General features: G+C 32.9%; 14 protein-coding genes and 1 pseudogene across 26 annotated transcripts in view; 10 read left to right on the top strand and 5 right to left on the bottom strand.

Annotated features, from left to right (window-relative positions):
- Positions 1-535: 535 nt before the first annotated feature.
- On the top strand, positions 536-11,823 carry LOC128156735 (uncharacterized). Its single transcript, XM_052819009.1, has 12 exons — positions 536-1,025; positions 1,144-1,212; positions 2,462-2,890; positions 6,282-6,508; positions 8,287-8,414; positions 9,427-9,504; positions 9,615-9,648; positions 9,751-9,821; positions 10,209-10,294; positions 10,481-10,583; positions 11,229-11,304; positions 11,497-11,823. Exons 1-12 carry the CDS (start codon positions 913-915, stop codon positions 11,685-11,687), a joined length of 1,605 nt encoding a protein of 534 aa, XP_052674969.1. The 5' UTR covers positions 536-912; the 3' UTR covers positions 11,688-11,823.
- A 1,114-nt stretch (positions 11,824-12,937) lies between these two features.
- LOC128156736 (26S proteasome non-ATPase regulatory subunit 5-like) lies at positions 12,938-18,487 on the bottom strand. The gene is made up of 8 exons (XM_052819010.1): positions 18,306-18,487; positions 15,562-15,706; positions 15,063-15,192; positions 14,847-14,950; positions 14,400-14,652; positions 14,095-14,283; positions 13,781-13,890; positions 12,938-13,417 (listed from the first exon to the last, which is right to left on the bottom strand). The coding sequence occupies exons 1-8, from the start codon at positions 18,479-18,481 to the stop codon at positions 13,022-13,024; spliced, it is 1,503 nt and encodes a 500-aa protein (XP_052674970.1). The 5' UTR covers positions 18,482-18,487; the 3' UTR covers positions 12,938-13,021.
- Positions 18,488-18,691: 204 nt separating this feature from the next.
- LOC128156731 (coiled-coil domain-containing protein 180-like) lies at positions 18,692-42,740 on the top strand. Of its 7 annotated transcripts, XM_052819000.1 has the most exons (41): positions 18,692-18,944; positions 19,656-19,864; positions 20,271-20,359; positions 20,544-20,601; positions 20,731-20,782; positions 21,049-21,153; positions 21,405-21,539; positions 21,628-21,723; positions 21,975-22,138; positions 22,252-22,371; positions 22,567-22,646; positions 22,931-23,019; positions 23,244-23,366; positions 23,521-23,694; positions 24,710-24,825; positions 25,078-25,201; positions 25,329-25,376; positions 26,016-26,054; positions 27,366-27,404; positions 30,341-30,594; positions 30,921-31,002; positions 31,129-31,222; positions 31,399-31,579; positions 31,699-31,845; positions 31,997-32,173; positions 32,430-32,613; positions 32,983-33,003; positions 34,779-34,917; positions 35,144-35,224; positions 36,130-36,162; positions 36,843-36,954; positions 37,838-37,896; positions 38,193-38,337; positions 38,750-38,785; positions 39,891-40,038; positions 40,167-40,311; positions 40,668-40,966; positions 41,309-41,420; positions 41,520-41,636; positions 41,833-41,960; positions 42,199-42,740. In XM_052819000.1, exons 1-41 carry the CDS (start codon positions 18,876-18,878, stop codon positions 42,325-42,327), a joined length of 4,752 nt encoding a protein of 1,583 aa, XP_052674960.1. In that variant the 5' UTR covers positions 18,692-18,875; the 3' UTR covers positions 42,328-42,740. The 7 variants fall into 7 exon arrangements, with proteins under 7 accessions (XP_052674960.1, XP_052674962.1, XP_052674965.1 ...); XM_052819002.1 differs by lacking the exon at positions 38,750-38,785 and having other exon boundaries at positions 42,199-42,739; XM_052819005.1 differs by lacking the exon at positions 35,144-35,224 and having other exon boundaries at positions 42,199-42,739.
- LOC128156739 (arrestin domain-containing protein 1-like) lies at positions 26,099-30,209 on the bottom strand. 5 transcript variants are annotated; one of them, XM_052819017.1, is made up of 3 exons: positions 29,329-30,209; positions 28,989-29,033; positions 26,099-28,421 (listed from the first exon to the last, which is right to left on the bottom strand). In XM_052819017.1, the coding sequence occupies exon 3, from the start codon at positions 28,264-28,266 to the stop codon at positions 27,112-27,114; it is 1,155 nt and encodes a 384-aa protein (XP_052674977.1). In that variant the 5' UTR covers positions 28,267-28,421; positions 28,989-29,033; positions 29,329-30,209; the 3' UTR covers positions 26,099-27,111. The 5 variants fall into 5 exon arrangements, with proteins under 5 accessions (XP_052674977.1, XP_052674978.1, XP_052674976.1 ...); XM_052819018.1 differs by lacking the exon at positions 29,329-30,209 and adding an exon at positions 29,153-29,303 and having other exon boundaries at positions 28,994-29,033; XM_052819016.1 differs by lacking the exon at positions 29,329-30,209 and adding an exon at positions 29,153-29,303.
- Positions 42,741-44,598: 1,858 nt separating the features above from the next.
- LOC128156741 (protein SGT1 homolog) lies at positions 44,599-45,936 on the top strand. Its single transcript, XM_052819021.1, has one exon. The coding sequence runs from the start codon at positions 44,622-44,624 to the stop codon at positions 45,729-45,731; it is 1,110 nt and encodes a 369-aa protein (XP_052674981.1). The 5' UTR covers positions 44,599-44,621; the 3' UTR covers positions 45,732-45,936.
- Positions 45,937-47,369: 1,433 nt separating this feature from the next.
- LOC128156747 (estradiol 17-beta-dehydrogenase 8-like) lies at positions 47,370-51,264 on the top strand. Of its 2 annotated transcripts, none has more exons than XM_052819032.1 (8): positions 47,370-47,471; positions 47,790-47,912; positions 48,355-48,542; positions 48,716-48,808; positions 49,164-49,249; positions 49,452-49,579; positions 49,701-49,775; positions 49,900-51,264. In XM_052819032.1, the coding sequence occupies exons 1-8, from the start codon at positions 47,441-47,443 to the stop codon at positions 49,914-49,916; spliced, it is 741 nt and encodes a 246-aa protein (XP_052674992.1). In that variant the 5' UTR covers positions 47,370-47,440; the 3' UTR covers positions 49,917-51,264. The 2 variants fall into 2 exon arrangements, with proteins under 2 accessions (XP_052674992.1, XP_052674991.1); XM_052819031.1 differs by lacking the exon at positions 47,370-47,471 and adding an exon at positions 47,583-47,646.
- Positions 51,265-55,074: 3,810 nt separating this feature from the next.
- LOC128156733 (cilia- and flagella-associated protein 157-like) lies at positions 55,075-60,037 on the bottom strand. Its single transcript, XM_052819008.1, has 10 exons — positions 59,859-60,037; positions 59,144-59,265; positions 58,689-58,838; positions 58,259-58,412; positions 57,740-58,007; positions 57,222-57,352; positions 56,729-56,879; positions 56,300-56,496; positions 55,807-56,011; positions 55,075-55,683 (listed from the first exon to the last, which is right to left on the bottom strand). Exons 1-10 carry the CDS (start codon positions 60,011-60,013, stop codon positions 55,537-55,539), a joined length of 1,680 nt encoding a protein of 559 aa, XP_052674968.1. The 5' UTR covers positions 60,014-60,037; the 3' UTR covers positions 55,075-55,536.
- Positions 60,038-60,066: 29 nt separating this feature from the next.
- Positions 60,067-62,769, top strand: LOC128156742 (phosphatidylinositol N-acetylglucosaminyltransferase subunit C-like). Its single transcript, XM_052819023.1, has 7 exons — positions 60,067-60,298; positions 60,442-60,511; positions 60,640-60,806; positions 61,031-61,199; positions 61,475-61,622; positions 61,959-62,125; positions 62,396-62,769. Exons 1-7 carry the CDS (start codon positions 60,067-60,069, stop codon positions 62,439-62,441), a joined length of 999 nt encoding a protein of 332 aa, XP_052674983.1. The 3' UTR covers positions 62,442-62,769.
- A 4,499-nt stretch (positions 62,770-67,268) lies between these two features.
- On the bottom strand, positions 67,269-71,095 carry LOC128156740 (stimulator of interferon genes protein-like). The gene is made up of 6 exons (XM_052819020.1): positions 71,018-71,095; positions 69,046-69,676; positions 68,764-68,872; positions 68,343-68,578; positions 67,725-67,911; positions 67,269-67,429 (listed from the first exon to the last, which is right to left on the bottom strand). The coding sequence occupies exons 2-6, from the start codon at positions 69,523-69,525 to the stop codon at positions 67,332-67,334; spliced, it is 1,110 nt and encodes a 369-aa protein (XP_052674980.1). The 5' UTR covers positions 69,526-69,676; positions 71,018-71,095; the 3' UTR covers positions 67,269-67,331.
- A 1,643-nt stretch (positions 71,096-72,738) lies between these two features.
- On the top strand, positions 72,739-84,193 carry LOC128156746 (uncharacterized). 2 transcript variants are annotated; one of them, XM_052819028.1, is made up of 8 exons: positions 72,739-72,806; positions 74,808-74,930; positions 76,811-76,906; positions 77,056-77,144; positions 77,274-77,419; positions 80,100-80,156; positions 80,254-80,339; positions 83,796-84,193. In XM_052819028.1, the coding sequence occupies exons 1-8, from the start codon at positions 72,797-72,799 to the stop codon at positions 83,954-83,956; spliced, it is 768 nt and encodes a 255-aa protein (XP_052674988.1). In that variant the 5' UTR covers positions 72,739-72,796; the 3' UTR covers positions 83,957-84,193. The 2 variants fall into 2 exon arrangements, with proteins under 2 accessions (XP_052674988.1, XP_052674989.1); XM_052819029.1 differs by lacking the exon at positions 72,739-72,806 and adding an exon at positions 73,972-74,148.
- Positions 84,194-88,035: 3,842 nt separating this feature from the next.
- LOC128156745 (apolipoprotein L3-like) lies at positions 88,036-89,303 on the top strand. Its single transcript, XM_052819027.1, has one exon. The coding sequence runs from the start codon at positions 88,066-88,068 to the stop codon at positions 88,912-88,914; it is 849 nt and encodes a 282-aa protein (XP_052674987.1). The 5' UTR covers positions 88,036-88,065; the 3' UTR covers positions 88,915-89,303.
- Positions 89,304-97,199: 7,896 nt separating this feature from the next.
- On the top strand, positions 97,200-98,036 carry LOC128157018 (apolipoprotein L3-like; annotated as a pseudogene).
- A 2,286-nt stretch (positions 98,037-100,322) lies between these two features.
- LOC128156744 (apolipoprotein L2-like) lies at positions 100,323-103,116 on the top strand. The gene is made up of 2 exons (XM_052819026.1): positions 100,323-100,732; positions 101,552-103,116. Exon 2 carries the CDS (start codon positions 101,569-101,571, stop codon positions 102,415-102,417), a length of 849 nt encoding a protein of 282 aa, XP_052674986.1. The 5' UTR covers positions 100,323-100,732; positions 101,552-101,568; the 3' UTR covers positions 102,418-103,116.
- An 11,129-nt stretch (positions 103,117-114,245) lies between these two features.
- LOC128156751 (uncharacterized) overlaps positions 114,246-143,689 on the top strand; it is a 36,852-nt gene continuing 7,408 nt past the window's right edge. Inside the window, 18 exon segments of the mRNA XM_052819036.1 lie at positions 114,246-114,378; positions 114,753-115,593; positions 123,046-123,279; positions 123,505-123,621; positions 124,419-124,497; positions 124,848-125,031; positions 125,295-125,418; positions 125,527-125,622; positions 134,631-134,713; positions 135,740-135,821; positions 136,514-136,612; positions 137,219-137,377; positions 137,826-137,900; positions 138,028-138,093; positions 138,212-138,840; positions 139,019-139,292; positions 142,912-143,057; positions 143,175-143,261. Coding sequence (XP_052674996.1) covers positions 115,357-115,593; positions 123,046-123,279; positions 123,505-123,621; positions 124,419-124,497; positions 124,848-125,031; positions 125,295-125,418; positions 125,527-125,622; positions 134,631-134,713; positions 135,740-135,821; positions 136,514-136,612; positions 137,219-137,377; positions 137,826-137,900; positions 138,028-138,093; positions 138,212-138,840; positions 139,019-139,292; positions 142,912-143,057; positions 143,175-143,261 — 2,771 coding nt within the window. The 5' untranslated portion in view covers positions 114,246-114,378; positions 114,753-115,356.
- Positions 131,688-134,567, bottom strand: LOC128156749 (SNARE-associated protein Snapin-like). Its single transcript, XM_052819034.1, has 4 exons — positions 134,408-134,567; positions 134,077-134,123; positions 132,452-132,570; positions 131,688-131,842 (listed from the first exon to the last, which is right to left on the bottom strand). Exons 1-4 carry the CDS (start codon positions 134,524-134,526, stop codon positions 131,768-131,770), a joined length of 360 nt encoding a protein of 119 aa, XP_052674994.1. The 5' UTR covers positions 134,527-134,567; the 3' UTR covers positions 131,688-131,767.

The raw sequence follows: 143,689 nt of genomic DNA on the forward strand, positions 1-143,689 counted from the left end.
ACCTTCACATCACGCATGAATCACCATAGAAAGCATTTTATTGTTTAAACATAACCGTCTTCATATAATGCAAGTCCAAGATGCGCAGTCTATTAATCATATATTTTATCATACAATTTGACCCTTTTCCCCATTTTTCTTTTTAATCGTATTTTATGAAAGAGGGAATATAATATAAATTCATATGTTTTTTTTATAACGTTCGCAATATTTTAATGTATAATAAAAATAAACAAATAAAAAGAATCGTTGCAATGAACCAGTCTAATCTGCTGTTTTTATGACTGTTTGTGAACCTACATTGTTGTCAATATTGGTACATAAATGTTGAATAAAACCGAAATAACACGAACAGTCATATTGCAGAATGCAGGCAGCTCTTTCATTAAACCTTTTCCGTGTTGTCCGCAGTCCCATAAACACCCAGCATAATATCTAATCTATTTTATGTCCGTCTTTTTATGGCACTGTTTTCTCCAGGAAATGCCGTTTTATTATAATAAAATCACAACAAATTTACCAATTTCATGATATCCAGTCTTTCTTCTTTAGCTTTAGGCGAAATCAATCTGTGAACTTCGCATGCATTATAAAGAACAGTGATTTTTGATGTCGATTTCGTTCAATTAATTGGTGAATTTCTTGTCATGCGAAGACAGCATAAACAGGCTTGGATCCGATTAAAGCGATGTTTTACCCACAGATGTTATGTAACTAGTCGACCAGGTTCCGACAAAAAGAAGCCAAGTTTTTCCCCATCAATTTCATTTATTCCTGATCAAATCATTCTGTACCTAACAACTATAAACGAAATCACGACCAGAGATTCGAAGTACATGACGTTCTCGCGAGCTTGACTAATTCAAGAGTGGACTAGAGATGTCTTAACAACCGGAAAGCGGAACATGACAAATGCAAGCGTTTTTAGGAGACCGTAGACTGCGAGTCTTGGACCGGATTGTGGATTTAGCCTACTTCCAGCAGCCCAGGGAAGAATTTTCAGTCCGGCTGAATGGCGCTAAATGGTGAGTCGAATTTTAGTCCACGCCTCGCGACTTCTTTTCACCACAATTCATAATTATTAAAACTTCCATAACTGTACCCTCTCATTTAACTTATTTTCCATAAAAATCGATTTTGCAGTCACCAGTTTCAAAAAGAAGAACACAAATTATGTAAAAATCTTCGCTTACCCAGGCTTAGGACAAGGAGGTATGTATAATTTGTCCATTATGCTAGTACTATGCTCCCAACTGATAATATATTATCTTTTTATATTGATATTAATCAGTGAATTATCAAAAACATTTGTTTTTCTGATTTTTTTGTCTTTGTTCAAAGTAAGAAGTTAACTTCGATCGTGACCACGGAAGAGTTTAACCAAACATAACGTACAGACACATACAAATATGGAATGCATAAGGCTTCCTACAAATTGTCCTTGAAGTTAATTAATACAACGAAACTAAAAAAAATGATGTATACATGCATCAATAAATCATATAAAATTTATATTATGCAACTTCTGACAAGGAAAGTTACAAAAATCCAATCCTTTTGAAGAGACCAAAAATACCAAAGAGATTCTGGAAATGCGCGCTTGTATTTACTTAATAGTAAGAGAGAATGGAGTATATGTGGAAAAAAAATTGTCTCAGCTTTGTTAAAACGCTAATCAAGAGAGGAAAAAATGAACCAATATGCACATGCTGCAAATTGCATTAAAGTGTCAACTTGTAAAGAGCACTATGATTTACATGCTTTGCAATCTGTGGCGTTGTCTGTTCCAACAACAAAGTAAGCCCTTCATGTGGTTTAAGATTTCCCAGATTGATTCCTGTTAAGTGGTATTATGTATATAGCTGTTTAATGTTTTAAATTTCTCATGCAATCTTAATCATTAATTATTGATATAGCACAGATGTGTCCTGGAATCTTTAACCAAATGAAAGCCTTGCTAATTTTGCATCCAAACAGCAAGTACAGAATATGAAAATTTTAAACACCATCCACAAGTGACTTTATTAATATAGTTAACGATGAATCATGCAGGCAAAATTGCGATCGAAAATTACTAGGAGTTAATTAAAAATGAATAGTGATTTTGCTTTTTTTGTTTTAGAACGTGGGAAGGGAACGTAGTTTCAATTCCTTTGATCAGTTCCTCTTTTAATATTCACGAACTGCGTTTTAAAGCTACCTGGGTTTACATACCAAAGTCATCACAGGGCGTTATGCTTTGCATGATGCGTTCAATTTAATGGCCAGAACGTATATATAGAAGGATAAAGCTTTGTCTATTATTTATTACTTTCTGCAATAGATTTCCGAGTCCTTCCCCTTCCAGTCGAAATTAATCATGCAGTTACCTGCAAATCAATATAGAACAAGCAGGAAAAATGATAGGTTTTTGAACTATTAGTAGTCTGGAACTAGTAAACTCCGTTTGTTAACGATACAGACGGGAATCTGTAGTTTACCAGGGAACCAACATGCAGACATACGGAAAGTATGGCCACTTCAAAAGGACAAGTCTATTTAACCAAAACCGAAAGGTGGCAAAAATTAAGGTTGTGGAAATGTTTGACGCTCCGAAACAATTCATGGTGGCCAATGAAACCTATTCTGACGAAATTTGGCAGGACGAGTGCGATCACTATGACGACACAACCAGGGACAGTATCCAATCAGAACACAACAAACTTAAATTCCAGCGGGAAGCCACCATGGAGGCAGGGCTGGAGGACTTTGATTTGGACTTCATGATGCCGTCAAGAGTGCGCGAAATTTTGAGCTCTGAGGGACTACCAAAAGACGTCATAGACAAATCTGTGAAACATCTAGAGAAGAAACACAGAAGAGCGCTTCATATGACAATCCTCCAAGAAAAGTAATACTCTCTCTCTCTCTCTCTCTCTCTCTCTCTCTCTCTCTCTCTCTCTTCAATTAAGGAAGGGTCTAACACCAGCATCTGCTGATCGTTTTTCTCAATTATTCACCCCAAAGGGTTGTCATTTACTTTTTCAGCGAGGGAATTGCCATCTGTTTTTGTCAAAGCTAATAATTGCTGAGGAACGAACAGAATAGGTCATTATTTTCTATTCTGTACCAAGTCTATTAAATAAATCGGTCTCTGTAGCTCCTTGGGGTACAGAAATTTCTTGCACAGATTTTCTTGACATTTCTTGTGACTGGAAACGCAAAGGTTGATTAAAGATTTATGTCATTCTGGTAATTAATAAAGAAGAAGAATTAAAGGTTACAAAATCACTATGTTTAAAAAATCAATAGAGACTTAACAGAAAACATTTAGAGAAAGGTTACACGGCTTGGGAACATGCGTTACATTTTTTGTTGCGTGGAGAGACTTTACGGTTTGATGTCGGAAAATCAGAAAGGGTATCTGAAGATTGAAATAATGCTTCAATTTCTCAAATAGTGTTTGATTTATTTATAAGAATAATAGAAATCTAAAACCCTCTTGCACATATATGACAAGTATTAATTTTATAACCAATTGAAATGGACGTCTGGTCATTGTTCACACACCGGATAAAACAAAGGCAAACATGAAAAATTCACTGGCAAAGTAACGCGTAGCTCAGCAAAATAAAGGAGAGTAGTATGGTATTTTTGATAAGTCCGCTGTTCACAAATTGTAAATTTCGGTATCAATTTTCTTGGGGGCCGAACGTCCCAGCCACCTCGGCTTTTATACATGAATTAATAATTTAGATATTGTGTTGATATTTTAAAGGCGACATTTTATAAAATCATGGCAATTAGAGGTAAAATGTACATGAAAAACGCAAATGGAACTTTTTTCTTTGACATTTTCGATGGCCACACTTCTGGTGACATTGCTCTTAAAATGCGGTTATTTTTTAATGTTAGTGACAAGTATTAAGTAATGAAAAAACAAAGTTTATGTACATGTTATCAAATGTCAGGTTTGTCTGTTCTATGGAGGGAATTCTGTGTTCCTGATACAGGATGTTTGATCCGGAAAAGTAAAACATGTAATGTAGATTTTATAATCAAAGATCGTGTGCATATTATTGGTCAACAAGATAGGATAACTGACAAAACTGAAAGAAAAAAAAAGATCATCTGAGGAATAAAAAATGTTTGAACCATGATGGCATGGGAAATGAGATCGATCATCTAAACTGAGGTCCCTGGTCAAAGATAACCTTCAAAGAGACATGTTACTGTTAATGTTAAACTGTTTTGGTCGGATTTTTTAACAGAAAGACGAATAGTGCAAAAAAAATTACGTAATTACGAAATTTTATTTGGTAGCAATGATTTTTTTTAGTAGAAAAGTTTCATCTTTCGTCAACAGTATTGCGGGTTAAAAGTTGGTGTCTTGGTGTATAAGCGATAATTTTGCGCGGGAATATAAACGGTATATGACTATGAATTTACTTTTATAGAAACGGCAATACAATAATCGAACCTAATGATATATGAGCTTACTAGTATTTACTTCTCTTTCTTTTCTCGTTTTGTTTTTTATTTGTTATATAGTAATCTTTTTTCTTGTGGAAGCAAAACTAGCTAAAGAAGTAACGTTTTAAGCATTGCAGAGCCATCATTTTGAAGACAAAACATTGTTTTTCTTCTCTCTGATTTTGTTCTTACCCTGTTCATCATATTGATATTTTCGATGATTACTGAGGCCTAGAAGTCTCCAGCAGCCCCAGCTATCGTGAAGTGGGGGGCCCTGAGTCCCCTAATCACACCACAGTTGAGCTCCAATAGATAGGTCGGCGGAGATAAGAGGGCCAATTAACCAAATGGCTCCATTTAATATTGGGCTTCCATTCATCTATATCTAGCTTATAACGAGAGAGGTAATCCTTCATTCTTTACATATCCAAATCATAACAAGGGTGTTCAAGGTTTTCATTATTTATCATTTTGGCCCTCGACGGTTCTACGTTCCGTATAATTCTATAGTAACTATAGTAACTGTTCAGTTATCATGAGTATTACTCATCTTTTGATATTTCCTCGGCATGGAGTTATATAGTTATGTACAACTGAAAATAATTTTAGCAAATGTTGAAATGCTGATAGGACTTGGACTTGGTTAATTTTACCATTGCAAAGAAGACGGTTATTTATGATTTTTGACAGCTAAACTTTTCAGTGTTCTTAATTTCTACAGCCCAGAGAACGGGTAAGACGCGAGAGTCACGTTAAAATAATCTAATTTTGGGGGAGAATAGTTGTAAAAACTTAATTTTGAAGTACGTTCACTTCACAGCTTCGAACCTTGGACACTGATCATCATCTATATTGAGTATTAGTTCGTTAAAAGTGCTGGGACTATCAAAATATGTAAGGAGTTGCATGGCGTATTGTTATAATAAGTTCACTAATATCTTTACGGATTCTAATCCGGAATTTGTTACAGGCAATTTGTCAAATTGATTGCATTAATAGACGTGTAATTTACCACATTTATAATCGGACGAGGAATATGGTCTCGTAAAATCAATAAAATAATCCATACAAGGGATATGATGTTTACTATACGTTTGGCGTACCTGGTGTACGTATATTCCGAGAGTAATGACGCTTCTCTCCCTCCAGAAATTTATTTATCCGTTTCAACCAATTAATATTCGCCGTTATTGTTCATCATACAAATCCATTGCTGCGTTGAATAACACTGCAAATTAATGCAACATCTGATATTCTTCAATACAATAAAACTTCATCTACGTGAACAGGCGATATTAATTAATTGATTAAACGGACAATTCGATGCGACCATTTATAGCAATGAATTCACCAATCTGCGTTAGTACTTAAGTTTTATGGTGACTTTGCGTCGAATTATCGTCGATAAACTTTGTACAGAATACCGCATCATTACGAGAAACCTGTTGGTTGACGTGGAAACCGCTTTCTGAGATCGGGAAAAACAAATATTACGGAACCGAGTTGACAAACAAAAGGTTTCGATGGATCCAAATAGCCATATTGACATCGATTGTTATTAGAATCTGTAATCAGAGCTGTCAGTGCCCTGTCCTGAACAAAAGTACATCATTGTTACTTTTGCTCAGACCGTGTTGAAACACTATTATTTCTTGGACTTATCTGTGATAAGCATATGGTTTAGTGGCATATCCGAAGACCGAGAGATTTTGAACACTCATCATATATCGATGTGACCAGAGAAGCATATCTTTTTCTGGAAGTAACGGCCCGTGATTTTACGCTAGTTTCTTTAGATTTATGAACGTTCGTCTGTGTGTCTTTATCAGATCGCAAAGAAGTAGCACAGAACCAAAAAACCATAAAAGCAAGAAGAATTTATCTCTGCCGCGTTTGGCGCTGGGAGAGACAGAAACGCCCGGGGAACATTCGGCAGAGTGTGAATGTTGTCACGACGTCAACGTCAGGAGAGAGAAACGTCATCAACGCCCGAAGCCTTGGTCCGAGTCTCATCCTGTCAATGAAATGATTACGGAAAATGTTGTTGAAACTCCAGGTAAGACTTATATATGCACTATTAACGCTGTATACTTGAGACTAAGAAAAGGACGAAAAAGAAAACGTATGTTGTACTACATATGACATTTTACATTGTAATAACTTTTGCAGTCAGCACGATGCAGTATTTGATATAAAATAGATTCTACAAGTCTGTTTGACATGAACAAATTGACTACAAAACGCAATTATCCCAGCTTCGACAATTTTTTTTTAGAAGTGTATAATTATTTAACAATAATGAACATTGTTTGATCTATCGTTATGAACCAACAAGACAAATTTGCTCAGATTGTGACGTCACTAGATACCATTGGAGGAGCTATGCACTCACTATAGCTGTGGGGGTTCTTTTTATCCTACATTTTTACGCTGACTATGCTTCAAATACGAATAATGAAGTTCGTTGTTTTGCTATACAATCAATTTATTTCGCAGTCATGCTATGTATGAGGATTCCGTAATGAAGATATTCATGTATTAATTAGAACACGTATTAAAACTGGTCCATTTATTTGTTCTGTAACGTTGTTTTGCCCTCGCGGGAATACTATAGGTGTTTAATATTGTAATTTACAAATGAAACAAATACACGTGACCTATAGAAAAAAATGAATTATGCATGAACCATACAATTAAATATAATAATTCAACCAATACCATATACAGTTACGGATACGCGAAAGCTTAAAAGCATTGGTAATTATACAGCACTCTGTATATATTATGGACATTGTTTATCTAAATCTTGTTGCTGCAGCCAAGACCTGGAAAAGTGGGTGTAGCTAGGCTGTAATGGTCTGTCCTACTTAAAAAATAGGCCCACAGAGTAAAGCAAATTGCGATGAAAGTAGTTCATTTGATGTCCTTTTGAATTGTTTAAATGTGCGAGAATTTCATTTGTCACCAAGCCTTTCACGTAACCTAAGCTTATGACACTGCTAATGGCTCCTATAGTTCTCATGGACAATGATGCAGAAACAAGTATCAAACATTTCCAATACTGCACATCAATTTCGTCCTAAAATTGCTTTATTGACAACGTTATTATATAAATAGTGCCTGTTTGGGAGGGTAACTGTTGAAATTGACACCCCGAGACAACCATTGTCAACCGACGCGAAGCGGAGGTTGACAATGGTTTTCGAGGAGTGTCAATTTTAACAGTTATTCTTTTTTTTACTGCTGAATTTTTTTACTAAATTTAAAATTTTACTGCTTTTATATAGAAATGAAGTGAATTCTACGGCGAACCGTACGCGCATAATTTACGCGCATGTAACAACTCGTTGTGTTACCCGTTGCCAAGTGTGTTGCTAACGCTGAGGGTAATAGAACGGATTGCCAACTGCGTCTAAACCAATCAGATTTCAGTATTTAACATGAAAGTATAATAATACGTATTATGCATCGACATTTCTATAAGGCCAGTTTGATAATATAATACTGACCAACCGACACAAAAACAGAATGTTTTGCAACTTTTTAGATAAAAACCTCTATTGTACTTCGATTAATCTCCAACCCATCAGTTCATTAGTTTCATAGTTCTGTATCATGCTTGTTTTGAATAATATGAGCTTTTGCCTGGAGATAGTGTCCACGTATTGTCGTTATTTCGTTAAAGTACACGCTATCCAAGTTTTTCAAGATCATTTGGTGTAATAGCTGCTGTCGTCTCGAATAAAGATACGATCACTGAACGTCGAACTTGCATAATTGTATTCGTTAACTGGCAGTTGAAACAATAACAAACAAGAAAACATTTACTTATAGTAGTGGACCAGGACGCCGAGGAATCTTTCGAGTTTTGTCTGACAGAAGCAGAAAAGGTCAAATGGCTGTCAGAGCAACAGTTTGAGAAGGCGTTGGTGGGCAGCAATTTTGAGCCGCCCAGACTCGTGGTGAGTGTTCGAATCGTCAATGTTTTCTGGTTGAATATGATCAACCACTATCGGTAATGAATATTATAGCTATAATAAATTTGATCACAACAATCACCGAAGAATGAGAATATACACATTTTTGTCGATGAAGTTTATCGTCATACAGATATGTTGTTAATAATCAAGACAAGTAATTAGTTCTCCAAATACGGGATGAAGGTACCAATTCAATCAAATGGGATGTCTTTGGAATATCCAGATTAAATAGTGAGTGTCCTAGCCATATGTGATAAATTACTAAAATTTGAAAATATTTTAGCAAAGCAGTTCATGAGTAAGAACCTAGATCAGGCCTAATAGAGAACACAAACAACCTCGGTTCAATTTTGCCATGGGGGTTTTATTCGTCAAGATAGCGCTCAACCTGCCGTAATAAATGGAAAGTGTTCAAATGATAAACTAGAATTACCAAGATGGATTGTAATGCAAAAGTTCCAGCTAGTGTCAATGATAAATGCTTAAGTAACAATGGTATCCTGTGATGAGTTGCATACGCTTTGATGTTCGTCTATTGGAATACTCGTTAAACATACCAAACGTGGACGGAAGTAAATAGTTATTGTCAATTTGTCAGAATCCAGACATGCTTCGGTTTCTGGCCATCAGTCATCCAAATGCTGATTTACTTGCTAGAGGGCAGCATGGGTTTCTCAGTAATCTTGATCTCGGTCATAAATGTTCAGTTTATTGCAGCACTGTGTTATTAAACATAGCTAACTACAGACCTAGAATAAACCTTTATTGTTTCAGATACTAGTAATAGGAAGTTCTTTCATTCCTTTTTTTTTCTTTTTGTTTGTTTTGTTTTTCATTTTCGCAAATGCAATACTAATAGTATTATACGGTATTCTGGTTTTAATTTCATACACGGTATTGTTGGAAATGCAGCATCCCTGTTGTATTTTAGGGATATTATATATAATGACACTGTTCTTGTTTTTATATATAATCATACTGATCTTGTTTGTAGCTCATTTCCTCCAAAATACCCAAGCATCACGTAATTCCCAAAATGCTGTTGGCTCATAATGTCTTGCACATTGTTTATGTAAGTAAAAGCTATTTTATCAGTAGAAAATGGAATGGATCTACATCTTTTATTGGATACAGCGTATACGTGTTTGAAAACCTTTTTAACACTGTTAATTTCCCTTGCAGGACTTCGAAGTTTCCAATTTCAATGAAATATTAGGTATTACTAATAAGTAAAATCAGTTGATATTTAAATCATTTACTAATAAGACTTTTAAATACAAGAACATGTTATAGGTATAATTCAACCATGATATTGTAGAAATGGTATCAAACAAATTGGAAAGTATCAAATCCGGATGCAAAGCAAAGTCCATTCTCCTACTTTGTCAGGTACACGAAAATCGTTTTGGTTTTTTGGGGGGTTAATTTTGTTTTTGCATTCAAGTCTTCAAAAATAAATTCTGAAGACCAATTATAAACACTGATCCTATCCAACGGTCAATATTTGATAACTTTCAATTTAAGATTTGCCCGTATAAAATGATTTTTTTGTCTTCTAGCTTTAGAATACATGCAACGTTATCTAGAAAATAAAGCAAATCCTATAAATTTGAGTGGTACTTTTATGTTTTATTACTTTTACATATTCAAACAATATACTCGTACTTTCCACTTTCAACTAATTCTTTACCTCAGGTTCAAGTTCTGCAGATGTATAATGCAATATCTTCGTGTGTATGGTTAAAACCTAAAATTCAGTTTTATTCACACCAACAGGGTGGACCAGGCTATTTGTATATTCTACGGAAATTCGCTGTCACTCCCCAGAAACTCAAGAAAGAGTCCTACAAGTGTGTCAGAGAGTAAGACCATGTCACATGTTTATAAAGACCCGGATATGAATTAATCGAACACGATACATTTGTTTATTAATAAATCAGGCGTGATGGGTCCATGTCTCTATTTATTTGTTCAAACATCAAGCTATCAAAACTTGTTCAAATATGAAATGAATACATAGAATTTGTTTTATTCCCCCTTTTCTTAAGGTTCTGGAGAGCTTTGAGTAGCCATGTTAGCAAAATAGACCAAACTGAATCTGCAATTCATATTTCTGGATGTACTTTAGAAGACAGCTTTCAGGGAAGAGAGGTAATTTAAACAAAACTGTTCAATTACCATACGAAATTTAATAAATTGGAAAAATGCGTTTCAAATAATTGAATTTTGAGTCTCACTTGAAGAGTTAAATGTGTAATAAAGCAGGATCTCTATAATTGAATTTTCATTCATAAATCCCAGTTCTGCAAAGGCAAGGGAAAATCTCAACTCTTAGCTTGGGAACGGCTATTTTGAGAGCCTCCTTACGTTTAAGACCATCTAAATCGATGGCTGCTAGAAACATACGTGGTACTGACTACGAGAAATTCTGTTAAACATTGGGGTGAAAATTTGACACAATACAAAATGTCAAACACTTGTTAATTACTAGCAATTACAAATGGAACGGTGACTATTGTTGACCTCAACTTTTCTGTTCATTAGATATTTCTTTTTTCGTGAAAACAAACATATAGAGATATACTTCAAATTGATTGCATTTCGGTGCATTAATAAAAAATAAATCCGCTGCAAACGACATGTAGATCAATAAATAAACTTTTAAAGAACATGAAAATGACATTTTCCAACAATAAATGCTTGAACAAGCTATGAAAACATGCAAACATTTAAATATCCATTCTTTAATCAATATGTGTGTACCCAAATTCACTCTGTTTTATCTAATGTTTGCAGGTTGTAAGGTTTATACAACGACTTGTCCAACCCAGTATGGTTAGAGTTTTGGCAAATGGTGATCAGACTGAAAAGGGTAAAATTACTCTCTCATTGTTTACTGGGCTTTATTCTCTCAAATTCCAAATAACAATAAAATGTGAAACATTGAAATGCATGTGTGCATAAAAAATTAAAAAGTTTTTTTTCAAACTCGTAGAATTTTACATACATGCATTACTATGAAAAAAACTGGTGTCATGAGAATTATTGCATTCCATATTTCCAGGTCAAAAAATTATTTCTCAGTACTTCGACATTGGGTTATTCAACTATTGGAAAGCTCATATGGATGACAGTGACGATGAAATTGACCTTAGCAAGGTGGCAGGCATTGAAAAGGTCAAGGTCAGAGAAGAAGAGACAGAGGCAGATGTCAGGACGTGGTCATCATTGGCAAAACAGTTTGACAGCGATTAAATCTTGTGTTCAGATTTTGTTTAAAGAGTGCAATGCGATGCCATGAAATTCATCATACAGCACGATGTGACATTAGAGCAGTGACCTTAAAGCATCCAAATGGCCTTTTCTAGAAATATGCATGTTAAGATATTGATTTTAGGCATGGATTCTGCTGACAGATTTTTGCTTCACTGTCATTACACTGCACCTATAGGGGACGCATACAGTAATCCTGTAATCTCCAAGGAACCAGTGCAAGTGAACTGACCTCATTGCTATGCAATTCACTTATCTTAGCATTTCAGTAATATTGTTATTTGTTATCATATATGTCCATAATATTACAATTTTAAGAGAATTATTGCCTATTTATAAATTCTTATCCATAAAAAACCTGCTTAACCAATCTTGATTTCATTCTTTTAAGTGTTAATAGCTTTGCTTTTGATTCGTGTAAAAGGCCTTGTCATCAGAGAGATGCAGGTTAATTATCAGTCCTCACTTGTCTTTATTAGCAACATCTACAGCTATTATTCCTTACTTGTCATTATCAGCTATATCAGTCCTAACTTGTCAACATTAAAAACATGAAGTTATCAATACTAAATCGTCCTTAATATTTGCAACATAAAACACATGCTTTTAATCTTAAAGGGACTTGGACACGATTTGACTTAAAATTTTCAAATTTTATTTTTCCATTTTCAATGTTTATACTGATAAATATAGAAGTTTATAATGCTATGTCAAAATTTGAAAGTCAAATGTCAAGTCATAAGCAAGATACAGAGTTTATAATTCTTTGTTTTGTAAACAAACTTCGGATATTGTCATTTTTTACATACCGGTATGTGTTGTATTGGTGTGAGTTTCAATCAAATGTATCTTTCTTTTGTTGATAATAGTATTTATGAAGATATTGAATTAGTTTAAATTGTTTTTTACATGTCATTTTGTCTTAGAAAGGGTAATTCTCTACATTACATTTTTTGTAAACAACTATAGGACTCGAGCTTTGTTTACATAACTCTGTATCTCGCCTGTAACTTGACTTTAACATTCAATATTTTGGTCAATCATTTAAAATGCACCAGTAAACCATTTTATACATAAAAAATAGAAATAAAATTTTTGATCTCAAAACGTGTCCAAGTACCTTTAACTTTTCAATCTTAACAACAATAAGAATAGTATCAATAACAATAATGGACAAAAAATCTTATCAATCTACAATCGAAATTACAATAGAATATTAAACCCAAGAACAGTTCTTTTGAACATGAATTTATTAAGTTACAGAAATATTACTGACATTTTAATCAAAACATATTCAACAGTACACAGTTAATGCATCATTCCCCCTCAAACGCCACCTCTGACTGAGTCTGAACAAAGAAGGGGCCTTGAAGGGCCATTGCCTTCACCTGAACAATATAGGGCTGTCCGAACACATCCACCGCAGTGGGTGACTCTGCAATGGTTCTTATAACGGTAAACTTGGATTCTTTCGTTTCCTTGGTTTTCTCTGTGCTTCTGTCCAACAGGAATTCCGTAAACCCAGGGTAATTGTTCATAAGAGTCTGTCCCCATGGTTGTAATGCCAGGGATTGTAACACGCAGTGTGCGGAACATCGCAGGTCTGTGAATGGCTGTCTCACCAACGACATCAGTGTCTCAAACGAGTTATTGCTTAGTAAATTAAACCACTTCTCTGTCAGCTTTTGTAATTCATCTGTTTGTTCTGCAATCTGTAAAAATATTCTCCATCAATTAAATTACACCAAATGCTGCAATTTTATGAGTCAAAATATATATGATACATATTTTAAAGAGTTGCATAGAAATATCATACATTTTTGGGGTTAGAAATAGTTGAACTAGAACTCAAGCACACATTCAACCAAATGGGAAGTGTAATTTTTTTAATTACACAGCTATAGAAAATGCTGTTTCACGTCAAACAAATAATATGAACAACCTTAAAATTGAAAATGTATAAATAAGTAACAACAACCTCCACCTTTCTTCATAATAATACAAATGCTACAAACCAAAACTTCATTTGATATCATTATAACTTCAATAGTTTATCAACTGAAGAGTCACTTTACCTGTAGTTTGGTGATGCTGCAGACAGTGTCCAAGGCCTTTATGCGTAGTTCTGATGGAGCTTCCCGCACCATGGTTCCTATCAACTTCACACCATGAATCATTGTGTTACCTAAAATGTTACAACTTTCACAACAATGATGATTTGATTCATTATCACCTCTTCAATTAAAAGAATATTAACCATTTTTATCTTATCTACAAATCTTAGAAACATATCGCCATAAGTACAAGTCTTAGGTAAATTGTAATCCACGATTTAGAGAATATTCCAAATTAACAATTTTTGATATCACCATATAAACTCTATACAAACCTAATTTGTCAAGAGCCATTTTCCCCTCCACTGATTCACCAATAAAGCCGACAGTTTGGACAGAAATGCTTTTCTGTGTCAGATCCCTGGAGGATAAACCCTCGAACACAGAGTTCACAAATGTCTTGTTACTGCTGCAGACCTCCTTTGGATGAAAACGAGCAACTCCTCCAAAAAACTTTGTCAACCCTAGATAACAGCAGTTCAATAAACCAATACTGTATTTTTCTTTTTAAATAAAATAAATCTTTCCGTGAATAAGAAAAAATATTGTCATAAAATTTCAAACCGTACAGTTTCCATACCTGGTAGGAGTAGGTTGCCAAGAGGATTTGAGTCTAGATCACCCATCATGCTCTCTAATTTTCCAACAATGCCTTGCTGATCCAGATACACCAATCCATGGTCCACCATTGTCAGGTCTGACAACATCTCTATGGCGTTCAGCTGAATTAGGACATCATCTTTATGGACCTCATTCAATAGCTGCTGAAGGAGTCCACTGTTGTGTGTGTTCTCCAGGGCCGCCAATGAAAGCTTACAGATTTGGATTAACATCTGAAATTTTTAAGACAATGGTTTAATGAGATCATTATGCTCATTAAACTTATTAAGAAAAAGAACTGAATGAAACATATTAAAAGTACACATCTACCAAAAATTTTGATTTTTTTTTTACCCCATTTAGTCTTTTTTTTTTTTATGATTTATTTGGATTAACCTGGAAATATGTACCATACATGTACACTAACCTCATACACTCTGAACCTGACTGTGTCGCTGATGTTGCTGACCTGTTCCAAACAATGAATCATCTGATTGCTGAACAGAACAGCCAATCCTTGGTGAGTCCTACCTGTATTAATGACAAAAAATACCTTGAATGTTCTTAACTTATGAGTACTGGTGTCACTTTTTTAATTTGTTTTATGAATTGAAAGTAGCTGTCCATAAACATGTAAATGTACCTAGATTGATGAGAATTTTGCTGGCCAGATTTGCCACCTGAATTTCATCTGAGAGCAAGCTGGCTGTTTTCTGGAGCACCTCCCTGTGTGGCAATAGTTCATCAATAACCTCTTCTGATGCACTTAACATCTAAAGCATAAAAAATCCATAATGCTGCTATGTCTCATTGATTACATTTGAACGTTCTCTCTCTCTCTCTCTCTCTCTCTCTCTCTCTTTCTCTCTCTCTCTCTCTCTTCTCTCTCTTGGAATAAAATTAACTTTTTTCTACAGTAAATATTAAAAAAAGCAATTTGTAAAATGTTATCATAATCACTATACAGTACATTGTACATGACTTATGACACCAAGAATACATGAAGCTAAAAATACTTTAAAGACATTATAAGAAAAGTTAAAAAATTATAAAATTTATTTTCATAGAAGTAATTTGCAAGAATAAAACGGGGGCATACTGCGCACTTCACATCTGCATAAGAAGTTGTTATAACTACTTACCTGCCGCAAACAAAGGCATTTCACCATTACATGAGGATGGTTGAGACCTTTTAATATTTCCTCTCTGTACTTTTGAAAAACAGTTGATGGTCCAGATGCATCAAGTAATTTTTCAAGCACATTGCAGCAAAGTTCAAGCACATCTCTGAAATTTTAGAAATAAAAATGGTTCAATACATGTATATTTGAAAGAATTTGGGGAACCTACATAGGTACAATAAACACCACATTGCCAACTAACACAAAATTTAGACTCACATAATTAACTTGCTGATTTAAAAGAACTGACAGGGTTCGACCCTAATGATGGACATTAAGTTTAATTCTCCTTAAAAAAAATTTCATGCTCTGCAAAGAGTATAAATAACATTACCAAAAGTTAAATTGCATAGCCTAACTGTTGATAACATTGCATATAAATGATAAAGAGTGAAATAACAATCAATCTTAATCAACAGAACCTATCCCTGGTTATAATAAATGTAGCACATTTGATTTTCAGATATAATATTTGGGATAGCATATCCCAAATTGAATGTAAATTCAAAGTGCAGTAGATGAAAACTTATTTTGCACAAAAAATTTTCAATCCATATCATCATCATCTTCGCTAGCCAAGGGTTTTTGGTCATGCATTCCGCTCCCCATAAACCCTTGCCAGATATCATTACAAAAACTTGGTCATGCAGTGGCGCTATCTAGCGAGCAACTTGAGTTGTGCCCCTTGCATATTTATATTTTAATCGAATGAAACAACGGGTTATATACTTAAAATAACAGTCAAATTATTCATAACAAACCATTTTTAGGCTGTAAATACCTTTCATCTAAAAATTTAATTCATATTGATGAAGAATTCAACACTTTTTCACCAACGTTTTTTACTCTCTTCCAATTTACCCACCATGTTGACATTCGGAACTTATTTAATGCCCTGAGTTAGAGTTATCTCCCGTATTTCCTTAGATGAACAGAATATATGACAATTTTTCAATAAAAATATACACATATTTGTAATATCGTTTCTGAGTTTATCCATGCAGGAATGGGGATATTGTGGAAACATAAACTAAAAAGTCTCCCGTGAGTTAGTGTGAATGTAATTTGATGCGCAAGATTGTAAAATCCAAAAAATCCAGATGATTTCCGGATTTTTCAAAGTAATTTTCGTTGATTGTTACATATAATTAGCAAAGCTTAATTGAGAAAAAATAAAAACAAATTGGTAATCTTCAAGTTCCAAAGATGTTTATACTTCAAGTTCCAAAGATGTTTATAAAATATAAAACAAAGGGCAGCACTCTTCCGATTTCTCGGTATTAAAGCCAAAAATTCGAGTCTATTATTTCAATATAGTAGTATAGATGTGTAAAAATATATTTTAAAAACTTTCTAATACAGTCGTTTTACCGGTAACGAATATTTGCCAGTATCGAATAATTTTTAGAAAAAATATTGGTAAAAGACAAAGTTAAGATTTAAAAAATCCTAGCTAGGTAATCATAATACAGAAATAAATATTCTATCAGTGTGTGAAGTTGTTTGACATTTGCACAATTATTTTCCGAATTGTTTACAAATTAAAAAGGTGGCCCAGATATGAGCTGCCGGAAGTGCAAGGCAGAAAAAAACGAAAGTGTGAAAACAATTAGGCCTAACTATGAAAATAAGTTTGTTATTGACCCCTATTTGGTGGATAATTAGTAATTATAATCCATTTAATAAGATAATGCACCATATTATAATCAAATAATAATGGAGCTTTGAATGAAATTATGACTTCAAATAGAACCACGTGCAATTTTCCTTGTTTCAGTTCACTGCGATAGAAGCATTATTTGGCTGGATATATTGATAGATACAATGTATAAAGGCAAAACAAAGGCAAATGACAATTACTTATCATCAGTTACTATTATAATAGAGTGTTTTCATGAAAATTCAGTTTCATAAAGTAACGCAAATGAAAACTGTTAAAGTCCAGTTTCAATTTGACGGGAAAATGGTATGATAAAAATAACGATCATATTATTTGTTTAAATGACATATTCCCACAATTATTTTTCTTTCTTCATTTATAAGTCTATTAACATGTACCTCTAGTACATTTTTGAAATTAATTCGCCTCAAAATATTCTGCCAGAAGTAATAGAGTGCATTTGATTAGATACTGGAAAACGAATTCGAAACTAGGAAAATGAAGGGGGTGTTGAAATTACTATCTCCGTAATTCATCCTTTATATTTTCGGAAGTTTGATACTACATTTTAGAAGGACAAAGAAATGTGATTTAAAAAAAAAAATAAAGACATTTGGAATTCCGATAATAATAATTGCATGCACGACGAAACCACATACTGATTCGTTACCGGTAAATTAAACGACTGTACCATCCATAAGGTGATGACTCAATGTAAATCTACATTTATGAGCCAAAAGTACCGTGTGTCTATTAATTCTTTCTTCCCTATTGGCTATACCAGTGTACTTCATTGAATTTCAACAAGACTTATTTTTAAAAGGGTTAAAATTTCTATGTCATTGTTCTTTTTTTTTAGAAATGTCATAGAAGTTTATATTGATCAAAGCATATTTAATAAATAAAAATTAAGATCTACTCAATATCTTATAAATTATGCCAGCAGTAACATCTTACTTTAGATTATTATATCAATGAAAAGAATGTTGTAAGAATAAAGTGAGAGAAAATGAAAGTTGCTGAATCACAGCTACACTGCACTTACTTATTGTCTGTGCTCAATAACTCAAAGATGACATGAAAAGACAATTCCTGAGTCACATTCCTCAATTCACTTGGAGAAAAAGATGTGAACAAAGTCTTCAAATCGAGTAGAGATTGTTCCCAGTTTGTCGAATTTGGCAAACTCTCTAGCAAGCTAGTCAAATTGAAAGCAGCCATTTTAGCGGGTATTTTACTATATTTTATTTCACGGAACGAAAATTCATATTAAATGCAATTTGATAAAAATCAAGAACTTATATCTCTTATAATACTTAATTAATAATTAAATCAATCAATTCTGTTAATTTGCAAGTTTAAATTCAGATTGAGACAAGAAAGATATTTTCGTTTTTTGTAATGCTGTCTGAAACAAAACGTTGCTCTGGGAGATTGTTTAAATATGGCGTCATACATAACAAGTTCGCTGAGCTTGATGAAAAAACAAAGTCATGTCGCTTAAATGACCATCGAAATCTTTCAGATGTTTTTTCCATGCATATGAAATATATTTTGGAGGTTTAACTCGTACTTTTAAACTTAAAAACAGGTTGAATTATCTAAAGTGATAAACATGGCAGAAACAGCATCAATGAGGGTTGTACCCAGTGGAAAGATATACAGGCAGATGTTTGATGCCCAGGTAATTTACATTAACAGCATCAGAAAAAACACGTGAACAGGTTTCAGAAAGTCGTCAATTTATAATAACTAGAATCATTTACAAGTTTACATGCCTGTCAATTTTAGGCTTGTATCAAAACACCAGAAAGAGCTTTAAACAACTTTTTACTGTTTGCTTTTGTCCCAAGCTTGAGACTTTTAATGAATAAATAAATTACCTGAATTATCATTTTCGCTTTCAACAGGAAAGCTGCCGACAAGTATTCAATGCCTTATTTTCTTATTCGACAATTTATACCTACAAAATGATATTATGCATGCTAGCTTGCTTTTATTTTCTCCTATCTGTGTCCAAACATTTTCTGCGGACATGAAAAGTCATTTCACATGTTTTCTGTGAAAAGCGAGAATGATTGCAATTCATGAAATTCATTGATTTGGACATTCTTTATAGACCTATAACATCATTTTTCTTCTGTTAGTCAATGTTGTGGTAAATTTTTAATTGTTGTGTATTTTGTTCACATATCAAGCATTCATGACTATCATATTTTGTGTGCAATTCATACAGGGTCAATGCTGTTCACTAATTTGATCATTTAATATGTTTTCAATGCATGGAATGATCATGGAAAAAAGTGTGCTCAATAAAATTTGTGTCATGAATATATACAGGTGACTCCAGTAGAAAAGGTTAATTACAACTTATATGATTTTAATTCATGCTTAGGTTCAACTTCAAAGGAGTTTAACAAAAATGAAAAGTAGAGAAACCAACACTGCACCATTGGACCATTCCCCAGAGAGACAGAGCACTGCCATACCGGTTGTGAAACTGACTAAAGAGGAGGTGGCTCATGGACTTCTCACTGAACGACAAAGAACCTGGGCTGATGGATTTCCCAATGATCCCTATGTGGAGAATCCTGTTCTGCACAAGTATGTTATATATCAAAAGTTTTAGAATCTGTATGTTTGAATATTTGTTTTATCCTTATTTATGCTGATGGTTAAGTTCATGTTTTCTTTAGTCAAACAATAGGCCTGGGTGTTATATATGCAGATGCGTAATTTACCACACAAATGTTTTAATTTTATTTACCATACACAAAGTTTTTTTTGTTGTTGCATTTTTTAGCTTACCGTGTAACTAGTTTAAATTTCTCCCATGCATAAATAACCACTTTTACCATACATCTGTGTTCAGTTGTGAAGTAAAAGACATAAAGTCAGTTGTGAAGTAAAAGACATAAAAACAACTTTTTTTCTCAAAATTTTTGAAATTTATTATTCAATGATGACATGCAGATAAACAAAGTTGTATGCACGCATTCCTCTTTTATAGACAATATTCAGAATTTGTGAGATCCACAATGAAAGAGACTGACTCAAGTAAAGCAGGGAAGGAGGTACAAGGACTGCCTGATGTTGTTGGTAAGCAGTGACGAAATACTAATAATGAAACTGATCTTGGATTTATCTTAAGAATAAATAGAACTAAATGTGTGTACTAATTTTCCCATAAACCTTATACATTCAAAAATTCTTTTTTAATATATTATTCATGATCCATGGTCATATTTGAATTTTAATTTGAAGAAAAAAAAATAATTTTCAGTGCCAGCCAAAGAGGGATCAAACATCATTGAAAGAATAGCAGCAAGCAGACAGAAAAGGTTAGCATGTTTAAATACCCAGTAGATTAAAATAGGATGGTTCCTTTTCTTCTTTACCACCTGTTGATATTTATCTTAGATACCCAGTTGCCTCAAAATGAATACAAATTCATCTTTACTTTTTTTCAGACATGAGTCAACAGTAGAAGATCTTCATCAAGAGCTCAGTCTTATTAATTCTGTGAGTAACTTGTTTTAATTCATTTTAATGTATCTAAATTATATTGAAATTTTCAAAAAATATAAATTACATGTACATTCATTTGTTTATGTTCAGACCCTTTCAGTTCTCATACTTTCATACACATATATCTAATACTGGATTGTTATTCCTGACTTTGTTTTCTGGTATTAATGAGAGGTTGTAGGACATTGAGTTAGATTAGAAAAGATTTGTTAAAGATCCATACCAATCTATACCAACATCATTTTTTTTTCATCACCTAGGATTTGGAGCCAGTCATCACAGAATACAGTGAAACCTTGCTTAGAAAGCTGGATGATGATGACAAAGAAATCAATCATTTACTAGCAAGGATAGAGAAGGATGAGGTAAAGTACCAGGAATGTTAATAAATATGACATTTTGATAATAAAATATCAATTTCATTGATTTCTTGCTTAACAAAAGATACTGTCTTTTATACACATTGATATGCTTTCTGCAATCATTTCATCATATTCTTGCATTCCGTTTCCACTTCTGTAATACAAGCTACACATGTAATCATGAGATTTTAAACTTTGAAATTTAGATAAATAAGTGACTTTCTCATTATTAATACTCTGGCCTTCTTTGTTAGGACCTGCTAACCTACAATTTGGAGGAACTTTACAAGCTGTGGGATCAAGTCCAGCATCACTCAGCAGAGAGACAAGCCTGGATCAATGAACTGGACCAGCAGCTATCTAAAGTGGAGGATGATCGCATGGACATGGTACGGACATCCTTCCTGTTCACCGCAAAAACAAATTTATATCATGCATAAGGGTTTATTTTTACATAAGCTGAATTTGCATTTTTAGATGAGAAATATATTCAAGTCATATGCCAAGACTTTGGAGAAGATTGCACATTTAATGCCTCCAGATCTAAACAGATTTTTGGACCAGGAGTCTCAGGTAGATGTCAACTTTTGTAACTTGTTTAGAGCGATAAATTATATAGGGGATATGAAAGCAATTAGGTAAAGGTTTTGCAATATTGATATCATTTGACTTGACTGCTTCTGTTGAATCAACGCTATGTAAGATAACAGATTAAAAAAGGAGGAAATTATTACATTTTTCAAATGTAGTGTTTGAAGAATTATAATTATTTACAAATCGCAAAGTCATACATATATGTAATTTTGTAATAATTTGTATTACAGCTTGTGAACCAGACAATGCTAAGTAACAGGAGAGCGTATTCTGATCTGTTTGTCAGACTAATGTCTGCCGACATTGAGAGAGAAAAGTCTCAGTACACGATCTGGAAACGGCGGGTTGAAGATTGGAGACAGCTCAACACTAAACTTGCCATTGAACATTTTAGGTGAGATAAGTTTATAAGCTTTGAAATAGTCAAACTTCCAGTATGATGGATTTCACCTAAATTTATGATAGAAATGCATTTAAATAGTGATGGTTTTTATTTTTCATTTGCAGTAATTTTATGCAAGAAGAGAAAATTATTAATCCACCTGGAGTTACGAAAGTTTACAACTTTATGATAGCTGAACAAGATGTCATCAATAAGAGGAGATTGGATGTTGTTCAACAGTTGTGGTAACCCCCCCCCCCCCCCCCCCCCCCGTCTTTTTCTCCATCTGTCTGTCTCTGTCTCTCTCTTTCTCTGTCTGTCTGTCTCTCTCTCCTAAAATATTTCGTGCAAGCAAGAGGTGAAAAGAATGAGATAAGACATATTATTTATTATTCCTCATAACATGATTTCATCAATTTTCAATGAATCAATTATTTTAGTGATTTGAAGCCACCAGCATCTACAAAAACAGCTGTATATCAATGGGACAAAACAATTCAAAATCTCACAAAGGAAATTGGTAAGTCAGGTCTTAAGTACCGGTATTTATTATGAGCAACTATAATCACAATTTTAGGAGCAAAATTTAATTTGATGGATAGTTCAAATATTACTTTGAGAGGTTGTGAATCACTATGCAAAGTCAGGTAACTCAGCTTATATCTAGAATTTATTCAATAAAATGCATATTTATGGGGGCTAATTCAAGAGAGCAGAACCACCAAAAACACTTATGAGTGCACACTTCCAGTACTGTGTTCATTGATCCATGTCACTGTAGAACATCATTGTTTTGTTTTTTAGATTCTGTGAATCAGCTTCACTTGACCAAGCTTCATGCAGAATATGAGAAAGTCTGTCAAGATTGCTTGGAGAAAATTGAGTTTATCAAGGTAAACCTTGGGATTATGCATATCATGTTTGAAATTTATATACATTTGTAGTTCCAATCAAACTTTGAAAAAAATATGAATTATTAAGAAACATTTTGAGCAAGATAGATGCAAAAAAAAATCATTTATGATGCATCTATTTTATTATTTCGATATATCAGTAAGTTTGTGTTTTTCATCTAAAAAAAAGTATTAATGACAAAATTGTAAATCTACTTCAACAGAAATCTCTGATTGATGATGGGGTGTGTGCCCCTCCACGTGCCCAGCAAGTTGTGGACCAACACATGCTGCCTCTGGTTGGAGAGAGACAGAGAGTGTTCGAGAATAATCTGGAAACTATGGAGGTTTGTCCATTTCCTGGTTCTCCTCAGAGAATGATACGATTTATCAAAAATATGTTATGTGACACTACAACTAGTGGCAAGTTTTTGTGGAAAAATGAATTGGTTTCCTGTGTTAAAACTACACTTTTAAACTGTACTTTATTTTGATCTACAGAAAGACTTGGAGAATCATATGAAAGAAATGACAGAGAGGCTAAAGATGCTGTTCAAGTTTGCTCAAGGAGCAGCCCACGTATGGGACGTGCATGAGATTGGTCTGGCCAAACAGGAGAGAGCATTGCAAGAAAAACTGGAGCAATGTCGACAAGTTCACGACAACCAGAACCAGGTACTGTGTTATAAACAACTTCAGCAGGTATTGGACACCTCAATGTTGCGACATACTTTGTTTTTAAATTAACTATGACATTAACCCTAATATTATACTTATACCTCAATATGATTATTCTATATAATGCATCATCTGATTGGTCTAGAGAGTCCCGTGACAAGGCGACAAAACATCGTGTCTCTTGGGGAATAAATATCATGTGTCATATCTTTGGAAATCTCGGGATTTGTCATTCCAAATGTATTAAAAAGCCAATATGTTTACAAATATGATTAAATCATAAATATTTAATCATTTTTAAAATTCTCTTTATGCTTCAAAAACCAATTTTACTATATTTGATTTAAATTTATGCAAGAAAAGAGTGACAATAAGAAAATAACCCCAAAAATCAAAATGTTATTGCTTTCGACGAGTTGAAAAAATATTTAAAATCGACATATTTTGTGTAATCATATGTAGTTAGGTATAATAAAACTCTTTTTGCATTAATTTTCAGGAAATATGAAGATTTATTTTCCCAGAAAAATCAGTTTTCCCTCGGGCTATGACTTTTTTTTTGGGGGGGGGGGGGGGGGGATAAATCTTCATATTTCCCTCACCAACATTCAATAAATGTATAATATTATACCAAACTTAACATTATAGGGTTAAACACTGTCTGATAAAGCATCTCTTAATAAACTTGGGTTTTTTGGTGATATATTAATTGTCTAACATTTTTTTCTTTATACAAATTTTCAAAATGCAATTTACTGCAAACCACTGTAAATCATCTACATTTTATAATTGGTCCTTTTATTTTAAAAAGGATGTACATTCATCCATATCAAAATTATTTGTTTGTCAAGGTAACTTATACCTCTGCAATTCCTTGTTATCTGTGTGGAAATTCAAGATTGTTTTCTTTGCATGGACTAGCTAATACAATCTAAGAAAAGGGGAGCATGCAGTCTATGTCAAAGATCACTAAATCATCTAATTGATTCTCTCTGCTTTTTTATGCTTCCAGGATAAAGAAGCTCACTTGGATATCATAATGGACAGAATGAGGCAAGATGCAACAGAGAAACAGCTCAAAGACAGCTTAGATAAAGCATTGGACATGCTGAACAAAATTAAAAATGCGTAAGTATTTCACATAGTTTTATACCTTTTCAAAATTACTTCAATCTTTTGAAATTAGTTAATTGTTTTATAAAGCAAATCCTGTTTTCCAGTGTTCTGAGATGAATTAAAGAGACTAGCTTCTTAAATAGAACACATATATGATATGGTACATGTACTTTGTAACTACCGGTACATGCATAGATATCATGCATGTCTTGGATATTTCAAGTACATTGTATACGTAAATGATCACTGTTTTGATCATCACAGGTATGAAGTTTTCCACACGGATCAAATGGACATTGTCAAGAATTATCCTACAATGGTTAAGGCTGAAATGAAGAATTATGATGAAGGAGTGTGTAAATTCTTCGAAGTGGGAAGAAATCAACCTGTAAGTTTCCTTCTTTTATTTTGGAATGATCAGGCAAACATTTTTTATCTGTTAGTCATGCAAACACATTAATGCACCAATTTATTTGTTGAAATATTTACAATTTACAAAATTTTGTTTCTTTTAGAAGAAAAGCAAATCCAAGATTCTTGCTCCTAAGAAATCCAAGTCCGGGGTAAGTAAACTTTTACAGAGTTATTTCCCTTGAACGCATCATCCTCGTTTTGGGGGGATGAGTGGGGGGTACTTGTTTAGTCTTCTGTAGTAATTTTTTTGCTGATTTAAGTTCAAAATTTTGTTCTAAAACTACTTTACATTTACAGTTACCATGGTACATTAATATTAATGTTAATATATTATTCCAATAAAAATTTCAATCTCATATCAAAATTATATATGTGAAGTCAGTTTGAGACTTTCTTAAGCTAGAAATTAAGTTGCATCATAATATGGCAAGTATCATTTTAATTACTGCCATGCTGTTTTTTCATCTAAAGATGATCAATGCTTTGTGTAGCTGTGTAAAGAGACTGTTTTGCAACAATAAGATACACAGAGAATTACATTATGAGTAGTTTATTTAATGAAAATATTCATTTTTAGTTGAGTTTGATTGGGTGCAGATTTAGAAACTTTGTTAAGTATAAATTGCTAGTGTTAAAAATGATGGTACATTGGGTAATGTCTATCAATTAATTACTATTACTGCTCATGTGCTCCTTAATATAATACATGTTCATGAAATTTTCTTCTGTTGAAATATAATGCAAAGATTTTCAAAATTGATTGAAAATATTTTATTGAATGAACTTAGGATGAATCTGAAATTACCACCACACCCCTTGATTTTTTGGTAAGTATTAGTGCATGTATAATTGTAGTCCAGGTAGACAAAGGAACCCCTGTGTTGTATTGAAATTCCTGTTTGCATGACTATCCATTTGATTTGTTTTTCATATTTTGTTCTAGAGAAGAAATCTTTGTGGAAGAACTCAATTTCTGTTTTCTTAGCTGCATAGTTTACCTGGTTTTTCTATTTTCTGGGTTTGTTTGCATAAAATGATATTGAAGAAAAAAATTATTCCCTGATAAATACTTCCTCTTTCTGTAAAATTTCTTTACATTCAGTCAAGCATTGCTGATATTTAAATCACAGCAGAATGAATATGAAGTCTACTCTTGAACTGTAGTAGGAGAATGGATTTGAAAATTTTTACGCTAGGGAACATTGTGTGTTTTTAAGTTACCCTTAACTTGTTTCTAATACCTTGAACTTTATAATCACTATGTCAAGAAACCTCTTCTTGTAGTCATAAAGATATTTATCATGAATTATAATGACGCATTTTTAAATGGAGGAAAATGGTGCTTTATATCTAGACATAAATATGTGACCCAGTCTGTATTCAAGGTCTAGCTATATCCCTTGGTGAATGGCATTATTCATTATTGCATGCAAATAGAATTGCAATGTCTTGTGGGACCTTTCAACCACTTGAAGAATGCACTTCAACTTGCAGTAAATTTATGCAAGGAAATTTGATTTATGATCTACCTGTAAAGTCTTATCTGCAGACTGCATATTTTACTTAAAAGATCAAAGCTTTGACAGAATAACAAATTTTGTTTATAGTGTCATAAAATGCTTTTAATTTAATAAGCAGGTATAAAGCTAAAAGTTACAGTCATTCAATTAACACTTTTTATTTCATTTTATTTCGGTTCAATCTGATTAAGTGGAGAATACATTTTGCAATACTATAGTTTTAATAGGCTTTGGCATTTTTAAAAAAGGTGTTTGTAAAAATATTTTCACAATTTCTAAAATTCATAGCTAAAATAATTCATTACAATCATAGAATTTATCTACAAAAAAAGTAAGGAGTGGGGGTTCTCGTTAGAAGTTAAGTTCAAAGTTTCGTATTTTCCATGATTTCTGGCATTTCCTCAGTAGAAATCTTCTTCTTTCGTTCATGGATAGATATTTGTTTTTGGAATAGAGGGTTTATCATGGTAGAATCCACTGGACGAAGTTCTGGTACCCCAACATCCCATGCTGCGGGCTCTCTATCAAAACCATTCTGTAGTTCTTTAGCATTCCCCGGGAAATGCTGGGTGCTCCATTCATTGTTATATCTACCACTATCTAGTTTGGCATTTTCAGGAATATCCAGACCCATGTGATGTGTCCCGATCAGAATCGGTAACTCTATCTTCACTTCCTTCCCACCTACTAACTCTACACGGAATTGAAACTTATAAGAAATCCCAATAATGTCACAATTTTCCAGTCCCGACTCTGGAATGTATGGTGGAATGGTTAATCGTACATGTTGCCACCGCCTTCCCTCTCCACTGGTTATTTCATACATGTCCCTGCGCTTGTTCACAATTTGGTGGAATGGAATTTTTTGTTGTTTGGCATGATACACACTGTTCATCATTAGAGATGCCTGAACCGCTGTCACTGTTAACGGACATTTGTTTTCAATGGCTGCACTAATGAACATGTCTTCTCCCGGAAAAAATCCCACTTTGTTTAATTCCACATTTAATTTCAGCTTCCCAGAATTACACATGGCCCAGATTCTTTTCTTGGTTGATGTCCCTATAGTTTTATTGCTTTGATCAGGAAGTATGGAATGTCTTAACACTAGGAAAGGTTCACTAGTAATACTAGTTTCGCCAGGTCTTTCTCCGTGAACAGTGGCTTTCAAAACATAAGTCACACTTCCGTATTTTCCTATAAAAGACGATGGTAGGTTGTTTGGTAGAAGGTAATCGAACTGAAACTTGTGTTGGCCCTTGTTATAGTGGTCAGATCCATGGTTGATCTGTTTAGAGGCATTGATGTACTCCTCATGAGCGTGCAGTGACCCCAGGTCACGATCCTCACAAGCAACCACTCCTTGTCCGTACACACTGATCGAAATGTTACGGATTGTAAGGGGTCGTGTCAAGGTCACATCTACATGACCCCGAACAATTTCTCCAGGTTGATATTGATACTGTTCATCAATATCGTGTTCTAGATATATACTCAAATTAGCTACAGCGGTGCCCATCCTGAGTAACTTTATGGTTTGAATTAATGGGGAATTCTCATGAATCCTGCATCGACAATCGCCGGAGAAACATTCCTAAGAATATCAATAGACATCAGTGATTCATTCCTTACTGTGGCATGGTGATTTTTAATACATCTGCCATCTTTAGATACCTGAAATGATAAATAAATTCTATGTTATTTGCCCTAAGCAATATGTGGTTTGCTTACAATACCTTCCATGTACAAAAGAAATATCAACTAAGAGTTCTCTCTGCGAACATTTTTTTTGTTGACACCTGAATGTTTGATGTTTACTTTTATCTTTTAAATTCAATTCCAAAGCATTATTCTATCAATATATTTTCTTGTTACACATGGCAGGGGCTCTCCAAAAGTAAACAATCAACAAATGGGAAGAATATGTCTCCTTCAACAAAGAGAGAAAACTGAAACTTGAACGCTTTGTGTAAAGGGATTTTGGTATTTTGAAATCAAGCTACCGACTACCCAAGTTTATGCAGACACATTTTATGGTTCAAAAACTATGCTATTTAAAACTGCATTATACACTTTGAAAGACCGGCCTTCATTGGTAAATATTTTCAGATTTGTTTAAAATGTTTAATATTGAAAACAAAGAAATAATCAAACATGAAACCAAGACAGTGAATAATTGAACACACCAATTTTAAAAGAACTGAAGATAAAGTAAATCAAGCAATATAAAGGTATAATTACCTCACCTCTTGTTGTGGAAGGCCTGAACTAGTGAACAGACTGTGCCTATTGATTAAAAACCTAATGTACATTCTACTGAGAGTTTTAAACAAATCAATAGGCATACCAATCGCCGGAATCTAATCAGAATTTGAAAAGTAAGATCAATAAATTGCATGAGTTACCTAGTTACACAAATATTGGGATAGAAAGGCCTCGGGACAAAACAAGCCACATTCAATGAACAGTCTCAAAACCCTCTGGCGCAGAACAGAAACAATTCGGTGTCAAAGTTACATCACAAACAAACCAGCCACTCAGATTATATTCAGTCTGATAAGCTTAAAGAATATACCGGTACCTGTAGTGAAAATCCTGTACAGTGTTAAAGTCCTGTCTGTAAAAATGGTGACTGGAGACTCGGGATCTGCTGTAGTTATTTATAAATTCAGAACCAGTTTTTTAAACTCTGACACCAAGAATCGGTTGACTGCCAGTCTATACCTTTATTCAACCATTTAAAGTTTACACAGAGGTCTAAGTCTGGTATATGTTTGGTATAAATGTACATAGTACAGGCAGATGATGTGTCGCCTCTGAGGAAAAGGATTCACTCTAATGAATTAATTAAGCTGTCACTGTTTGTTTTGTTAACTATTCAACGGCAATTATCTGATATGTCAGACTTTTCAATTACCTGAGGTTAAATACTTTAATTACCTTTATTATTAAGTAATCACCTCACACAAGAGATTGTGCAGCAGATGGGTTTTGAAATTAATGCAGTCTTTGACAGCTTTTTGACAGCAATGCAACATAAGTTTTTGAGGCAAACGAATTGATAATGTAATAGGTTTAGAGATGAATTGAATTGACAACAGTTACCTATGAATTCCACCAATTTACCAGTAACCAACAAGTTCCATTAATAATACCATAACAGATAATTTGTCTTTTTGATTAATTGCAATCATTGTGAAATAAATTGTTTTTTTAGTTATATTTTATTTTAACTATAAAGGCATGATTGCATGTAAATTTATACTGTACCATATTTCTTTCCTGACTGTTTTGTTTGTCTAAGTTATATTTAATGAAGACCAGTTTTTGAAATATATCTGTCAACATAACCTGCATGCCCCAATGCAGGCAAGTTGTAGGTGGATGTTTGTTTAATGTAATTTATGCTATGTGTAGACAAACCTTTTGTACACATGTACTTTAAAAACAGTATGAATCACATGGTATCCACACTTGAATGTTATGTAATATGACACCCCCCCCCCCAAAAAAAAATGAACACTTGCACTTTAAGATATTACATTTTTTTTATTAAAATAAATTGAAAGGAAAGTGTAAATTTTTATTCTCAGGGCAAAGAAAATTCCCTTCCTGAGGCTGTTAGTGAGATCCTGGCCACAGAGAGGGGGACCCTCTTCTACGTCCTGACAGAAGCAGGGGAGTATGGGATACCTCCTGAGAAGGATGCCCCCTCCAAAGACGAGAAGCCGGAAGGGGAGGAAGCGGCCTTTTTGACGGAGGTTGATGCCCCTGTCCCTCCGTCTAAACCAGAGTACATCCAGAAGATAGATGTAGAAGAAGCGATCCTTATAGAGGTCAAGAAAAGGTAAACAAAAATTAAATGGAAAGAAAGTTTTTTTATTTAAGTTATTTAATCAATGAAGGATATGAAAAATCAGGTAAAATGCCTAAATATATATACATTATTGTTTAGACACTGGTGTTTTATATCTAACAGTCAATTCTCAGCTGGAAAAAAACCCAAACAATTTTGACAATTCTTTGAAAAGAATCCAATGAAATATGCATATATACATATGGCCTTAATACAACTACACATTTTCAAATGATATGATAAGGTTTTATAAATTATATTAACAATGATGCTTCTCAAATTCATTAACTCACAAAAAACCTTTAATATTTTTGCAGAATACGAATGAATTTTCTAAACCACATGGAGGAATGGCATGTTCAAGCCTCGGACAGAGCAGAAAGTGTTGTTATAGCCAAGGTAAATCACATCTACACAATGCTTTATGAACCTCAGAAAACATTCTCAAAATCCAAGATCAGCTGGCTTTTTATAGCAAAACTTAAGACAGAGAACTGTCAATAGAAATGTCTTATTTGTTAACAGTGCGAGGAGTTGAACAGTGAGTTGGAGTTGAGATTTCATCTTCACAAACCCAGAGCCAGGCGAGCAGAACTTGATGTCCACAATGTTAGAGCCGGTAAGATGTGAAAACAGAGATGCCAGTAAATCCTGAAAGAATACATGCAATGCCTCATAGATAAAGACTTTCAAAAGTTGTGTCTTGTTTGCAAGCTTAGATCTTTGTAAAATGTATGATGTGTCTGTAATATAAGAGTTATTTCCCAAAGTAAAACATTATGACTTGCTTTGCAGCTGAGCTAGTGATGCACTCAGAGAGGGTGACTCGCCATACAAAGGGCATCATCCAAGCCCTGGCTGAACTCAGGCAGGGCTTCAACAAGATGACCCAGGAACACAACAAACTGGCGTCCAAGTTCAGGGAAGACATTGAAGCACTGGAGGTTGTCTTTGTCAATGCCACAAAATCTTCCAAGTAGGAATGCTTTTTTACACTGAATATTGTACCTGTATATGTTGTAATGATATCAGTGCTGTGACAGTTATATTGCAGTTAGTTTTCATCTAATCGCTCAAACCTTTTACTTATTTCAGATTGATAGCATTACAATCTCAGCTGGGAAATGAGCTGACTAACTTCATGGAAATCATCCGAACCTCCCTGCTCCAATACCGGAAACACCTGGATAAAACACTGCAGATGTTGAGGGAATCAAATGCTAGATTTATCAAGTCATTCAAGTGTGTATTTCAGCACAATTCATTTTCTTATACAGTTTATATATACTAACTGGTATCTCCTCATTATTTGAATTGTTATGTACAAACAAGGACCATATTTTACATGCTCTTTATTATTTTCTTTTAAATGTTATTCATAACTTATCAACAGGGTGTTCTCAGATGGTGGTAACTTCTGTCCTGAGGAGATTGATGTGTACCGTAAGAAGTTGGAGAATATGTCCTCAAAGATTGATGTGTCAGAGGGTGCCATTATGTCTGACATGGAAGACATAGAAAAGAAGCGCCTCGATCAGGCAACCAAAGTTGCCTCAGAGTTTGAGGACAGGTATGATATAGAGATAATCATTCACACTCATTCATACGTAATAATTCAGAGCTTAGGTTATATATCAGTATGTACGAATATAATCTTCAAATTATATGAGCCTTGTAACATACAAGCTAGACACAATAAATCAGTACCAGTTTAATAATGTATGTTTCTATGCATTACGAGATAAACTAAGATGTATGATCTAACTAAAGTAAATATGGAGGCTTTTGAGTATATTAGTTGTATACATGTAACAATTTTGTTCCAGATTCAAAAATCACATGATAGATTTGATATTTATGGAGAAGATAGCTCGCTGGTTGACTAACACTCAGGTGAAAATCAAGGCTGAGGTTGCCAATAGCAACTCCCAAGCTCAGCAGCTAGCCCAGCACCTTAACGACTTGGATCGAAGAGTTGATGCATGTGAGAGACCCAACCTAGACAAAGAGGTGAACACACTTTGGATGCAGAATTTCTTCTTCTTTTTTTAATAGAATTTCATTCCTCTTTCAATATTTATACATATTATGTACATATATGCAGATTGAAAAATATTTTTATTTATCATAATCATTCATGTATTATCTAAATAACTTCAGCATAATATTTTTTTGACATGCACAGATGTTTCAATTGCCTTATATACACCCTAGCTTACAGAATGATTATCAAAGATCATAATCTTTGAGTCATATTTTTTTGCAGATGAAAATTTGACATTTTTTAAACAGGTTTCATGTTTCTTAATACAACCCAATTAAATGATCATGATTTTTTGTTGCATATTATATGTAAATTTTATTGATTTTTATCAACAGCCTGCATGTAAAAAGGAAATGGTAAAAACATTAGCTGCTTATATTTGTCTCTCTTAAATATTAACATAATTTGGATTCAAAAACATCTCTTTTTTCAGGTTCAGTTCTTAAAGTTCTGAAATCATCTTAATCTTCAAAACAATCATCTTTAATATATATATTTGAACTTTACCGGTAACTGATAAATGAAAATATTCAAATTATAAACAAGAATAATGGTGAAAGGAACAAAACCTAAAATATAATATAACAAGATCAACTATTAGTTCTCATTTATTCTCTATATGGTATGGAGTATCTACCGGTACTGGTATATATCGTTTGATATAGTATATCCTAGTACTAATAAATCCGAGGTGGAATTCTCTTTTTATGCAAAACTGGATTTCTGTAGAATTCACAAGGTGCACCACTCTGTGTGTGTAGACTGTAGATCATGGACTGTAGACATGCGGGGCAGGCAATCAGGCTTCTCTTTATAAGAGTCCACTGTCAGCTTCGTGTGAAATATCACTATATCAATCTAGACATTAGATGTGAATCTGTCAAGTTTGCTCATGTGAATTATCTTTATATGGTCAATGTTGAATTGGTATACGCTATTTTTCTTTCTATACCTAGAAGGAGTATGCTAATTTTTAGTTTATTTTTGTTCGATAAATTATGACATAAACATATAAATGAATCTACTATATTTAAAGAAATTTAGTGTGTGTCAGAGGGGAAACAATATGCTGGTAATATATAGGTTTCCTCATTATCATTTCATTAAACCATATGTTGAAGAAGAGTCATATAATGCCATTCAGTACAAATGAATCCAATTAAATACGGTTGATTTTTATGCATGACCTTTTAAATGATAATTAATGATCAATTGATTGAAAGACAAAATTAACAAAGCATGTTCATCAATGAGTGCAATCTGACTGAAACATTGACTCCATCAGTAACAGCATGAACTGATCATATGAGTTTTCTGTGTCTGAGAAAAAGACTGATCATTTTGTGATTATTTTATAGAATGTATCCCATCAAAATTATAGCAAAATGTAGGCTCTATTATTTATCTTATGGACAAGTGTACAATCCGGTCATAGATGAGTCTTTAATATAAACTGACCATTTAATCATTGTATATATATGTACATTTAATACAGTCAAAATTTTATTCAGAGTTAACAGTAATCTACATACAGTTAGAACTTCAGTACACATGTACTGGTATACTGTAAACCAACTTTTATTCGCATGCGAGAAATTTTCGCTAGGTTCGCGAGAGCCTTGTTGTCACAAATTTTTATCGCTGCGAACCAGCCCTTGTTGTTTGATTCTTATCACAAAATGGGTCTGGATAAGGTTTGGTCATGAAAATTAATCGTCGCAATCCAGTTTGTCTCCATAAAATCGCGAAATAAAGTTGCCGCGAATAAAAGTTGGTTTACAGTATATATTTTGAATGTGATAAATCTACCACACAGATACTTAAGCCTTTATATTTCAAGTCCTCATTAAGATCAAAATAATTGGGTTTTACTATGTTGGCCATTTAATATGCATTCATCAAGGCTAAGCTATTGTAAACAATAGTTACAGAAACTGCTTTTACCAGTACTAAACTTGGACAAAATTTACATTGCTGAACAGGTGTCAATAACTCTTCTACATGTTAATTTGTTTCACTTTAAATTTATTGTCATTTTTTTTATTTCAGATAGTTGCAAAAGAACAGTTAATCTGTGCTTATACTAATATGTGTGTCCTTTATAGTGATGCCATAAATCTGTATTTTACAGCAAATCACCTCCAGACAGCTGAACGAGACCCTGAAGACAGTGTTTGAGGCGTTCCAGGACCGAAGTACTTATCTCAACTGTATCAAGGACCCCACCCCCAGGCCACCCTCTGGCACAATGCAGGGACCACCCGCTCTAGGTAGAGAATTCTCATCCCTACTTCAGACATATCAACAGCTATTGATAAGATAGGCCTTGTTGTTATGCTTTTTACTTTACGGTTTTATGTTATTGACAATATATAGTGGCAATCTTAGGATTATGTCTTAAACACTGTTTTGATTGTTTGAATAGATGGTTAAGGCTCAATTACATTTCAATATCAATCAATTCACAAACATACATCATCTATATCATGTATACAGGAGCTTTGCATCCAGTGCCACCAATTTCTGAGCGTAAATTGGTGCGTATGGGAAGTGAAAGTACTTGTGGTAATATAACGGGTAAATATACATGATTACAAAAATTATATTCCTTCCCAGTGTATATCCATTAACCTTTCAGAATTATAATATCTATGTGAACATAAAACTTGTCTCTCATGGTATAGATTAATTTTTGTCTTTAAACCAAGCTCTCTTTGTATGAAAAATGTCTGATACATACAGTCTGTAAAATCACATATGTTAAATGTCTCAGTGTCATCTGTTCACACACCACTTTGAAGAATTGCGAAGCACTAAAGTTGATTCATTTTCACATATCACATTAATGAATATTCCAGTTATTGGCACTTTTGTCATCCATAACTTTCAAATGCCAAGTGACCAATTATGAGTTACACTGCACATGAATCTATTTTATGCAAGTTGTTGTGATAATGATCATACTAAATTTTAAAAATGTGAATGGACTCACAGTTTTAAGGAAAGTATGCATTTGTGCAGATATAAACTGGTAATTGAAAAGTGTGATAAAGTTATTTTGATCCCTTTTTATTATTCTTTTCCATTTCCATCCCCATGGGGAGGAGATAGTGTAAACATAAATGCACATATCTTAATTAGCACATTCAAAATGTAACACAATTTTCTTCTTCATACATTTATAGTTAGAGGAGTCATGATAAACCTATCTAAAATCTATAAGCTTCAACATCAATGTATTCTTACCATTAATATATTCTGAAAATTAATGTGTATCGGTACTTGAAGTACCGGTAGTCGACAACAAGTCATTGTGGATCAAGGTCACAAAATATGAGTATATACCGGTATACCCCATTTTGTATAATCACACTGATAATGGGGTGTTGGTCAACTTTACCCAGTACATTGTACTTATAAGATGAAATATAAATATAGTAATTTGGACACACAGTACAGATTGTTGGACCCTTGTATTTCAGAGAGAAAGTCTACCAGAATGAGCAGTGAGCAGGGTAATTTGAGTGTACATGTACCCTGTCATAATACATTGTATTGTGTTTAGTGAGTGCCACTAGAAGTCCTCAGTCCATCCTCATCTGTTACAGAGTTTGATCAACTATCTGTGTATAACATGTTTGTTCCCCCTACCCCTTTGTATGCAGTGCTCTTCCTTGCTGTGTTATCTCTTGACTGCCATACTTTGCTTCGATTCATGTTTTGAATTGCAGCATCCAAGACCTTATTTCAGCGTGTCAGGTCTATTGAAGTGCATTTTGCTGAATCAGGTCACTAAACTCAATTCTGTTTTGTGTTGTTTTATGATTTAATGTGCTTTTTAATTTGTTCAGAGTTGTCTCCCTTTTCCATTAATGATTTTTGTTTATCTGTTTGATGAAAATAATTGTTTTATTTGATTTCTACAAGTACCAAATGTACATGCTGGTAAAATAACACAAAGTGACATCAAAGAGATAACATAGGTATAAATTCATGCAGCTACAAAAATACAGAGAGAAAAAAATGTTTAACTAATGCACATGATTAAGAAACTTATCAAAACTCTACAAGACCAGCTTATTGCTCAAATGAAGCTCATTACCAATATCGATCAACTTAACTGCAGGCCAAAGAACTGTACATGTGTAACGTACATGTATTTTGTTTTACATATGGTGCTTGGCTTTCATTGCAGGGGTCAGGGTTGGATTCTCACAGTCGACGGATGTCCAGCCAACTCCCATCAGTAAGATGGGCAAGCAGCCCCAGGAGGACCCATCTGTCAATGTCATCAAGAGCATTCTCAGGTACACATCAAGGCTACTTGCTCTCAAGTTTCCACTCTTTGATTTAAAATTTGGGATTCTTACATAACATTACAATTGCCAAAACTGTTTCTTTGTTTCATGAGCACTCTATATACATGTATATATAAACATGTTGGTTTTGTTCAACACCTATAGTATGCAATTGCGATATTTTTGTTTCATATCAACATAAATACCTGTATTATTTGCCGCACTTTTTTCCCCAAATCACAGTTTAATTTTTCTCAGAGATGTGTTTAAACTCATTCACATTAATATTTGATTTGAATAGAAAGAAGAAAAGGTAAGGATGTTGTTTTAAGCGAATGCATGTCTCATGTTCAACATCAGGAAAACCATGAACATCTGATGGGATTTATATACACCTGCTGTTCACTCTGCATTTGATGTTGTATTTGGGAATCATTTGATGTAGTTCTCATCTTTTCCTCAATCCTATGGCATGATAACTTTCTTATAGTTTGCTTTTATGTATTACTCGGAGATTCATAATTTCATGTTTTGAAAAGGAAGCACTTTGTTCTTTGTTAAAATTTTTGCAATAAGGATTTTGACACATAAAGCATTGTATCCTCTTAGAATTATAGTAGAAAGGTTTAATTCCATGTTTACAATGAGTATTGAGTGAATACGTAGCACTAACATTTACAAGAATTTAACTATTGAACTTCCCAGCAACTTTTTTTCCAGTTTACATATACGTATTCCTGCTAATCTGTTAGCTTAATCTCGGTCCATATTTCAATTAATGCTTACAGTTCAAAAGTATAGGTTGGTTAGAGGGGATGATTTTGAATGACATGTTAGCTTTATATTAAGATTTCATTATGATAATGTTGATAAAGTATTTATACATTTACAGAGCCCAGAAAAGCAAGATGAGATTTGGTATGGATGCAGATTTAGATGGAGAACTTACAGGTATGATATATTTTTAATTCAACTTATAGATTTTATTATGCAATTAAAAATTATTACATATGTACTTCAAGTTTTTGAAAGCTTTTGCTTGTACAATCTAAGGTACAAAAATCTAGAAAAGTTGTGATCTTCTCTAAAGGTTCAAATCTGGTTCCATAAAAATTGTGAATGTTTGATACCAGGTAATCATTCATTTCATAGCTGTATTATAACCAGCATTGTGCATATATTTATGTTTTATCGCAAGAAGTTCATCCTTATGAGATTCCTATTAGTATCAATGTGTGATTCTGTAGGAGGCACACATCACGAGTCCAGAGAGAAACTAAAGTCCTCCATGTCTACCACAACCACTTCAGAGAAATCCAAGCAGACGTCCAAGGGAAAGAGTTCTCACAGCACAGGGGGCTCAGAGAACTCGCCCAAGCGGGTCCAGTCTGGGTCAGTACTGTAGAAATTTCAAAGTTGGGGGGATATATTATGATTATGAAAATATCTATATTGTATGGTATTACAAATAATTGCACAGAGGTAAAGCTGCACTTGAATTAATATTTATCATTATTTGCATTAATAGTCCTGTAAGTAGTTCCTAGTTTTTTTTTTATCCCTGTTTTTTATTACATAATATTGACAGTGATTTATTGTCGTGCTAAGGTACAATCAGGGTTAAATTCTCACACTCTCTCATGATGATAATCTCCATCTAATAAGATAAAGTTTTTATCTAAAAAAAGCGATTGGACAGATGCTAGCGATAAGAATAGAATTGTGATGAATGAACTACTCTGATTGGATAAATGCTAAAGATAAGGATAGAATTGTGATGAATGAACTGCTCTGTGTTGTACAGTATGGAGAGCGTCCACACCACTCCCTCACTGCCACGGTACAGTATTGCCTCCCTACCATTCCTTCTTGTGTTGGGTTGATACTTATCTATCTTTTCTACCAAAAGGAGCTTGGTCTTTATTTCTAATGTTTTGGGGTTTTTTACATGGATATGTGGAGATAGTTTTGTGCAGAAGAATACAAGTATTTATAAAGCAACACAAAACTATCCTACTGACAAAAATGGCTTATAATTGATCTAAACGCAAGTGTGGCATTTACAAAACAGGAAAACTTGTTTACACAGTAATCACTTTGTTTCCATATATACATATACAAGTATAATCAGAGTTTGTGGCTTTTGAAAAATGTAAATGTATTATGATAAATGATTTTCAATACATGACTTTAAAAAAATTATTGTTGGAATAGTTGATTGAATCATTATTATGAAGTTATATTTGAGTTGAAATTATTCAAATTGACTATCAAGGTGTTAACTTTTGATCACTTTCTTTCTTTTACAAAGCACATTTTTTTGGATGCTGTTGGAAGAATGCATGTTTTCTTGCATGATCACCATTATATTGATCACAATCAAATGTTATTTTTTATAGAACATGTACCATGCATGAACAATATAAAAAGCATGTTAAAAAAGATTCATCAATAAAAATGATAATTACACTAATAAGTTTGCAGTCATAATATAGATTTAGATTTAATATGGGAAATGGTATTTTTTGTTTTTATTAGAAAAGGCTTTGGATGAAAGATTAAACTCAGATTAGGCATTATCGATGGAAAGTTATGATATTGTATGATAATTTCTGAACAATACATTTACATGTACAATAAAAAAGAGGCATTATAGAATATCAACTGTGTGTGTGATATTATTGTGCTTAAATAATAATCATATGATATACCTGATAACAAGCTTATCCATATAAACACATATAAATACCCCAGGAGATCAGATATCTTGTTTCATAAAGTACGGTTAACAAATTACAAATTATGAAATACAGATATTTGAAGATTATTTTTTTTATTCTTCGGACTTTAAGACGTACTGAAAAAATGAGAGATGACAAAATTTTTTGTTTAAATACCAAAATATGTAGACTTGAACTTACTCGCATGTTTTGTTTCATTCTCAGACTGAGACAGAACAGTAAGTCCACCAAGTTTGACAAGAAGTACCTAGTGTTTGGGGAGAAGGAGGAGGAGGGTGAGGAGGCCCACATCCTGGGGATCATCAAGAGGACCCTGAGAGAGGCCCTGGACGGCTTACTGACCAATGCTGAGGTAACTGTTTACAGAACACTGTGTTTCTTTGGGTCAATGAATGGGAATTGATTGTTGCATGAGTGTTGGTTTAAAATTCAATTAGTGATTTCCTTAAGTTCAGCTTATGAAGTTTTGCTTTGTTGTAGATGTACTACAGGTCTAAGGGAAACCGGCCAGTGACTCGCCCTCAGGCTTTACAGGAGACGTTTGAGGCATGTGCTGATGTCATTGTACAGAAGTTACAGTCCTATTACACACAGTCAGATGAATACCACAACCAGTGCCTACAAGGTACATATAGTACTATTTCAATATTTAAAAGGTGTCAATATTTCTCAAATGAATTTTCAGGTAGATTAGTTTTTCATTTGTCTGTACAGTAAAACATGCTTTAAGCAAAGTTCACGAAATGAATATTATTTGTATATCCAACATGTTTTTCTTACATGTGCATTTCATATAATGACAATGTAATGTATGTAGCCAATGTAGGGAATACCAGTAACTTTGCTATAAGCATGAATTCATTATAAGCTTGTCCCCTGTTATTATGTTTTACTGGACATATGAGTAAGCAATACACATCAGTAGTTTGCATATACATCAGCATGTACATTTCTTGAAACGTGTGTATTTTTACTCTCCAGAGTTTAGAAATCAGCTTGCCCAGCTGGAGAAGTCAGTAGCCCACGTCCCTGCCCTCCTGATCAGAGACATCCTAAAAGAGGAGCTCCAGAAATCCAAGGCCGACAGGAAGCAGATGAGTGAGGAGTTCTCCCACCACCAGGTGGAGCTGGAGCAGCGCCAGCAGGAACACTCCCACCTGCTGCGCCCAACCCTTGGGCACCCCCACGCCGAGGACTCGCTGAAGGCCCTGTGTGAGAAGGAGGAGGCCAGACACAAGGACTACGTGGCCGCTGTAGAGAAACACACCAAGGATCTACAGGTCAGCAACCCATGGACCTGTGCCTCTAGTTACAGTACATGAGAACATAACACTGCAAGCACTGAACTTTTGTAGCAATTCCATATTGTATACAGCTTTAAATCAAATAAAAGCAAAATATAAGAATTCCTGAGGAAAAGGCTTTTTATGCAATTTTTTGATATTTATTCCTCAAGCTTTATTAGGGATCTGCAGTATGTTTTACAATCATTATTATATGTCACAAGTCTTGCTTTTGCTGATAGAAGTTGTTTCATTACTGTTCAAGAGTTTTAAAACTCAAACGTAAATAAACATAAACATGTATTGGCCATTGCATTCATTTAAATGTTTATATTTCAGAACTCTGCCTTGTCACATGCCCAGACATTTATCGATGTGTTAGCCAGAACTGCAGAGCACCAACTGTTGCAGTATGACAACCTACTTGTCATTGATGATGTCATCAAAGGACGTAAGTCAAACATGCAAACTGCTATCATTTTGTCATATCCTCTCACTGTTCAGCTACAGTATTACATTTTACACCTGTGAAACTTTCCTTTTAATATAGGTGTTGAATCCCCCAAGTATCCTACAAGTGAATTAATCAGAAGAAAGAATGCTGGACTTCCACTGGAGGATGATGAAGATAAAGGGGCTCTGCCAAGGGGCAAAAATACTTGGCCTGGTGAGAAAATTGCTGCAATGAAATATTTGGCATACAAAAGTATTTGAAAAACATGAAGAGCTAAATAAAAGAACATTCTTTTATTCAATACACACTTTTCTAGTCAAATGCTATATTTTTGTTATGCTTAAAATCACAATTAAGAGTGAAGTTTATATGAATCACAATCTGTACGTGAGGGAATGACTTTCTGTAGGTACCCCTAACAATGAGTTGGTGATAGGAGAGCCTCCCAGTAAGGTTACCCTGACAGCGTCCATTACCACAGCCAAAACAACCCTGGGACAGAGTGCCACCATCACAGCAAGGGAGTCTGCGTATCAGGTACAGTGTAGAACTCAATTGGTACCCATTTCATCTTTATGTACCAATTCATTTTTATTTGATGGTTCCATTTCTTTCATGAACATTGTTAAATAATTATGGTTACATGCAATTCATTTTTATAGTCATACTTGTGATTTAATGGATTAACAATCAAGTTTTATTTTTGAAACTTTTACATTTATCAGATTAAATTGGAAGTTGAGGTAATGTGTATTTGATTTTTTCTTTTCTTTAGGATTATAAGGCAGAATTTGAAAAGACTCTGAAGTGGATAGACAGTGAGCGACAGAAACTGATGCAGGCTGAGCAAAGATGGGTGGATAGCTGGAATACCTCTGTGGACAAAGTTAAACAGCTATACTAATTAATCCACATGTGTGTATGTGGAGCAATGATACAGAAACTTAAATGGGAATTTATGTATAGGTTGTTTGTGTATATGTGAACAAATATTGTGAAAGCAATGTATTAAGAGCCCAAATGTGCTTCTCTCATTGACTGTGATGGCAAGAGTTTCCCCCCTTTATAATGAGTTGTGATATGTTTTACCTACTTGTTGTTGAAATTGCACTTAACTGTATGATTTATACATGTATTTGTAAATACATATGCATTTATAAAAGAATCTTTTTAAATATTATATTTATTGGACAGCATTCCCTTCTATCAACTGTAACCGTCCATAGAGCTGATATTTTGTCAGTATGAACTGTGATATGACATATCTGTCAGGTATTTTGATTGAAGAAATAAATACAATTATTTTGTATGATTTATTTCTTTGCTTTTCTTGACCTATTTATGCAGTTAGTTTTACTGAAGATAAAACCCATAATTTCATATGTAATTGGAATACCATACTTTAAAATGTATTACTGATACCGCTTGTATCTGATTTTTTAAATGGACATCAAAACTAATAATACCTGTATAATTTAGTGAATGTTAAACACCTTAGTTGAAATACCACATACATACTAGTATGTAAGCATAGTCTTGGTTATTAATCATGCATCCAACTCTTGACTAATTAAAAATTGTGATAAAATCTTACAAAAAGTTAAGCCAATTCAAACCAAAGTCATAAACATGCATCTGCTTTCATGCATGTACATGTATTATTTAATTAGACAAAGGAACCAGTGTCTACTTTTGATTTGTACACAAAACTTTTCACAATATAAAGCTATTGCAGGAGGAATGTTTGAGAATAAGGTACAATAGTTGAAAATTATACCATACATGCAGCACAAACTTTCAGAAAATAAAATTACTGTAACTTATTAAATTCAAATGTTTTAGCCCATTCGAAATGGCAGGCTCATTTCTATCCCATTTCTACTCAACAAATCACTTGGTCACATTTATGAACAATTTTGACACATTTTACATTAACATTCATAAAGACGATTTAAGTTCTTCGCATTAACCCCCCCCCCCCCCCCCCCCCCCCCCGTAACAATACTTCGATCGTGCCTGGTTATTGTAGTCGTGTTTAAATATAAATAAGGAAAACAAAGGTTTTTAGTGGTTTTATTTTTGCGTGTGCCAGTAAAGCTGTATATAAATAATGAACTACAATGTAGTCCTCTCGGATTTTTACCCCCCCCCCCCCACACCTAAAAAAAAAAGGAAGAAGGCTCGCAAACAAAAATTAAATAAGTAAACAAAAATAGTAAACACTCGCAAATGTACATAAAATCAAAAAGCCGGGGGGGGGGGGGTAATATACAATTTTCTAGGTCTTTTGACATTATTCATATATATAAAACCTATATTATATCTATAAAAGCCCATTGAGCTCATTTTTTAGGTAAAAAAAGAATGAAATTATATCGCTATATAACGCAAACTTTCGCAAATAAACGCGTAATTTTGCGAATGAACTCGAAACTTCAATTTAATATAAATATTGTTATTTCAAACAAGAACCATCATAAAGAACAATGAGTGAAAAAGAATTCGATTTAGTTTTGAAATTCGATATGATATTTTCCGTATTACGTGAATTATTAAAATTCGATGTATATATATATTTTGTCCGCTTTGCCTTGGATACATGAATCAAAATCATATTATCTTTTTAAATTTGATAAAGCTTAAAATGAGTATTCATATCATATAAAAATATTTAAAGCAAATATTAAGGAAGTAAATCATCCTTTTCGATATAATTTTTTGGTTCAAACAGGCATTCATTAGTCTTATTCCATTGAAATTTGTGTTTTTCCATATATATAGCCAATTAAAAAATATCGTTAGAAATTAGTGGCCTATTCAGTGATGTTGTTTGAAAATGTGCTTATTGTAACCCATACCGAATAAAAAGTGCAAAAGTTTTGCGAATAACACGAAAGTTTTGCCTTATTTTGCGAAAGTAATGCATTTATTCGCGAAAAAAAAAATATTTTCAGCTACAAAAATTCTCAGCTTTATGGGCATTCAATATTCAGAAAATTACAACAGAAAAGTGAAGGATCCTGTTTCTTGAACAGAACTTTTTTGTAAGTTGAAAAAAGAGAGAAAATAGATCCTTTCTTGTTTACGTGCCATGGAAACAATAATCAAACTTGCGCTATGCAGAGTTATTGTTGATTGAAAGTTGTCGTTGTTTGGAGTAATCCGGAAGTGTTTGGTCTGAATACTACAATTTCTAAAATGGAAGCAAAAGAATTTTTCCAGAAGGCCAACGAAGAATTTGTTAATGAAAATTTCGAAAAGGCATTGGAATTTTATTCGAAGGCCATTGAATTGGACGGAACCAATGCTGAGTATTATAACAATAGAGCACAAGTTAAAATCAACCAAGGGAAGTACGAAGAGGCGATAACTGACACTAACACCGCGTGTGAAATAAATCCAAAGAGTGTCAAAGCGTACGTAAGGAAAGGCACTGCGTTATTTCATCTCGAAAAATACACAGAAGCTTATACAACATTTAAAGCGGCAGAAATCCTTGATCCTGATGACAAAGCAATAAAAACATGGGTAAGGAAATGTGAAGCTGAATTGGATATTCTGGGTAAAGAAACAGGTGAAGACAAGTCCATGGAACCAATTGTTGGCACTTCAAAGGGAGAAATCGAAACTCCAAAACCAAAAGAAGAACCAAAGGCTCCAGCTGCTGCTCCAAGTCAGCCCCCTCCAATGCCTGCTGGTCCCAAAACACGATATGATTGGTATCAGACCCAAACAACAGTTGTAGTCAATGTGATGCTGAAAAATGTGAAAAAAGAAGATTGCACAATTAACATCGAGCCAAAGGCAGTGAGTGTTACAGTTAAGTTGCCTGGGGGAAGTAATTACAGTTTAGAACTCGATTTGGCCCATGAAATCATTCCTGAGAAATCTGTAAGCAAAATTATGTCTACCAAAATTGAGATCAAACTTCGTAAATCTGAGGAAAGGCAGTGGAAAAAATTAGAGGATGATGGTCTCCAGGACAAAGTCAAACAGTTTAATCCTCAAGGCTCCGATCCAACCGTGAGCAAGTATCCCACATCCAGTCATTATACCAGAAACTGGGATAAGTTGGTGAGTGATATCAAGCAAGAAGAGAAGGACGAGAAATTGGATGGAGATGCAGCCTTGAATCAGCTGTTTCAGAAGATCTACGCTGATGCCGGTGAAGATACGAAGAAAGCAATGATGAAATCATTTTATGAATCAGGTGGAACTGTTCTAAGCACAAACTGGAATGAAGTTGGAAAGGAGAAAGTTGATGTGAAACCACCAGATGGGATGGAGTACAAAAAGTGGGAAGTGTGATAGACAACAAAGTACTGAAGAGTGATTATCATCTTTATCTTCATTAAGTCATATTGATAAGAATAAGAACTACAGTGTAATTCTGTTATATTTATTTCATGACTCTTGCAGAAATTGGCATTGTATATTATGCTTTGATCAAATCTGAATAACATGTAGAGATGCTGAGCAGTTAGATATCCAATAAATTTAACTGGAAGCTTAATGTCACTTAGTTTCAATTATTCTATGCTGTAACATTGAATACAGATGGAAATACTGGTATTTAAAGAATTCATGTACTGTATAAGTTGCATATAAGAAATCTGCTGAACTTAAAGTGACTTGGACACGATTAGAGATCAATAATGTTATTTTTATTTTTTATGTATAAAATGGTTAACTGGTGCATTTTAATAAATGATTGACCAAAATATTGAATGTTAAAGTCAAGTTACAAGCGAGATACAGAGGTAAGAATTGGTTGTTTTGTAAACAAAGCTCAAGTCTTGTAGTTGTTTACAAAAATGTAATGAAGAGAATTACCATTTCGAAGACAAAATGACATGTAAAAAAACAATTTAAGCTAATTATATATCTTCATAAATACTATTATCAACAAAGGAAAGGTACATTTGATTGAAACTTACACCAATACAACACATATGTAAAAAATGACAATATTCGAGCTTTGTTTACAAAACAAAGAATTCTGTATCTCGCTTATAACTTGATATTTGACTTTCAAATTTTGACATAGCATTATAAACTTCTTTTTTTATCAGTATAAACATTGAAAATGGAACAAAAAAATTTGAAAATTTTAAATGAAATTGTGTCCAAGTCCCTTTAATAGCTCTAAAAGAAAAGAAAGATATATCCTTAAGTCATATTCTATTCTTGCTTGTTCACATTTCCGTCCAAATTATTGTGCATGTTTTGACTTTTGACTTCTGACAAAATAAACTTTTTTATTAATTGAGATTTTTATATCAATGGTCTTATAATACAGTGTATCTAAACTACAAATGGTACATATTGTGTTAACCTTTCCTTTTAATTAGTTGCTACCTGTAGAACCAGTGAAGTAACCTTAACACAAAATGACATTACATCAAGGAACTTGGTTAGTTTGATTCAAATTGCGACTTAATCAATTAAACAAGAACTTTAAATTTTAATGAACTGTGGTATAAGATTATAAAAAGATCATCTTCTACCAGATACTCTTGTATATATTATAGTAAATGTACCTGTAACACTCAAATTACCACGCATGAGGTGGAATAACACATCATCTTGACTGCTGATCGAAATTTCTTTTTATTAAAAGGATTTGATGGACTGAAGCATGTAACTTACTCCATAGCCGAGTGGATAAAGTGTCGGACTTGTGATCCCTACATCCCTAGTTCGAATCCCGCAAGGGCTTTTGTTGTTAATTACTGGAATAATCACGTTAGATATTCATTTTTTATCCCCAAACTGCAAATTTTTCGCTTATTTGACATTTGTACAGTTTATTTATAATTATATCTTTCATTATCAAAAAAATTCCTGTTAATTTGGGTGACTTTTCTAGGTGTGTTATTCCACCTTAAAAAAGAAAAGTACATACTGATGTATTTATTTATAAATTCAACGGTTAGGCGAATAGGTTACAGTACAAGTTAAAACAGTGAACCTTCTACTTTCATTTTCGATTTGATTGAGGACGAACTTTGATCACAATGTTGTCAGGTAGACTAGCAGTTGTAACAGGTGAGTATTCACTTAGTCATTGTCTGGTTTTATAAATAAAAGAATTAATATTCAAATTTCACCTATGGTGACCGTCTTTTGCAACAGTTCAAAATATTTATTAAACCCGGTTATATTCCTATATACATGTACCATATATGTAACGTGTGTTATATTGCTTATTCTGTTATTACCGGTATGTATACTTGGGTCAGTTTGGATATACCTCTTTGATGCATACTTGTTACGCCATAATCAACGTATATTGGTCGTATATTGGACGATTATAAAAATTATATTGAAGAGGTAAAAAAAATCGCTCATACCTATATATTGAAGGTGCTGGGAGTGGCATTGGGAGAGCAGTATGCCGGGTGTTTGCATCTGAAGGAGCAACTGTTATTGGTGCTGACATGAATGAGAAGGGAATGGAAGAGACGCTATCCATGATCAAGGACACAGGTAAAATTTATGGTTATTGAAATCAAAGTTTATATCAATGTTTTGTGAAGGGATAGTGGTTATATACATTGAATCTTATCTCTTTGGGGTATAAAAAGCTAGCTTACACCAAGCAAAGTTCACTGTCTATAGGAATAGTGTACGTTAACTACTTGCAGTGATGTATATACCGGTACATTATTCACCAATTAATTGCTCTTATAATTCTGTTATTCAACAAAGAGGAAAGAAATAAAATTTTGATGTCTTTATGTGTAAAGTGTAAATGTAGACTGTAGCTGATATTTTTTTTTACTACCAGGATAAATTATCTATCAATGGTCCAAACAGTGCAATAGATGTCAGTCAGTTACTGCCTTGCCTACTTAGATTTGTAAAGAAGTGAAAGACAAATACCATGGTTAACATAAAAGTACTCTGTCAAGGTACATGTGAATTTTAGGTGACCATCAGTCCTATCAGTGCGATGTATCAAGCTCAGCGTCTGTCAACAATTTACTGGACAAAATTAAAGAGAAGTACTCCTCAGCTCCTCAGGTAGCAGTGAACTCAGCGGGTATTACGAGGGACAGGACAATGATGAAACTTACAGAGGAAGACTTCGATAAAGTCGTCAATGTTAATCTCAAGGTATATGTTGTGTTAATGGGTAAGAATCAAGAAGTGTATTAATGTTAGATTGTTAAAATACTAGATATTATATTTTAACCAGCCCTTCTGTTTTCAATTGATACAGCAAAGACTATTACTGATAGTTTAAATTATTAGGAGGCTCTTTTTAAAAGATAAGTTTCCATTTTCAGGGAACTTGGCTGTTGAACAAGGCTGTAGGTAAAGCTATGCTGACAAACAAAGTGCAAGGCTCCATTGTCAACATATCAAGTCTTGTAGGCAAGGTAAATATAGTATGACTTTTCATTGGCTTACCTAAGCTGAAGGCTCTTCTGATCAAAATTTGTCAGGTGTATGTAGCCATTGTTTTTGTCCACTGCAACAACTTTCCAATTTTGTCTTCTCCTCTGGTTCAATTACACCAAGAGGATGCAATATTACACAAAATTTTTGATTTATGTGTAGTAAAGTTTCTACGCTACCAAAATTGAAGCTGGACATCGCTGCTCAAGTGAGCAATATGGCCCCTATAATTATATTTCCCAACTTGAGTGTCGATCATAACATGCAAAAGTAAAAAAAATAAAAAACTGAGAAGATAAGTAGATCCAGAAGTGATACAAAGTGAATTTATATTAGACAGGTAATATAGGACAAACCAATTATGCTGCCTCAAAGGCTGGAGTGATAGGAATCACCAAGTCCATGGCAAAGGAAATGGGGAAGTAAGTTATGTTATCTCTGTCATTCCAAAAAAGGTGGTTGCTTTGATCATATTCAAAAGATATTTACTAATTTAGTTAAGTATTGGTGTCTTTTTTTCTTGATATATTTGGATCTGGGATTAAGTTATTAGTTCTTTTTGTAATTTTGTTCTCTTTGTTGTGGCTGTAATGTCATCATGACACATATTCTCTCTGACTACAGGTTTAACATCAGGGTGAATGCAGTGTTACCTGGTTTTATTGAGACCCCCATGACTGAGACAGTTCCAGAAAATCTAATGCAAATGACCAAATTGTTGATTCCATTGGGCCGCCTAGGAAACCCAGAAGGTAAAAACCAAATTTTCTCTATGTATGGTTGAAATTTGTTATTTTCAGGTACTGGTCTCAGAGACAGTTTTGGATAGCTCTCTTTGTTCCAAATGATCAATAGTTTGATTTTTTCTTGTAGAAATAGCAAACACTTGTGCTTTCCTAGCCTCTGACAAGAGCAGCTATATAACTGGTGCTACCATTGAGGTTACAGGTATGAAACAGTGGCTAATAAACAAATTCATATACATGTTTATCAATCAACATAAAATAGATATAGTGTCAATTCCTTCTTTATTTTCTTTGATAAAAACTAACATATGTATTTTCTTTTGAAGGTGGTCTTTTTATGTAAAACAAAGTGAAGAGTCAGAGTGTAAGTTGTTAAAAAAAACATCAAGTCTGTGATATAAATACAAAGTCATAAAGATATGCGAAACAATGGCACAATAGATGAATTTACTGATCACAGTGGTTTTTAGTGATTATTGGGACATCTGTGTATCTGGGATGGCTAGTCTAGCTGGGGATGGTCCTGGACAGGAATGGTGCTGAAGGAGGTTGGGATCCTTATCTCGGCTAGGAATTTGATGGAGGAGTAGGGATCTTCATCCTTTTTGACTGGTTTCTTTTTTACTGTACAAAGGAGAATTGAAAAACAAATAAGCAAAAATCTTGTAATAAAATTAAAAAAAGCAATGACATATTTGTATTTGAACTACAGCTGTATTTGATTGCAGAACATTACTGCATTTAAGTGATATATTTATTGTACTATAAAAACTTTACCAGGGTACTTATAAAAATTCAATGATGTTAACTATGCCAACCATATGATACAATACAATGATGTTAGCTATGCCAATTATATGATAGAATACAATGATGATAGCTATGTCAATCATATGATAGAATACAATGATGATAGCTATGTCAATCGTATGATACAATACAATGATGTTAGCTATGCCAATCATATGTTGAATCCGATAATGTTAGCTATGCCAATTATATGATAGAATACAATGATGATAGCTATGTCAATTGTATGATAGAATACAATGATGATAGCTATGTCAATTGTATGATAGAATACAATAATGTTGGCTATGCCAATCATATGTAAGAATACAATCATGTTAGCTATGCCAATCATATGTTGAATCCGATAATGTTAGCTATGCCAATTATATGAAAGAATACAATGATGTTAGCTATGCCAATCATATGTAAGAAGACAATGATGTTAGCTATGCCAATCATATCATAGAATACAATGATGTTAGCTTTGCCGATCATATGTAAGAATACAATGTTGTTAGCTATGCCAATCATATGTAAGAATACAATGATGTTAGCTATGCCAATCATATGTTGAATCCAATGATGTTAGCTATGCCAATCATATGTTAAATACAATGATGTTAGTTATGCCAATCAAATGATAGAATACAATAGATGTTAGCTATGCCAATTATATGGTAGAATACTATAATGTTAGCTATGCCAATCATATGTTGTCACACAACATTGTTAATAAGACACAGGATATGAACTACCTCAGCCTGTAATTGTGAGAAACAATCCTTTTCTTTGGTACCTGTATATTGATTATATCCACTGTTTCAATGACATCATCTTTTGGGGGACCATTGCATATACAATGTATTTTAATAAATGTACTACAGTTTTTGTGAGATACGTACCTTTGTTCATTGTTTTTAAATGTGTAATAATTGATACCATAAAAATTGATAAAAATGAATTTGATAGTATGGTAGTTTATTTTGATTTAAATTTGTTGTGTTCAACTTACAGTAAATGCAAATGAACATATAAATTACAATGTCCTTTCCTTCTAAACTTGCAAATTTCAAGTTGATATATCATTTTATAGGCATTCCTTGTAACAAAATCCTAGATATCATAAAGGGGGTGACCATCTCCAAGATCCTGATTTTACAAAAAAGACTGTTGGATGAAAAGCATTTTTTTGGATTTAACATTTGACTTATACTTCAAGTTCATAGCAAATATTTGAAAATTGCCTGCAAGAAGTTTTAAGTTATAGATTGAATAAGGTCTACAGAAATGATATTGAATATGTTCCTGATAAACTAAAGGACTATATATGATAAGGGCCTAAAATGGCCCCCTAAAATGAACATCATCATTTTACTGTAATTCTTTGTTTTCTTTGTACAGATATATATGTGATGTTTTAACATTATGTTCATTTTGATTCAATTGCCCACAATTTAGAAATTTGGTATCATGAAGAGAGACTTTTCCCGCCATTTTTACGTTTTTAGCATAAAACAGCTTGTTTTCAAGAAGTTTTTCTTTCAGAAAACATAGAGCGCATGCTTGAACAAACAAAATATTTTAATCAGAGATGTAACTAGCCAAGACTAATAACTGACAAAAAAATTTTCCTTGTTCAAGCATGCGCTCTATATTTCCCATTCGTTAAAAGGTAGGAAAAATGTCAATTTCTGACTGATTTTGATTGAATTATAGAAATAGCGTCACTTCTGACGTCATATACTGCAAGTGAGTGCAAATAAATCAAATAAATAGGTTAAAAATATATTTTATATCAACTCCTCTAAAAAATAACATAACATTTTAATGTTACCGAAACACTATGAATAATGGCGAATTATGGGGGCCAAATTCAACTCCTATCATATATAGTTCTTTACCCTAAAAAATGAAAAAGAAAATTTCCAAAATAACTTCATTCACACATTATCATTTTTCACTCCTAAAAATTCACCAGAAACAAAAACAGATTTCCTCATGGATTTATAATGGGGAATGTTGACATCTTTTCTCCATTCAAAATTCACTTGGAATACCTTGTTCAATTTTCAATGCTATCATCTGGGTACCTTCATCTCTTAAGCAATAGAAAATCCCCATTGACTTTTTAGCTCACCTGAGCCAAAGGCTCAAGTGAGCTTTTCTGATCACAATTTGTCCGTTGTCTGTCGTCGTCGTTGTTGTAAACTTTTCACATTTTCATCTTCTTCTCATGAACCGCTGGGCAGATTTCAGCCAAATTTGGCAAAAAGCACCACTAGGTGAAGGGGATTCAAGTTTGTTCAAATGAAGGGCCACCCCCTTCTTTAAAGGGGAGATAATTGAGAATTATTGAAAATTTGTTGGTATTTTTCAAAAATCTTCTTCTCAAAAACTAATCGGCCTGGAAAGCTTAAACTTGTGTGGAGGCATCCTCAGGTAGTGTAGATTCAAGTTTGTCCAAATCATGGTCCCCGGGGGTAGGGTGGGGCCACAGTAGGGGGATCAAGTTTTTCATAGGAATATATGGAGAAAATCTTTAAAAATCTTCTTCTCAAAAACTATCAGGCCAGAAAAGCTCAAATTAAAGTGGAAGCATCCTTAGGTAGTGTAGATTCAAATTTGTTCAAATCATAGTCCCTGGTGGTAGGGTTGGGCCACAATGGGGGAATGGATTTTTACATAGGAAAATATGGAGAAAATCTTTAAAAATCTTCTTCTCAAAAACTGTTAGGCCAGGAAAGCTCAAATTAAAATGGAAGCATCCTCAGGTAGTGTAGATTCAAGTTTATTCAAATCATGGTCCCTGGGGGTAGGGTGGGGCCACAATTGGGGGATCAAGTTTTACATAGGAATATATAGAAAAAATCTTTAAAAATCTTCTTCTCAAAAACTATTAGGCCAGGAAAGCTCAAATTTGAGTGGAAGCATCCTCAGATAGTGTAGATTCTAGTTTGTTCAAATCATGGTCCCTGGGGGTAGGGTGGGGCCACAATTGGGGGATAAATTTTTACACAGGAATATATGGAGAAAATCTTTAAAAATCTTCTTCTCAAAAACTATTAGGCCAAGAAAGCTCAAATTGGTATGTAACCATTCTCAGATAATGTAGATTCAAGTTTGTTCAAATCATGGTCCCTTGAGGTAGGGCATGCCCACAATGGGGGATAAATTTTTATATATAGAGAAAATCTTTGAAAATCTTCTTCTCAAAACTATTAGGCCAGGAAAGCCCAAATTTGGTTGGAAGCATCCCCAGATCGTGTAGATTCAAGTTTGTTTAAATAATAGTCCAAGGGTAGGTCGAGGCCACAATGGGGGATGAATTTTTACATAGATATATTAAAAATCTTTTTAAAGACTGTTTGGCTAGAAAAGCTTAAACTTGTGTAAAGGCATCCTCGGGTAGTGTAAATTCAAGTTTGCAAAATCTCAGTCCCTATTGGTAAGGTGGGGCCGTGATGGCGGTTTGAATTTTTACATAGGAATCTATAGAGAAAATCTTTAAAAATATTCTGGGAAAGTTTTCGGTCCAAAAATCAGTACTTAGTGTGAAAGCACAGGTTATGCAGATTTAAGTTTGATGAAACCATGATTCCCTAGAGAAAAGTGGGGCCACAAAATGGGAGGGGGGGGGGGGGTACATAGGAATAGAGAAAAATCTTCTTACAGGTACAACAACAAAAAGGGCTTGGTATTATACCAAAAAAAAGAGGTGGATAAAAATTGGCAGATTTTCAATTTTTGTTTAGCAAGATCTACTGTACTTAGTTGTCAAGATATTTTAATACTGTATTGCTAATTTGATCAGAATTAAGGCAACTGTTGCTCAGGTGAGCGATGTGGCCCCTGGGCCTTTTGTTATTTTTATCCGTGTATTGAAATCTGACAAGCTAGAGGGGCGTTTCAAAGGGGAAATCTTGGGATTTGTTCATGAATACTATTGAATGAACAATGTCTGAACCAAGAGGTATTTATAAATATTGGTAAATTTAAGAAAGTTATGTGGGAAAAATATCTTGGGACAGACTAAATGTGTGCAGTGACCAAATCGGATCTCTTTGAAGAATCCTTGTCCTGGTTGTATATTCATATTCCTTTGCCCTATTATGTTCATACATGTACTTCACATAAAGAACATGTGAGCTTAATTAGGGTGTGTAAGGACCTCGAGTCAAGTTTTCAAGGTCAAGGATTGAAGTCGGATCTATATCTAGTTTTTGATTATCGTTTCTCCCCCTTGGCATTGTGTGTACAATGACATTGAAATATGTTTTTTATGTCAAAGGTCAAGGTCATGACATCTCTGAAATTTCTTTATCCAGACAATGTTTTCTCTCTCAATGACCAAATCTTGCTCAGACTTGTTTACTGGTTGCAATGCTGGATTATATCAATAAAGCGAAAAGTCGTTGAAATTTTGCTTTAAAAGGTAAAGGAATCTATATGAAGTGATATCTTGTCAATGTATTTGAACCCAATAAAATTGAATTTATTTCTTGTATGTTTATTAAAACATATGTAGGTAAATTTACACTCTGGCTAACGAACACTTTTTTCTTTCCCTTTGTGTAATGTAATAGTACTTCATGTAAGGTAGTTGCGCAAAATCGTTTTCAACATAATATAGTGACAACCACAACATTCAACAGTATCAAAATTTCGTGAGTGTCCATGCCTTCACTAGTGGGTTGAAAACAAAAGCATGATCACATTTATTAAATGCTTTATTGAGTGAAAGATAATTTTATACATATTTACAATGATTGTAACAACAAAAATAGTGACTTCATGATAAGTATATCATTTGTATTATACATAATACAATAATTGACTGGATTTCTCTGTAAGAAATATTGTATTTAGTTTGTATCGTAATGAAAACAAGATTAACACTTTTCCTTACTCACCTGTTGCAAGTATAAATATATTATACATCCGAAGAAAATACAAAGCTCATCATGAAGCGTCTTCAAACAACTCACAAATGAGTTTGAAACAAAAAGAAAAATATCACAAAAATATAGCATGTTAAAATAACAATTTGTGAACTTCATTCTAAAACATATTTTTTAACAGCATGCATTTGACACTTGATCTGTTGGTGCCTCCTGACAACATTGATGTGAGTTCTTGTCACATGTGATTAACATGCTGTGATAGCGGTTTGATTAATAGACTTTACTGGTGGCTTTAGCTGTATGTATAGGGCCAAGGGGCATCCCTGGGGACCGGATCCTTTCTGTTGTCATGGAGATCACAGCTTCCTGGGAACCAGTGGGAGCTTTACTCAGAAGTTGATCAGCATAAAATAACGCCTAAAAGTTCAATTAATTTGGAATATCATACACAAATTAGCATCATGACCTTACATAACAAAAATAGTTAAAAGGTTGCAAGGCTCTAATAGCTAGATTATAAAATGATACGTATATACATACCTTAGGAGCACTGACGGTTTGAACGGCTACAGACTTGGTCAACACTTTACGGAGACCACCCAGTCTTGTGGTGGCGGACAGGACCCTCATCTTATCTACACTGGTGGGAATATGGTTCTTGGGTCGAGGAATCAAACCCAAATCTCCGAGCTGATAATGGGGAAGGGTGCCACCACTCCTGGCCACAGGAGACATTGGGAGCATTCTACAACAAGGGGAAAAACTCTATCAAAAAGTCTGCTACAAGGGGGATAACTCTTTAAGAAAATAGAATAAATATCACAGATTGAGAGCATATTTGCATGGGCTACAAGTTTATTGCATCAATAAAGGCAAAAAATGTAATTGCAATATAAATTTTGTAAAGGGTAGAATTATTGAATTTTTGCATCCAATAATGCATTAATACAGGTACAAATAATAATAAAAAAAAATAAATACTTTTAATACTGATAAATGTACAAATGTTAGTAAATAGAAGCCATGTATTTACCCTCTTTTGAGGCCTTGCTTTGAGCCTGGCATTTCACTGGCACTCTTCTGCCTCATTTCATACTTCCCGAATTCCTCGGGCTGGGGCCCTATACCAATGGCAGCAGCACTGTTCAACAAGATGAGCAGATTCTCCAACATGTTGTCCTTCTTCTCAATGTCATTGTACCCACTCTCTGATTCTGTATCATCTGACTTCTTGAAATTAATATGCATGAATATGACATTTTTTTAATTTCTGGTATATTTCTGTGTTGGTTTAAAAACCTACCTCCTGTACATAATGTGCATGAATTTCATCAAAAGTGAAACACGTATTCATTTGTCTTAAAACTATTGAAAAATATGTATTATAGTTATTACTCAATAGATATCATTGATATCAACATATAGTACTTTATTAAATTTACATTAAAAAACAAACAGTTACCTGGAGCATCATTTTAATGGCCTCTGCAGCATCATACAGAATCCTGTCCACCTTCTCTTTGTTTCTTTTCTCTGCTCTAAATTTAGTTTTGGCTTCCTTTAGATCTTCCTGTAACTGCTCATTTTCTTTCGCTAAACTCTGGATTTCTTCTCTGTATTGAAAACAAAAATTAATTTTAAAATGCTAAATGACAAATGTGAACTAACAAATTGTAGCATTATTGGTATTTTAACATTCTGTGTACATTTTTGGTAGTATTTTGTCCTATATTAGTTCCATTCAATAACACTCACTTGTACCTATGTATAAGATTTTTCTGTATTTCAAATTTACCCTTACACAGTTGTTGTTAAAAAAACAAGTAAATTTAAGTTTTCAACTATAGTCCCATTTTAAATTTACCTCTTTGTCACTTAAAAATAACATATTGTACAGAGATGAAAATTTCTCTGTTTGCAGTAAATGATAGAAATAAGGATTAGAGGATATTTACCTCTGTGACTCTACTTGTTGTTTCAGAAAATCAATCTCAGCATCTAACTCCTGATACTCCTGTTCCCTAGAATCAAACTCAGCAATGAGTGCCTCCTGGTTTCGACATTTGTCTGTCAGCATCTTGATTAACTGTGAACAAATATATCATTTACTACATTGTAACTAATAAGACGATTTTCATGATTGTTTTGTAACTTTCTCTATCAGAACAAAATTTGCAATTTAAGGTGAGATTTACAAGAGATACTACATGTACATGCTATAGTGGAAATTTCCTATGATGTACATGTATATGAATGAGAATTTTTTTTTCACAATCGTGGTTTAAGAACAGATAAAAAAATCATATTTATAATCATCGTTGTTAAATAAATGCTTAATTCTTAGCATCATGTTTGTAAAATCAACAGAACAAGAGTTAGAGCTTCAGTTGGTTGAATCAACTTTGCAAGGCTCATTGAGTGAGAAAATACCAAAAGTTCATTTTGGGATTAAATATTAGATTAGTATCAATACCTTTTGATGACTATGGTTTTTCTTGGCTAGTGTTTTTTCATTGTCCTCTAACATCTCTATATGCTGTTTTTGTTGCCTTTCTTTCTTTTTCAGTTCATCATTCTCTTGAATCAGCTCCATAGTTTTGTCGGACATCTTTGCTAGCTGGGCTGTAATGGACACATTTTCCCTGATGGTGTTTTTCGTGGTCTCTGCCATCTGTTTATTGGATACTCTCCTAAATTCTGCAGCCACCTGATTGACTCGTTGAACCATTTCTGATTTCAATCTGCAAGAAAGTGGATTTTTCTCAATGAATATTTCAATAATAAATAACCTATTAACTAATATTTTTTAAATTATCAGACAAAATCTGAGTATCAAAATGTATCAATGTTGGACAATGACTAACTTACACTTTCAGGTGAGCAAAACAAAAATTTATATGCATTTGAAATCATTGCTTTGGTAGTACATTAAAAAAACAAGAAGAATTGGAAGGAAGTTTTAGACCAATGTTTTCTAAACAAGGCTACCAACCTTGATTTATCTAATACTGCTTTCTTTTCCAGATCATAAATGGCAGATTTGTGGTCCTCATCTTTCTGTTCTAGTTCCTTTTCCATGTTAGCAAACTTTGCCATCAGTTCTTCTCTGTGCACTTTGAACTCTTCCAGAGAGGCCAATTTACCACCTAAAAATGAATAGTAAAAAAAGTATTTTACATCGGTAATTCTTTTTTCAACTGAGAAGAAAGATTTTCAGACCAATAAAACCCTATCTTTTTTCATTTGGTTTTTATACATTTATTACAAATACATGTAGATCAATTTAATTTTACTTAGAATTGAATGTTAAGTCATGAATTGTCAAGTCAATTTAGCAAAAGACAAAATTTTTCAAGAATTAATAAAATAAAAACTTTAATTAAATTTATTATGATAAGATTTAACTGGATAATCGCATTTACCTAGAATCATGTTATCAGATGTTAGCTGGTCCTTGGTCTCCTGGAGTTCAGTTTTAATCTGCTGAATGGTGGCATGGGCCTGCTCTTTTTCTAGCTCTCGTGTCTGTTGTAAACCAATCAGCTGTTCATTCAAATCCTCAATATCATCATCTACCAAACAAAATACATTCATGCAGTACAAACCTACATTCTGTTGCGTTACCAAAAGTTAATTAAAATACATGTGTCATGCATTTGTTAACCTTTAATTAGAAGATGAACCAATCAAGTCCTTGGTGATAAAAAAATCAATACTCTTTTCTCTAGTTTTTGTTAAGCCGGATTTCACAGGTAAAAGTGCATAGACCAACATTAAACTCTAATCTGAATTTTATTGCTGTTGTAATTATTGGTATTGATTACTTTTTGGCAAATAATTCATTTCTTGCACTTGCAAACACATGATATGAACTTACTTTTCTTATTGATTTCTTTTTTCAGGTAATCCACAATATCATTTTTCTGTTTTTCAAGTTGTTCAAATTTTTCATTGTAATTTCCTCTGTTCACTTCCAATTCATCACATCTTTTCTGATACCTAGAAATCAAAATATATACATTGTAGATAAGTACTCATAAAACTCATTAAATCTTAATTGGGACTCAAACTTTGGGTTCTTGGTGTACCATGCCAGTACACCAACCATTGAGACCCAATTTATTGACTGACAGTCAGTTGGTTGGTCATAAACCTGTTAATGTACCCATTTTAATATTCTCCTTCTTTAGAGAAATTTGTTCCAGAAATCTAAGAGTATAGGACAAGCATGAAGCATGTTCCTGGGAATGCCCATGGTTTTTCATGGATGGTTCTAAATGTAACTGGCGGTGAAAAGTCAAGTTTCAAATGGGATTTGAACCAATGCGGGGCCTAGCTCTGATGTACCATGCCAGTGCTGAGCTGAGCTAAACACTGAGCTGCGGAGACCCCACAATAATTGACTGACAGTCACACACTTGTTAAACGGGTGACACATGCGTTGTGTATTATTTCAGGCAAAATATTTACATGTATAGCTATATACATACATGTATCTATATATGCATGTACATGTATATTGAATGCTAAATAAAAACATGTCCACATATGTCAGAATAAGAAATGTACGTACTCAGTATATATATATTTACCTTTGCAATCTGTTCTCTAAGTCTCGAATTTGAATGATAAAATATTCTTTTGACAGTTCATTCATGGTTTCGATACTTTTGGAAGGGGAACCTCGGCCAGACTTCTTGGCACTTTTCTTCCCCTTCTTCCCACTCTTCTTCTTTTTGGGAGGCATATTTGTGTCCTTTTATGATCTACGATATGGATAAATTTTAAATAGGAGAAGGAATGCAAGGTTATTTACTAAAAGCCTCCACTTCAGTATTATTCATGGAGGACACCATCTTGTTGTCAACAACTGTGTCGTCATTTCCTCGATACAGTAAATCACGTGACAGGTCACATGACGTAAAAATGGCAGCGCGCAGGGAAATCAAATGGCAAAAAATTTTGTATGAGCATCAAAATGTTCCCGACAACTACGTCGATGAGTCTTTTCTTGAAGAAATGAAAAAGAATTGTAAGCATATTCCAACTTTTTCCACAATCAACTCGAATTTTTCCATTGGTATCTCTTTGTAACTATTTATTTTTAGATGTTATCAACATTGCGTTAAGAACACTGTGACTGTATCTGTTTTTACTTCCAAATTTTTATTTCAGTGTATATAAGAAACTATGAATATTGGTCAGTTGTAAAAGCATCTGGTGAAATAACACAACAGATAAGTAGGTAAGTAGCTATGATATAATAAAGTTTGACTCCTAAAAATCTAAAATGCTTTAAATAAGACCAACGTTGAAGAATTAGAGAAAAAATGTCAGTTAATAATTAACTGCTTTATTACAATTTTCTTTCAGTATGTGTTTGTTTATTGTATCTTTTATCTACATGGATGACAAAAGACTCTTACCAGATACCCTAGTTCTAATCACAATTGCTGTCTCTGTGGTTGGATATATTATCAGTAAACTAGCAGACAAGTTTACTACAGTAGATTCTTCAGACGAAAAGAATCAGAGAACAGGTAAACAATGCATTCATTACTAAATGTAGGTACTGAATACAAACTAAAGCAGAGAGTTATCTTTGGTTTAGAAAACAAATCTTTACAGGAAAATCACAAAAACTTGAGTAAAGCTATAATTTTCTCATATACTGGTATCTGTATATCTGACATTCTGGAGTTATCCAAATATTTTTCTTTGCTAAACAATGCTATGATATATTTTACTCATTAATTTTTTACAGTTTTAGAGGACCTGAAAACGTTTGTGATGTTCACGGGATTTAGCTACTGTTTATCTCCAGTGCTGGCATCCCTAACAGAGACAATATCTACCGACACAATCTATGCAATGACAACTGTGATGCTTCTTGCCAACTTAGCATTTCATAATTATGGAGTACAGGCAGCATTGTTAGTACATGTATAAGTTGTACATACATATTTATTACTATCATAGCTTTATTCAATAATAGAAAATTTATATTTTGAATAAATATTGTTTTAGGTCGTGCTTTGTTGAAAACTCCTTTAATATTTTCTTAATATTGTCTCAGTTATTATTTAATTAAAAAGGATTGAAGAATTAACTTTTTAAAGTTGAATCAGAATACTAGTATTACAAAAATTAGAAATGTTTTTCATAACCGCTCTGCCCTGTTTAATGCAATCAATGTTTTGCCATTTAGGGTATCCGAAGCCTTCTCACTGAATGCTGCAATATTCGCCTCTGTGTGTCTGGCCTCCCGTCTTCACACTTCCTGGCATGCCTTTGCTACAGTTTTATTCTCACTACAAATCTTTGGTCTTTGGCCCAGGTTAAGACACAAAATCAAGGTAATTTATTGAACTGTACAAAGACAATGTGCATGAAGTTGATATGTTTTTGTTTACTGCAAATCTTGCAACACACTTAAATTCAAAAGAATATTTTCATAGAGTAATTTTTTAGAAACTGTAAAGGTACAATTATTGGTATAAAATTTACCACTATGAACGTTTTTTATTTTAATTTTGCAGACCCGATGTATGGGAAAAAAGTTATTATATATCTATTTCTCAATAATTGATGAATAAATTTCAACCATAAATCCTAAATTTTTAAACATGGCAGTTGCAATATACCCAGTTACATTGATTCTGAATTGAATGCAGTTAATTTTTTCTATTCAGGAGGCATTCCCTGCTGTAAATGTAGCACTGACTGTGGTGTTGGGATCCTTGGCACTGCTGGCTTTGTTTACGGTTTCTATGGTTCCTGCTGTGGTTTTTATTCTTGGCCACGTCTTTATTACATTTATCTGCCCAGCATGGTTGATCAGTCTACAACCTCTGAAAAAGTAAGATCATCTTTTAAAATGAAAATGTAATACAAATACTCTCAAGTTGTACTAGAGTTTGGAAGTTTACCTTGCATTTGGATTTTGGATTGATGTGTACATGTATATGTAATTATCAAAATTGAGAAATTTTTCAAAGTAAGTGCCACTGTCGATGAGACACATCAATGTGGATTTTTTAATGGAAGATAAAAATATTCACAGTATAAAATCATTTCACTACAGTAACTGTATATGCATTCATTATTATTAATTTTTTTTTAAAATTAGTAATATTCATGGACCATGGGATGAGGCTGTGATAAAAAATGACTGACATCCAAGATAGAGACTTTACTAGGCTTAGCCCGTACACACAAACTCTGCTATGGCCCTAAGATCAGGATGAGCCACGCCTTGGACGGTGTTCCAGTGAAGAGAAAGCCAAATGCTGTCACTGATACAAGTGGTATTGTCCAATCAATCAGAAAGATACCAAACGCTGTGGTTTATGGTAAACACAAGCATGAAGTTAACCAGCCGCATCCTTGATACATGTATTATAGTCTGATGGATGTATAGAGATGGTATTCTATATGTTTGTAATGCTGTAGATATTTATGTATGTTATTTTGAGTATATATATAAACAAATAAACACTTATAACAAGATATTGTTTAAAACAATATTACAAGATTGTTTATCATTGAATAAAAACCAATCACTATTTTTAAAAACTTCAAAATATTGGCTTATTTGCTCTAGAGAATGATTATTTGCATCATTCAATTGGCAGTCTTTTGAACTTGTAAATCTCTGGGTTGTGCTTACACTATCGATTGTAATGATTCATATTGCTCTGGAGAATGGTAGATTTGTATATGGTATTTTAAGTTAAAATCTTTCATTGTATGCTGCTCATATTACTCTTGTGACACTTATTTCTCTTATAAAATCAAAGTACTGAAAGCAATGCTCCTTTGTGTTGACAAATATATATTTACATCTACCAAGTATGTTTCCCCCTATTTCTTACGGAAACTTATAGTTAATTCATAGCTCTTTAGAAACAGCCAGATTGAGATCTACACGCCCTGTTTATTGATTGGTCGAAATCTACAGCTGAAATCTACCGCTGAAACTGACAAGAAAGTGACAGAACCAAACTTGACACGCACAGTTTATCGATTGGTCGAGACCTACAACTACCTAGGAAAAATCACGGACTGCACGAAATAATCATGACGACGTCAGACTCTCAGTCTCAAAGGAGACGATTTGGCTGTTTCTTTTAGTTAACGTACTTACGTACATTAACAGTTATTTAGTGAATTTAACTTACTTTTCATAATCAATTGGCTAAAAGAAAGATGTTAATATAAACAATAAAAAGCTTTCTTTGATGATTCATTCGGGTAATGAAGGTAGCGATCATTGCAGAAAAAATTTACATAACCCGCTAACGTGGGTTATGTATTTTTTTTCTGCAATGTCGCTACCTTCATATCCCGAATGAATCACCAAAGAAAGCATTTTATTGTTTAAATATTCATATTCATTATAGGCACACATTTTCAGTAATCTTAGTTTAGTGACTGTTGATTTTTTTTTTTTATAAACAAACATCTACTTTGGATGAGGTGTGGAGATAAAAATCTGAGTTAAGTAATATAAAACAGCAATTATAATTGTAGTGAAATTGTGATATGGATCGCCCACCACTAAAGCAACATTGAGAGCACAAACCCCAAAAACTTGCAGCGAACAACCCTAGCTTTTCAAGTACATGTAGGCACCACGATAAGCTCAAATATGGAAAATTGGCTGTTCCATTTGTGTACCGTTCTGATAGACTTTAATGATTTTTGTACTTTTGTTCATATTTTAAAAATAATTGATTGAATAATTCAGATATAGATGAAATATAAGCAGTGAAGTCCTTTATAAGTGTTTCTTACGGGCTAAGAGGGTAGTAATTACAGCAAACAAAAGATTACATAGCCCTGGCAGTATCATTGACTTGTGGTGGATTTGGTGATTTTTTCAATGTCTTTGATGATATATAACCATGTTTACGTCGCTTACTTCCTGAGTTGGGATTTGAGAAAATAAATCCCTCTCCCTCAATTTCCTGAATGTCTTCTTTGTTTCTTGTTTGTGAATTTCCACGTCCAAGATACGTCGACTTCCTGTTTAATGTAATTTCACAGTGACATGAGCAAGTGAAAATTCGTTTGACGTTCTATTTTAAGGATATCGTGATGAAAAAAGGGGGATGTTATGAACTATGAAGATACATCTACATATAATTTCAATGACTACAAGTATATACATGAATAATGAAACAGAAACTCCAACAATTATTTTTTGTCAATAAACTTTAGACTGTATTCACATCACCCTTTTTAGAATTGTGTTCCAAATTCTAGAGCTAACTATGCCAAGTTCCTCTGTATTTATGGAAATTGACATATATTTAAGATCTTTCATTATCAAGTGACTTTTATGAATATGATAACGTTTAATGTATTTCAGAAATCATTTTTATAATCTCTTAATGTCTTCTGTAATTAATTATTTGCACATTTCGAGGAGATGATATCCGGAATATTTTTGCAATTTCCAAGTTTGTTCCGTCAACCGCCACTTTGATGAATTCACCGTTTAGTAGATTAATATACACACATGCGATGTGTAGTTTGTGTACTGTTCATGTACTTTCCTCAGTGGAATGAAACGCTATTTTGATTTTTTTCTCTCAGCATACTTGATTAAACCTTTAGAACTAATATGGAGTCTATAAATTGAATGATGACGTCACTTTCATTTGTTGTAAACAGTCGATCACGTTAATCTGACACATTTCGGTGCTGTTTTGAGGTGGGGGAGGGGGGGGGGGGGTGTGTAGGGGTCTAAAGGTTTACTATAGATCTAAAGGTTTACAATGGATCTAAGGATCTTTAGGATTTACAAAGGTTTACAGTATATCTTAGGCTTACTATAAATTGAAAAGTTTGCAATTAATCTTAAAATGTGAATTCATGTAGAAATGAATGAGGTTTACGGAAATAATGTTTCCGCGCATAATATTCTATTATTAGGCAGCAAGCCAGCTATGTCACATGTTATTTCTAAAGCGCGATTTTTTAGTGCGCCAATTTTTTTTGAGCAACAAAGAGCAAGTCTGAGCTATTTTTCGCAAACCCACCCACCCACACCAGTTTTATTACTGCAGACATGCCTTGTATTTAGCAATTATGGAAGGTTACCTTTTCACATGTACATGATGTTTTACATGTATGTTCTTTGTGTTTAATTGCGAATTGTATATTGAGCATTGCAAAAAAAAAAAATTGTAGGCCCAGGATACTGTTGTTTATTTGAAGTAAAGTTTTTTTTTGTGCTGATTTAAAGGTTTACAGTGGATTGAAAGGTTTATGGTAGACCGAAAGGTTTACAATAGATCATAGGTTTACTATGGATCTAAAAGTTTTTCATTAATTTAAATATTTAGAATGGATATAAAGGTTTACTATTTATCAATTGCAAAGGTTTACTATTGATCAAAGGTTTACGGTTGATTGAAAGGCTTACTATGTATCTGAAGGTTTACTAATGATCTTATAAAGGTTTACTATTGATCAAAGGTTTACTATTGATCTAAAGGTTTACAGTTGATCGAAAGGTTTACTATTTTTTCTCCAATGCTTTATTTCTATTAAAAATACATTAGTTTTATACATAAAGACAAACACAAAAAGACAGAACACGAACTTTCACTCTCTCACTCATTCTTAATGTACATTTACTATGATTCTTAAATTCTTAACATCAATATATATCTGTTGATATACATATTCGATAATGACTATTATAACCAGTAAGCAGGTGAGGATGATTAAAAAGAATTAAACTTGTATAAGATTTTCAAGTATTTTCCACCTAGTAGTAAAATAGTTCACTTATTTGCATATCAGTACTTTTCCTTGATTTGTAAAATATATATTGTTTTCTGAATAATATCAAAAAGTTCACTATTGATGTAAAGGTTTACTATATCGATCTAAAGGTTTACATTTGATCAAAAGGTTTACTATTAATCTAAAGGTTTAATATTGATCGAGGGTTTACAAAAGATAAATATTTATTTTTAATACAAACGTTTCACTATTTGTCTAAAGTTTTACATTGTGTCTAAAGGTTTACTATTGAACTATAAAGGTTTACAATGGATTAAAGCTTTACTACTAATCTAGAGACCTACTATTAATGTTAAGGTTTGCAAAGGATCGATAGGTTTACTATATGATTTAATATTGATCAAAAGGTTTACATTGGAGAATTATTATTTTTTAACATATTCGATCAGTGCTTAGTTTCTATTCAAGATATATTACTATAGTTAGGTACTCTTTACAACTAATTGTAAATTGTACTGAAAAACATACTTCCATTCATGATCAGCATATACAACATTACAACAAAAGTTTAAAAATGTCGATGCATACTGTAAACCAACTATTACTCGGGTGCGAGAAATTATAGTGTAGTTCGTGATAGCCTCGGCAAAGCGATTATTTCTCGCCACGAGCCAGTCCTTGCCAACTGTTTTTGTTGATAACACGTTGTCGCGAAAAATTATCATCACGAAAATCTATCGCCGCGAACCAGTTCATCTCAGGTATTTCGCGAAAAAATTGTTTATAGTATGTAATACTTAGAAAAAAAAACCCAACAAAATATACGTAAAATTATTTTTGAAAATCACCTTTCCCTAAGAAATGTAAATGAAAATAGAGAACTATACATTATCCTACACTATGTCCTCCTCTGTCTTTTTAACGAAAATATAGATCATGCTTTAATTAATTAACAGTATTTTCACCAGTGAATATTGCTTATATCATTATGATACATAAATTATATAATTTACAAGTCATACTATTTAAAACTAAAATCCCTTTTTTTTTTTTATTGAATGTTGCTTCAAAAATGTCAAATATTTATAAAAAGATGCACTCTTTATACATATATATGTACATGTAAAAATAAACCTTCAAAACACCCTTTCTTATGATTTTTATCACATCTGACATGTGTATTTTAAAACTGATTTAAGAACATTTGAATGCACCAGATTTTTAACATATAAAAACATCGTGAGAATTTTGTTAGTATATTCTCAGCGTTTTAATGCAACAAATATGAAAAAAGAACACACTGAGTCTCAGAAGGTTTTGGTCACCGCTTTTTCACTCAGATCTTTTTCTATTCTGTCTTTGATTAACGTCGAAATGGACTGTTCACCATCGCCAAACTTTTTATCTACAACACAAAATTAATTCAGAAAAACTATTATTCTATAAGTCTTTATTTCAAAGTAGAATTCGATAATATTATAATACTTTTCGTTCATTTGAAAAGCAAGAAGAAAAACCGTATATATTGTGTGCCATTAAAACTTTTAAAAAAGATTTGAAATGTCGTTGCCTGACAATCAATTAGTCAAATTTATTACATTAACCTTTACCTACGGTTAAATCAACAACTATCAGCTGTTAAGTTTTACAGATGATGATTATATACCAAAAAAACAAAAACAAAAGTAAATTCCATTTACCGTCATAGACGAGGAGGCTGCAGTTGTCCTTGGTTTCGGGGTTAGAGTTGATGATCTCCTGCAGGGTGTCGACGAACGTCCTCATCTGCTGCAGTCTGTCAAACGACGACAGCCCCGCCTCCTCGCTGTTACTCATCTCATACAGGGACAGAATGGGCGTGGCATACTCCAACAAACAATAGTAGTCCTGTATGTATGGAAGAAACAGTCAGACTTGTTGCATGATTTAAAGTGAATTAATATAGAAAGTAAAACATTTACACACGTTTCTATCATGCATGGATGAAATATAATACAATATTGGTTTTTTACATGTTTTAGCCGCATGTTGCCCCCAAATAAATATTTTAACATATATATTAAATGCTAAAAATCTTTTTTTAAAAATATCAGATTATTCAACTAAAGCAAAGATTTTTTTGTCGTAAGAATGATAAATAATCCAATATTTTCATGTCTATCATTTTGACAATTTAATCCAATTAGATCTTTCAAAAAATGGAAGATCGCTGTCTATTTGACTCAACTTTTTATATGTTTTTTTTAAGCAGCCCTGATGTAATTAGATTTCGATTGATTGGGGGGGGGGGGGGATAACTAGTATTTGAGTAATCATACCGTCTTGTCCACTTCAAAACAGTACACGGTGTTTTTGTACTCCCTGCGCTGATTTCCCGCTCTGTTCGCAACAAAAGATGGCGTCACTCCCGCCACTTTTAGCCGAGGGTCGGCTGCTGTTATTGATGGTGGACAATAGCAAGATTTAGGAACCAGGATATACAGTTTTGGAACTACAACGGATTTTCTTGTGGTATCTATGTCCTTTTTCCAGGACTCCATTCGTGATTGCAAACCTATGGTGTCACAAATGTATAACCATAAGTGCACATATATTGCCGGACAGAAACAGAAAACGTAGTTATTTTCAAATCTGTGCGATGTTTTTATTTGAGAAAAGCAGTTTTAACTGCATAAATTATCACAAATAATTAATAATTATCACTCAGTGATTTTAAATTACATATCGACACTGTATTACCTGGAATTATTAGTCTTAGATATCCAAAATAGAAGGACCAGGCAAATCCATGGCCCACGTTGAGTTTTTGCTCCTCCATAACCCTACTCATTTCTGATCTTGTGGGATCCTGTAAAGCAATTCAACGCACAATATAAAATACATTAACAGGAATGATTGCTTGTCATTCAAACACAACTCAACATTAACCACATGAGCCTGTTAATTTAACAAAAATTGATAGCTAAAGAACACCCTTAATTTGAGTGACTTTTTATTAGCAAAAATCTAACATATACTCACAGTTAAACGAAGTAGATGTGCTATCATGGAAATAGTGACGATTATAATACAATTCCACTTGGTTTGTAAAATCCTCCATACTAATAACATCCCGTCTCCATGGAGATTCATATAAGTTAACATGGCTACCAGAATTGGCAGGGTCAAAAAAGGAATATTAGATTTTGTGCAGAAACTTTGCTGAACTACGAATGATATTCTACCGCCGTAACGACTGTTAATAAAGCGTAATTCTCCGCAAAAGACGAACACTCTCTTGATTATCTCCCCTACCCAAACATCAATGATGCCTAGGGTAACAAATATCAAAGTGTAACTTAGTTCATCTCCGAATGCATTGGTGTTGTTTGATGATAACGTTGATTTCCAGAAGTTGTTGTCGGTGGATTTACAGGCCAGTAAAAACATTAACAGGATCCCTATAGTCCCAAGAGCTATTGCTCTGTCGGAAGGACTTAATCTTAGATACATACTGAACATTATGGTATGCAAAATATTGTTTCTTCTTACACTTGAATATAATTTTGGTTGTAGTTCTTCGTTGTTGGACTACAAACTATTCTACGTCTTTTTTCTACTATTGTTGGTGTTTTCAAAAGGTTTCCTTGAGGTTCTTCTTGTTATGAAATATCTAAAGAAACGAACAAGTGAAGGTTAAAAAGTCAGTATCAATGGGGTGTGGAGTCCTTGAATTATTTTCTTTTTTTATTGAAAAAAAATACATTAAAATGGATTGTATGCCAAAACTATATCAATGCGGATTTGATTTAAGGTTATCGACAATCGTATAAAGCTAATACGTAAATTCAACAGATCGTAAAATACTCTTGTTTCGATCTATTCTGCTCATTGATAAATGATATTACAAATCTGAAAGCGTATACAATTATTGGGTCCCTTACTTATTTATCAATATTACGATATATATATATATATATATATTCACGTTGTTCTGAAAAACATACTTGAAAAATATTTTGATATTTCTATCAATATGTTTTGGCATATTTAGCTTATATTGCATAGAAGTCAAGAACAAATTAACTCCAATTTTTTGTCTAAAATTAGCTTATTTCATGTCACATCTGAAGTTTTTGAGGTCTGACCCCTAATATTTTTACTTTTACACGGGACATTAAATGTATGGCTATTTGTACGCAACATGCATTTCTAATATTTTTTGCGTTATATTTTGATTTATCCAAAATATTGAAACAATCTTAACATCTGCTGTTGTGTTTATTATGTACTGGCATTTGCAGCCACCGGTTAAGGAAGGATTTTTAATATCGAATTCATTCCTAAAACATAACCATTGGTCCGCTTTTCTTTCCCCTTTCATTTGTTCATTTATTTCCTAGGGCCTACAAAATTTATTTCGTTTTTTTTCTTTTCTTTTTTTTTTTTTTTTTTACATCAAATTTATTATTTTCGGTTTTTTTCTCGTTTTTTCCCAATTTTAAAAGAATTGTTTAACATTTTATTTATTTATCTATTTATATTTATATGTATAAAACCTGGCGTCATCAATTTGCAAGGGGTAAACGAGAAAAGTCTATTCATAACTCTAAATTGAAGCTCGAGTCAGTATAAATCTGTTACACAATTACAATTGATATTGTTTAATTTAAAAGATAATCTAATTATTATGGGCATAATTTTTTTTATGCAACCGGAGTTATACTTGTTGTACTATCTTAATAAAGGCGTTTGAAAATCAATGCCAGCTTTTTCTTCCATGTGCAAGAAATTACAATGTAGAATAAAACAAATTTATACGACTTATTAAAAATGAAATAATTATTTAAAAAAAAAAGTAAGTACTAATTCATCATAATTATCCGCGAATACATAACATTTTGCATACATTTTCCCTTAATTAATAAACAGGCGATCAAAGAGACACTACTCTTGCTTAATTTAGTTCATTCTATTCAATTTTTCTACTGATGAAAAAAAAGGATATACTTACTTCGAAATGCAGGCACACAATGCGTACATGCAGGAGGAATAGGAAATTTTCACTGAAAAAATTTCGTTTGAAAATTTTTAAACTATAAATAGAGTCATAGAATTTATGTGTTATAAAAATAGATTTGAAAAATTTCATTTATATTGAATAACTTCCTGCCGTAAGTTGTATATATACCTATTATCACTTCTAGTGTTTATGGTTTTAAAAACATTTCAGACGATCTTTTAAGGTGTACATCAAAACATAAAAAGAGCAAAATGTTACCCGACCCAATCTATATTTTTGTAACTTTCGTTTCGGGGGGAAGGGGGGGGGGGGTAAATATTGTGATGTGTTATTCTTATATTGGTGGTTATGGGGAGTGTCATCACGATCTCTTACTTAACTTATCAAAATAAAAATTTAAAGAGGTGTATTTTATATCAAAGGCGTGTTCAAAATGTAAGGAGAACAATTTATGATAAGCCCCAGGGCTGAAGATAAGTGAATTGTCGTTGTTTTTGTCCTACTTTCTTTCTTCTGCGATTTTCCTTCAGCATTTCTTTTTATTATACTCTGTCCCGGGGTTTTGCTTCCACCACTTTTTCCAAAATATTTCGACAATCAGAAATATCTATTCACCCGAGGTATTTTATTCACTACTGGTAGAGGGGAAAATGTCTATATCATCTGCGATAAAATTGCTTCTCAATGTCCACCTGGTTTATGATACGAGCGAAAATAGAAAATCTATATGTGAATTTAACAATTACATATGCACAGTTGAAATAAAATATTTCTTTTCTTTTTTTGCGATTTATTTCGAGGCGCATTAAAAATAATTTACCACTCTCTGGTACACTTAAATTGGCTGCAATGGCTGAAATTAACATTGAAAAATCCCGTACTAAAGACTTGAAAAATCGTATCATAACATAACATCAGAAAGATTTAAGCGCTCCAGTAACGGTAATTTTGTCTGAAAATTTTTGAAACCTTAGAAACATTTACATTTTAATAAAAAAAAAAATCTGATTTTCACTGAGAATATTGTCAAAATATCACGGAAGCGAAGACCCGGGAGAGACTAGAAATGTAAAACTATACTTGGCAATCGAAACATCTGTAATTAAGGAACATAACGCTCAATTACAAGAAATTAATTGTGAGTTGATATTATTTATTATGCTTCTTCAAGCATCGTATCATATCAATGTGAATAAGTGTTAATTACAGCGCTTGCGCGGAATATCATCTAGGATATATATAAATTATGACATTTTGCCGGGCCAAAAAAACTAAATAATGTATGCACTAGAGTAACTGCTTACACCTTTGGTATTTCAACACGTGTAATATGATGTCCCAACCCAGCTGAAATTTAATTACATATACTAGCACATACACATGTGTTTAGTGCGTCATATCTCTTTTCTAACTTTTGATCTTTAGGTGAAATTTCACTATATCGTTTTTATCACTGTCGCAGATAAGAATTTTAGAAAAAAGACTGTCAACTTATGCCAATACCCGATTTTACCCATTTTATGCATACATCATTTATTCATATAAACGTTAACACAACTTGTTCAAGGTGCACAAATTAATTTATTAGCTTTACAACCAACACAGGGGTATCTTATCTGCTCTACTCTCTATGACATATATAAAAGTATAGTTACACAAGCTTGTGTGTGTGTGTATATATATATTTATATCATACTTAGTAATAAATACAGGCCAATATCATCTGATAACAGGCAGATATTGGAGTCTCGGGCTGATACAAGCTGTGATATGGTAAAGGGTATGTATTATTCTCTCTCTCTCTCTCTCTCTCTCTCTCTCTCTCTCTCTCTCTCTCTCTCTCTCTCTGTGTGTCATAGAGATCAGAGTGGATGAGATGCCCCTGTGGTCAATCCGCATTTTTTCCGCACCCCGTTCTCTAAAGTTCTTTCCATCAAAACTAAAATCGCGACAAATTGGCACATTCTATAAAATAACTTTTTTTGGTATAACGAAATATGTCCGATCCAAGGTATCTACAAGCGATGCATAATAAACTCATCCTACACTCTCCGCCATGACGTTAATTACTTGGTAACCCCGTTCTGGAAGGTTCTATACACCAAAACTAAAATCGCGCATTCAAAATTTCATTTATTCAGCAATTTCTGTGTATATCCTAAGTTCCCAATGAATATATTTACTCTTTACGTAATCATTCAACATTATTTCATTGCAAGTACATTGTATATAATTTGATGTAAATTCCCAGTGATTTGGATCCGCCAAAGCGTGTTCACAACCTTACTCTTATTCTTGCTATTTCGGGCTGGTTTATCGAAAATGAAAGTAAGTTTTTAATTTCTTTCATAATAATTACTTATGAGATAAAATTCAATTATAGTTTATGGACATTATCTCACACATGATGTTAAATTCATGTACCAAAGATTTTTAAAGCAGTTACTCTGGTGCAAGCATTTAGTTTATTGACAAAATGTCTTATGTGTGAAGTTTAAGCATAGATGCAATTGATCGTCTCTTTTATATGTCTTCAAATTTACAACAGTACTTCTCGTATGAAAATTAGCAGTTTTACAACTATAGGCAAAAGCTGTATTCTGTGTATTATAAAGGAACTGTGGGACATTTAATCATGGGCTCACTCTTTAATCAAAACATGAGATTGGATTGTTCCATATCTTTGATCGATGCCATGTTTGGAAGTAAATATCTTGCATCAGAAATCCAATTTTTCGTTATTACTATGAAACCATTCTATTTTATTTTAACCAGCTCTAAATTTTCACTAACTGTTGAATACACTACATGTACGACTAACCAAGTTAATATCCAATTGAACTTGGAAACATTGCAATTTTATTTCTTTAGTAAGACATAATATTCAAGGCAGGGTTAACAAAAATGAAAGTGAATTTGAGTGTGAAATGCTTTCGAAGATTTAACTCGCAAGGGTTATGCAGACCGTTTTTAAAAAATCAATAATACGAATACTTTGAACTAAAAGATCGTAACTTATTGCATTCATTTACATTTGTCGCTAGAAACTTAATTGACTTGGCATGAAAATAACGATTGTGTGAATTCTCTTTCATTTTCGGTTTTAAAAATTCGATTTTAAGGTAAGAATTGGTTAGTACAATTCTTTCAATTTCTGGTTCAGTAAGATACTTTCAGTCTTCTTTTTTATGATTAGATTTACAAAGTATATATAAATCAAAACAGTATATGGTGAATATTTTGAAAGAGCTACGGGACTCTTCAGTAAATTTAAATGTGCATTAAGACTACATCTTGGCACCGTATTGATCAAAGAAGTTGCAGACCCATTAGCCTGAACGGTCACGTCAATGAAGGTTCTGTAAAGGAAATATGATAAGATCATAATATGATATTATCATAAAACGTCAGTCGATGATCGGTGTGACCGAGCGCTAGTCGAGTACTCGAGCACTCGTTGACATTCCTAATTTACATATATTTACATCTACAGAGTATGATTCCCTCTATTTCTTACGGAAACTAATCATTAATTCATAGCTCTATAGAAACAATCTACATGCCATGTTTATTGATTGGTTAAAACATACAGCGACTGAAACCGTCAGAAAACTGAGAGGACTGAAATGTATACGCCCCGCTTGTCGATTGGTCGAAACCTTCAGCGACCTAAAAAACAAAATAACGGACTGAACAAAATAATCATGATGATGTCAGGCTCAAATTTCATCACCCATTTTGAAATTTGTATTTGATAACTAATCTATATTTATTTAAACAGAAAAATTGAGAGTTATGTCAAATAACAGCTTGGATCCTTACAAGTCCCCCGTCTACAAAAAAAGCAAACTCCACCATCTCAGATGGAATCATTCATACACAAAGGATGACAGGATTAGCAAAGGTACATTAAGTGTCATTATTTACCAACTGGTCAATGAAAAAATCAAATAGGGACAAAAAGATGGGTATTCCATCTGAAGTAAAAATCCATATCTTAAGTTACGACCACAGGCACCTGCAGGCATGTTCACGAAGCTATCTTAGGACTAAAGTGCGTCCTAAGTACATTTTAGGACATGTCTTAGTCTTAAGTCTGTTTCTCGAAGCACTCCTAAATTTAAGGAACGCCATAACTTATGTCCTAATTTTAGGGCATCATTTACCTTGTCCTAAGACCATCCTTAGGCTATATAATAACGTTTTTGGGGATATTGGGGCTGTTGTAAAGCTTTTTCCTTAGACCGATAGATTAAAGCAATATTTTCAACAGTTACAGCATTTCCAACAAACATATAATTCCTAATCCTGGCGGAGGGGGGGGGGGGGGGCATAGTCATTTATTCTATCATGTACGTTCATTTTATCAATATAAATTGGAGAGGAATTCACTGAACCCCCCCCCCCCCCTACTCCCCCGTTGCTACATCCTTATTATTCACTTATTTTTAATGTATACAATGTACACTAAGTAAGTTACATTCTTTGTTTTGATTATTTTTGGATAAGATTATTCAAATCTCCTTGGTTAAAAAGTAAAACATTGGATTATATAAGCAATGCGTGATCATTCGAATTTTTCTCACTTCATTCTGAAAAAATACGGTAATCTCTGAAAAAATCGTAATGTTGAATAAACTGTATTTATGAATTTTCTTTATTTAATACAACTTATATCTTATTTACCATCGTGTATATTATATATATAACAGATTAAAGGGAGATTGGTTGTGTTTCTACATGTAATTCTATGAAAAGCGCATGTTTATGTATAACATATACTTGACTGAAAAGATTATCAAATGTTAATTTACACCCAAAGAATGGACACGTGCTATTTAATTAATCATATGCTTGTAAGCCAATTCTGTCTTGATACACATTTTCATCGAAAAAAGCAGTAATTTGGATTTCTGGGGGTGCTGTTTAATTTTTTTTTCTTTTTGTTTGGTTGTTTTTTTTTTTTTTTTGGTATTTTTAACTATTTATAAGTTGTTATTGTTCACTGATATATATTTAAATAAATGTAAACGTTAAGATTACTAGTTTTAGGCATATTGTGTTACATGTAACTACAGTCACGTACAATTTTCTCTGGCAACATGTTTGAAGATTTATCCATGCACAAGTCTCTCAAATTCGATTTTTATGATTAAATGTGAAAAATAAGAATGGTTGTAGAAGGTTAGGATATCCTAACTTAAGATGTTCCTAAGTTACCGTCGAGCTACATTTTAAGACGTGTCCTAAGTTGATCTTAGGATGTTCCTTACTTTTTTCCTAAGTCATATCTTAGGAACACACTTAGGTCATATTTTAGCAAACTTTCGTGAACATGCCTGCTGGAGTTATATTTTTGGTTTCTGTATTTTAATCCCTCCCATTTATTTATTACGTAGGGGTATATTTTTTTTTGGAAAATAAACATAACGTTACACGCAGGTGTCTGTGGACAATACGGGTTCAATAAACTTGATTTTCAGCACTAAGTACCTTTAAAACAATTTGATGTAAACTTACAATATTCTTCATTATTTTCCACGTTTTTTTTTTTTACAAATATAAACACTTTAAGCATATATATACAATGTATGAGCAATAATTTCATATTACAGATTTTAGTTAAAATCAAAAACTGAAGAATGATGACTTTTAAGTAATTAACATATCTCATATCGCCCACTTTTCTACTATGGTACTAGTCTAGTGTAAGTTTATTTTCCTTTCAATAATTATTTCCTACGAACATTCTCATTTCTATTAAATTATTTTCCGTACATTAAGAATCACAGCTTGACAAAGACATCGACGATATTGTAGAGGACATGAGTTTCTTGGGTCTTAAAAAGAAAAAGAAATCTGGCAAACCTGCATTTCAAGGTAAATAAATAAATTTAATAAAAGATCCTGATAATTTTGTAATGTTTTGAAAATATTTTAAATGTTCATTTTGTTCCTGTAGATAAAAAGGATTAATTGTAGGTAGATGCATTTGAATATCAAAAAGATATAATGAATGTCGTTTGTAGATGACTATGTCCCACCTGAGGCCCCTGTTTTTGTTGATGGAGTCCAAGAAAATGTGGAACAAGTAGATGAAGACTATCAGTATCAAGAAGTATATCTCCAAAATATAAAGAGACTGTCCAAACGATTTTTTGAGAAGAAATATCAGTATACATGTAGTTTGAGTAAAATGGGGGGGGGGGTATTAAATACAATGTAACTCATTCATTTTCAATTGCAGCTTTTGGATAAACTTTATGAATCACTTAAAAGAGACCATCCTCATCTCCGAGAGCAACGATCCTGCAAATTATGGATCCCCGATGTTCGTTCCTTTTTTACTGCAAGGAAAACGGTCCTCCTGAACTTCATACAAATTTGCAATGCGTATGTCTTTCTTGTTAGATTCCTGTTATATTAATAATATTATCCACGAAATGGCAAAATAGCAAACAGTCTATCAACATGAAAAATTGCTGCTGCAGTGTGGCAACGCACTTTGAAAAAATTACGCACTTTGAAAAAAAAATTTCAAAGTGCGTTAAATTTTGGACCAAGTTAATCCACTTTGAATTTTTTTTTTCAAAGTGAGTTATGAAGGTACATCAACATTTTTTAGCATCGAAACACTTAACGCACTTTGAAAAAATATGTATAAATCACAAATTCTCGAATTAAATTCCAAATTTGTTGATAATATGATGACTTGTTAACACTAATGAATCTAATTTACCGTTTTTAAAAACGGGGATAGGTTAACCAAAGGTACAGGCCAGTTACCAGTACTTCATTTCATTCATTACAGGAAGAAGGTCCCCTACCCCTATTTTTTCCTTCCAAATCATATATGATATTCAGCAATTTAGAGTAAATATATAAAATTGGGGAAAATACGCTTTGTCGTAAATTAAGTTCAGTGATATTGAAAAAAAAATACGAGCTAGTCAAACAATAATCACTCCAATGGTACGTTAAAAAATCTGTAAGTGTGTCAACATAGACCCTCGTTTCAAATTCTAATCAAATAAACCACTTCATTATAAAAAAAAAATTGACAAACATTAAATTATTATAAACTTAAAAATAAGCATTAGGGTGCGAGTTTTTTTTTTCTCGCACTGATCCTCTAAAAGATCACATTGTTTTTGATAACTATAACTAAGGTATCCTTTTTTTCACATCATGTTTATAAGCACATGTAATTGAAGACAGTTGAAATATGTTGTACATTATCTCCATTATCAATAAATAAATTAAATAATTTTCGTTTCTGGCACAGCAAAAAATACCCGATAATTAGTAAGTTTGCTGCATACTCAAAAAAGGAAAATACAGTTGCTAAGCGATACACAAAAAAGGAAAATGCAGTTGCTTAGCGATGCAGCTTACGTCATATTTGGTCAAACTACGTAAGCTTATGAGAAAAGGGGAAAAATTGAATCGAGAAACTGTTTATCAAGTTAGCTAAGAATGCAGTGGGTTCTTTCTAAAATATATATCCCATTAAGCTACACAAGGTTAAACAATTATTTATTGTATCTAAAATTATATATTTATATATTATTTCGGCTAAACCCTAAACAATTTTTTCCAAAGTGCGTTAATTTCGACGATATCAACGCACTTTGAAAAAAAAAATTCAAAGTGCGTTGACTCCCCCCCCCCAAAAAAAACCACACTTTGAATTTTTTTTTCAAAGTGTGTAATTTTTCAAAGCGCGTTGTAACACTGCAGGTTTGTAGCTCCAGGTTTGAAAAAAAATCGGATGGACGCCCTGGGAGATACAGTACCTCCCATTAAAAAAAAAATGCAATTTACGGCGCAGAAAAAGATGTGCTTGGTTTGGATTGATTAATCTCATTTCCAAACACATTCTGTTCAAATATTTGATTCCAAAAGATTTCTCGGACATTTCTACATATATTGTTACTTTACTTGCCTCTGACATTCATTTCAACATCACCAGCTCCGAAAAATGAAATGGTGCAGTTTGTTCACATATAAAAATGGTGACTCTTGATCTCGACATGAATTCATATACTTCATTTTCCAACGTCGGTTAAGCATGTTTAAGTGAAAAATGATGCAAATAAAGTAAAGTTAATTGCCTGAAAAATTTAATGGTACTAATTGTTTTTACAGAATTTGTATGAGAATAAGGTTAATTAGTCCGAAACTAGCGCATTTTTAAGCGCAGTAAATTGCAGGGTTTTTTTTTACAATAGGAGACAATGTAGCCCTAAGGTCGTACATCCGAATACTTTTTAGACCCGGAAGCTACAGACCTGCAGATTGAAAATTTGTGTATATATATATATATATATATATATATATATATATATATATATATATATATATATATATATATATATATATACACCGAGTATGATTCCCTCTATTTCTTACAGAAACTTTAGTTTATTCATAGCTCTATAAAAACTAATAGTTCTTGTATCTGCACGCCCCGTTTATCGATTGGTCGTAACCTACAGCAACCTAAGAAAAATCGTATCACGGACTGCACGAACTAATCATGATAATATCAGACTCAAAGTCTCATAGGAGACGATTTGGCTGTTTTTTAAGCTAACGTTTTATGTACATCAACGGTAATTGAGTGAATTTTACTAACTTTTATTTTTTTATTATATAATCAATTTATTAATTAGTTGAAAGATGTAAATAGTGTACTGTTAATTTCAAGAAAATGACTTGGGGTATAACTTTATAAACAGAAATAATGCCATGACTTGAATGATAATTTAAAAATATATCACATACTATGTTTACGAAAACAAGACTAAAGCTTTGTTTACAAACTGAATTTTGTATCTCGCTTGTCTCTGGATAAATGGCATTCAAATTTTGGTGACGTATAAGAATTGCCATTGTTAGTCTTCTACCTGTTAATTTTGAGCTCAAATTGTGTCTGTCCATTTAATCGGAATTTATCGCTAATATTGATTTCATCTTAAATAAGAGAGTTGCCATAGAAAACTCTTAATAACCGTTATATATCTGAATAATTTAACAATATGCTAAATGTCCCTGGATTTTTTCCTTTTAGAGTTAAGCGTCCCCAGAAACACGTGATGGACTTCTTGATAAGTGAATGTGCGACAAGGTACATGTACATTAAACAGAAAAAAATAACAGAAAAAAATTATCGATTTTAGTTAGATATAGATTTTTTCAATAACATCACAAATTTTCAATTTAAGTGGTTCACTCGACCCCTGGAACAGACTTTCGTTAATAGGAAAGTTTAGACAAAAAGAACTACAAACAATCATCTCGAAATACGTCAGTGAGTATAGAAAGTGTGGAATATTTCATTTTCGTGGGGTTCTGTTTCATGGAATTTGGGTGGAAGCCTTACTCACGAATTAACATCCCAAACGATTTATGAAATATACAGCCTCTCTTCGTTATATATAGAGAATGTCCTGTATCATACCAAAGAATACCTGAATGAATTTAGATCAATCAGATTATTGTTTTATGTTCAATCCACACACACACACACACACACACACACACACACACACACACAATACTGATGAAATTCATTTTTAATCTCTTTCCAAAGACTACGCTGAAAAGTTCTAAGTGTTCACTCAATAATTGTTTGATTAAAAAAAGGTAAATGTTTTATTGATAAATAATAATGCATTGATGTTTCTTTTGGCTGTTGTGTTAGAATCCGTAAAAAAATGAATGACCACCCCTGGGTCTAATCTATGCAAGACTACATTGCCTCATTGACACAATGTTCCTCTGAATCGTAGGTTCGACTTCCTGTTTCTGTGTCATCCCACATATTATATCTTTCTAAATCTTAAGGGCATTGGCAACGTTCCTGGTTTCTGGACAAAATTTTTCAAAAATTCTTAAATGAATTTATATGTGTCTATATAGACAACAACAGACACTAGAGACCCTTCTTTCCATCCTTGTTAAAAAAGATATTTCCAAAAATATTAATTTCGCATTCAACATTGATTTCAATGTAATTCAAGGAACAAATCGCAATAATTAATATTTGAAAGGAGCAATTTTTTTGATGAGTGAGATATGTGATTATAAACTAAATGATACATCTTATTGAAAATCGATTTTATATGATATCCTACTGATAATGAAATATAGGGCGAATATTTTTAGAAAAGTGTGAACCTCAATTTGCTCTTTCCTATTCAAGAGTTACCGTCCTTGATTTTGTCACCGTACACACACAGTAAATAATAAAGATCATTAACAGTTATCTATACCGGTACTTATCTTTGAGGTATCAAGAAAGAAGACGGTTCTAATATTTTTGAATTCCTAGTTAGCCTTTAGGCGTGCTCTAAGAGAGCAAAAGTAACTCAATATTTATTGTCAGAAATGTCTCTTTTACAAATTAATAATTAGAATGTGAGTCATTGATAATTCTGACTTAGCAATGAGGTCAGTTTAATTTAGAAATGATCTCATTGTCCACAAAATAAAGCAGCTATGATTAGTTTATGTGTATATAATATTTCATGCATATAAATGTATATGTGTGTATTGTACTATAATATCAAAACAATAGGTATGAAAATAAATGAATTTAGACTCTCGGTCTACTGTCTTTTGTTAAAGAGTATCGGAGTTAATCAATGTTTGGTTCACTTCTTTTTTTTATTATTTTGCTCGTCAATATCTTAAAGATGTTGCGGTAGGTCTGACCCCCCCCCCCCCCAACCTTCCTCGGTCGTCTATCAATAGTAAATAAGAAAACGAAAGGCCATTTAAAATCTCTCTCACAATTTTTGTCATATAGAAATTTGCTCCTCTCTTTTCTGAGGCCCATGTAACCTGCTTGTTGACGCAGAGCGATATATAAATATCGCTTCATCTTTATACATGACATATTTTGTTTACCTCAGAAACACTGCTTTTTTACCACAATATTCAAAAAGATCTCATATTACGGGAGATTACTCCCAGTTGGAAAACTCTAATTCATTGTATAAAAGAGAAAATGCAGGTGCGGATTTTTTAAATCCGGAGCACTTCGTTGCCAATGCCCTTAACATCCTTCTTTTCTTATAATAAACAATAATTCATGAAATTTTGATACAGTAAAACAGATCATATAACCAAATAATTCCATTAGTTTAATCAAATTTGACCTACTTGTTTTCGCCTAAAGGTCAGGTCAAGGTCACTACCTTTTCCTTAACTTAAGGAGGATGTTTATTCAGAATGAAAAAAAATTCCACTGATGATAATGAAAAGCCATCGATTGTATGTTATAGACCTTTGATTATAGTGTTATTATCCTCTTTTAAAAAAGTATGTCAATGACCTACTTTTCGAATTAATGACCATTGAATATATTTTAAATAAGAAAAATGCCATAAAATTTTACACTACGGTTGAGATTTTTTAATTGTGAAAATATTACAAATGATTAAACACTTTAAAAATGAAATACAATTTATGAATGCTAGTGGCACTAAATATATACAAAGCATTAACGTTTCAGCGATAATTTTTTTTAAAATATTGCAGTCCGAATTTCCTCCATCAGTTTTCAAATTTCTTCCCAATATCGATCCAATTTTTACAAAAAATTGAATGATGATAATACAAAAACATTTATAGCATTAAACAACTTAAATAGACCTTGTTCTGTTGGTATAAAAATTATATGATCTCAATGATCAAAAATGAGATATGGTGTCTTTTTTCGTTTTTAAGCATTCTTCAATATTTTTGCAATTCATGCTATACGATTATTTTAATAAATAAGTGAGGTAAAACCAACAGAAAATGTGCAAAATTATATAATCTAAAATATAAAATCTTAGCTTTTAATATTAGAGTTCTGTCAAAAAACGTTTGAGCGAAAAACAAAATCTGCAAAATTTAGTCCGAATTTCCTCTGTTTGGTTTAAAATCTATTTCTGTTTGAGCTTAATTCCATATTAAAGTAGTAATATCGACTGTTAAGTCAATAATAATTCATTTCATAATTACTTTTTGTGTTTAGAACAATTTTTACTCATGACATTGAACTTTATAACAATCCGAATTTGAGAACTCAAACCCTAAGTAAACAACACCCTTAAAGGATGATAAAAATAAATCTAGTTCTTTTCAGTTATGTAGACATCTGTTTAAGATATGAAGATTCTATTATTCAATGAAATGATAGAATATCAGGATGTCTATCAGTTTATTCTATTAAATGGGAATAAATATTGAAACTAAAATTGATATAGCTTAGCCCGCATTTCCTCTAATTTTCTTAAATTTTGAAGATATTTTGATTTTTTTTTATGCTTCCAATATCAAATTTTTTTTATTTTTACGTATTATGAAGACTTTACATAAAGATATAAATTGGTGTCTAAGGCTTAAACATTTTGAATTTGTCTTTACTTAGTGACAGTTTATGGCTAAAAGTTTTATATCAACAAAAAAAAAGATCTGATGGATAGTTTGTTGAGCATCCAGCCTCCTTAACACAAAGCAGATGCTGCAAAATACCAACTTCTTGTTTTGATTGTTATCAGTAGCTGAAATTATATCGGTAGTATTTTATCAGTGCTTTTGTTAGAGACATCGGCTACAATAATCTTGAATATTTCATGTCATTTTCGTGATTTTCAAATCAATCTACATATCAGGGTAAACACTTTGAAGTTTTATTTTGTGTACATCAAATGATCTTGTTGTTATCTGTTAGGTAACAATGTGTTTTTTTACTATTTTTACTTAATGCTTACAGAAGAGTACGTTATGTGTACTTCCTGTAAATCATTCAACACTCTCTTCAAGAGGGAAAGCCGCCTCAATATTATTCGATGTCATGTGTGCGGATGCACGAGAGTGGTGAACGCCATTCAATTTGGCTTCAGGGCAATAACGTCCCGGAAAAAACACCGATGAACATGTCATGTAACGGAGAAACGAACAACGGAAACCAACAGTATCAAACAACGATTCATAGCAGAATGACAGACAATGCCCAAAACCAGAATCGGAGACCACATTTTAAAATGGAAACACATGCAATTATATCGAACAGAATCACACACAATGTACTAGTATTACAATATAATCACAGAAATTTCTGGTATCACGGTTATCGACAATGTTTATGTTAGATTAAAACTTTTAAAGGTATCAATTTAAACTGTTTAAAATGATGGATTGTAACATTTATAACAAAGACCCAGACAGTGCTTTACTACGTATTTAAAACAAATAACATGCAAAATAGTATTTTTATAACGAACATGTCAGATTTATTTTTATACTTGTTCATACTGATCAATTATACTTAAATAGGCCAACATTTTCTGAAGAAATATCATGTTCTAGGAATTTCAATCCTGGTCCCCATTATGTCCCTATTCTTTACCCTTTCCTGTGTCACGTTTGTAAAAATCATAATTTCTAAATTTATTTTGACCTGCTTACTAGTATTACAATGTAGGGATAGTGTGTAGAAGGATTTTATTAGTATTATAAAATTTAAATTCATCACATCTATAGCCGATATGATATACACTTAATTCGTTACAATATTAGGAATGGGGAAAATATATACTAGTAGCTTTTTGGGGTTGTATTTGTGATTTCATTTTAACCCAGTTCTTTAGAAGCAACGTTGTAGCATTATTCAACACTGGTATACCAAAGCTTGTTTAAATTTTTTCTCGCTTTGTTTTACAAAAGAAGAAAATGTAAAAAGTTAACTAGGACAAAGAGAGACGGGTCGGATGCCATGTTTTTGTAGTTTTAGTCTGAATATAATTTTTTAATTTCAAATGTATATTTTATATATGGGTTATAAGAAAGATTTTTGAAAGTGGCCAAGAAGGGCGGTCAGGTCATTACTGTTCTCCTCTCCTCTTTCTGTTCTTACGTGCCTGAGGTCTATGAAATATTTTGAACCAGACATGCAGACAGCCGACAACCAAATATGGTCGTTTTTTGATAGGGTGTCAGAGATTTTAATAGATCAGACTATCACTTTGAACGGTTTGTGATATCTTCACAAATAAAAAATATATCCTAAGTTTTAAATGTGGATAAAAAATGTTTACTTCTACATTCTGTGACACCCATGTAATTTTCTTAATTAGGATCTACGGTGTTGTATTTGAAGTCGGATACTGGTAATAATTTGATTAACCGTTTTTTTTTAAGTTCTTAAGAACTTGAACAGTATGTGTTTGACGTTACAATCTGCGGGTTTTTATACCTAACATATGGCTTGCAACCTATTTTGATAACATTTATTATCTAAACGTTGGGAATTCCCTGCCCATTTTCTTTTATATTTTCGTTTGAGATAGAACGGATTTAACGTAAGTAAAAGTCTATATTCCGATGAGCTGCCTTTAGAAATGATACTGTTTACGTTCACCATTTATAGACATGTATATACCGGTATTTCAGAATTGGACAACCTACATACATGTCGCTAGTTATCGCAGCTTCTTACCGCCTTTTTCATAGAAGAGGGTATTTTTAAAATAGCTTCAATATTTGTTTAATGTTAAATGTGTCACAAACAGATTTACCTACCCTTTTAATAATAGTGATATGTCAAAACATGTGGTAAATAGCAGTGGAACTGTTTTATATTTGTGTCAGAAATATCTGCTCAAGTTCACAATGTTCATGAGTCAAGGAGAGTAGCTCATACCAAACTGTATTAATAAGTGTCAGTAAACCAAAAATAATGTAAGGAATGTCCACAGACAGTTTGGGAACTGGTGTTTAATGCAATGCGTTGAGCGGTGTCTGAGGTTTTTCATTTAATAAAAAGCAGTGCGTAAGGCACGGGTGATTAATTAATTAAATGAAAATAAAAATAAAAGTGGGAGCTCATTTGGGCCGAAATATTTTCTTCCAAAAGAGCCCACGTAATCAATGTTTCCCATAAAACATAGTCAATATTTCCGTTATTATAAGAAATTGAAAAAAAACAAGAGGTTTTCAAAACAAAGCGCCTTTTTTTCGCAGTCAGATACAGGTATCTCAAATTCCAGTCTAATTAGAATTAGCCCAAACTTATGCCGAAGGATCGATACTTACGGCATAACAAATAATAAAACGTATGGGCTAATTTTAATAAGACTGTCTCAAGCTCCTGAGTTCGTTTCATCCCGTTTCTTATACATTAATATCCCAAAAACTGTTTCTGGTACATGCATATTCTTATATTAGAGACAAGGAGTTAACATGAAAGAAGTTAAAGTTACTTAAATTCCTCATTTGCTCACAAATCTACAAGCAAGCCATTGTGCTATGTACATACATGTACACTATCACTGACAGTAATCAGGTATCGGATTAGCAATTTAAAAGATCTGATTGATACACTGGTACAGTATAGACTAATTCAAAAAATATTTATCTCACGTTTCATTATTTGAACAAACCATTGCGTGCAATGGCCAGATATCTTGGTTGCTAAGTGACATGCTTTTTATACATGTGTAAACAGTGATATATTATGTAATTTTCTTTCATTTTCGATCAGAGTGTGCGAAATTGAAGGTAAGCTTAGGTAAATGTAATACGTTGCAGATTTGTTTCCAATAGATTTTACTTTTATCACATGAGTTACGTTTTTGTTTCGGTCTAACTTGATTAGGTCTAATACTTTCACTTTCAATGTCTTTTCAATATCATAATAACGTCTTGGACTAGTTCAAAGCATTAGAAACGTCGTTACGACGTCATTTAGCCAGCTATAGGTCATGCCGCAGTGTTACCCCCGGTATGCGTCGGAAATTTCAATTTAACGTTCTTTACCGACCTACGGCTTACAAGCTTGCTCAAAAGAGAACCATCAAACAATAAGTAAACAATTAAAAAAGCTTTAAGGAACTAAGACACTATTTGAGCCAAAAAGAAAAAGATTCCAATTTGGTTTTCCAATTTTGATGTTTAGAATGGTTAATATGGGTATTTTTAATGCTTTATCGAAATTTAAAAGTCAAATATTGAGTTATAAGCAAAATGTAGAGTTTGAAATTCTTTGTTATGCAAACAAAACTCAAGTCTTGCTATTGGTTACATATTAATTTTGTTTTGTTGGTATAATTTCAATCAAATGTTGCTTTCTTCTGTTAATAGTATTAATTATGAACACATTGAATCAGTTTATCTTGTTTGCCATGGGTCATCTTGTCATAGAAATGGTAATTCCATACTTTTCATTATTTGTAAACAAATATAAGACTCGAGCTTTGTTTAAACGACAACGAATTCATACCTCTGTATCTCTCTTATAACTTGACTACGAACATTCAAAGTTTGATCATCCATTCAAAATGAGCATGTAAACCATTTTTATAAAATAAAATTTTGATCTAAAATCGTGTCTAGGTCCCTTCTATAATAAGGTAAATTTCTGTTTCAAGATGTGAAATTCATTAGTAGCATCTTAACATGTCAAAATGCACTTATGTGAGATTTTTTAAAACATGCATTAGATAAAATTTATATTCTCCTTGATTGTAATTTATAGCGTACATTATGTACTTATGTACATTATGTAATTTGAATTACATTATAATTAAAATATTTTAGAATTTTCAAATTTTACAATATTAAACCAAAAATAGCTTTTAACAATATTTGGAGAGGTAAAAATTGTAAAACCTCCAGTGGGATTCGAAATCATGACTAACAGATTCAAAGCATACTCTCTAAACCATTGCGCTACGCTGCTAAGTGATGATATTGGGAAAGAACTTACTTATAAAATTACACTTCGTTTTATTGTTTATTTCGATAAACAGTACGTAACAACATGAAGGTGTCCCATACCACCTTAATATGTATTGACTAGAGAAAATGAAAAAAAAATCGGATAAGTATTCTAAAAAAAAATATCACCTATAGATGTGTAAATATAAGGAAAGACCAAACAAAAAATATTCCAATGAAACGCGAGAATTTCAATTACGTTGACTCCCAATTATACCATATTAACTTGCAAGATATTTATAACAACAGGTGCGTATCCAAAAAGTATGGAACACCTTGACTCCTTCGTAAAGGCACGAAATTTTTATGACAAAACATGGTCACCCGAAAGAAGAAAAGTTCTTAAAGAATTGGAAATAATCAGGGATGAAATTCAACGACAAGCAAAGATTCACTCCATTGGATCCATCACCTACTCCAGTGTTGGGCTTGTTGGGGGAGGATTAGCCATTGCAGGAATAATCACAGCTCCATTTACATTCGGGGCTTCCCTTGGATTAACCGTGGCTGGTATTGCAACGGGTGTGACGTCCGGCGTCGCGGGCGTTACTCATGGAGCAGTTAAATTCGGAATAGTTAAAAAACAATGTAATAATGCCAAAATGAATTTAGAGAACCATGATAAGCATTGTAAAGAGATGAAGAGTTTGTTAGAACTGCTAAAACAGGACATTGAAACGATAGAGGCGAGTATCAAGGATTACAATGAATTGAAAACTTCTTATTTTGGCGAAGGTCTGAAACAAGTCGGAGGTGTCACGGGAGTTGCTAAAGGCGTTGTAAATTTGGTGAATAACTCAAAAGCAGTCGATGTATACAGAATTACAGGAAACGTTGATGAAGTTGCCAGGGTGTTGAGCATTGGAACAGCATTAGACGACATAGTTCCATCGGCACTCAAAGATGTCTCAAAAGGGGTTACCAAATTATCTACAGAGGCTTTGAGCGTTCTAGCAGCTCTTGGAATCGTAATAGATCTGGGGTCCTTGATATGGAACGCAGTCGACTTGTCCAAAATCAATAAAGGGCAACTGTGCTCCGAGGCAAAGAAATTACAGAAGGTTATTGAACAAATGCAACACGAGTATGATGTATTAACAAAATGCTTCTCATAACCAAAAATTGCAAAAAAGGTGTAATGGGAAAAGTTTCTTAGACCAAATTAAAGCGAATATAATGTATTGAACATATAAATGTTTTGAACATAATAGCATTAATTAATAGAAAGTGGCCAAGGGAAAGGCAAAACAAGTGACTGACCGATAACTGTTTATGCGCTTTCTCATTTTGTTATTATTTTTTTGAACTCACAACATCCCTTTAAAAGTGATCTCATATTTACAGAATTTAATTGACATCAAATGTATTTGAAACTTTTAAAAGTATTCGCAGTATACATCCTGAGGGATTTCATATAATTATCTTGGCCATAATTTCATATAATTATCTTGGCCATAATTTCATTTCTCTGTGAAAGATTCATTGCAACTACACATAATATATACATGCACTAAATTGAACTGAATTACAAGGTTGAATGTCATTAAGTTTTTAGTATTAATAAAAATTTCAATTGTTTTACTCTTTTTTTTCTTACCAAAATGTATAAGAAAAATCGAAATGAAATATGAGGTTGATCTCTCTCTCTCCCCCTCTCTCTCTCTCTCTCTCTCTCTCTCTCTCTCTCTCTCTCACGCACACATACAGATCGAAGGACAGTACAAAGCTTCCAATAATGCCTCCTGACAACTCAACCTACGTCTATAATACTGTACGAGGTGGTAAACTTAGATCTATGATTAGATAACTAAAGCGTAATTGGGCAACCCCGGAAACGTAGTGGACAGAAAACACTTGGCTAGCGAAGATGAATATAAAGTTGCCTCCTAAATATGATGCTTACGATGGTTAAAATTATCACCAAGTGCATATACAGCATAAGATTTTTTTTATGATTAATTCATGATTAATTCATACGATCTAAAATTTATCTAAGAAAGGTTTAAAGATTCCTGAATTTGATTTTTTTTAAATTCTATTTTTATTATTTTTCGGAGTAAATATTTTCTAATAGCTCTTTTTCTAGTATTTTAGTAACTTAAAGGGCATATCGCATGTTTATAAAGTATGGGACATTTTATATTTTTTGCCTTCCTTGTGTATATATTAATTACTTCTACTAGTTTGTCAGCTGTATAAAAGCGGTAAATAACCATAATTTTAATCGAAATCATAGCCACGATCGTATAAAACTCGATAATTAGATAGCATGTCACGTGGTGCGGTAACTTCACATGCAAACTTCTTTGAACAGCTGATTGTAAACAAATTGTAGGATTAGCATTATCTTCTTTAAATTTTTATGACTAAAAATATCAAAAATTGTTTTGTTATGCATAAAAAATAAGAAAAAATTGAAATCATAAAGCCTTTTTTTCTCAGTTCAGACTTCTCAGACTCTTGGATTTTAGTTGGCAATCAGTTTTTGGAACGCTTTTGAATTGCGAATAGCGAACTACTTTTCAAAAACCATTTACCATTTAAGTTTCAGTCCTTTTTTTAAACGATATTGTCCTTAAAAGAATCAATGGTAATATTCTTTTAGCAACGGTTTTCGCATGTCAGAGGTTAAAGCTATTTCATATACCTCCTTTGTCACATATCTTCTTGAAAGTCATTGCAATAATGTACATATACTATTTAAAGCAGAATAAAATACAAAAAATCTAAGAAGCCTTACTGGCAGTGAACGGGTGTTGGAGTGGCATATATGTTTAAAGTTCTTATTTAAACAAAGTGGAGCGGTGCAGACTATTGCAGAAAGTATTTAAACTAGACTCTTGTTGCTTTTACTCTTGTTGTAAAAGCAACAAAAAGGTCTTCCGTTTTGATATACATGTATCGATTGAATTGTAAGACATTACTTCTCTCACATAGAAAAAATAATGGATATGATAATCATTGTGAATGAAATACCCAGACGTCACTTCCATGTCAAACAACGAAAATGAAAAGGAGATCAATTTTTGAAGTAATATCAGGGACGACCGAAAGTAACGCCGAACCAAACAAAACATGTTAAACATTTGTGCCATAATAAGTCAATCTTTCTTCAAAGTTTGGTTGGCGTCTCTGCCAAATCTGAGATCTCGTTGAAACAATAATTTTTCTCTCTGGACCGGAAACAAACGAACGGAAATTTGTAAAAAGGAAAGCTATTTAAGATATCTCACCGGAAGTGGAAATTGTTTGCTAACTTAACATCGTATAGATGATACATAAAAGATTTTATCATGAAATATGCATTCCATCTAAAATAAAGAAAAAAAATTTGAAGTGTTTTTCGGTGATGACCGGAAGTTACGCCGAACAAAATAAAATAATGTAAACACATGTACATACATAAGTCTTTCATCCTGCAAAGTTTGATTGTTCAAGTCATTATCGTTTTTGAGAACTCATGGACTCAAGGTTTTTGTCTCGGGACAGGTAACAGACAAACGGAAGTACTCAATGAAAATAAAAGTTGGTATTTCTTTAAACATTAGACAAAAGGACTTAATTGTCTATCAATTTATCTTAACTTGATTTGTTTGAACTCTTCCAGCGTGGACCAGAAGTGACGGTTGACAAAATGAAAACAGTTAAACACATCTTCTATCAAATGTCTATCATCCATGTAAGTTTCGTATCTTGATTACTTACAGTTTTTGAGATCTCGCGGTTCAAACATTTGTTTAAAAAAAGGCTACCTGGGATTTTTTAGATATCTCACCGGAAGTAGAACTATTATGTTTAGTTACCATGGATAGATGACATATATAAGCATTTATACTTATATTTCAATTCTCTGTGAAATATATTAAATGCGTAAAAAGAGCTTCTGGTGACGACCGGAAGTTATGACGAACAAAACAAAATAGTTTAAACACATCTACAACTAAAAGTCTATCATCTCTCAAAGTTTGGATGTTCAAGCCCTTATCGTTTCTGAGATCTCATTGTCCAAAGCTTCTTGCCGCGGGACAAGAAACGGTCGACAGGAAGAGAATTTTGAAAAAAATGGAGAAAAAAAACACCTAGAGATATTATTATTCTTAATCAGTTCTGAAAATTTCAAGAAAATATATCCAGCCATCTCTGAGAAATCTTGTAGACAAAAAAGGGGAAAAATAATAAATAGAAACATTTCAATCGCTTTAAGGTCTTCCGTTGGAAACATAAGACCTTAATTACTCCAGTGTTTATCTTTATGAAAAATCGAGATCTATTGACAAAACGCACATTCAGCGGATATCTCAGTTGCTTGTTAATATGATCCTTTAACATTCACAGTTATATTTTGAACATTTTCTTGCATTTTCGTTTTGAGAGAAAGTTAAGGTAAGTATATGTAAAATACTATTACAGCACATTGCAGAATTGTTACTTTGATTTCTATTTACAATTTGTTCAAAGCAAAAATTCGATTTTACTTTCCTTTTCAATGTCATAACAACGCCTTAGTATATTGTTTTACCAAAATTTTGCATACTGGATCGTAGTGCAGTTATACCCCCGTATGCGTCAAAATTATTTTTAAAATTCAGAGAGTCTGTATTGTTTGATCATTCTCTTCATACCAAGCTTGTCAAAACGTCCAAGTGGTTCGCATAAGGTAATTCAAAAGGATTAGGTGTAGTATGTACATGTTTCAAGACTTTTTAAAATATATCTTAAAGAGGTTTGTTCCTCTCTTTAATTCTATTTATATATTTGTACATGTATTTAACAATGCCAAATAAACCATATTAATTTAATTGTTACAAGAAAATTATATATTTACAGAGTTTAGTAAGGGACTGTATTGTGTGGCGGAAGGATAATGAACAATTTTCGTAACTCAATAGTTTAAGAGTACTGTTTCTTTAACCACCTAATTTTCTGCGCAGACTTAACTTTTAGATGGTTTGTACATTACGATAAATTCATGTTGTTCTGAAAAATATTTTGAACAATATTTTGATTTAAGAAATGAATTTATAATTTCGCGTAGCGCATTGATGAAAAAGTTTTTCGGTCAAATTTTCCTTTGAAACGTCAATCAATAGAAAAATTATTAAATTCAATTCTTATCATTTAATAAAACATTTTCAAATCATAAAATGTGAAGTGTCATTGATCAAAAAGGTAAATAATGTAAACGAAGCGGCGCGTATGAATACAATACAACAACAGCAACAATATTCAAAATGGACGCGCCTTTAGCTGAGCAGGATTAAACACGAATAGAGAGTTGACATCTGAACCATATGAATTGAAAACGAAAGGGAAATACACGATGGCTTGAGTTTAACCGCTGGAATATGCAACTGGGCATAACCATGCAAGGAGACACGATCGTGGACGAGAATACCTGATATGTCGACAAATAATAGTATGTGTGTGCGACTTTTGTAAATGCTGAAGTAACTAGAAAGCATGTGAGGTACTTAAATGATATATCTTTTGCTTGGAATACGCCGAAGGAGTTGATGCACTACTCATAGCTTTGCTTTACGATGCTTATTCTGATGACCGAAAATGGTTACGTCACTTACGTGTGTTAATTTAAAACTCATCGTTACCGAATTTGAACAGCAGTATTACCGTGAAAGTATATATGCCTATATGTTCATTATAATAATTCCTGGAAAATCGAACAGCCTCGTCGTAAATGTCGATCGTTGATCTCAAGCAGACGAAATCGTGAGAAGACGCTAAATTTTCTATTAAGTGGATTAAATAATGTCTATTGTTTATTTTTAAAGGTTAAACTTTTAATTTTCTCCTATATTTATAAAGTTGTATTTTGATTGCTGACAATTAAACAAACAGAACTTTACACTTTGATGACAGCGTTTATTTTGAAAATTCCCGTTCTATAAATACATGTAGTGTTGAATCAGAACAGATGAGAAAAGTAGATCCGGCAAAAATTGTATTGATGTAGGAATCAAAGAAATTTTTCGACCAATCAGAAGCGCCAAAATCTTACCAAACTAATAAGATATATGTAAATATTAAATAATATATTTTGGCATATTAAGCTTATTTTTCATAGAAGTCAAGAAAAAATTAATTCGATTTTTTGCCTAAAATTTGCTTATTTCATGTCATATCTCATTTTTTTTTTTAGATAAGACCCCCTACTTTTTTTTACTTTTATTTGAGACATTAAATGTATGTCAATTTGTATGCAAAGTTTTAGAAAGATGACATTACTTTTATTTTTTTTATTTGCATTATAGTTTGATTACTCAAAATTTTGTAACAATCTTTACATTTGCTGTTGTATTCATTTTGTACTGGCGTTTGAAGAGATCTGTAAAGCAAGTTTTTTTTTAAACTCTGGCTTGGATATTACTTTTATAGCCTCTACATGTGTTCAACTTCGTACTTTATTGAAATCGTAATTATAATAGTTCAAACTATAAATTAATATTTGTTTGATTTCTATAATTAATCAATTTCCGTGCCAAATTAAGCATTGATTTCAGGAAAATTATCATTTAGGGCCCCATAATTCCACAAAATGACAGGTGGCATAGGTCACAGATAAAATAAATAAACATATTAGGTCCACATCTTTATATCCCAGATGTTTTTGGATGATTGCATTACTGGTATTTCAGGCGCCAACATCCTTAATTCCTGGGATTATGCAGACGAGATCGACTTAAAGAACTAAGAATTATTAAACTTAATGAATTATACATGTATTTTACGTGTATTTTACGTTCAAGGAGAACTTAATCTGTAATTTAAAAAAATATGGCATCAGTCCCGAAGAACCTAGACGCTGCTTTATCTAATCCTGAATGACCAATTACGAAGGCACCAATTAATCAAACAGAGTCAAATCAAGATATCTTTATGCCATGATAGTTTATTCACACGAATGCAATGTTATTTGCCTTTGATAAATTTTATATTTGAAAAATAAATGTAATCGATTTCTTGATGTTAAATCTCACCTAGGTTAGGTAAGTTACCAGCGTACAGACAAAACCCGGGCAACAGTATCAGCTTAATGCAGTCACGATACAAAATATCTCGATTGTAGTATAGTATATGTGATCATGTATAAATAAAAGTCCATTTACTCTGAATATTCTTACGGTTTAAATCAAGTCCCTTTTCAATCAGGATGATTTTATAGTCATATCACATGTAAGCATTGCAGTTCTCAAATTGACTCTTAGCAATTGTTTATATATGGGGTATAAACCTACATAAAACTTTTAAGGAGAGGACTAAAATAAGCTGTGCCTGCTGCCTAATCCCGTTAAATGTATTTTATTGAATAAAATATTGTTTACATCAAACTCGGAATCCCTTGTGAGGCCCAAGAATCGTCCTTGGGCCAAAGTCTTAGAATTCTAAAGAATCAGCAATGCCAAAATGCTTAATATATATATATATATATATATATATATATATATATATATATATATATATATATATATATATATATATATATATATATATATACACTCTCTTCTCATTATATCGCGGGTTCCGTTGTATCGCGGTATGTTCCAAAAAGTAGGACTCCAGTTTTTTCCCGTGATTTTCCACAAGGAGTTCATGCACCAACTTCAGGATGAGTGCAAAGAAGGTTGTCAAATACATCGGCAAATAAAAATTTTCTCACAATAAATTTTTTTCCGGAGAGAAAGCAAGTTCAAAAGTCCACAATGTATCTAATGAAAAAAACTAAATAAAAAGCATAATAGAATTTATATTTCATTCCCTAACCAGTTTAAGTGACTTTGCTTTCATGAAGAATCGTATTTTATTTAAAAAAAAAATAAAAACTGTCCGTAATAACTAAACCACGCTACCAAATTTCCAATGCCGCGATACAATGGAACTCTCTAATTTTGAAGGTGAATAAAACTTGTGATTTAAAAATAGCACATAAAATAAACTAAGTAAGTTTGGAAATTGATGTTCCTCAGAAAAGCTAGTCTAATACAAGCTTTTTTAAACAGCACTAATGACATGTGAAAATGATAACTTGGTATTTATTTTTTTGGGGAAAAAAATAAGTACCGCGATATTATGAGACACCAGTATATATAGCATTTCAGTTTTTGTGACCAATTAAAATGTATTCCTTTAAATAAAATTTGATCCCCAAAGTGGCCCAGAGGTTGCTGTCACGAAAGTTTCAACTTTTCTGACCAATTGGTTTCTAAAAAGAAGATATTTAAAAGATTTTTAATCTTTTTAGATTAGATTTTAGATTAGATTTTATTGTCTTTTTCCCTAATATTGTTTTTTTTCTTCCGATTTTTGTGCACGCGATTTCTCAGCAATGCCCGGGCCAATCTCCATCAAGATTTCAGATGTGATACATATTGGTCTAAACTTGGTAGAAAAATTTTTGCAGTGATGACGTCACATCTGTTTTTGCGATATTGACGTTATAGTGATTTTTATATGGGTATTTTGTCTGCAGACGTTCTCCTAAAGTATAAAAGATATTAATCTCAAATTTCTACAGTTGGTAAGGAAAGATTGAAGTTTTGCATGGTTGTTGTTTGATATGTCTACTACTAAATGCGCCAAAGCTCGGTAGGGCTTGAAAATTGGGATATGAAATGCGTCGTGAATTTTCGTGCTTTTCTTGTTTATCTCTTTTCTGGAAAATATTTTGTTAAAACATGTAATGTAAAAAAAGTTTAAATTTACAAGACCTTTCAGCTGATATCAAGAAAAAGGGACTGGTCCCTAAAAATAGGGACCTAGAAGGCTCTAAAGTCTTTTATCTATAGCTCTTCACAAAGGGATATTTTGTAATAGATTATAGAAGCAAATATGTTTAACTTAGTTATGAAGCCCAACAAGATGACGATTTCTCATGTGTTACGTAATAAGGGGTTTTTAGGGGGTCAGAAGTCCAAAACTTTGATCCCTTATATCTCAAAAAGGAAAAATATTTTAAAATGCAGTACAGAAGAGGAGATGCTCATAATGATGTACCAAACAATATGCAACCTTCAAACTTTGGTTCAGCGACCCCAATAAGGAAATAAGGGACCGGCCCCTAAAACGTTTTTTCTCAGATATCGCAAGAACGGTGACAAATTTCTAATCTCTTGTTTAATAAAATGTCTTAAGAATTAAATGACCTTTCAGTTGATACGTAAAAAAGGGCCCAGCAGGGTGAGTTATGCAAAGTTTGGTTGAAATAGGCCCAGTAGTTATGGAGAAGATGCTGAAAAGTGAAAAGTTTACGGAGAAACAGACGGACATTCGGACGACAAACCAAATGTGATCAGAGACGCTCATTTGAGCTTTTAGCTCAGGTGAGCTAAAAATCTTATCATTTTGAATATTTTTTTTTACTAAAAATAGGTGTGTGATAAACAAAATGGATCCGGAACACCTAGATTCCTACATTTAGGCAAGAAATTTTTATCATATAAGATGGGCACCCGAGCGAAGAAGAGTTCTTAAAGAATTAGAAAGCATCAAAGATGAAGTTCAACGACAAGCAAAGATTCAGTCCATTGGATCCATCACCTACTCCAGTGTTGGGCTTGTTGGGGGAGAATTAGCCATTGCAGGGATAATCACAGCTCCATTTACATTCGGGATTTCGCTTGGATTAACCGTGGCTGGTATTGCAACGGGTGTGACGTCCGGCATCGCTGGCGTTACTCATGGAGTAGTCAAAATTGGAATAGTTAAAAAACAATGTCATTATGCTAAAACGAGTTTAGAGACCCAAGTTAAGCATTGTGAAGAATTGATGGCTTTGGTAGAAATGCTAAAACGAGACATTGATATGATAAATATATTAATAACTAGACAAAAACGCAAAGGTCTAAAACTAGTCAAACCTGCCATAGGAATCACCAGAAAGGTTGTTGATTTGATTAAGTAGCCAAAAGCAGTCCATCTGTACAACAACAATACAGGCAACGTAAATGAGGCTAGTAATGTGATTGAGATCGGAAAAGTATTAGACAAAATAGTTCCACCGGCTTTCAAAGATGTCTCAAAGGGAGTTACCTTATTATCTACAAAGACATTGGCCGCTCTTGCAGCAATCGGAGTCATTGTTAATTTGGTGTTCTTGATTTCGGACGCATTGGACATATCTAAAATAAATAAAGGAAAAATTTGTTCCGAGGCTGAAAAAGTTCAAAATGTCATTGAACGAATGCAGGGCGAGTATGATGACTATAATTGTTTATTCTCATAAAAACAAGAGGTGTGATGGAAAATGTATTATAGACCAATTTAAAGCAAATTTTATAAAATTAACATGCACAGATCCAATTATTATTTTTAAAGGGGGGGGGGTCCAGGGAATAATTGTATATGTAGGAGGGGATTATGAAGATTTTTTTATCGCAATTTAACTCTGGGAATATAATAAACTTGAATTTTCCAGGGAGTGTCAAAACCTCCCTGTAGATCCGCGCATGGTAAATACACGAAAATATTGAACATTTTACATGTCGAATCTAGAGGGGAGCCGCGGGATTGGGGGTCTGGACCCCCCCCCCCCCCCCTCCTGAAAAATTCAAATTCCTTAAATTTAAATAGTAACATTACCGAAAATAAATTTCGCTTCTACACCCCCCCCCCTGGCAGACATGAATATCACTCCCACACGCCTTTGAAAAACATTTCTGAATCCGTGCATGTTTCAGCTTCAATTAGTATGAACATGTGAATAAGGGTAAGGTATATGTAAAACAAGTGTAACCAAGTACTGTATCATTATTTTTTAAATTAACTACATACCTATTTAAATGGATTGACAATCTATTATCACCAAGCAGTTTGATAATTTTGCTACAAGCTTAGAAAGCATAAAATACTTGGGTAACAAAATTTTCCTCAATTAAATTTCTTCGTCATTAATAACACAATTTTGCTTTCATGATGTATGATTTGTCACATATGTATGTGTAGATGAACTTATTTTTATATCATTAAATGTAACCATACTGATGCCTTAAATGGATTTCTTGAAAGATGTTCGAAATACATGTATATGCATTAAGTGGTTTACATATCTTAGCCATAATTTCATAAAGACTTGTCAAGAAATATCTGTACAAAACTCAGCAATGCCTCCTGACAAATATTATGTCAAAATGGATTGACATTATATTTATTTCACAATAAATATTTCTGAATTTTTTGTTTCAAAAATTAAATTTCATTGCGTAATTGGGCCAAAGCAGTATCTCAATTAACTTCTTTTATAAAAAGTCTCAAATTCATATTGAACATGTCAGAAGTTGTTGATATTCCATAAAACTTTTACAAAATCTCCATTATATTCTTGAAACTCCAAATCAAAGCAAATTAGAAAATCTAAATGTGAATTTAAATGTCCCATTAGCTACAGATAGTTGGATAACCGTATTAAAAAAATATTTCTTATGAAATAATCTAAATGCTAGTAATATTTTCCAAAGATGGCCCAACAATCAGGCCTTATCAACTCTGAAACAAGAAAACGAGAAAATACTAGTAAATGGTTCGAAGGGAGGAATGCCAAAATTTTCCAATTTACAGACCATAAATAAAAGGACGATGTAGGACATGACACAGGAGCATTTTACTGTTTACTTTTAAACTTCTTAATAAAGTGCTAAAAGATCTAAAAGATCTATTGTTAAAAGATGGGCTCTTAATTTAAGTATTTAGGACACATGGCAGAACAAGACCATTCTTGACATTAGAGACCTCCCTCGTCAGTGCTTTATTACGTGTTGCTGAACAAATTTTGACGAAAGGGAATCCAAAACTATATCGTTTGAGGATGACATTTAGGTACTGTACATACTAAGCAGCGTCTTTTTGGCCCACTCCAGGAATGTAGCTAGAGGACAGGCAACCCTTGACTAGATGAATAAAACCTCCTAATTGTGATGCAATGCTGACGATGGCTAGCATTTGCCCAATTGATATGATATTTAGATATTTATGAATAATTTATACTATGTAAAATCTAAAAGTTAAAAGATTACTGAAGTTGAATTGAATAAAATTCCATTTTCATTATTTGTCTTAGCAAATTCTTAGTTTAATCTTTTTTTTTTTCTCATATTTTAGTAGTTTGAATTCTTAAATCTTATGACGACCCCATTATGACATGTTTTGTTTTGATTTATAATCGTTTAGTAAGTTATGATAAAGCGATTAATGATTTATGATTTGTAAAAACAAATTGCTCTTAGTAATTTTCTGTTTTGTTTTGAACAATATTACAAAATTAGTGTTTAATCAAAGGAGTGCAACGTTGATATTGTGAGAGCTCCCATGGCCCAAAATATTTTCTTCTCAAATGACACACATAATCAATGTTGCTCCAGAATACAATCAAAATTTGTTTTGATATACATAAAAATAAGGTAAAAGTTGAAAACATAAAGCCTTTTTTCTCAGTTCAGATATCTCAGACTCTTGGGTTTAAGTTTCATTCCTTTTCGTAAACAGTAGTATCCTAAAAGAGTCCCTGGTAATATTCTTTTCGCTGCAGTATTTACAGGACGGTCAGTGATTCAATCTATTTCATACACATCTACATGTACCTCATTGTCACAAATGTCCTTGGAAGCCACTGTTTTTTAAGACATTTACACTAATTAAGGCAGAATATTTATAAAATATAAACAATCTAGGAAGTCTTACTGGCAATGAACGGGTATTGGAGTATCTAATGTGGTTGAAGATCTTATTTGAACACAATGTAGCGGTGCAGACTATTGCAGACGGTATTTAAATTACTTCAGCGTTTGTCTTTATGAAATATCTTGATCTTATGACAAAGCGAGCATGCAACGGATATCTCAGTTGCTTAATAACATGCTCCTTGTATATTAACAGTTATATTTTAAACATTTTCCTTCATTTTCGCTTAAGGAAACGGAGGTTAAGGTAAGTATATGTAATATACTATCATAGCACGTTGCAAATTTGTTATTTTGATTTCCATAAACAATTTGCTCAAAACAGGATAAAGTTTGATTTTACATACCGGGTATACTATAAATAACTGAGAGTCATGAGTAGCATGTTTTGTTTCATACAAAATCCATGTCGTCTATAACTTTCATTTTCAATTCCTTTTCAATATCGTTACAACTGCTTGGTATATTGCTTCACCAACGTCATAATAAGGTTAATTTGCATGGCGCATCGTGGTGCAGTTGTACCCCCGTATGCGTCAAAAATGTTCATTCAGAAAGATAAATCTGTATTGCCTTTTTATCGTTTTCTTCATACCAAGCTCACCAAAACAACCAAATCTTTCGCATAAGGTAATTCAAAAGGATGATGTGTAGTATGTGTATGTTTCAATACGTTTTCAAGATATCTTAATTCCTGGGATTATGAGGATAAGATCGACTCAAAGAACAAAGAATTGTAAACTGTTACACTTAATGAATTATACATGTATTTTAGGCGTAGGGGTGGCGTCTGTCCAATAGAACCTTAACATTGCTTTATCCATTCATGCATGACCAATTATAAGGTGTTTATTATTACTACAGAGTCAAATTAAGATTTCTTAATGTAATGAAAGTTTATTCACACGAATGGAATGTTACTTGCCTTCAGTACATTTCAATACTCTCACCTAGGATAGGTACATTACAAAGACTCGAACGAGCATTTGACTGTTTACTAGTGCATTTTGACACTTTCCTACCTTTTTTTCAAATTCCTATTCATTTGAATACTTTTTTAAAACAGGTGCGTGTCCAAAAAGTATGGAATGCCTGGATTCCTACGTAAAAGCAAGATATTTTTATCATAAAGAATGGGCTCCCGAGCGTAGAAGAGTTCTCAAAGATCTGGAAAGCATCAGAGATGAAGTTCAACGACAAGCAACGATTCACTCCATTGGATCCATCACTTACTCCAGTGTCGGGCTTGTTGGGGGAGGATTAGCCATCGCAGGAATAATCACAGCTCCATTTACATTCGGGGTTTCTCTTGGATTAACCGTGGCTGGTACTGCAACGGGAGTGGCGTCTGGAGTCGCAGGCGTTACTCACGGAGCAGTCAAAACTGGAAAAGTTAAAACACAGATTAACAATGCCAAAACGAATTTAGAGAACCATGATAAGCATTGTAAAGAGATGACGCGTTTCTTAGAACTGCTTAAAGAGGACATTAAAACGATAAAGGCGAGTATTAAGGATACTAATGAATTAAAAATTCCGTCTTTAGATCAAGATCTAAAACACATCGGAAAGGCTGCTGGAGTTGCTAAAGGAATTGTAAATTTGGTGAACAACTCAAAAGCAGTTAATGTCTACAGAATCACAGGCAACGTAGATGAGGTTGCTAGGGTGATGAGCCTTGGAACAGCATTGGATGACATAATTCCATCAGTATTTAAAGATGTCTCAAAAGGGGTTACCAAAATATCTACAGAGGCATTGAGCGCACTGGCAGCTATCGGAATTGTAATGGATCTGTGGTCCTTGTGTACGAGCACAGCCGAATTGTCCAACTTCCAAAAAGGACAACTGTGCTCCGAGGCAGAGAATCTTCAGAAGGTCATTAAAGAAATGCAACACGAGTATGATGTCTTAACACAATGCTTCTCATGAAACAAAAGTTTGTGCAATGGAAAATATTTTTGGGCCAAATAAACGTGAATTTTATAGATTGAACATACGAATGTTTTGAACATAATTCAACATTAATTAGTAGAAAGTGGTCAGGGAAAAGGCAAAACAAGTGAATAACCGATTACCGTTTATACACGCTTTTTAATTTTATTATTGATTTTTTTTACCTCGCAATTTTAAAAAAGTTGACTTCTAAATGTGATGCTGACAATTGTCAAAGCTTGCTCCAAAGGACATGGCATTTAGATTTTCTATGATTAATTTATACGATCTAAAAATTTTCGAATAAAGGTTAGAGGATTCCTGAAGTTGAATTTTATAAAATTCCTTTATTATTTTTTGAGTAAAAGGACTCTTTCAGCTCTCCGTTTATTTTAGTAGCTTAAATTCTTGAATCTTTTTGTGACCCATTTATGACCCTTTTATCTCAATAAATTGACATTGTATGTATGTGCATATTGACTCATATGTACATAATTTAATTGAAATGTAATCAAATGTATTTGAAACTGAGGCCAAAGTATTCGCAATTTACGCCCTGAGTGAGTTTATATATCTTGGCCATAGTTTTATTGACTTTTAAAAAAATATTCTCTGAAAAACTGCAACTACACATAATATATATCTGCACTAAATTACATGTAGACTGAATTACAAGCGTGAATGGGATTGAGTGTTTTAATATTATTAAATAAAAATTCAATTCTTTTACTCTACATAGTCTTATCAAAATAAATTTGCAACATGGTAATAAAATATGATGCTGATCTCTCTCTCTCTCTCTCTCTCTCTCTCTCTCTCTCTCAAGGTGTCGCAGTTTAACACATCGAAAGGTAAGTACAAAGCTTTCAATAATGCCCCCTGACAATTGTATGCCAAAACATATTTTTATCTCAATAAATGTTCCTGGTTTTATTTTTGTTTAACATAATCTAATTAGATGTATTTATGATAATGCAAATTAAGTTCACTTTTCATATAATTTACTGAGAGGACATGATAAACAATAAACTTTGGCCTACTTTTATCATACTGTAGGTGGTAAAACTCAGGTCTATGATTAGATTACGGAAGCGTATTTTGGCCACACCGGAAACATAGTGGACAGAAAACTCAGGGCTTGCAAAGATGAATAAAAAGATGCCTACTAAATGTGATGCTCACGATGGTTAAAACTTCTCCAAAGAACATGGCATTTAGATGTTTTACGATTAATTTTTACGCTGGAAAATTTTTCTAACAAAGGATCAAGGATTCCTGAAGTTGAATTTTATAAAATTCCATTTTTATTTTTTGAGTAAAAGGCCTATTTTAACTCTCCGTATATTGAAGTAGCTTAAATTCTTGAATCTTTTTACGACCCCATTATAACTCTTGTGTATTAATATGAATAAAATTGAATTTCAAGAATTTAATTTTGTTTTGTGTCATAATTTCTTATATATGATAGAGTGGTTATTAATGAATTATTAAGTAATTTTCTATTTTACATTGAACAGTGTTTTTATTCAACAATTACTGCTTAAGGCACGTATGTTTAATGAAATGAGGGCAATATGGTATTATGAGAGCTCCCTTTGGCCGAATTATCCCCCAGGGCACACATAATCAATGCTGCTCCAGAACAAAATCAAAATTTGCTTTGTTATACACAAAAGGTAAGAAGTTTTAAAAAAAGTTAAAAAATCTCATACTCTTGGATCTAAGTTTCATTCATTCCTTTTCCTTTAAAGAGCCCCTGGTAATTTTTTTTATACTTTCGTTACCTTTATGTACAAATAATATTTAAGGCAGAATAAAATAAAATATCTAGAAAGTGCAACTGGCAGTGAACGGTTATTGGAGTCGCGTATATGTTTGAAGAACTTATTTTCAACACAATGAAGCGATGCACACTATTGCAGAAAGTATTTAAATTTCTCCAGTGTTTGTCTTTTTGAAAAATTGTGATCTAAATACAAAGCGTGCATGCAACGGATATTTCAGTTGCTTGATAACTATACTCCATATACATTCACAGTTTTATCTTAAACATTTTCTTTTATATTCGCTTAGTACATGTATATGTAAAAAAAAATTCTTATAGCACGTTCTAGATTTGTTATTCTGATTTCCACAAATAATTTGTTCGAAATAAAAGCTCGTATATATACTATTAATGATTGAGAGTCATGAGGTATGTATTTTGTTTCATACAAACTCTATGTCGTCTTGAACTTCCCACGCATGCGTCAAAAAATGTTTCATACTGTAAGATGAATCTGTATTGTTTATTCGAATTTTCCACATCAAGCCCATCACAACAACAACCAAATGGTTCGTATAAGGTAATTAAAAAGGATTAGGTGTAGTATTTGCATGTTTCATACGTTTTCAAGATATCTTAATTCCTGGAATTATACGGACGAGATCGACTCAAAGAACAAAAAATTGTTAAACATAATGAAATATACATGTATTTTATGCGTAGGGAGAACTTTGCTTTTCCCCTGGGTAGGATGGGCCCACAATGGGGAGGTCAATTTTATCTAGGAATATATAAAGAAAAAGTCTTTAAAGATCTCAAAAAACCGATTGACCAGAAAAGCTGAAACTTGTGTGTAAGCATCTTTATGTAGGTAGTTTAGAAGTTATAAAAATTATGATCCCCGATTATAGGATGTGGCCATAATTTGGATTTTGTACAATTTACATACGAACATAAAGAGAAAAGTTTTTAATAATCTTCCTTCAGAAAACCATTTGCCTAGGAAAGCTGTACCTTTAGTGAAATCAACCTCTATAGTGTGTGTTAAGATATTTATGGTGCACATTGGAGGATTTTTAATAAAAATACACATACCTGTGAAAGAAGATCTATTGAAATCGATGAAAGGGTGAATTTCCAAGGATTTACCATACATGTTCCTATTTAAAATTCGACCCCATATTGTGGTCCACCTTACCCCTTGGAGATCATGACTTTCATAACTTTGAATCTACACTACCCGAGTTTGGGAAAGGGTTAATTAGCCATTGCAGGGATAATCACAGCTCCATTTACATTCGGGGTTTCGCTTGGATAAATCGTGGCTGGTATTGCAACGGGTGTGACGTCCGGTGTAATGAAGAATAATGACCCCCGTAGAATAATGACCGGGGGTCATTTTTCGACGTAGAATAATGACCCCCTTAGCTGAAGAATAATTGGATTTTTCTGAAGAAAAAAGACCCAGGGGTTATTTTTCTTCATGGTAAACATGAAGAAAAATGACCCCAATAGAAAAATGACCCCCCCCCCCGTTAACATGAATAGAAATTGGTTACACCGTATCCAAGATATGACTTTGAAATTTACGTAATTGTTCACTCTGTTCAACTGATTTTGAAGTTATAAACACCGAATTTGTAAATAAATCGCTGTAGACAGTTTTTCATATCCGTAGCAGGCACACACAAAACACTCTTATATTGCCACAAATTGATTGTTAACAGTTACGTCACTTCTCTCAGCGACATACGGCGGGAAATGACCCAAATAAAGACAGATTCATACACAATGAGGATATTGTGTGATAATTAACGAACGATAATCATGAAAGAGTAATTGTTGTAATAATATAAGCAATATTCACTGGTGAATGAATTGTCAATGATACATGTATATATCTTTATGGAAAAAGACTAAGGGGACAAGTAACGTAGGAATATGAATTCTTCTTATTTACATTTCTTGAGGAAAGTGATTTTTAAAAAATCATTTTGTGTTAGTTTTGTTTTCTTCTACGTGATACATGAACATCAATATTCTAAATATTTGTTGTAATGTTGTATTTGTGATCATGCATAGACTTTATTCTTTTAGAGCAAATGTGTGAAAAGTACCTGACTATAGTAAATCTTAATACATAATAAACACTGATCGATTATAATAAGAAAAGATTGTTTCTAAAAGCGTTGATAAGAGGTTAGGGCCCATGTTAGGGGTTTATATCCCCCTTGATTTTGATCACACAATCTTTATTGTATCCAAAGTTACCAATGCTCATACAAACTATTGCTGCATTAATCATCTTGATATTAAGTAAACTTACTAAAGTATGCCGACGATAAAGTAAAATATATTTTCTGTACGAGTACTCTCAGTACTTTGACGATTTTCCTTATTGGCCGTTAACCGGTAACCTCTACTGGTGTAATGGCTGCTGTCAGTGCCTACTAACTTCAGCTTGGTTATAATGCCCAACAGTGGAGTTAACTTTTCATAATTTTGGTTTCATTAATTCCGCGTGATACCCTTGCATACCAGTGGAAATCCTCAATACAAGTATAATTCATGAACAATAGGAAGAATATAAAAGATGCGACGGCGAAGCGCTAAGATGCGAAGACGAAAGTGCCAAGTTGCGAAGGCGAAGAAGTGATACGTACTACTATCGCTTCTTTGCCTTTGCAACTTCGCACTCTCGCCTTCGAATCTTCGCGCTTTCGCCTTTTTAGTTCACCGAGACTAAGTTAAGTTAAGGGGAGCTTATGCTATACTCCCGGCGTTGGCGTCCGGAGCTGGTTAAAGTTTTTGGTGCAGGTCCTGTATTTAAGCTATTACTACTTCACTTAACCTGAATGGATGGTGAGTCTTATGATACAAATGCACCTGACAGGCATGGATGCTGAATCAGAGCCATAGGTTGGGGATGCTTGAGGAGGTAAAGGTTTTAATTGCTGGTGCCCTCTGATGATGATATCTTAGTTATTACTGGTCCTAACTTCACCAAACTTACATGGATGGTGCATCTTATGATACTGATGCACCTGACAGGCTTGAATGCTGAATCTGAGCCATGATGCTTGATAAATTTATAATGATAAATTATAAATGAAACGCAGAGGTTGCTTCAGATGCAGAGCCTAATGAGCATTATCAAAGATGCTAAAGAAATCTCCTACCTCACTCAAACCTGCTTGATAGATAGATGTAGTTGTTGTTAAATGATATAACATGATTCCTATGATATAGTATTGTATGATATGAAACACTATTGTTTAATAGGATACAATATATTACCATATGTTATATTGTAAAACGTTATATGATACGATATAATATTGTATCGGTTTTTTTAATATTTTATGATATGATATTGCGTCATGATATTGTTCTGTATAGTATTGTATATTATGATACAATATTGTATTATATGATATTGTTTTATTAATAAATTATTAAAACAAATTATACTATTACATATAATATTGCAAAATATAATATTGCATCCTTTGATATAATATTGTATACTCTATGATATTGTATCATACAGTATTGTTTAATGTGATATTGGGTTCTGTAATATAGAATTATATCAAATGAAATTGTATATATGATATTTTAATATTTTAAAATATCGTATCATACGATATTGTATAATGTGATATTGGTTTATATGATATATTATCATATAACATGAAATTGTATTTTATGATGTTGTAATATATATTATTGTATCATATGATACGATATGTATAATATAATTGTATTATATAATATTTTTTTATCCCATGATATTGTATCATTTGATATGATACAATGTCGTATCAAATTATATTGTATCATATAATACAATATCATATTGTTTATCAAATATGATACAGTATTATACAATACAATATCACACTATATTATACAATATAATAACACATGTTTCAATGTTATGATGTATCATTGCAATATGATATTGTCTCATATAATTCTATAGTGTATTATGTTTTATGATATTGTATTATTTGATCAAATACAATAATGTATAACTCAATAAAATGTCAATATCATATCTCACAATTTTTGTACTATATTTTATGGTATTATATGATTTATATTGTAACTAAGATAGGATGCAGATTTTAAATTTATATTATTGTATTGATTAACATATGATCATATGATAATCATACAATTTTTTAACAGATGATATACGATAATGTTTCAAAACAGAATCCATGAATACCCAAGATCATAAATGATGGTTTTCATATAATATGATAAAGGTGGTCCCATAAAGGTGATGCCTCGTCTCGGTGAGCTTTGTAATCTGTGATTACCTATGTTTTATAACTGCGGAGCTCTCTATCGTTTAAGGGTTCCGATGCATATTTTGGAAATTTTATTTTTATAAAATTAATCAAATTAAATTATTCAGGGGGATAGGGTCAGAACCCTCTCTCCCCTTTTACTGCGTAAAATTATTAATATTGAATTTTCCCGGGGGCGGACCCCCTCACCCCTCTAGATCCATGCATGAGCAAGGAGTGTCGCATAATGAAATTATAATGTTACTATGTTTGGTCCACGGTAAACAGACGGCTGGTAAGTGATAGGAGTCTGGAAGTGCATACATGTATGTACACATTATGGTGGACATTAAATTTTGTGTGGAGTATATAATGATTAGCATAGCTAGCACTGATAAACATATATGTCACATGAACACATTAAAATATTTATAAACATTCATAGTAAGCGCGATGGCCTAGCGCATACGTACCAATAATAGCCTGGATTAAATTCTTTGTAATCGACCGAGACTTGCTGAATGCAATAAAAATAGGCGAAGGCGAAAGTGCGAAGATGCGAAGGCCAGAGTGCGAAGTTGGGAAGGAGCGATAGTAGTATCGCTCCTTCGCCTTCGCACTTTAGGCATCACATCTTCGCACTTCGTCGTCGCATCTTCGCACTTTTGCTCCTTCGCCTTCGCACTATCGCCTTTGCAACTTCGCATCTTCGACCTATATTAAGATCGGAGTTGCCCTATCAGAACACCATAGATATATTTGAATGTAATTGTTAAAGGGGCATGGTCACGATTTTGGTCAAATTCTATTTTTCTGTTTTCATTATTTACAATGATTAAGGAGAGCATTTCTACTGATCAAATGAAATTTGAGGATCAGTTGTAAAGTTATAAGCAAGATACCGGGCTCACAATTCTTTGTCATGTAAACAAGGCTCGTGCCCTGTTGTTGTTTACATAGGTTCAATATACCAGTAAAAAATCTTTTTCAAGCTGATTTGTCCATCTTCTTATTCATTTTAAGCATAAATAAACAGTTCCTTACGTTTAACACATTCATTAGGTCTAAAATTAGAATTTTCACTTCAACATTCAAAATATAATGAATGACACTCAAGTTTTGGTTGCCTATTAAAAATGCCTTACTAAAGCATTGTGAACATTAAGATCGAAAATTTTTGTTTGACTAAAATCGTGACCATGCCCGTTTAAGATGACAATCATACCCCGATGCAATACGTCAATGTCTTGTTATAACGGAAGGATTTTTATTTTCTAAGCTATACCCCTTCTTTCACTTTAAGTTTATTTGAATATGAATTATGATTTCTGTTACTTTCTGTAAACTGCAGCAGTAACAATTACAATAGTGTAAAGACTATTTCACAAATACTAAAAAATGTACTGAAAAACTTTAATCTACAAGGGGGTAATTATTCTACAGGGGTCGCTTTTCTTCATGTGGAGGGTGCTCATTTTTATGAAAATGACACTTATTCTTCAGGTAAAGGGGTCATTTTTCTGCGTAGAATAATGACCGGGGGGTCATTATTGTACGTCGAAAAATGACCCCCGGTCATTATTCTACGGGGGTCATTATTCTTCATTACACCGGCATCGCGGACGAATTTAGAGAGTCATTATCACCCCTGCGAATGTTATTGTCATTAAATTTTAAATCACGTGGTTTTATTTGACCCTTTCAGTTTCGCAGTAAAAATCGTGCCTCGTGTTTATAGTCTATTTTATAGAGAATCTAGGTACTTGTAGTCAAATATAAATTCTAGAGGTTTATTGATTTTAAACTTTATCTTCATTAATTGGTGGGTAAAATGTGTCCTAGAAATAAATGTGACAATACAAAAATAGTTCTTTTCTGCTGTTGTGACAATTAACATGCGTAGTAGACATCCCCCCTAAGAATTAATTTTCGATCCGCGCCTGCCCTAGTAATAACACTAATAGTGAAACAGTCTGTACTATTTTATGCAGAATGTTCCTTGAAAATGGCTCGATATACTAAGTTTTTATGCAAAACATTCACCCATTATTTTTTTTAAAAACATGGTATTGCACACCACAAGCATCAAACATGGCTATGAATTTATTAAGCAACTAAATGTTTATATTATCAACCACTCTACACGTGGTTGAACACGAACGATAACTCTGTTTCGAGTATCATCGTTTAATTTAAAAAACCGCTAGATAATGAAATAAGACATACATCTTAAAAGATGTTGATGTTTTAACATAAATCAAAGTAGGATATGATATGAAATTCGACCAGTACTTACGTATTTTGAGAATATTATCCGAACACTTGTACTTCCGCTCGAAATTTCACAGGAACTGAACAAATCTCGGTGAAGTCTCGTGAACTTTCATTCGAGGACCTCTGGATTTATTACATACTTAGCAACGATAAAGAAAACATTCCGAACACATTCGCAGGGGTGATTATAAACATTGTAAAGAGACGATGTGTTTGTTAGAACTGCTAAAACAGGACATTGACAAATTAGATTCATTAAAACTAGTCAAATAGGCGATTGTCTAAAACCAGTCAGACGTGCCACATCCTCACAATGTCAGGGGTCCTGACATTGTGAGGATGGACGTGTCACGGGAGTCATCAAAAAGGTTGTTGATTTAGTTAGCTACTTAAAAGAGGCATATGTGTAGAACAGAACATGCATCGTAAATGAGGCTACTAAGATGCTTAAAATCGGAAAAGTACATGTATTAGAAAAAATAGTTTCACCGGCGTTCAAAGATGTCTCAAAATGAGTTACCTTATTATCTACAAAGACCTGGACCGCTCTGGTAGCCATCGGAGTCATTGATGATTTGGTGTTCTTGATTTTGGACGCAGTGGACTTATCTAAATTAAATAATGGGAATATAATAAACTTGAATTTTCCAGAGGGTGTCTAGACCTCCCTGTAGATCCGCGCATGGTAAATACACGAAAATATTGAACATTTTGCATGCGCGAATCTAGAGGGGAGCCGCAGGATTGGGAGTCTGGACCCCCCCCCCATCCTGAAAAATTCAAATTCCTTGAATTTAAATAGTAACATTACCGAAAATAAGTTTCGCTTCTACACCTCCCCCTGGCAAACATGAATATCACTCCCACACGCCTTTGAAAAAACATTTCTGAATGCACGCATGTTTCAGCTTCAATTAGTATGAACATGTGAATAAGGGTAAGGTATATGTAAAACAAGTGTAACCAAGTACTGTATCATTATTTTTTAAATTAACTACATACCTATTTAAATGGATTGACAATCTATTATCACCTAGCAGTTTGGTGATTTTGCTACAAGCTTAGAAAGCATAAAATATTTAAAGTAACAAAATTTTCCTTAATTAAATTTCTTCATCATTAATAACACAATTTTGCTTTCATGGTGTATGATTTGTCACATATATATGTGTAGATGAACTTATTTTTATATAATTTAGTAAAGATAAATTTAAATGTAACCAAACTGATGCCTTAAATGAATGTCTTTAAAGATGTTCGAAATACATGTATATGCATTAAGTGGTTTACATACAGTACCGATCAGACCCAACCTAACAAAAAGTAAACCCCAACTAAACCCCGGGTTTACTTTCTGGGTTTACTCTGGGTTTACTTCGTGTTTACTAGAGTGGACCCAGAGTAAACCCAGAGTAGACACAGAGAGTAAACCCAGTCAGAAGTATACCCCTGAGAGCAGACGCTAACTGTGTATTCGGAATATACAAAGGGTAGGAATTACAGGGGGTAGGATGGTAAGATGAAATACTGGTCTGCTTCACAATTCAATGCATACAGTTGACCTCAAAAGCAATCACCAAGTAAACCCAATGTAAACCCCGAGTAAACCCAAAGTAAACCCCGAATGGACCCAAGTTTTCAAAAAGTAAACCCAGAGTAAACCCCAAGTAAACCCAAAAAGTAAACCCGGGGTTTAGTTGGGGTTTACTCTGGTGTTAGGTTGGATCTGATCGGTACTATATCTTAACCATAATTTCATAAAGACTTGTCAAGAAATATCTGTACAAAACTCAGCAATGCCTCCTGACAAATGTTATGCCAAAATGGATTGACATTATATTTATTTCACAATAAATATTCCTGAATTTTTTGTTTCAAAAATTAAATTTCATTGCGTAATTGGGCCAAAGCAGTATCTCAATTAACTTCTTTCATAAAAAGTCTCGAATTCATATTAAACATGTCAGAAGTTGTCGATATTCCATAAAACTTTTACAATATCTCCATTATATTCTTGAAACTCCAAATCAAAGCAAATTAGAAAATCTAAATGTGAATTTAAATGTCCCATTAGCTACAGATAGTTGGATAACCGTATTAAAAAACTATTTCTTATGAAATAATCTAAATGCTAGTAATATTTTCCAAAGATGGCCCAACAACCAGGCCTTATCAACTCTGAAACAAGAAAACGAGAAAATACTAGTACATGGTTCGAAGGTAGGAATGCCAAAATTTTCCAATTTACAGACCATAAATAAAAGGACGATGTAGGACATGACACAGGAGCATTTTACTGTTTACTTTTAAACTTCTGAAATAAAGAGCTAGAAGATCTAAAAGATCTATTGTTAAAAGATGGGCTCTTAAATTTCACACATGGCAGAACAAGACCATTCTTGACATTGGAGCACTCCCCCGTCAGTGCTTTATTACGTGTTGCTGAACATATTTTGACGAAAGGGAATCCAAAACTATATGGTTTGAGGATGACATTTAGGTACTGTACATAGTAAGCAGCATCTCTTTGGCCCATTCCAGGAATGTAGCTAGAGGACAGGCAACCCTTGGCTGGATGAATAAAACCTCCTAATTGTGATGCAATGCTGACGATGGCTAGCATTTGCCGAATGGATATAATATTTAGATATTTATGAATAATTTATACTATGTAAAATTTATCTAATAGATCTAAAAGTTGAAAGATTACTGAAGTTGATTTTAATAAAATTCCATTTTCATTATTTGTCTTAGCAAATTCTTAGTTTAATCTTTTTTTTCTCATATTTTAGTAGTTTGAATTCTTAAATCTTATGACGACCCCATTATGACATGTTTTGTTTGGATTTATAATCGTTTAGTTAGTTATGATAAAGCGATTATTGATTTATGATTTGTAAAAACAAATTACTCGTAGTAATTTTCTGTTTTGTTTTGAACAGTATTTATTACACAATCAGTGTTTAATCAAAGGAATGCAACATTGATATTGTGAGAGCTCCTTTGGTCCAAAATATGTTCTTCTCAAGTGGCACACATAATCAATGTTGCTCCAGAATTCAATCAAAATTTGTTTTGTTATACATGAAAATAAGGTAAAAATTAAAAATATAAAGCCTTTTTTCTCAGTTCAGATATCTCAGACTCTTGGGTTTAAGTTATATTCCTTTTCGTAAACAGTATTATCCTAAAAGAGTCCTTGGTAATATTCTTTTCGCTGCAGTATTTACAGGACGGTCAGAGATTCAATCTATTTCATACACAACTACATGTACCTCATTGTCACAAATGTCCTTGGAAGCCACTGTTTTTAAAGACATTTACACTATTTAAGGTAGGATATTAATAAGATATAAACATTTTAGGAAGTCTTACTGGCAATGAACGGGTATTGGAGTATCTAATGTGGTTGAAGATCTTATTTGAACACAACGTAGCGGTGCAGACTATTGCAGACGGTATTTAAATTACTTTAGCGTTTGTTTTTATGAAATGTCTTGATCTTATGACAAAGCGAGCATGCAACGGATATCTCAGTTGCTTAATAACATGGTCCTTGTACATTAACAGTTATATTTTAAACATTTTCCTTCATTTTCGCTTAAAGAAACGGAAGTTAAGGTAAGTATATGTAATCTACTATCATAGCACGTTGCAGATTTGTTGTTTTGATTTCCATTAACAATTTGCTCAAAACAGAATTAAGGGTGGCGTCTGTCCAATAACGTTGCTTTATCCATTCCTGCATGACCAATTATGAGCTGTTTATTATTACTACAGAGTCAAATTGAGATATCTTAATGTAATGAAAGTTTATTCACACGAATAGAATGTTACTTGCCTTCAGTACATTTCAATACTCTCACCTAGGATAAGTATATTACAAGAGTACAAAGACTCAAACGAGCATTTGACTTTTTACTAGTGCATGTTGACACTTCCCTACCTTCTTTTTTTTTAAAATTCTTATAGATGTGAATACTTTTTAAAAACAGGTGCGTGTCCAAAAAGTATGGAATGCCTGGATTCCTACGTAAAAGCAGGATATTTTTATCATAAAGAATGGTTTCCCGAGCGTGGAAGAGTTTTCAAAGATTTGGAAAGCATCAGAGATGAAGTTCAACGACAAGCAACGATTCACTCCATTGGATCCATCACCTTTCCAGTGTCGGGCTTGTTGGGGGAGGATTAGCCATTGAAGGGATAATCACAGCTCCATTTACATTCGGGGTATCTCTTGGATTAACCGTGGCTGGTGTTGCTACGGGAGTGACGTCCGGCGTCGCGGGTGTTACTCATGGTGCGGTCAAATTTGGAATAGTTAAAACACAGATTAACAGTGCCAAAACGAATTTAGAGAACCATGATAAGCATTGTAAAGGGATGAAGAATTTGTTAGAACTGCTGAAACAGGACAATTAAAAAATAAAGGCAAACATCAAGGATTGCAATAGATTAAAAAGTTCTAGTTTTGGCGGAGGTCTGAAACTAGTCGGGGGTGCCACAGGAGTCGCCAAAAGAGTTGAAATTTTGGTGAATAACTCAAAAGCAGTCCATGTGTACAGAATTACAGGAAACGTTGATGAAGTTACTAGGGTGATGAGCATTGGAACAGCCTTAGACGACATAGTTCCATCGGCACTCAAGGATGTCTCAAAAGGGGTTATCAAATTATCTACAGAGGCATTGAGCGTTCTGGCAGCAATCGGAATTGTAATTGACCTGGGGTCCTTGATTTGGAACGCAGTTGACTTGTCCAAATTCAATTAAGGGCAACTGTGCTCCGAGGCAAAGAAATTACAGAAGGTCATCGAACAAATGCAACACGAGTATGATGTCTTAAGAAAATGCTTCTCATAAAACAAAAGTTGCAAAAAATGGTGTAATGGAAAATGTATTTTTTTATTTTGTTTTATGCTGACGACACTGTCATACTAACAGAGTCGGCTCAAGATTTACAACATGCGCTTGACGAATTTTGTATATATTGTAAATACTGGAAACTTACAGTTAATGTGAAAAAAACCAAAGTTATGATATTCTCCAAAGGACCTGCTCCTAAGTGCTCATTTATGTACAATAATGATAAATTAGAAGTAGTTAAAGAGTATAATTACCTAGGAATATTATTTTCCCGATCTGGCTCTTTTTGTAAAGCCAAGAAACACTTGTGTACTCAATCCCAGAAAGCTATGTATGGTATTATTAGAAAAATAAGATATTTTGACATGTCCTTTGATATTCAATTAGACTTATTTGACAATGTTGTTTTACCAGTTTTGCTATACTCTTGTGAAATATGGGGTTACGAAAATATTGATGTTATCGAGCGTGTACATTTAAGGTTTCTTAAACACATACTTAACTTGAAAAGTAGTACCCCCAGTTTTATAGTTTATGGGGAGACAGGTCGTTTTCCATTATATATAACAATTTATACGAGAATGATTGGATTTTGGGCAAAGATGATGTTATGCCAGGAGAATAAGTTATGTAAAACTATGTATATGTATCTTTACAATTGTTACATTAGAGGTGAAATCAATAATAAGTGGCTAGTTTGTATAAAAAACATTCTTGATAGCTGTGGCTTATCCTTTGTATGGCACCAGCAAAATCCTGTTAGCGTAAAATGGTTAGAAAATATTGTCAAACAAAATCTTAAAGATCAATTTGTCCAAAAATGGAATAGTGAATTAGATAGTTCGTCAAAAGGTGCTATATATCGTATTTTTAAATGTAATTTTTGTTGTGAAGACTATAATACTTTCACGAAAATTAAGAAACTTGTTTGTTAAATATAGAACTACAAACCATCACCTCCCTATAGAAATTGGTAGGTGGAACAATACTCCACGTGAAGACTGCAAATGCGGCTTATGTGAAGCCAATCAAATTGGCGATGAATTTCATTATGTTTTAGAATGTAGTGCACTGTCACATGTAAGAAAAAAATTGTTTAGTAATTATTATCTTAAAAACCCAAACATCTTAAAATTTAGAACACTTATGTCATCTTCAAATCATGTAATACTTATGAAAATGTGTACTTTAATTAGAAAAATATTTGATTTCGTCGGTCATCCTACGTAACAACTATAACAAATTCATTGTTTACTTTATTCCGTTTCTTTTTGTAAATCCTGCTTTTCTTATACTTTTGTATATAATTCTTCTGCGCCTCATGTAACATTATATGTTATGAGTGAAAAATAAATGAACTTGAACATGAACTTGACCAAATTAAAGCGAATTTTATAAATTGAACAAGCGAATGTATTGAACATTACAGCATTAACAAGTGAAAAGTGGTCTTATAACATTTATCTAATTTTTATCGAACGATAGTACAATATTTTATTTTACGATAAGCATATAAATCCATCACGGTCTTGAATAGAGCTTTTCTTGACACACAATTGAATACAATTCATTGTTTAAAGATGGGAATGTCAAATGTTCTAATTAAATGTATCCGACCGTTAATAACAACATGACAGTGTAGAGCGTGACTCTGTGGCTTTTCTCTATGTATTTTCAAACTTCTAAAACAAAGAGCAGAAGGTCTATGGTCAAAAGAGGGGGGTATCTTAAGATTAAAATATTTGGAACGGATGACAGAATGGGCTCTCGCTTGACCTTGGAGACCCCTTAAAACGATATTACATGTATATTGTTCATTAATATTTATATTGATATATGATGAACAAAAATACCACTTATACCAATTATTTATCTTTTTTGAAATGAAAATCAATCACTTTTAAAATTGCTGTGACCTTCACCCCCTCCTTAATATATTTACACATTAATGCGATATTAATCAAATCTACACAAAAGGAAAAGAATATATTTATAAGGTTTGAGGGTGAAATTTAGATTTTTTACATAAGTATACTTTGCATAAAAAGCAGTTGCTTTCTAGAGACATTGCTGATGTTGATTATAATAACATTTCAAATCAAATTCTGTTCAGTCTCCCTAAGTCCTTATCGATCAAATTCGCCGCCCCAATATGAAATACCTTCCCACGCCCCTGTTATAATTTGTTCCAAGGGGGTTATGATATTTAGATTTTTGATAACTTGTTCGTGATTTCTTTTTCAATTATTTGATAAAAATTTAAAGACTTTTGAAGTTGTTTTAACAAAATGATATCATTATTGTTCGTCTGAATTAAGGTATTCAGCTTCTTTTCTCATGTCTTAGTAGCTTCAATTCAGGAATCTTATTATGAACCGGCGATGATGACTCTGGGATTGCGATAGAAATAAAATATGAATTTAAGAATTCATTCTTATGATCTGTTGGTTTTTTTATAATATATGATTATTAATTAATAATACATTAAAGTTAAAATTTGCAATTCAAAAAAAAATGTAATGTGTAATTTATTATAACATTGAATTGCAAAATCGTGTTTTGTTAAAAAAAATGCTAATTTGTTATAGTAGATTTTATGTTAGATGAACTTGATTAACGTTTATTGTTATAAAAACTTAGCAATTTGTCATATTTAGGCCTACATTGATGATTATATATATATATATATATATATATATATATATATATATATATATATATATATATATATATATATATATATATATATATATATATATATATATATATATATATATATAAAACAATTTGATTATTTATAAAAAGAAACAAACAAAAATACAATTAGTTTACAAAGTTTTGAACGTCTCGTTATGAATTGATGTCCACAAGTTTATCCAAGGCAAGATATTCTGAAACTTTAATGATTATTTAATCTCTTAACTTTTACCTCTACAGTGGTTCGGCCCCCCTCTGGTACCCCCCCCCCCCCCCCCCCCTCTCTCTCTAGATCCGCGCATTATGAAACCGAAAGTACCCAGGGTTTTTAGCTGACCTTGACTTACATGAAAACTGAAAGTAACAGTGACTGGTGGAGAGGTGAACAGCTAATGTATAAATTGTCACGTAATCGCGTTGAACTATAGAAAGACGCAACAACTAACTGAAAGTAAGTATGATAACGCATTTTAAGGGCTAATTTAAGCTTGAAATTTTTGTAAAAGTGTCGATGCTCAAAAACAGTACTGTAGGCATGCATATTATGTAATAACTCATTGTCTTATCTAATCTTGTGTTATTTTACGGCTCTGATGGCGTAACATTCTGTTGTTCGTTGCTGTCTTAAGGTTAAGATCTAGCGAACGAAAGAAGCTAGCCTACACGTTAGGATTCATGCTTAAAAAAACAACTTAAGCCTGTGTTTCCTATGTGTTCGTGTGTCTAGTCGCAATTTCTCTAAGTAAATGCCAAATTGTTTTAAACATGAATTATACTTACATGACTATCGTGTAAAAAGCAATTATAATGCCAAATTGTTTAAAAAGTACATAATTATATTGTAAAAAGCCATAAGGGAGTCCGTACACGACGGTCGTGTAATAGCTGATGAGAAAGTGAAAGATTGTTGTGTGTACCGTTTTAAAGTGTCCTATTTCCCAATGAAATATAACGTTAAATAGGTAGTTACAAATAAATACAGTATGAGTATTTTCAAAGTTCGAGTGTAGCTAGATTAAATTACCTAGAGACTCTCAGAAAATGTTTATTTGATAAAAATAATAAAATTGAATCTTTATGGAAGAATCCAGATTATCAGATCATATCCATTGATAATCAAAGAATAAAATTTTCATATATAAGTTCCTAATACTTTTAAAGCCACAAAGTAATAGGAAAATAAATCAGGAGAAAAAAAAAATCATAATTGATCTGCATGTAGCACCATTGGCTATAACACTCTATTAAAACTCATTTACATATAACTAGATCTTGACCTTTTATTTTAAACTTGTTGATTTAACGTACAATGGTTTAGGTCAGGTAAAAAGCAGAGCTTAATTAAGAGGCTGATGGTTGTGGCCAATTAAGACTGCATTAATCTCCTTTAGAAGAGAAACTCTATTTAAAAATATAGAAAAAATATAAAATATACAGATTTTGTCAATACCAAATAATAGTTTTAAACTATACAAAATTTTTTACCCAGTTCTGAAGGTTAATTATTTGACCATCAAGCCATCTTAATACAGTTGTATGGCTCCTAGAAAAAGACAAATATAGTGTGTAATGGGATGGGAAAAATAATGACAAAACAGACCAGGATTGGAACTTGGGCCCCCTGGATCTCTAGTCAGGTGCTCTACCAACTGAGCTATCTTGCACCAGTATTTAACCTGTCTGACTGTCACAAATGTAAAGGACTAAGTGCGGTTTTATGCAATTTTTGCCCCCCAAAATCAAAGTTTTAGAAAGAGCTTTAAAATAAGATGAAAGATAGTTAAAATCATATTGGAGATAAAGGTGTAAAAGGTTATCACCACAGTGACGTCATAACGTAGAAATGACGTCATGAATATTGCATTATTTTGATGAATTGATGTTTTGTAGCAAAATATGGGTGTTTTCCGATGGTTTTTCGACTGGGAAACATCGAGCGCAGGCTTGCTCAAGTACCATTTTTTAGTATAATATGTATAACTATCTGAAGAAAAACATATGTTAAAATTGCACTTGAGCAGACCTGCGCTCTATACTTCCGAATGCAAAATATAGAGCAAAAATGAGAATATCTTCATTTGTTTGCAACTTTGCGGGAATTAGGTCATTTAGATGACGTCATAGATAAAAATCGAGTGAGCAATAATGACTAAAATCAAGATTAAAGTTATAGGCATCCTCTTTACAATGATTTGTGAAGATTTCATTCTTATACGATACTATTTAAAAATTGGTTGAAATCGGGGGCAGATATTTGACCAAACCGCACATAGTCCTTTACTTGAATACTTATATTTGCCAAATTCGCAATGACTTGCACCAAAAACAACTTACTTGACCGCTAACATTTGAATTTAGTACAATTTAGTCATCTTATGAAAAGGCCCAAGTTTTTGGCCTATTGATTGGTTTACCTTGGTTGAGTTGGTGTGGAGCTTAATTGATACAGTGTCAGGCCTGAGAAGAAAACGGTATAGGAAGCATAAACTACAACAGTCCGGTTTTCACAAGATTAAAACATTTCTGATTATGACTTGGGAAATACAGTAAATAAAGTGCCATGTCAGCTTTTGTCAGTCAATTCTATGAACAACAATTATAACAGTCCAGTTTTCACAAGATTAAAACATTTTTACCGGTAATTATGACTTGGGAAATGCAGTAAATAAAAGTGCCATGTCAGCTTTTTGTCAGTCAATTCGATGAACAACAATTATAACCAAAATTGAATTATTAATTGTGAAGTAAGTTTAAGTTCTTATTTTTTAAAAATTATACAGCACTGTACAAACTGTTTAAGTTTATTGAATTATGTTTTTTCAGTACTTATATATAAACTTTTTTATATTTCAAAAATCACATGCTGTGGAGTTTGGAGAATTTCCATTTGTCTATCCTCAATTTTATCATGTAAAAAAAATTCAGGAATAATATTACAGATGACAATAAGGTTTTATTTCTACCATATTATATCACTTTCCCCAACACAGGAGATGAACAAGAAAACAATGATCTCACACACTTGTATTCTCCATGTACTGTTTGCTTTGAAGTGAATTATACATAGTGTATAGGACTGTTTTAGCAATTGCAGATATTCAAACTATCAGGTAAGCAGATAACTTGTAGCTGATAATTTGTTCAGTACCAGTTTGGACGAGAAAGAATAATTTTACAGTGACCAGGCTGCACTCAGTCATTTTAACAATAGAACATTCTAAGTTTGGACCTGCATGCATGAATTTTTAAGTTGCAAATCCAAATTTTTTAGCCAAACAATTCTTACAAAAATTTTCACTTTGCCAATATTTATTAGCTTTTGTGCTAATGATGACATGTGCAGCTTTAAATAATTGCAGATGCGAATTCATGTAACAATTGGGCAATTAGATGTCACCTGTTTATGATTTTTGTACATTAATGATGAAGTTACGCCATGTTCTTTATTGTGTAACTGCAAAATTGGAATTGATCTTGCTCTATTTAGGTTTCTTAAATTTAATTGAATAAATTGAATTCAGATTCATTTGAATTTAATAATCTAGAAAATGTTCTGTTCTGTTAGACCTGGGGAATGGAACAGTTTAAATTACAATGTATTGCCAAAATTTTATCATAATTAAGTCTTCATGAAGAAGTAGTTTCGTATTTAATTTCTATCAATAATTACTACATGTAAACTACATGTAGATTTTAAGTGGGATGTTGACAAGGATATGACTAGCAAGTATACTTGATTTGGTGGAAACATATTTTAATTATTATGTCAATAAACATAATGGGATTAAGCAGCAGCATATCCTTTATATAAGCCTTCAGTATTTTACTTGTAGAGCACTTGATGACATAGTCTGATTCCCAGTCTGACCATATATAGATTTTCCTTACGATACTGAGTTTGCCTTGGATGATCAAAGTTAAAATATTGCGTTCCTGTTTATTTGATATTGTAATAAATATATACTTGTCTGGTATACATATTTAAAAAAAGGTCATATAAAGGATGGTGAATTTTTCATCAAAAATGAAGGTGGTGGGGGGGGGGGGACTAATATACATGGCTTTAGACTAGACCTTCTGTGTGATAGTCAAAGAAGGTCAGTGTGTTACCTGCAAGCTTATCAGGGATCCATGAGCAAACACACTGTATGTTTTACAGATCTTTGTTCCCAAATAGGCATAGTTTTGCAGACAGTGGCAATTTTGGGGTGAAGGGCACCAACATTTTCTTATCAATTCTCTTCTCAGTATTTTATCATATGCCAGCTTTATTCATTCAGGCATTTAGAACTTCAAGATATTTGTAATGCCCTTGTGATCATGCTAGACAAGGTGAAAATTACGCCGGAGCTATGGAGTGTAATACATGTACTAAAAGAATGTGAATTAAAAAATCAAGTCCTTTTTCTTTTGACGTTATCTGATATGAAAACTGTTGACCAATTTATAGTTTTACCACTCAGTATTTAAAATAATCTTATCACAAATAAAGAAAAGACATCATTGTAATTATATCAAACATATTTATACCCCCAATTTAAAGGAGAGGGGGTTACCCTGTTGTGTCTGTCTGTCCGCTACAAATTTCTGTTGCATTTTTCTCCGCAACTGTTAATTCAATATTAACTTTCTGTTAAATGTTGATATTGTTATTTTGTATATTCACATCAGAGCAGGGGGTCGTTTGTGAGCAATGGCTTACAGATTTCTTGTTTTTTTTTCTTTCAGATGGCATCAGAATCTGTTATTCAAACTGAATTTAAGTTCACTGGATATGGAAAGAATTATGTTAAGCTCTTGTATCTTCGAAGAGATGGAGACATTCATTTTGTCAAGGAGCTAGAGGTCAGCACAGAGTTGACCTTGAACAATGTCAAGGACTATACGCATGGTGATAACAGTGACATCATAGCTACTGACTCCCAGAAAAACACAGTATATGTTATGGCTAAACAACATGGGGTATGTATAGAGGAGGATCACCTATTGGTTTGTGATGATGCCAAAGCTAATAAAAATGTACTGGTACCTGTATTCATATACACTTACAATTTGACGACACTGAAATAATAATATTATCAGAACGAATTATATTCTAGTTACAACTAAAGATACGATATGAATGTATGTCTTTTATAGCTTATTCATGAGTCATAACATACAACTCCTTATTTTTTCCACTGTTAGGTGAAAAGTGCGGAGAGATTTGCCTTGCTACTGTGTGAGCATTTTCTAAGAAAATATCGCCATGTAACAAGAGCAAAGGTCTACATAGAAGAGGCACCATGGAAACGCATGGAGATTGTAAGATTGAACAACTTGCTTTTAATACTTACTGTTTTAATGACAGTCTATTTAAGACCATCCCCTTTTCCTTATACTCACCAGGGTCTGACAGGTATTGATAATTTAAGGTCGTCTTTACACAACCTCTACATTCAAATATAATCTAAATGTACCCCAACCAATTACATAGTGTTAGTACATAATTTTATTTGTTTTATGAGATGTTTAAGTCTTGAATACTGGATGTTACATAGAATACATGCATGAATTAATTTTTCTGTCTCCTTGTGAAGGGTTCCAATAGATTTTCTAAAGCAGTGAAAGCTCTTCTTGATGGGTCAGAAGTAAAGGTCATGTGAAGATGACCTCCTATTGATACCTGTCTGACCCTGATGAGTGTAAGAAGTAGGGGGTGGTTTTAATCAGACTGCTTTGATGATTATATTACTTGTTATTGTATTAGAATGTCACAGTGTGACATTGCATGATATGTACTACAGCATGCACATTGGTTTCAGTTTTAAATACCGGTACATGGAATGTTGTCCATTGGCATGATCTAATAATATTAGACTAATAATATCAAACTGAATATGAATTTTAATCCAATGCTTTGCTTGCTTAAATTCAGAAAGGTGGTAATGTACTAGTGTAAACAAGTTAACTTTTTTCTTTGATATTTTTAATACAAGAAAAAAGAATCATATAAGTTGATGAACATAACACGGAGAGTAGGGATTGCCTTTATTTATTTGCTTATTTTGATTTATTTTGCATGCAATAAACAGTGTTTTACTGTGCCTTTTGTAATCTAGGGAGGCCAACAGCATGTTCATGCTTTCCTTCTGAGTCATAAAGCCAAGCATGTGTGTGAAGTAGAGCAATATAGGGATGGTATGTAACACTTTATGGGGGCTTATGTTACTGGGGATTTGGGACAAAATGGTAGGGACTAGTGGGGATATCTTAAAGAAGGATTTCAAGGATAAGGTTTTCAAAAAAGTTGATATTGAGTGAATGCTGCTTTAGATATAAAGTTATCATATACTGACCGGTACTCAATACATACACCAGTATACATTGTATATTCAAACATTTTAAATACAAAAGGAAACCTTTATAAGGTCTTTAAAAACTTTAATATGTAATTATTTGTTTTAATACCAGTGATTTAAACATGTTTTGGCTAATTAAGAAGGACATTGTTTTATTAAGTAGGACTCTGTTTAATTGTGTATATATAGAGAGGCCTACCATATGGACAGCCCTAAGTGGTATGAAGGTAATGAAGACCACACAGTCAGCATTCAAGAACTTTGTCTCTGACGAGTTCAGAACTCTGCCCGATGCTGACGACCGCCTCTTCTGTACCATCGTCCAGTGTAAATGGTGGTACAACACATCAGCTGTCAACTTTGAAAGGGCCTGGTGAGAAACCTTCTGGTTTTCAAGAATATTCCAAATATTCAAAAGAGGAAAAATGTAGAGAATTTTTATACCCAGCCTTTTGTGTATCCTCATAGAGAGGGAAAATAGACAACATTAAAGCTGAAATAATACTGGTACTGTAGATGGGAGTTTACAATTCTTAGATCAATAGTCTTTACAAGGTTATATCAAGGTACAGTATATCAAGTGAATTTTCTTACAATTTGATTTAAGATAAAACTTAGATTTGGCTTTATTTTCAGGGAGGGAGTCAAAAGCATTATTCTAGAAATCTTTGCTGGCCCAGCTGACAGGGGAGAGTACTCTCCCTCAGTACAGAACACCCTCTACCTTACCGCCCAGAAAGTTCTTGAGAAAATGCCAGAGGTAAGCAGACAACCCAGTAATCAAATTTATTTTTTTTTAATTTACAAAGATTATGCTGTGACTTTTGCTTGATTTCTCATTGCGAAGTATTTTATCTTTTTTTTTCAGGTGGAAAAAGTCTACATAAATCTGCCAAATGTGCACTACTTTGGAGTAGACTACAACAGATTTCCAAAGATTGATTTTGTGAGAAATGATGACAATGTAAGGTTTATACTGAATCATTTGTGATTGTCAACAAGTCAAATTTAGTTGCACATGAGTACTTTAGATTTCTGATTAAACATGAGGAATTAATATCCGCGTAAAATAGTGAGAAGTACCCCTTGTGAATATTAAAATCTTGCTTTTATTTTTTTAAGGTTAAGAATGATAAGAGATTAAGATTATAAAAACTCTGCAGTTTGTATCGAAACACAAGAATATTAAATTGCATTTGAGATTTTATATTCTCTTGTTTTTATTCAAAACAGCAGGATCGCAGAATTAAGTACTCGCATAAAATAAGGAATCTACAGTAGTGTTAGATAGATGTCATTGTTCTTGAATTTTATAATACAATTGTAATACATGTATGATCAAGTAAAAAGAAGTTTTCGTACATTTTTATAGTCTGGTTTTGATATTTATATTGACTTTTGTTTTTCAATCATTTGTCTCAGTTTGATCTCTTATGTAAATTATCTTACAGGTGTATATGCCAACTGATAAGCCATCAGGAAACATTAATGCAACAATAGCTAGGAAACCCAAATCCAGACTCTGAATTTCTAGCAGATGAACAGAAACTTCCCATGCTAGTCCTATTAGTGCTAGAGCCTATAAGAGGTTAATGCCAAATGTAGTTCATTTTTTGTATAATTTTAGTTTAATTTTCTTTCTATTAATTTATACATATATATGTCTTTTCAATGGCTTAGTGAGTCGAAAGTAGACTGTATTCAGTTGTGTTTAAAAGAGAAATGCAAAATGATTACTCTTGGGAAAGCAGATTGATTAGATGGGCTAAATCAATTTGAGAAATAAGGAAGTGATGAATTAAATTTAATTGAGAATGAGTGTCTATGTTTTCGTTTTGACACAAATCTGGTTAGTGATCTGACCCCCAGTCCTCAATTTACTTGTGTTTTGTGTTTTTGTTTAATTATATAAATACAAAAATGTACATTCTTGATGTCAAAGTCTGTATTTTGTTATATATCTCACACTAACATCTGATTAAAGTCTTTATTTAAATATCATATAATTTTCTTTGGCTTGAAAGAGAAAAAATGAAAACATTATTTCAAGGATTATAGTCATTCTAGATAATTTCTTTTTCTGTCTGTAAATATATTTAATACAGCAATTTTGCATGGCTGCCATGTCATTTACAAGTACTGTTCAGAGTCAATTAAACTGAAAATAAGAATACAGCCTTTTACATGAATGTATTTTTTTATCTATAGATGCATGATGATGTTTTGTTCCTGATCTACAGCAGATAATGTAGTTTCTGACTAAATAGAGACTCTAGTTAAGGATCAGTGTTTGGTATTGTGATGTAAACAGTATTACTTGAAATCCTTTTCCACTTCACTTGTCCTTATGGTTGATAACCTGTTAATGTGTTTAAAATCCTCTGTTATAAATTCATAACCAGTGTACAATTTCTTGAGATAAAGTGAGTGGAATTAATTCAATAGTGATACATGTAACATACAGTGTTTTTTTCCTTGTACATATAATCATTTGAATGATTATTGTTGTTCCAAAGTCATGCATTTAATGCATAAATGTTAATGAACATTTGTTGATAACCAGTTCATTTATTTTTTTTAAATATACACTCGTTAATTTTCTTGTTAAGGGTTATTAATGATATAGTTGATCTACAGATACTTACATGTTGAGGTAATCTTAAATCATTGATTTCCTGTTCTTTTGTGCAAGGACAATCTGGAGTGATAAATATTTCATATAATTCTGTATACAGAGATTGTTGGTGCAAGAAAAATTGCAGAATTCCATTTGAGACTGTTAGGGTAAATTTTTGTTGAATGTTATATTTTTTTCAGAATTCCAAAAATGTGTGTACTTCCCATGTTAAATGTATAATCAAACCTCAAATATTGTATGTTATTTGTATGTAGAAAAACAATGTTGGTAGAGGTAGAAGTGTAATATTAACATTAGCTACATGTATAAGACAGAAGAGAAGAACATGTATGCATATCAGAAACAATTCTGGGGTTTTTTCTGAATTGTTTTTTTTTTATATGTGAAGATACATAGTATACATTGCCCAGTATTTAAAATTTACTGTAAATCCAGTATTATTTCATTGCACTCAATTAATATCTGCAAGATTCGAGAATTGTTTATGCCTGTTTCTAAGTTTCTATAGAGAATTGAATATCCACACTTGCTCGGAAAAATTAAATGTCGTGAATTTCTTCTCAACCAATCATTTGGGGAAAAAAATGAGATATAACTGGATAAACTATTTGGCTTACAGTGTATTAATATCTGAACATATTTTAGGAGGTTTATAAGTTTTTCTTGTATGAAATATTCATGCAGTTTATATACTAGCAGTAAGTACAAATGTCATGTATAAGTATTTTGGTTTAAAATACACAATATATTTTTGTAAACACTTATAGGTTAACTTTGATCTGTTTATTTTATGTTTTATACATGTAAGGTATTCTATTATTTGCTCATCTAGGCATTCCAAAGAGAAAGTATGATCTGATGTTTTATACATATCACTCCAAAAAAAAGTTTTACCTGTAAAACTATAATTATTCTTAATATTATATTTTTCAGAATTTTAATCCTGTATTATTGATTGCTCATGTACAAGAAATTCTGTTTTAACGTTGTGCATGTTCAATTCTCTTCCCCACTACATACATGAATTCTCTCAGGATTTCCAGTATATAATGGTATATCTGAATCTTTGTTTATCTCGCACAGCAAGTCAGTGTACCTGACATTCTAATGGGCACCAGTTTATAAGTTTGTATACCCTATTGTATGTTTACAGGAATCTGATTATTGAATGTATAATGTGCTATGTAGTAAAATAAAAATATATATTTCAGCACTTGCATTGTTTTGGGGTTTTTTAGCTCACCTGAGCCAAAGGCTCAAGTGAGCTTTTCTGATCACAATTTGTCCTTTGTCTGTCGTTGTCGTCGTCGTTAACTTTTCACATTTTCATCTTCTTCTCAAGAACCACTGGGCAGATTTCAACCAAATTTGGCACAAAGCACCACTAGGTGAAGGGGATTCAAGTTTCTTCTAATGAAGGGCCTTTAAAAATCTTCTCAAAAACTATTAGGCCAGAAAAGCTCAAAATAAAATGGAAGCATCCTCAGATAGTGTAGATTCAAGTTTGTTCAAATCATGGTCCCCATGGGTAGGGTGGGGCCACAATAGGGGGATCAAGTTTTACATTGGAATATATAGAGAAAATCTTTAAAAATCTTCTTCTAAAAAACTATTAGGCCAGAAAAGCTCACATTAAAATGGAAGCATCCTCAGGTAGTGTAGATTCAAGTTTGTTCAAATCATGGTCCCCAAGGGTAGTGTGGGGCCACAATTGGGGGATCAAGTTTTACATAGGAATATATAGAGAAAATCTTTCAAAAATTTTCTTCTCAAAAACTATTAGGCCAGAAAAGCTCAAATTAAAATGGAAGCATCCTCAGGTAGTGTAGATTCAAGTTTGTTCAAATCAGTCCCTGGGGGTAGGGTGGGGCCACAATAGGGGGATGGAGTTTAAAATAGGAATATATAGAGAAAATCTTTAAAAGTCTTCTTCTCAAAACTATTAGGCCAGGAAAGCTCAAATTTGAGTGGAAGCATCCTCAGATAGTGTAAATTCAAGTTTGTTCAAATCATGGTCCCCGGGGGTAGGGTGGGGCCACAATAGGAGGATAAATTTTTATACAGGAATATTTAGAGAAAATCTATAAAAAAAATTCTTTTAAAAGCTCAAATTGGCGTGTAACTATCCACAGATAATGTAGATTCAAGTTTGTTCAAATCATGGTCCCCGGGGGTAGGGTGGGGCCACAATGAGGGATAAATTTTTATATAGAGAAAAAATCTTTAAAAGTCTTCTTCTCAAAACTATTAGGCCAGGAAAGCCCAAATTTGAGTGGAAGCATCCCCAGATCGTATAGATTCAAGTTTGTTTAAATAATGGTCCAGGGGTAGGGTGAGGCCACAATGGGGGATGAATTTTTACATAAGAATATATAGAGAAAAATCTTTAAAGATCTTCTTTTTAAAGACTATTTGGCCAGAAAAGCTTAAACTTGTGTAGAGGCATCCTCGGTAGTGTAATTTCAAGTTTGCAAAATCACAGTCCCTAGTGGTTGGGCGGGGCTGTGATGGCGGTTTGAATTTTTACATAGAAATATATAGAGAAAATCTTTAAAAATATTCTGGGAAAGTTTTTGGTCCAAAACTCAGTACTTAGTGTGAAAGCACAGGTTATGCAGATTTAAATTTGATGAAACCCTAGATTCCCTAGAGAAAAGTGGGGCCTTGAAATGGGGGGGGGGGGGGGGTATATAGGAATAGAGAAAAATCTTCTTACAGGTACAACAACAAAAGGGGCTTTGTATTTACCAAAAAATAAAAATAAAAAGGAGTAATAAATTGACAGATTTTCAATTTTTTTGCAAGATCTACTGTACTTAGTTGTCAAGATATTTAGATACTGTAATGCTAATTTGATCAGAATTAATGCAATTGTTGCTCATGTGAGCGATGTGGCCCCTGGGCCTCTTGTTTACAGTTGGAACTTCAGAATCAGAATTTGATTTAGTGTTAAAAGAATGTGCAGTGACCAAATGACTAGATCTAGTTAAAGGTTATAGCAGATCTCTTAAATTCATTTTGGAGTCTTCTTTAGCTCACCTAAGCCAAAGGTTCAAGTGAGCTTTTCTGATCATCCGTTGTCCATTGTCCCCTTGTCCCTAAAGCTTGTATAAATAGTAAGATTTTATATTTTATATTGTTAAAATTGTGACCCCCCCCCCCCCCCCCCCCCCCCCCCCCCCGGATTAAAAACTGGGTCCCCATAGAGGGGTTCAAAGTTTAACATAGAAAGATATTGGGAAAATGTTTTAAAATCTTCTTCTCAAGAACTGCATTGTTACAGTTTGTGATATAACTATGCAAACATCTTCCTATAATGCAGATTCTAAATTGTTAAAATCGTGACCCCTGCACTAATACTTGGGCCCCCAAAAGAAGTTCAAAATTTAATAAACAGAACTAGAAAAAATAAAGGGATAATGTTTAAAAATCTTCTTTTCAAGAACTACAATGCTACAATTACTATGCAAGCATTCTAAAATACTAAAAGAAAATGATGCAATGAACTGTTGTTCAAGTGAGTGATGTGGCCCATGGGCCTCTTGTTTCTCTCCCCTTGGCTCAATCTTGCTCAGACTTAACCAAAAGACTGCTTGAAGGTAAAATGTACATACTGACTTTGAACCAAATTTTTTATGTCATAACTTCAGATCAAAGCAGACTTCTGTAAAAAATCTTTCTTGTCTGGACCATGTTCTGTCCCTTGCCCAATCTATCTTGGACTTCACCAAAAGACAGCATGTAGGTACATGTAACAGACTGCACTGACCTTGAACATTTTTAGGTCTTAAGAAAAGATCATATCAAACTTCTGTGTTAAACCCTGTCCAATTCTTTCACTCCCCTTAATTGGCTTCATCAGAATTATGCTTCACCCAAAGTTTGTTGGAGAAAGGATGAGCATGAGGGGATTCAGGATTAGAATATTACTAAACAATTGAGTTGTTTTCTTAGCTTTTCAGCTTTTATATAACTTGAAATTAAGCTTAAATAATTACAATTAATTCTGGTCCAATGATTAATCTTCAGCGGAAAGTGCGTCATAATCCAAAAGAGGGTCATGCTAACTTATTTTTAGAATTTTTGATCAGTCATGATGTATTTTAATCATATTTTAAGCTTGTAACTTTTGTTGTGCAAACCTAAATTTTAATGTGTGCAAGTAGTTCCAGGGGATCTGCCATGTACCGTTGTGACATTTAGTGCTGTACTTGATTTAAAGGAAGCTGCGTTCATTCAGCCAAAAATCACTAAATAGAATTCTGAATACACAGCTAAATGTAATATGTTATATAGTAGAAGCATTAAATTAACCCAAATAAATCATACATATTCAGATTTATTTCAATGATCATAGATGCATTTACATGTATGTGGATAACAAATATTTTACAAATATATGAATACCGGTAATTGTTTGAACAAAACAGATAACAACACTAAAATATTTTCTTATATCCGGAGTTATGCATCAAGTTGGATCCAGTGTAGCCTTCCTCTTTGCTGTTTCTTTCACGACATGGTTGTTAAGTTTGTTTAGTCTTTCCTGTAAATGAGGGAAAAGAAATCAATGTCATATACAGGGATATTTTTGCCCCTGCAAGTTTATTTTTGCTCTTCTACACTTGCAAAAGATTTTGACACATTTTAAACTGGCCCAGTTGGAATTCTAAATAAGACTGTCACAGTTTAAAATTTGCCAGCTGACAAGACTCAAGAGTGAAAGGGGTGAAAAATAAAATGGGGTAAGCATTTCCCTGTATACAGTGTTTTACACTCATCTTCAAGGATATGCATACAGTACATCTTCTACTGAAGTTTTAGATCATAAAAGTGAATAAAATAAATCTAAAAATCATTTTTAAAATATTCATCAAGATTTCTTTTATCTAAGTGGGCTATTTCATTTAATAACAAACATTTCAAATGAGTGCTGAATGCAAAGGATTAAAACTGAAATTAAATGCTGATATACATGTACTTGAGGCATGTTCAGCAGAGTGAGTATTTGCGAGTGCTCTCTAAAATTTGTATTGCATGTGTAGAGAATTTTGGAGAGCGCCCACTCTGTTGAATAAGCCTCTGTACATTCTGTAAAATATACCTAACTGAAATGCTGATATACCTGGACATTTTGTAAGAAATGCTGACATACCTGGACATTCTGTAAGATATTATTGACCAGCATCACTCGTCTCCTGGAACTGTTCAGCTTCTTTACGTAAGGCTCCAGATCCACTGGTACAGCCTGCTGCTCAGCGATCCTCTTCAGATCTAAGGCAAACAGCATTACAAAAATCAGAGAAAATCAGTAAGAAACCTTTCCACACTATTCTGTATTGTAAATCCATTTGGTCATGCATCTTACATTAGACACCAGTTCTGTACATTTCTGAAACAACTTTTTAAAAATTACTTCTATACAAATGAAACAAAAGGCACACAGGCCTAGAAATGCTTTTCTGAAAGACTGTAGAACTGGCCAAATTTCTCAAAATTGATAATCCATAAAAACAAAAGGTAAAACAAAGGCTATAGGGACCTATTTTTAGGTACAACATATCTAAGTTCTAAGATTCACTGACTGAAAAGTAAACAATGTGCCAGTAATATTATATTAAATCATATTAATATCCTTACTGTTCAGTACCACTCAGTATTAAGTTAAATAGATTGACAACAAAAAATGATCAAAGCATTCAAAGGCATTGAATACTGTGGAATCATTTTTATTCATGGGGGTCAATGTTCGTGGGTAGGCAAAATTTTCTTGGTTCATGGGGTCGTGATTTCGTTGGTAGCATATAAATATTAAACATATGGTTGCATATGTTACGTTTGTGGGAATGTAAAATTGTGGGCAAGGATTACCCACGAAAGCAACACAAACATTGGTCCCCCCATGAACAATGATGATTCCTGTACTATAATGGGATTTGTGGTATAAGACCTATGTAAATACAATGTATATTATAGTACATTTGTACATGAAACAGATCGTTTTTGAAATCTTATGCTTAATATCATTCCTGTCAAATCATTAATCAAAAACCTATTATGTTAAATTGACACTGTTTAACTGAAATATACAACCCTGGATGAAGTCAAATTAGTCTTGATAAATTGAATACATGTATATTCATACCAGTATCTATTACCCATTGACTGAATGGTTGGGGAATATTAGGTGCTGCCTCCATCTAATCAGAGTTTTATTGACACAAACGATTGAAATCCAAGCTCATGTTAAAATGGCTTAACGTATAGTTTTGCTCAAAGATAAGTCATTGCTTACAAGTTTAATGAACATTTGTTCAATCTAAGAGTGCATGGATGCATATCATATTTACAAAGATATACATTTATTTAATCAATATATACTTTCTTTGTATTGAATACAAAGAAATCAGATGGCCACACCAATATGATTTCTTGTTCGTCGGACCCCGTGCTCTTGTGTTTAAATAAAACTATACAAATAATATTATTATTAATTTCCTGCATCAAGAAAATTCTGTGCTGTTTTCTGTTCTATTTCTGCTCTATTTTTTGCATTTTAAATACAGGTAATTTTAATTTATAAATCAGAAACAAGTAGAAGAAATATAACTGTCTGCTCAAATTTATGTACCGCCTAAAAATGTTGGCTACAAAAAATAATAATAATCGCCAGCTCGTATCCTTTCTGACAGAATGTCCAACGAACAAAAATTTACAGTGGCGTGGAAAATATTGATTAAATAATTTTAATATATAAATTTAAAGATTGACAAACATTACCATCAGCTAAGCTATCGATGTGTTGGCGAAGCTCAACTTGACTCTCTCTGTAAAAAAAAATCAACAACCTGTACATGTATATGCAGATCAATAAAAAATTCATATCAATCTTATTTCAAAGCTGTTTCATAATGGTAGATTTGTTCTTTTTTACTATTGTTTAGGGAATAGTTTAGTGTGACAAAATCTGAAGTTTCATTATCAGCTTACACGAAAGACAATGTCTTAGCATTAGCATGATAATAAATACAAAGAAAGATTTTGCTGCCTGTGTCAGCCCCGCCCCCTTTTTAGGTTACATTCAGAATGAATAACAGAACAATAAGAATACCGGACTGTTCGGACTCTGTCATCAATTTCTTCTACAGATGGTTTCAGCAAATCAATCAGACCCTCAGTTAGAGCATCCCTTGTTTTAGTATCCAAAGGTTTCTCACTCTCGGCAGCCATTCTATTTTTCTCTGTACATCGATCCCGATCGTTATTTCTATTAATAGTCATGGGTGGCTTTCATGGTTAATTTTAGAGTAACAAAAAACTTTTTTTATTTATAGGAACACTCCCATAACCAAGTTAATTTTAGAATCCAGTCATTGCTTGGAAAAGATAGAGGGAGTTTCATAGATGAAACAGTGAGGTAAGTCTGATGTACACGTATGAGAGTATGGAAGCTATTGTTTTTTGGGGGTTTTTTTATCATTTTTATGTGTTTTGTTTGTCTTAATAATTGTGAGTTCTAATCATCAGCAGACATAAATATCCCAATCAAATAACCTTACAGGTTTATTTTCACGCAATCTCTCTCTCTCTCTCTCTCTCTCTCTCTCTCTCTCTCTCTCATATATAATTGTAGAGAACTGTAATTCGATCAAATCGATTATATTAGTCCTGGTTTTTTTTTAACTCTTTTGATATTTTACATGCCAGGAAGAAGAATATCAAAATCGTTAATAAAGCAAGGAAAACGTCTGAATAAAAAAACTGTAGATACACTTCCTCGTTTCAGTTACTCCAAAATGTCGGAGGTTGGACTGCCAGTGGGAGGATATCCAACTGAAATATTTAAAAAAGGGTTTGATATAAAAGTTTTGTGCAACGCATGCAATAGAGTTCTACGAGACCCAGTCCAGAGCTACTGTGGACACAGGTTTTGCAGAGAGTGTATTTCAGCCATAATAAGGTGAGGGTATATAGCTTGAAAAACTCAAATGTGCCTGATGACAGGACCCCCTCTCTCCACTTCCATCCACCCCAAAGATTTAGACATCCAGAGCATGTGCACACCTAGTCCATTTCCAAATATCTGAACTAATAGATATTTATGTAAACCCACCCTACCTACCCCCCCCCCCCCCCCCCCCACCCCGGCGTATAAAAATGCAGGTTGGAGATAATTTTACATATTAAATCATTTATTTTTTGTTAATCTTTAAAGGAATTTCTACCAAACGGAGATTAAAACTATCCCGGGGGTAGAAGTAGGGGTAGGGGTTATGGAGGGGTCCTGTCCACAAATAACCATAACTGTTAATTGTATCGATACAAAATTAATGTATTTATATTTTGTTATTTTGGATTCAATTATTATCTTCTATATGTTCATATATTTAATCTTCTTTTGCACTTTTTAACGATCTATTCAAGTATGAAATTATTTATTCAGCTCTGGTAGCCAGGTTCAATGCAAGTCATGTATAGAGGAGGGCGTGGACAATGAAGACTACAGCATAATCAGGAAAGAACAGGTACAACAAACAAACAATGAATATGTAAATGACTCACGAATTTTAACTATGATATATATTTATTTTATATATTTAATAAAAATGAGCTAAACATAGCTACAATATGTATAGTATACAAACCGCAAAGGATTTTGCTGATAAATATAGATTCACATCTAAAAACTATATAATTTACATTTGTAAACTATGATTAAGAGTTGTTAATCATTCGTTTCACATGCAAATGGTTGTTTTTAGTGTTAAATATATAGTCATAGAATAGATAATAACGTTAACTATGCTTTACAGACGTGAAATATAAATTTAACGTCCTTAACCAGTTAACTATAGTTTTCTGTCAGTAAACTACAGTTTACAACCAATAAACCTAGCTTATCGACTGTAATACTATTTTTAGCTCCTTTTTGTGAATTTGGCGCTCCAAATGTCAATTTAATATATGTAATCAAGAATATCCAAACTGGTCCAAGTAGTGTTCGAAGACAACAATAAAACTGATTGCAAGAAACAGGCGTAGAGAATTAGAGTTTATGATATTGATTCTAGATCCAGGGAAAGTTGTGTTTGACGTTGATCCGTCAATCTCAAGAACTGGTCCTCTTTTTAATTACAGAAATTATAAAAACGGAATATATTACTATATAAATTGTCTTTCCAAATTCCCTTAAATAGCAACACTGTTTTGATTACAGCTTTTCCCTGACAATGCACTACGTAGGGAAATGTTCAGTATGGAATCCAACTGTTCCAATCTGGGTTGTCCATGGACCGGGAAATTTCGTGATTTCGAGGTATCGTGTCTTTATTCATCAAGTTCAAGCTTAGGTTATTACAGAAAAAAATCGAATTAATTCCATATTGTTTTTATAATTCCAATTGCTTAAAGCAAAATTGGGTCCAAATTATGATTTTATTCGATGTTATTGTGAAAGCCCTGTATACATATATTAAACATGAAATGTATTGTTTGTTTTTCACTTCTACTCCTTGTTAAAATTTTATTTCGTATAAATATATATCAACCATTTCATGTTTTGAGATATTGATTAAGCGTAACTAAGAAATGTACGGTGCTTCAGCTAGGCCACATCTCATAAGATGAAGAACTACTAATTGAAATTATTGAAAGCAAAGAAAATATGCCGCTTAATTGCCAAACTGATAAATACCGTATTACATAACAAATAGAAATAATTATCCCGGTGGTGATTTTTCTACCTTGTAATTCAAACATAAATCAAATAACCCTAGACAGCAAGAGACCTCTAATTTGCCAATTGTTGAATATGAACTTTAGACGACCAACTAGATTTTAATTGTTAGATTGATGAGTATAAATGTATTTTTAATTGTTGATCTTTTGTATGAAATAAACCAAAACTGTTACTATTTTCAAGAAACACGTGAAGGACTGTAAGTTCCGTCCTATACCGTGTCCAAACTGTGGGGAATCAGTGGAAGTCAGCAGAGTGAAAAGTCACGCAGAGAAAGACTGTCCCAAGCGACCGGTGACGTGCAAATACTGCTCCACAAGTACCAGTCAAGACCAACTGGAGGTAGCTATAGACTAAAAACGGAAGCTGTTTATAAAAATAAGAATTTTAAGGATATTGTAAGAAGAGTGAAATCTTTATATGACAACTGAAGGGCACTTGCTATAAACGCACCCTAATGAGAAATCGGAAACACACACATAGATATTTTATCATATACTGGTAAAATGATTTGAATTTTTTGTCATAGTAATAAAAGAATTTAGCAATATTTTATGATACTTTATAAAAAAACAAACCTCTAACGCAGTATAGGATAGAGTCATGTAAATAAATATTAACAAAAATGCCAACGAAATCTGTATATATAGTTTAGAGATTCGATTTTTTAAAATATCTGTTCAAAATCAGTAGGAAATGAAATGAAAATGAGTTATTGCATCAATAATGTTCCTTAATTTAAAATATTGTTTATTATATCCCTATGTCACAAGTTTCTTTCTATTCGCAGGAACATAACAAAGAATGTCCAAAATATCCAATGAATTGCGAGAGCTGTGGCAAAAAGAAAATTCAACGAGACAAGGTAGCCATTAAAGTACATATGTATAGCAAGACAGAAAATAAACGATAGGGTATCTCACTGAATCCTAAAACTTTTGAAAAATAACCTGCAATAACACATATATTTTACAAAAATCAATTGTTTACAGTTTCAGGAACATGTAGATTCCGAGTGTCCAAATAAAAAAGTGAAGTGCATTGCAGGATGTGAAGCGGTAGGTTTGTCGACACATACAAAACTTGTGTTTGTTTATTGAATTCTTAAAGTAAAATTCTTTCAGATAACTTATTATATATGTTATATATATTGACAGTGTTTTTATTAAAATGTAGGTCGAAAGACGTCGATTTATTTCTCACATTGAGGAAAAGCCTGGCTTTCACATTGAAAAGATGATGGACCAATTGAGAGAACTAACGAACTTTATTACCGGAGAAAAATTGCGGCATTTGGGTGAGGATGTTGAACAACTGAAGCAAACAATGTCCCTCAGCAACGATATGCAACAAAATGGAGCGAGCGGCACCAACAGGTTGCCTAGCTACGATGAGGCACAATCAGCAGAAGGAGCTGGAATCAACACTGACGCCAACAAATTAGCAGCGGTCGAAATCAAAGTGGGTACATTCGAAGGGATCGTAACAACCCTACACCGCGAGATCGAGCGGGTTCTCAATGTTCTGGATGACCGTCAAAAAGACATGGAAATTATAAAGAGAGACTGCGAAGAAAAAGCAAAGAAAATTGAGGAACTGGAGAGAAAACTGGCCTACAGCGAGGTACAAGTGACACAACTGTCCCAAAACGTTCTCTCTAAGGATAATTGTTCCTTCAATGGCGAACTGGTATGGCGTATTGAAAACTGGAGCGAAGTACGGGCGAAAGCTGTGGCGGGAACAGTTACTAGCTTATTCTCTCCGCCATTTTACACGTCTAAATATGGCTACAAGATGTGTGTCAGGTATGTCTCGGAAATGATCGAATCAAAAGATCGCATAATAAGGTATCATTCTTTCAGATACCTGCTAGAATATCATTAAATTGCAATGTTTCACAGAAACGTTGTTTATTGGTCTTTATCATTATTTTCCCTCGTTTTGGAATTTTATTCATTGCCATTATTTCTTTCTTTACCACAGGTTATACCCAAATGGTGATGGCATGGGCAAAAAGACACATATTTCCATATTCTTCGCCATTTTGAGGGGTGACTACGATGCAATTTTGACATGGCCCTTTTCTAAGAGAGTCATCTTTACAGTTTTCGATCAAAGCGGCGGGGCTCCTGTCAGGGATTCGTTTCGAACAGACCCCAACAGTTCGTCATTCAAACGGCCGACAACAGACATGAACATAGCTAGCGGGTGTCCCCTATTTCTACCGCTGTCCCGTTTACAAGGAAACGGTGGTTTCGTAAAGGACAATGTTATGTTTATCAAAACGCAGGTGGAAGATGTTCCAGGTCAATGAAGATATTTTCCTTCACCAGGTCAATGAAGATATTTTCCTTCACCAGGTCAATGAAGATATTTACTGTCACCAGATAGTGCTTGTCTGTTCTCATTTAAAGTATACACTGTAAGAATATTCATAAAATGAATGACAACAGGAGGATACTGTAGTCGTCCGAAATTCACGTCCATTCTCGCATTAAAGTCGTGGGATTCCGACAATTGTTTACAAGTGCGCGCTTTGTGTACGTTACGAGTCCTGTAAGACAGAACTCTTCAGTTTGAGAAGGGAATTATTTTCCCCATTTACTTGACTTTAATGTGCCATGATTTAACTTTTTTTGAAAATTAGGGATGAATGGGTAGATGTTTACATTTTTGATTAGTCAAACAAAATTGTGGTTTAATTAAAACTGGTTTGGCCCAAGGAATAGAGTGGCATTTGGTGAATATGCATTGGAAAAATATTCTTTTGATTTGCAAAATTACAAAAACAAGAAACGGATCAACAAATAAGTTTAATTTGTGAGCATGCGAGCAAGATATTTTAAATTTATATAGATATTTATAATCATATTGATGTTTAATAAGTCGGAGCTAAATTATTTTAGCGTCGTTTGTGAAACGATATTGTTACTTCATGTATGCAAAAAATTAAATAACAATATTGAATGTCCATTTTTCATTGTAAGTCTCATATTGATAAATATTTATGTGAAGTATTTTTTTATGTTGACAATTTTTTCCGTATGTAAATGAAAATGATATCTTTACGTAGATTGATTTTAGTTGAAACTTTTTTTTTTTTGAAGTCTGTGATATTCATTTTTTATGCCCTAACCGTTCTGCAACTCTTCAAAAACTTTCTTGCATCATGCATGTACAGTCTTTACTGTATAAAAATGCTGTGTCGAAGACATGTATATCTTTATATATATTTTACAGTGACTTATAGGTCCAATAGGCCAGATGTTTAATTATATTTGATTCAAGCCATATTAATTTGTTATACAATAACGCATGTAATTATAATAAATGATCTTCTTACTCTCCATTTAAACGGTTTGAATGAAAAGTTATTTATAACCCGTGTCCTTGTAATAAATGATTTATTTATGGTTTAAATAGTTTTAATATTTACAACCACATTTTTAGCTATTCCTCTATAATTTTCCCCCGGTTCCTTTATGCACAAAAAAGTAACGAATTCATGTAGGATAAAGAACAGAGAAAGAAAATAAGAAGTCAAAACAAAGAACAAAAAAAAAAACAACCCCAAAAATGGAGAAAAAAATAATAACACAAAAATTGGGATCATAAAAACAATTGAAAATAAGAAAAAATGTAATGATAGTGAATATTTTATATGAAGTATATAATAAAAATAAGAGGTATAAGATATTGAGTGCACGTATATTTATACTGAGGTAAAGTTTAGGATGATATAATGCAAGATTATTAATAACAGGTATTATTCAGAATCTTTTTGTTGACTTGATATATTGTTGAACTGCTTGAAAAATTGAGCAGTTGGTTTTATAGGGAAGTTGTCTATCGCCGAAAAGTAAAACATGCAATACTTGCTCATGATTGAGATTGTTTAGGTTTATATATTATTTTGAATACTGCGAATGAGCAATGTTCTGTGATTAATGTAAGTTGGACAAGCTTCTGTTTTAAGAAACAATTTTGTAAGTTCTCTGATGTTGAGTAAAAGAACAAACTGCAAATATGAAGAAAACCCCAAAAGTTATTAACTTTGAATCAGTGCCCCTACATGTACCAACATGTATGTTAGAATAGCAAGGTAAAATATTGTAAATCTTTTTGAGATAGGCAAAAAGCTTTGGGAGTTGGTTTGACCATAGTCCAATGCGTACAAGTAAACATTGCTAAGCTAACCATAAAAAGTAAGTAAAATTTATATTATCGTTATATGCATCGTACTGATGCATATAACAATATGAATTTTAAGATTTTAAGATAGAAGAAACGGCGATTTCCTCTATAGCCTATGTATGGAAATTTGAATATGTAGTCATTTCGTAACGTCTGTGTTTTTTTAGGTTGCTGAAAATGAAATAAATTGAATTAATAATAAAAGTAAGCAAAATTTAGATTTTTGTTATGTACACCAGTACGTAAGAATGAAGAAACGGCGATTTCTGTCATTATGTGCAGTCCGGGAATTTTTAGCTAGGTTGTTGCAATTTTCGTTGATAAACTGGTTAGAACTGGATCGTATAGATTTCAGTCCTGTCAATTTCTATTGAGCTATGAATCACACTTGGCTTTTAAAGATAGATATAGAAGAACATACTCAGTGGAAGTAAATATAAATGTAAAGATATGATCGCATTTTGAGAAATTTAAAGCATACAAGCAAATCGAAATTACATATTCTGATTATTTTCTTCAGTATTTCCTAGGAAAACTGAGGATTGTTCTATATTGAAATATATAGTATACTAGTTTATTTTTAAATCATCAGGCCAACTGACATTTCCAATTTTATACATGTACAAGTAATGTACAAACCAATAACACGTGTTTTAAATACCTTCGAACACTAGAACTTTGCATTTACAATTCCATAAACGCACCTGTTGCAAATACAATAACTGTCTAACCATCACTTGCTATTTGCACAACATACATATAAGTTTCTATATGAGCAACTACACCATCTTTCAGTTACAAAATGGATCACGTATTGTTTCATGTTTACTATACACAATTAACATGCCTTAATTTGCTGTGAACAATTTATGTTTTTTATTGGATTTTTTGTTTGTTTTATTTTTTTTGGGGGGGGGGGTCGGGTCGATTTTTGTTCTTTCATTCGAGTAATGCTTATACATGTATATATGCCAGAAGAGTAGAAGACGGATTTGAAGCCATTGAAGAATCAAGAGTATGAAACCATGCCATTATCTTTAAATCTTGTCTTGTAAGCTGTTGGGACTTGTCTTTCGTCGAAATAAATGAGAATTAAAAAAAAACTTTTAAAAATTATGTTGTTATTTATGTAGATTTTTTCTGCTAACCGGTTAACAAGAAATAATGGCATAAGACGGTCATTTAGATATAACGTCATTTAGACAACCGGGTTTAATCATTCTGTTGTAAGGTTTTTGTGTTTATGTGGCTCTTGCATATTTCCAGTTGTAAACACTCGGCGATGATAAAAAAGTGATTGACTAATTGTTACCTAAATTTCACAGGTGATAAATTAGTTCTAAGTGAACTAATATTATCTATTAAGCAAATACATTTGTTACAACGAATGACATTTGCAATATTTATGAACTATGTTTCATAAGCATGAGATAAGGTTATGATCTTATATACATTTCACCGATTCAGTTTGAGTCGGGACGTGTATACTAGTACGTCCTTTGATATATGATTAATGTGAAGCATTTCGAATTAAAATCATTTTAATTTTTTTAATTGACTTGTAATTCGGTGTATTTTTACTCTCTTAAACTGAAGAGTAAACGTGACATGATTCTTGTTTCTCTCGAGAAACGTGAATTTCTCCTCTTGCTATTCATTCAAAGTTATCTCAAAACTTTTAGGCTTTGAATCATCGCAAGAATATGGCTAGACCAAAAGACAAGTTTCGGAGTCAAACCTTTGGAGATGCATTTCTTGATAAAAGTGAAAGAGAGCGTTCTCGTCTAAAGTTGACCTTAGCCAAACAGATGCAAAAAGATATTGGAAGGTACATTTGTTTGATAGACAGAGAATAACAAATCTTATGGTGAATTGTATATTACCATTTGTAGTTTTTGTTAGCAAATACATGTACAATGTTATGGTTCAAACACTTTACCTTTAGAATGTTGGACGAAGAAATACACTCAGACCTGACAATAGCTGTTGGCAATCGAACAATTCAAGTGCACAGGTTTTTCATAAAGACCAGGTAATTTATGATTGATTCTATCACAAAAAAGGTTTTAGCATTTGATGATGACGTATATTAATCAATATACAGAGGTACAAGAAAAAGAAATGTAATTAATGATTATACATTACACTGAGACTTTAAGTGTATCTCTACCTGTTGTTTAACACAAAAAATGTCTATTGAATAAAACCTTCATAGTTGGTTGATCTAAATGTATACCATATTTTATGACCACTGCAAAAATAATGCTTTTATCACTTATGAATATATTCTTATCAACACTGCATTAGTTTTCTTAATCATTTTATTTATATTTCTTTGGGGGAAAAACAAAGTTCCGAATGTGTTAATATAATAAAAATTCTAATGAGACATTTTAGTAGAAATAAAATTAGGCAATGTACAATTTCACCTTTTGTAGAAATAGTCATAAAATAAATTGA

This window comes from Crassostrea angulata, chromosome 7 (genome assembly GCF_025612915.1).
Source record: "Crassostrea angulata isolate pt1a10 chromosome 7, ASM2561291v2, whole genome shotgun sequence".
NCBI lineage: Eukaryota > Metazoa > Mollusca > Bivalvia > Ostreida > Ostreidae > Magallana > Magallana angulata.

What these genes read in the sequence shown, in the direction of transcription:
- LOC128156740 (XM_052819020.1), bottom strand. Translation starts at nt 69,525, where the DNA reads ATGTTCAGTATGTATCTAAGATTAAGTCCTTCCGACAGAGCAATAGCT. An exon ending in CACATCTACTTCGTTTAACT is followed by an intron (nt 68,873 to 69,045) that starts GTGAGTATATGT and finishes ATTGCTTTACAG; the next exon opens with GATCCCACAAGATCAGAAAT. An exon ending in TCTAAGACTAATAATTCCAG is followed by an intron (nt 68,579 to 68,763) that starts GTAATACAGTGT and finishes GTGACACCATAG; the next exon opens with GTTTGCAATCACGAATGGAG.
- LOC128156739 (XM_052819015.1), bottom strand. Translation starts at nt 28,266, where the DNA reads ATGGGCACCGCTGTAGCTAATTTGAGTATATATCTAGAACACGATATT.
- LOC128156746 (XM_052819028.1), top strand. An exon ending in TGGCAAACCTGCATTTCAAG is followed by an intron (nt 76,907 to 77,055) that starts GTAAATAAATAA and finishes TGTCGTTTGTAG; the next exon opens with ATGACTATGTCCCACCTGAG. An exon ending in TTCATACAAATTTGCAATGC is followed by an intron (nt 77,420 to 80,099) that starts GTATGTCTTTCT and finishes TTTTCCTTTTAG; the next exon opens with AGTTAAGCGTCCCCAGAAAC.
- LOC128156744 (XM_052819026.1), top strand. Translation starts at nt 101,569, where the DNA reads ATGGAATGCCTGGATTCCTACGTAAAAGCAAGATATTTTTATCATAAA.
- LOC128156747 (XM_052819031.1), top strand. Translation starts at nt 47,598, where the DNA reads ATGTACCATATATGTAACGTGTGTTATATTGCTTATTCTGTTATTACC. An exon ending in ATCCATGATCAAGGACACAG is followed by an intron (nt 47,913 to 48,354) that starts GTAAAATTTATG and finishes TGTGAATTTTAG; the next exon opens with GTGACCATCAGTCCTATCAG. An exon ending in TATCAAGTCTTGTAGGCAAG is followed by an intron (nt 48,809 to 49,163) that starts GTAAATATAGTA and finishes AATTTATATTAG; the next exon opens with ACAGGTAATATAGGACAAAC.
- LOC128156745 (XM_052819027.1), top strand. Translation starts at nt 88,066, where the DNA reads ATGGAACACCTTGACTCCTTCGTAAAGGCACGAAATTTTTATGACAAA.
- LOC128156736 (XM_052819010.1), bottom strand. Translation starts at nt 18,481, where the DNA reads ATGGCTGCTTTCAATTTGACTAGCTTGCTAGAGAGTTTGCCAAATTCG. An exon ending in CAAAATTCTCATCAATCTAG is followed by an intron (nt 14,951 to 15,062) that starts GTACATTTACAT and finishes TCATTAATACAG; the next exon opens with GTAGGACTCACCAAGGATTG. An exon ending in TCAGGTTCAGAGTGTATGAG is followed by an intron (nt 14,653 to 14,846) that starts GTTAGTGTACAT and finishes TAAAAATTTCAG; the next exon opens with ATGTTAATCCAAATCTGTAA.
- LOC128156733 (XM_052819008.1), bottom strand. Translation starts at nt 60,013, where the DNA reads ATGCCTCCCAAAAAGAAGAAGAGTGGGAAGAAGGGGAAGAAAAGTGCC. An exon ending in ATCTGATAACATGATTCTAG is followed by an intron (nt 58,413 to 58,688) that starts GTAAATGCGATT and finishes ATTCATTTTTAG; the next exon opens with GTGGTAAATTGGCCTCTCTG. An exon ending in AAACCGTCAGTGCTCCTAAG is followed by an intron (nt 55,684 to 55,806) that starts GTATGTATATAC and finishes TTGAACTTTTAG; the next exon opens with GCGTTATTTTATGCTGATCA.
- LOC128156742 (XM_052819023.1), top strand. Translation starts at nt 60,067, where the DNA reads ATGCAAGGTTATTTACTAAAAGCCTCCACTTCAGTATTATTCATGGAG. An exon ending in TGAAGAAATGAAAAAGAATT is followed by an intron (nt 60,299 to 60,441) that starts GTAAGCATATTC and finishes TTTTTATTTCAG; the next exon opens with TGTATATAAGAAACTATGAA. An exon ending in AGTCTACAACCTCTGAAAAA is followed by an intron (nt 62,126 to 62,395) that starts GTAAGATCATCT and finishes TTTTAAAATTAG; the next exon opens with TAATATTCATGGACCATGGG.
- LOC128156735 (XM_052819009.1), top strand. Translation starts at nt 913, where the DNA reads ATGCAAGCGTTTTTAGGAGACCGTAGACTGCGAGTCTTGGACCGGATT. An exon ending in CGGCTGAATGGCGCTAAATG is followed by an intron (nt 1,026 to 1,143) that starts GTGAGTCGAATT and finishes TCGATTTTGCAG; the next exon opens with TCACCAGTTTCAAAAAGAAG. An exon ending in ATGTCTTGCACATTGTTTAT is followed by an intron (nt 9,505 to 9,614) that starts GTAAGTAAAAGC and finishes TTTCCCTTGCAG; the next exon opens with GACTTCGAAGTTTCCAATTT.
- LOC128156749 (XM_052819034.1), bottom strand. Translation starts at nt 134,526, where the DNA reads ATGGCTGCCGAGAGTGAGAAACCTTTGGATACTAAAACAAGGGATGCT. An exon ending in GACAGAGTCCGAACAGTCCG is followed by an intron (nt 134,124 to 134,407) that starts GTATTCTTATTG and finishes TTTTTTTTACAG; the next exon opens with AGAGAGTCAAGTTGAGCTTC. An exon ending in ATATCTTACAGAATGTCCAG is followed by an intron (nt 131,843 to 132,451) that starts GTATGTCAGCAT and finishes CCTCATTTACAG; the next exon opens with GAAAGACTAAACAAACTTAA.
- LOC128156731 (XM_052819000.1), top strand. Translation starts at nt 18,876, where the DNA reads ATGGCAGAAACAGCATCAATGAGGGTTGTACCCAGTGGAAAGATATAC. An exon ending in AGGACTGCCTGATGTTGTTG is followed by an intron (nt 20,360 to 20,543) that starts GTAAGCAGTGAC and finishes AATAATTTTCAG; the next exon opens with TGCCAGCCAAAGAGGGATCA. An exon ending in AGGATGATCGCATGGACATG is followed by an intron (nt 21,540 to 21,627) that starts GTACGGACATCC and finishes TTGCATTTTTAG; the next exon opens with ATGAGAAATATATTCAAGTC.
- LOC128156741 (XM_052819021.1), top strand. Translation starts at nt 44,622, where the DNA reads ATGGAAGCAAAAGAATTTTTCCAGAAGGCCAACGAAGAATTTGTTAAT.